Source organism: Hirundo rustica, chromosome 5, assembly GCF_015227805.2.
Source record: "Hirundo rustica isolate bHirRus1 chromosome 5, bHirRus1.pri.v3, whole genome shotgun sequence".
Lineage (NCBI taxonomy): Eukaryota > Metazoa > Chordata > Aves > Passeriformes > Hirundinidae > Hirundo > Hirundo rustica.
In genome coordinates, this window is record NC_053454.1 from 18,179,261 (window position 1) to 18,323,439 (window position 144,179).

General features: G+C 38.0%; 3 protein-coding genes across 4 annotated transcripts in view; 2 read left to right on the forward strand and 1 right to left on the reverse strand.

Annotated features, from left to right (window-relative positions):
• The first annotated feature begins 7,244 nt into the window (after positions 1-7,244).
• RBPJ (recombination signal binding protein for immunoglobulin kappa J region) lies at positions 7,245-65,845 on the forward strand. Of its 2 annotated transcripts, none has more exons than XM_040064440.2 (11): positions 7,245-7,310; positions 39,564-39,602; positions 42,910-43,005; positions 50,103-50,268; positions 51,399-51,573; positions 53,102-53,239; positions 53,470-53,582; positions 55,514-55,654; positions 59,455-59,610; positions 60,322-60,425; positions 61,211-65,845. In XM_040064440.2, the coding sequence occupies exons 1-11, from the start codon at positions 7,291-7,293 to the stop codon at positions 61,524-61,526; spliced, it is 1,464 nt and encodes a 487-aa protein (XP_039920374.1). In that variant the 5' UTR covers positions 7,245-7,290; the 3' UTR covers positions 61,527-65,845. The 2 variants fall into 2 exon arrangements, with proteins under 2 accessions (XP_039920374.1, XP_039920372.2); XM_040064438.2 differs by lacking the exon at positions 7,245-7,310 and adding an exon at positions 16,345-16,434 and having other exon boundaries at positions 61,211-65,839.
• A 14,571-nt stretch (positions 65,846-80,416) lies between these two features.
• On the reverse strand, positions 80,417-87,492 carry CCKAR (cholecystokinin A receptor). The gene is made up of 5 exons (XM_040065047.2): positions 87,210-87,492; positions 86,216-86,467; positions 83,799-84,060; positions 82,081-82,208; positions 80,417-81,459 (listed from the first exon to the last, which is right to left on the reverse strand). The coding sequence occupies exons 1-5, from the start codon at positions 87,331-87,333 to the stop codon at positions 80,933-80,935; spliced, it is 1,293 nt and encodes a 430-aa protein (XP_039920981.1). The 5' UTR covers positions 87,334-87,492; the 3' UTR covers positions 80,417-80,932.
• A 16,964-nt stretch (positions 87,493-104,456) lies between these two features.
• TBC1D19 (TBC1 domain family member 19) overlaps positions 104,457-144,179 on the forward strand; it is a 50,738-nt gene continuing 11,015 nt past the window's right edge. The window contains exons 1-13 of the mRNA XM_040065591.2: positions 104,457-104,588; positions 114,320-114,392; positions 115,173-115,218; positions 116,979-117,054; positions 122,792-122,866; positions 123,830-123,893; positions 124,839-124,885; positions 126,393-126,503; positions 127,321-127,393; positions 128,185-128,223; positions 130,637-130,749; positions 136,211-136,285; positions 136,750-136,812. Coding sequence (XP_039921525.1) covers positions 104,490-104,588; positions 114,320-114,392; positions 115,173-115,218; positions 116,979-117,054; positions 122,792-122,866; positions 123,830-123,893; positions 124,839-124,885; positions 126,393-126,503; positions 127,321-127,393; positions 128,185-128,223; positions 130,637-130,749; positions 136,211-136,285; positions 136,750-136,812 — 954 coding nt within the window. The 5' untranslated portion in view covers positions 104,457-104,489. The remainder of the gene's footprint in view (positions 104,589-114,319; positions 114,393-115,172; positions 115,219-116,978; positions 117,055-122,791; positions 122,867-123,829; positions 123,894-124,838; positions 124,886-126,392; positions 126,504-127,320; positions 127,394-128,184; positions 128,224-130,636; positions 130,750-136,210; positions 136,286-136,749; positions 136,813-144,179) is intronic.

The window sequence follows — 144,179 nt, forward strand, 5'->3', positions numbered from 1 at the left end:
CTGGGTTTGCATCTCTCTCTCCATTAACGAAATATTCCTCGCAGGACCCAGAGTCTCCCAGGGCACAGCATCACAACACTGCTATCAGGTTACTCTCAGCCTCTGTTGCTGGGCTAGTGGCTGAGATGTCTCATTATCTTCAATTTAGAAATTTCATCCTGGACTTGAGAAATGTCCTTGTAAACTTTGCTGAGACCAGCTTAATTCTTTACAAGCCCTCATCTTTTGAAGAAAAAGCATTGCTAGGAAATTCCTGCTCACCTCCAGTGTAAAATCACCTTGGGTTCATCACACATCAGGGCTGGGACAAGAGAAAAATCTTTGAATTTCTCCTAGCATGACATGTAATGAAAATTATTGTTCAGTTTGAATTCCTTGCAGACTTTCCTCATCTTGATTCTAGCAGCACTACCTCAAACAACAAACATTTAAACAGAAGTAGTTTTACTTTCTTGACTAATCCCATTAGGCTTAATGAGTCTAATCACACCAGTAAAATTATGCATGTGCTTAGCTCTTGACGAGGTCAGTGCCAGTAATGAGGAGAAAAACAAACTGATAATGAAACCGTGAGTCATAATAATGTCTGGATATCTGCATTTCTAGAAAAAGATATGGCTGTCTAGAACATTAAAAATGAAACACCACTTGTTAAGATTAAAGAAGAGAGAGTGAATCCTGAACCAAGAATGACAGTAAATAAAATAATAGAAAAATTCTTTACGCAATTATCATCCATGACATGTCTTCAGTTACCTCCATAACAGCTATAAGCTCATTACCTTACTTATGACTTATATGTTCATCCATTCATTTATATGGCCCTCATCAATATGATATCCAAGTACTAATGAACTTTAGCATTAAGAGGGTGTGTGTAATTCCCTAAGAGGCAAAATATGAGAAGGTGTCAGCCACTCTGGAGCTGAACAGTACTCTCAGGCAATTTGTATGGAATTTATTTTCAATAATTCCAACCAGAAATAGTCCATCTGTTTTCAGGAGTAGGATTATGGAAAATGGCTGTGGAACAGCAAAAGAGTACTAGTATGAAAGCTAGAATAAGTCCACAACAACTAGAATTTTGTAACCCAAATAGATATCATCACGGCAGTATTAAAAGTTAACTACTTTTTAGGATTACATGCTCTTTGGTGATGCCTTTTGACTATCTTCTATTTCAAGACTGTATAACTTCCTCAATGATTTAAATAAAGAGCACTAAACCAAGCATTATCTTTACCACCCATGGCCATGGACAGTCTGTAAGCTACTAAACACACAAAATTAATTTAACTTCTCTTTATAGGACAAGAATGAGGCTTACCTGTCACTAAACTCTCCAAAGAGTATTTATATGGTATCCAGCTTTATACTTGTAAATCAATTAATTTTGTAACTCCCCTCTCTAGCCATAGACAGAATTCCTGTGCTCACATATTTGTATGTAGAATTACAGGTTAAGGATTTCTGTTCACATTCCTCCTATTTGATATAGAGTGTGGTCATCACTGGGACAAAGACTTTTTCTAATACATAGTAAAATGGGATGGTTTACAATGGCAAGTGGGTTTTTAGTGATAGTTTTATCAAGAGGTCATGTGCAGATTGTGGTTTTCTTTTATAGTAGGCTGACAAATTCTTTTTTTATACCTTGTTAAAGTTAGTCTGAAATTTCCTTAAGCATTGTTGTGTTACATATTCCCTCTAAGAAAGAAAATATGTGTAAAATTAAGAGTGTGTATTTCTCTTGTGTTTTGTAGAATCAAATGAGTTTTCTTTCTTTGTTTTCAAAAAAACACATTTTATTACAGGTAGAGGTGAAGTCTGTTAGCATATATTTTCTCAAAGAGCCTAATGAATGAGAGACCAGACAAGTGGAAAAAATCAGCTCTAGCTCAGTCACTAAATTATAGGCTTGGGTGTGAGTGTAGATAGTGAATTAATACACATCAGGAAAACAACAGAACTGCAACAGCACCTCTGCTGCGGTCCAGCTCACTGTGACCCTGAGCCAGAGCCGGCCGGGCGAGCATGGCAAAAATAGAGGGCTGGGAATGATGGAGTTGCCCGAAAAATAAAGAACTTTAATAGAGAAAATAACAAACTGCAGAACCTGCGTGATCTGAGGGGCAACATCCAAAGACCCAGGGGCGTGGTGAACTTAACTATATATAGGGGTATCTGCGGGCAGGGGTCCAATCCCAAACGTGGAACAGGAACCTCACCTTATATGTGACAGGTCCCAAACCAACTGAGAACCAGAACCATGGCCTATTATGGAATGATTCTATGAGCATGTTAACTTCCATCCTTTCAGTATCCCACCTCCCATAGTCTCAGGTTGAAGCCTCCTGCATGAGCCATCAAGGCTAAACCACTACTCATCCCAGCCAGTTCAGTTCCCACACACCTCTGTTTTAAAATGCTAAAATGTTTTTAATGTTTTCCTGCAGAAAGACATCTGTATTCACACCAATTCAGAACTGCGGCATTGTAAAATTGATTCGTATTTGTATATGAATAAAATCAATAAAGCATCTAGAGTCATATAAACTTTAAATGTTCCTTTTGCTCTGTTAATTATTTGTGTGAATTCACGTCTAATCAACTAGTTCAATCTCTCCCATTTTCTTGATTTCAATAGGATGAAAATAAGTTCCTTAGGTGTCTTCAGCTCAGAGTCAGTCCTACAGAGATCAGACAGACTGAAAAGAAGCTGTGTATTCTCCTGTACGTTTTGGAAACCTGAAGAGTTTTACAGTTTGTCTTTCTGTACTCCTTGTGATGAATGACTTTGTAGTCCTGCATCCTGTGGTTTGATCTTAGAACCGGTTTGGAGCGTGCGCACTCTGGCCATGGCAGAAGGTCAGTGCAGCACAGCAGCCACGCTGCTGGCAGCACCAAGGCAGGGCCTGGGGAGGCCCCGCTCTGCTGCTGCCTGTGAATGCTGGGGTGCAGGGGGCTGGCACTACCTGGCGTGTGGCAGGCAGGCTCTGCCAGCCCCTGAGGCAATTTAGCCTCTGGATGATTCACTGAAGTCTGGTGGTACCTGCAGGGGCACCCTGGAGATGAGAGGGCTGATGGCACCAGCCATCACTGCAGAGGGCTGTGTATGGAGAGCAGAGCTAAGGGAATAACCTGGTGCCACACTTATCTGGTGGACAAGCATCACGTGCACAAGTGTAGAAATGCTGTGTAGTAAAACTAAGGAGGGATACAGGGTAGTTTACATACAAACTGACAAAAAATTTCACCCAATGGAAAATAAGTGAAGATACAATTCTGGGGTAAGGTGAGGAGCAAAATTTAATAAAATGCAAAGCGTCTTAACAGGCTGTTCTAGAAAAGTATTTAAAAATAAGAGGTTATAGAAGTCAATCATCAAGCTGTTCACACTGTTAACCTACAAAACCACATGATGTTATTACTGTTAACCTCATCTTCCCTCCCCCTCTTCCTTCCTAATGTTTCCTATATGCCTTGCTTCTTGTCTTTATCCTAAAAGAACGATCAGGGAAGGGACTGTACTTGCTTTCAAGGCAACACCGTAGCGAGGCCCAAGCTTGTCTGTAGCCTCTGGGAACTCCCACACCAAGGTATAATTATACCTGAGCCCGCATTAAGACACAGATTCAGATTTTTTCTTTGCTCTACCATTCTCTCTGATACTATGACACACGAGCAAAATCTATTCAACAATGCTCCTGCTGCAGACTGCTAACTAGCCTATTCTTTTTCCTTGTCATCCCTCAGACAACGTTGCAAGTTCTCTGAGCTGTGTTGAACATCAGCATCCATTACAAAGAGCAGACACTTCTGACATTGAGCTGGCTGGCTAACAGCTTAAGTGATAACTTTTGTTGGCACATGAACCGCAGTTCAGATCTAAGAGATGTGCTGTGGGCAACTGCCTGTTTATTTGCTTTCCTAGACACGCGGTTTCAACCACATTGTACATCCTGTGCTTATGAAATTCCAGCAGGGCTGTATCACAGTACCTACCACTAGAATGTGTGATTTACACCACCTACAAACTGCAACATCTCAAGATAAACCTGCTCCTCACAATGAAGATCCAGAAAACTGCGGTTCTCACTACCTACAATGCTTTTTAAGGTCACTGAGTTTTAAAATAGCTGGGAATTTACAGGACACACTGTGAGATGTTTTTTTTCATAAGCCAGGCTGATCTGAGATGGAGTCTCTTGTCCCTTTCCCCATCTCTCACATGCTTGTGTTAAGCACATAAGAAACTGGGATTGCTTCTATGCAAGTGTGCAGGTCTTTTGTTTTCTCATCTTTCTCCAAACTAGCGAGGTAGGAAACAGTTGCCAAATGAGAAACATATTAATTAGCTAGTGCTGTGCCCAAAAGAACGAGCTTAGGGGAAACCTAGAGCCAAGGCTGAGCTACAGAAAGCTTGGTCTGGACTGGTCAAACAAGCTGTTGAAATCTTTGGCCTGGTTATCACAGCTTGCATCCCATGCTCCTTGCCCCTGCCTGCCCTTCTCCTCCAAAGCTGGCCAGCAGCTCCTGCAATACCGTTGGTGGGACAACACTTCATGCCAAAAGACCTTCTCCCTCCTCACACAGAGGGCCTGATCCCTAATGATTCCATGGGCTCATCCTAGGCTCTTTGTCTTTCCTCCTCTTTCCACACAAGGCAAGACTGAGAGGACAGGGAAACTGTATGGATTCCCAACACGAAGCTGCTGAGATCCACTAAGCACTGGCCAAGTGGCTCTGTCCACATACACTTGTTGGTGAATCCAAGTTCGAGGTGGTCCTGTCCCCTGGTTAACAAGTGAGAGTAAACTGGATTTCCTGCTTTAACAGCCTTCCATTTTCAAAGATGATTGATGATTCTGAGCACCCAGCCGGAGTCAACTGGCAGAGCATCTGCTTGGAACACAGGTGAGGCCCAACACTTGTGGAAATCACATCCTTCGAAGGTGCCTCCAAGCTGTGCTTCTCTAAATTGTCTCTGAAGTAACAGGCCTGATTCAGAATCCCTTTGCCAACCCCAGCTGAGCTTAAATAGAAAAGTCAAACTACTGATTTGCATAGCAAGCACAAAAATTTAAATGTTGCAAACCTGGTATTTACATTTTTCTACCTCAGCTCTGGAAGTGCTTACATTCAGTACAGGCCAGAAAGTGAGGTCTAGTTCCCTGAGGTAGTGGATGCTTTCAGTTTCCAATAAAGTCAATAGGAATTCTTCACACTCTGTGAAATACAAACTTTTAGCGGCAACAAGAAAATTCAACACATAAACAATATTAAAAAACCCTTAGTGGCTTATTATCTTTTCTTCCACCAGCTACTCACATGAAGTTCAAGCTATTGTTTTTGATTTGAATAGTATTCCTGGCCTTTTGAACTGCAGATCATTTATAATTTAAAAAAAAAATTAAATCAATGGTTATTTGTTTTATAATGTACTGCTGTCAGTGATGGAAAGGACTACAATGGTTTCTATAATTACTAATTTTTCAAAATAATATACCTGCTCCAGTATCCAATTAATCTGGTTATTAATCAAAGTGCCTTCATTGTAAACTATTAAAAGGGCCTAGACACTGCAGATTGTGTGCTGTATTTTTAGATTTTCCAGTTTGATTCAAAACACAGTAAAAGAGGGGCCCCACAAAATAACCATCTAGAGACAGTCCATGGCAAACATCCAGAAACTATTCTTAATGGAATGGAGTTAGCATGAGCTGAGATCATTCTTTAGCCTTGGGAGGAAAAAAAAAAAAAAAAAAAAAAAAGAGAGATGTTTTTAGGAAGAGATTTCCAAAGGGATTGAGTTGCTCTTTGCAAACAATACAGAGGATTTCCAGTATGCATTGTGCTTCTGCCGAGAACCGTGCCTACAAGGGAGCCAATCAAAGTCCTCTTGTATCTAATGAGGAGGGAGAAATCATGATGGGTAAAGTCCCTTAATGACAGGAGACAATAGCTGTTTGTACATGAGACGTACAGAAAACTTTGTCACCAAGGAATCTCTTAAAACATGATTTTACTTATCTGACACATTATTCATTGAATTAGCATAAGAAGTGAAGCCCGTATGTGGGCGAAAAATCCGAAATCTTATTCATGGGATTACTGAAATGTTATTTTTTTCCGTAATTTGGAAGACAGCAGAGGTACAGAGCTAAAGTAATAAAAAAGATGTAGGCTTTGGAATCCCAGCAATCTTTAAATCAGTGCAGCATTTGTCCCCAAGTTAGACTGATGCATTATACTAAACACATAAAGGAAGCTGAACAGACAGAAATCTTGATGTTTTTAAAACGATTAATTTTCAAATTTGGTCTCCTAACGGACAAACAGACCCACGTCCTCAAGGGGTAAAGTTGTTACATGAATCCAAAATTGGGGTCTTCTTTTTTTGTCTCACCCAATGCCGCAGCACACCCCGGCAGCTCCGCGTTGCAGATACCTCCGGGCCCGGTGCCTACACTCCGCCGTCTGTCGCCACAGCGTTCGCTCAGCTGGCTGGGGCTCTGCCAGACTGCACTGTTTCTGTTTGCTAAACAAACGTATCTTACGCACTTCAGCTGCAGATGTAAACACAATTATGAAACCGGGCTTTTAATGTAAAACCGACTTCTAAAAAAAATGATGCTAACAATTCCACGTAAAGAACCTAAGAGGTCTTCCTAAGAGCTTTGCCTCCAAATCCCAGCCTCCCGCTCTTTCTAGTCACCGTTTGACAAGGAGCTCTGCCCGCCCTGCTCCCAGCTCCCGGCTCCGCGCCAACGCCCCCCTCGGCCCCGGCACCGCCGCGAGGGTCTCCGGGCCGCGCACGTGCCGGGCCCGCGGGCAGCACGAGGCGCGCGGCCCCACCAGCACTTCCCGCGGGGGTGTGGGGAGGAGGCGGTGGCGGCCGTGGGCCGATCCCCGCGCGCTAGCGGCCGCCCCGCCCCTCTCCCCGCGCCCCAAATGGTTCCTCCCCCTCCGCCCCTCCCCGCGCCGGCGGGGGCGAGACGCGCGAGCGGACAGAGGGAATCCCTCGGTTTCCCCTGAGCGCGCTCCGCTCTCGCGAGACTCGCGCCGCTTTTCGCACGCCGGCCGGCGCCAGGCTCTCGCGAGAGCGGCGCGGTTCCCACGCCCGGGCTGTTGTGTCTGAGGGGAGCGGCCCGGGCGCTGAGTGGGCGGTGCGCACCGCCCCCCCCTCCCACCCCGCGCGTGTCTCGCGGACCCGCGCACGCGCACTCTGGGCCGCGGGGAGGGGGGCGCTCTCGCGAGAGTAGGAGTTTTGGCGAGAGTTTGTGGAAGATGGCGCCTGTTGTGACAGGGTGAGTGCGGGGCGTTCGCGGCGCCCGCCGGAGCCGCCGCCGCCCGGGGCTGCCTGGGCGAGGCCGCGCCGCGCCTGCCCGCCCGCTCGTCCGCCGCCTTACGGGGGCACGGGAGCTGCCCTCCGGACGGCCCGCGGGCGGGCCCCGGGGCGCAAACCTCGCGGGGCTGGGGTCCCGCCGGGTGGGCGCACGGAGGAAGCGCTCCGGGTGCCGGCCCGGCAGCGGCCGCGCTCTCCGGCCGCTCCGCGGCGCGGGGGTCCCGGCGGGTCTGGGCGCTCACTTTGCTTTCCTTCTCTCCGGCACGGACACGCCGGTCGGGACTCCGTGCAGGGTCAGTGCTCATCCCGGCTGCTTCGGAGCGGGTCCCGCTCTGAGCGCTCCCAAGGGAGCGGCGGAGCCCGGCTGGGAGGGGGACCTGGGGCTAGCTCGGGCTGTTCTCCCTTCTCGGTTGCCCCGGCTCGTGTCGCCATAGGCGGGGGTCTTCCAGGCTCCCCCGGCCACGGACCGGGAGCGCTCGGACAAAGGCTTTTGCTGCTGTGGTTGGAAGTTGAGCGCGGTGCCTCGGTGCCTCTCGCACGGCGGGGCCGGCCGGGGCCCGGCCCGGCGCTGTCACTCGGCGGCGGAGCGCACCCGGAGCGCGGAGCGCGGGCGGGCTCTCCGCCCCTCCTAGCAGGACACCCGTTCCGTCAGGCTGGGCCGCCGAGGTTCCCGTTCTCTCCTCTCCGCGCAGCATTCCCAGGGCTTTGTTGAGTTTTAGTTGCCTTCCTTCAAATGCTGCGGTGCAGGGAAGGGTAGCAGTCTCCCTACGCCACTAAGCCACGCTGGATCATAATGAATGGTAGTCTCCATCCCTTTCAACCACACTGGGTAGTACTTAATCATGGCTAGCCAGCTGCAGCATGTGTCACTGTAATAAGTGACACCCTCTTAGCCACCTACAGCTGATGAATAATAACAGATCCACTGCTGGTATACAGTACGCAATCACACCTGCAGTGTTACATTGCACGTTGCCACCTTCGCCACATCTTGATTGCTGCTGCTTATTTGGAGTGCTGTATTCTTAATTTTGGACTATGCTGAGCACGTGTGATCTCCTATGTGTTGAGGGAAGAGACAGTCAGGAGAAGAACAGGCTGTTTCTATACTCCACCTGTTTGTTCCAAATGAAATTTTGTCCCGTTAAAGCACTTGGTCTTTCTAAAAAGTGGACCTTATTTTAAGATTTCACAGTATGTCTGTCCTTCTGTCTTCCCTGTGGGATTACATTGTCTCCAGTATTGGCTCTGTGGTTAGAGAGCAACAGCCTGCTTGGGGGTGGGGTGGAGTTGGTGGTTGATGCTTTTGTTCTCATGGAGAAGGTGGCATTATGGTATTTTGTTGTTTTGTTTGGCCGCAGTAGTATTTCCAATTCCTCACTCTTGTTTGTCAAAAAATAAATCGAAGCTTATGCTTTTCTCTCCTGATGAAGGCATCTTGTGGCTGATGCAGAATTTCCCAATTACATGTTCTTTAGGGAAGCTAATCTTGTTAGTTATGATTCCTGGAGTGTACTATTTTAGAGGTTGGACTTGAAAGAAGGGAATAAATGCTTTTAAAATTTGCTATAAATATTAGCCCGTGCTCTAGTTAGGAATTAAGTTTTTTCACGTTTCTGTTAGTTTACTCTTTCGAATATTTGGGCTCTGTTTCTTTTTGTTTATTGATTATTACAGGATTGTCACAAGTGTTGTTATGTTTGTGACATTAGTTTTATCCTTTTCAGATGTCTGTTAAAATGTTGACAAAACAACTGGATTATTTTAAAAACAGTGATCAGAGCAGTAGAAAAAGTACCATTTTAACAGAGTGAAAAAATTGTTTGTAGTTCATAATTTTAATGCTACATTTATTGTTTGAACCTATAAGTCAAATAATTGTCTGGAAAAATAGTTTTGTTTTCTTATTGTTAAACGCTTCCAGTGTAGGTAAAATGAAATATGCTAACTTTCGTTAATGTAATTATATTGCATGAAGGAGCCTGATTTTTTTTTTTCTTAATTAAATAACCTGGTTTTGGAGTGTGGTTCTGATGCTGAGTTTTGTGTGTGTATTAGGATTAAAAATTGATGATTCTCCGGTAGCTGATTTTTTTTTTTTTCAAAATAGTATAAGGAGTTTTCTCTCTGGGGTGTTCTGTAAAAACTTACTTGGATGGGGGGGGAAGTGTTTGAAATGAAAAAGCAATCACCAAAGAATTTATTGTGCAAATCCTGCATTGCGTTTGAGTGGGCATCACATGGACAGTCAAACTTCGAGGTAAAGCTTATGGCTCTCTTGCAGTCAGTGTTACCTGAATGAAACAGCTGGTTTTTTTCTTCCTGTGAAAACTATATGCCTAAGCTTAAGTTACAGTATGCAGTGTTGTAATGGAATAGTAGGAATTTATTGCAGCGGTTTTGGGGAGCAGTCAGAGTAGGTTGTTGCTTTGTTGTTTGCAGCATGTGGCACACTCGTGCTGCTGCCTCACAAGGAGTGTTTTGATTAAACTTGCTCGTATGTACAGTGTGACAAGCAAAACTGCACGGTGTCAGAACCAGATACAGTGAGAGAGTGAACAGAAACGTGAGACAAGTAACTTTAAAGGAATTAACTATTCACAACTGCTGTTTAAAAGAAGTGGATGATTTATGGCTGGGATTATAAGATAGTATTTTTGGGGTTTTGTGGAGTATTTCTGGGTTTGGTTGTGAATAATTTAAGGAAATATAATTTTAAGATGACAAAATTAATGAAAATGCTTCTTTAATTATATTTTGAGTGCAAACCACTTGCTTTTAAATAATTGCTGATACTGCAAAAAATGCCTGTAGGCACCCATTAGCTTGAAAATTGCTCCGCTAGGTCTAATAAAGCCATATGACAGAAAAAATCTCTGGTGCCATGAACTTAATTTTGTAGTTTTACGGTGGCATGAAGTAGGAAATGGTGTCTTCTTATGGTTGCCTGGGACAACCTGATCTTTAAAATACTAGAAGCCAACTTGGAAATAACAGATTGAAGTGATCAATAGTAGGCGTTGTCTTGAGTACTTGATTACCAGTGAAAACTAATGTAATAGCAGTATCAGTATAGCATTTAGGTTATTTTTTAAAGAGGTTGAGAAGCTTTGGAAAGGACAAAAATACTTTGAGTAGGCTTATTGCTGGTATGATGCTGGTTTTCCATAGGCACTGTACGGCAGAAAATGGTTTTAGTCACATTTCTAAGTAACAGGCTATGCAAGTTCCATGTCTTTATTAGTCATCCTGGAGTTCAGTGGTTATGAGGGGTTTCCTGACCTAGAATACATAACAATGTACGGGTGAGGGAAGACTCATGAGATCTGTGATGGCAGAGGAGAATGTTTGGCATCAGTGATGTGAATTTTAGCATAGTAGTGTAGATGTGACAGCCGTCTGGTCATTTTGCTTCTTTGTTTTTAATGCAACAGAGGAAAAAAACATGTAGGAGGTTTTTGAAAGAGGGTGCTGCTTCAGGGAGTGCTCCCAACCACAAGGGCAAGGGAAAAGAATTGTTCAGAGGTGAAAATATAAGTTTATCAGAACTTCAACCTCATCTACATCCTGATTAGTAATTTTTGAATGAGGACCTTAACCTGTGAGGGTCTTGAAGGAGAAAGAAGTGGATGCTGCTCAAGAAGTGAGGCAGGGAAGGACTTGTGTGATCTGGCCATAGGCTAAAAAAGCTATTGAGAGAGGAATGTTCATAAGGATCAATTCTGGATCTTGAAAGATGAAGATTGCTTCGCTGTTTTAGGTGTGAACTTCTGTGGTCATGTGATAAAATTTCAGATTCTAGAGGGACATCTTAGTGATGTGATGGGTGTTGCTAGGATCTCAACAGCAGGTTATTTCTAGGACCTACCCAGAATCTAGATTTGAGGGCAAATGCTTAGTTAAATTCAGTAGTGGAAAGGAGACTGAAGCATTGGTGGAATGAATAAGATCTATGTGTTATCTGTGCTGAGGCTGAGGTAATAGCGCGGCATCAGTGTGGGAAAGAGAGACTCAGGCTGGGTGACTTGGACAACACAAGAGATAGGGAGTAGAAAGAGTATTTCTGATTGATGGCAGGGAGATCCTAGTTGAATTTGAATCCTGGCCCTGTATAGAGCGAAGACAAATGGAGAGGGATGCAAGACAAAAGCCTATGAATTGATTCATAAAATAATACAGGTGAATGAGGAGGCTCCTTCAGGAGGATATACTGAAAGAACAGAGTGATAAGGCATGAGTCATGAGAGAAGAAACACCAAGGGAATGCGAGAGAGTTATTTCTGGAAAAGAAAGCATTGCCCGTAGTCTTGGGTGATTGACACGTCTAGGAAGATAACAATTACATATTGACTTTGCACCTCATCATAGAGTTAGGCTGCAAGAGATGTTAGAATGGCTTCAGTGAAGCTTAAGAAGTGGAAACTGGATAATGTAGATTATAGGACTAGAATTCCTGAATAGGTTCTTCAGGCTACAGTTTTTCCTGTCACTGAAGGTTTAAACAGTGCTTATTAAGATTTGAGTAACAGCATAACTATAGCTATTGTACGGTGTATATGCACCTGATGAGTGTTAAAGATTGGGGAAAACTTGTTTACAATCAAATGAGTAGATGGTTTTGTGTGACTAACATTTAAATTGTTATCAAGGAGCATGAGCTGTCTTAAGTCAGACTATTGGGAAATCCTTGTGAGCACTATATTCTTGAAGGAGTCTTCTGAAATGCTAGCAGATACTCTTTTAACCTTTTGTACTTTCAGTAGAAGCAATTTTATGGAGTTAAGGTCTTAATTTGGATTTTATTTGCTTTTGCTGTTTATTCATTGTATTAAGTAGCTTTTTGTTGTTTGACTTATTCTGGTTGATACAGAGCACAAAGAAAGTTTAAAAATAATCTTTCTGTAGCTTGATTTCTCCAGGAGTAATCTGTAACTGTTGTATTTGGCATAGTATGTGTGTGCTTGTTACAGCCAATTAAGAGGCAATATCCTTTGCTGATATCTCTGCAAAAACAGTTCTTTTAAGTATTGTTCTGTACTGTGAATTGCATGATGATCATGGGTTTGTGAATGAGAGTTTCTTTCCTCTGATTTGCTAGTTTTTATTTTGCAGTAATAATTTATTTTAGGACTAGAAATAGAAATAATTTTCATTATTTTGAACTCCAATTTCTAAGTTTAAAAATATTGTGAAAAGAAGAGCAGGTAGCCTGTAGGTGTATATAAAGTCTTCCTAAAAGACTTGTGATGCCTTCACAAGTAAAGATTTTGAAGAAAGGTTTTATAGTTACTAATGCATTGTTGGTGAAGATTACAGTTCAGGTGCAATGCATACCTGTTCTGTGCTATGTTTGGTTTTAGATAAGCTTGAAAAGATAGGTTGTCATTTGAATTTGTAAAATACATATTTAATACAAGCAAGTATTCTATCTCATTTTTTAAATTTTTTAGAATCTCTCTTGAGATGAAGAATGTAGTTTATGCACAGTATTAGTATGACATTTGGAGAGCAAATCATGTCAGCAGAATTCTGATGTTTCAGGACAATTTTCTGTGTTCCTTATGCTCGTAGCCCTAAATTCTTTGGATGTTAATTGCAAGCACATTAGTAACTGAACTATATGGCACCAATGTGCTGAAATACTGCGTCCCAAGACCTTTTAACAGGGAAGGTGTATTTTATGGGTGTTTTTTTTTGTTTTTTTTAATATTTCTCATTTCAGTGTTTCTGACCAATTGTGTATGCTGACTTCTATAGAATTACTTATTTTCTTCTTTTGTGTTTAGGTAGAAAAGAGAAAAAGGTAAATGCCACTAGCTGTATTGTCAGATGAAATCTTAATTCTGTTGACAGAAGTGGATATGCCTTTTGAGTCTACAGTATTTCAAGGCAGTTTTATAATTATAAATTATATTCTTGATCTCAGTGAACTTCCATTATTTTTATGTGGAAATGCTTATATGGTTATGCATTGCATCCTTACCTTGAACATAATTACATTAAGTAATAATTAAGATGATAATGAGGTAAGGAAATAATATAGAATTATGGTTATTTTTTGTAATGTAAAAATTCAGAAAAGGAAACAGCCAATACACTTACATGAAGAGGAAGTTATTACTAGAAACTTTCCAAATCCCTATATTCTTACTGAGTCTTGGAAAAGTAAGGGCTAAACTTAGAGTTTCTCATTTCTTGGGGTTCTACTTATGTGGTGTTCTTTACTCAGAATTTGTACATGTATTCTGTGGTTGCTCCCTTTTACAAAAAAAAAATTAAGTAACCTTTACAACCTGAAGAAACTCTTTTGTCACCTTTGCTATGTCACATCACAGCCATTTTTTAGAACCTATTTATACTGTTTAAAGTAATTTCATTTCCTGAAAAATACTTCATGTTCCTCAGCTGCACTTTAGTTATCCAGATGGTGACATATGGCCATGTGTCTTCTTGCTTTTATGCCTGTAAATGCATAAACTCCATATTTGTGGTGGAAATTTTTTTACCAAGAAAGAAAAGAACGTAAGAATTTCAGTATATACAATGTGGGAAATCTCTTGATCTCTGCAGATTTGGATCCTTACAATGGACAGAGATTACTATTATATATGTAATATATTCTAATATCATATATGTATTATAATTATATCTACAGTAAAGGCAGATGAAGAAAAACACTGTTTTTTTAGTATTTTTATTTTTTAGAAGCTTGTCTGATCTGTAAAATTTTATTGTAAGATATAATTGTTATGTTTTACTATTTGAATAATAAGATTGTTTCATGAGTGACGTGCTGCTGGGACAATGATTTGTTCTCTCTAAAGCAGCCCAAACATTTTAGTCAACAGCAGCGTGTCTTCAGGAAGCTTGCGAGGCTCTTTTTTGAGTATGTCTTTTTATGAAGATAAGTCTTGAAACATTCATGTTGAATTGAAATAAATATGTATTTCTGTAGTTATTTAAACTAAGAGAGGCCCTGTGGAGTGATCTTGGCTAGTTAGAGGGCTGGACAATCACCAGGTATGAAATTCAACAAGGGCGAGTGCCAGGGAGGTGCACAGGCTGGGGAATGGGGGGCTGCAGAAAGGGATCTGGGGTCCTGGTTGAAGGGAAGTTGGATATGGGTCAGCAGAGCCCTGGCAGCCAGGAGAGCCAAGTGTGTCCTGGGGGACATCAGGCACAGCATCACCAGCCAGGCAAGGGAGGGGATTGTCCTGCTCTGCTCTGAGCTGGGGCAGCCTCACCTCCAGTGCTGCGGGGTGATTTTGGGTACCACGATGTAAGAAAGATAGGAAGGTATTAAAGACTGTCCAGAGGAGCACCATGAAGATGGTGAAGGGTCTAGAAAGAAAGTCATATGAGAAACGATTGAGATCAGCTGTCTTATTCTGTCTGAAGGAGACCAAGAGGGGACCATATGATAGCCTAGAGCTTTCACACAGGGGGATTCAGAGGGGCAGGCACTGGTCTCTGGTGACCAGTGACAGGATGCAAGGGAATGGCCTGAATTTGTGTCAGAAGAGGCGTAGGTTAGTTATTAGGAAAAGGTTCCCCAGGGAAGTAGTCACAGCACCAAGCCTGACAGAGTTCAAGAAGCATCTGGACAATGTTTTCAAGGCACATGATATGAATCTAAGGGTGTCTTGCACAAAGCCAGGAATTGGTCTTGACGATCCTGGTGGATCCCTCTCAATGCAGGATGTTCTATGAGTCTGTGATTCTAAAGTTGTTTACATGCTTCACTTGGAAAACATGAAGATTTTACAGAGGTTGTGGTTATGGGTTAACTTTTTTTTCATTTGTTTCTTTTTCAGGAGCAATGGTTTATCTTCATTTTGTTGTACTGTGTAACTAGCTTGTATGCAGTGATATTTCATCAGTGCATTGAAAATCCAGAATGCTTTCTCGAACAGGCAACAAGCTGTATTGGCAACTAATAATTTTTAATTGCTCTGTATGAGATCACACCTGGTTCTTCATTTAATTTTTCTACTTCTCAAAGGTTAGCTTAAAGGGTATATACTACAATGAATCCTAGTTACTGTTTCAGTTATTATTCTAATTTCTTACAGTTATTTGAGTAGTGGAATGAATACCTAAATTTTTCCCTTTATGAGTACAGACAAATATAGACATTTTTCTGAATGTGCCAGAAAAAAAAGTCTGTCTACTTTTATTCTTGGTAACATTGTTTGGTCTGTAGGACATTTCATCAGTATTTTGTTTTTTTCAAAATCATACTTGTGGCATTTTTTTAGTGTGTCGTGTTTTGGGAGATTACTAAGAAAAGTTGGTATGGAAATGAAACTTGATCAGGCTGCCATGAAATTCAGAATTTTCCAAGCCTGAAAGAGGGAATTGAATTGTGCAGAATACTGGTCCCTAGTTTTTGCTGAACCATAGAAACTGCATGGAATAAAAGATACTCTTCAGAAAATATCCTGCTTTCCTTTTCCTGGCAGCTCTTATTTTTACTCTGTAATTTAATTTTGTCGGGGAGCAGTGGCAAAGGATCTTGCAGGCAGCATTTGCAAGTTGCAAATTGTGGATTAGGAGCTGCCTGTGTAGAAAATAAGGTTAAAGTTGTTTGCTTAGCAGAAGAATTTGGGAAACTAAGCTTTTATCAGTTATTGATTGTGGGGGAGGTTGTCTTGGTAAGGGGTGTTACTGCTTTCACTGGCAATGTTACAAAAAGGGAGCTTCAAAATTAGGGTCTAGGGTCTTGGAGGTGCTTGTACACACTGAGTTTATGCCATTGTGGAAGAGTTCTAAGGCCAGGCAGAATAAATAATAATTAGCCTTACTCAGTTATTGTTGTTGTTCCAGCCATCTGCGTAAAAGCTCTTCGTGTCCTGAACATGAAAAAACAAGCACAAAACCCCAGTGACTTGCCAAGGTCAAACAGAGTCTGTGGAGAGGTGGAAATAGAATTAGTGTCTCCTGCCTCTGTTCTTGTATTTGGTGTAGTTATGGGTTGTTTGCTGAGTTTTGACAGTTGACATCATGTTATCTCTCCCGACTGCGGCCATGAAAGCTGGTCAGGAGAAGTCAGACTTCCTTGGGTTTTTCATCTGCATAACAGAAAGGTATGGTAAAGAAGACTTGAGTGACTGTATTCATCATTAATGTGTTTTGGTCATAGTGAGCGATCATTGGAGTGGACACCAGAGAGATGCTGCTCTTACACAATTAAGATGGATCGTTGGGACAGTAGATAAATGTGCCAGATGATAAAGTGAAGTGGTGCTGCAGTGTGCTCTTGCCGTGTCTTTATACTGCGGGTGAAATGATTCTGTATAGGTACTTCTTTTCAAAATTGAAAATATTTCACTACTTTCCAAGTCTGCCACCCAGCTCTGATTTCAGCGATGAGTGTCAGAATTCAGAAAAGAAAAGGCTTTGGTGAGACTGCTGTTATTCTGTATGTGCTTGCTTTTTTCCATGCTTAGTTTTGTAGCAGATATACGGTGATGACTAGTAAAATCCTCAATAATAATATCTTCCAGAAGTTATGGGGATATATCAAAACTATTTTGGACATGTCTTTTTTGTCTAAGTATTTTTGTGGCCAAATTCCTTTCTTCTGCTGTTGAGTACTTTGTCAGCATTGAGTTCTGGGGTGTTGTTGGTTTGGAGTAGTTTGTTGGGGTTTTTTATGGCTTAGTTTGGTTGTTGGTTAGGGTTTGGTTTGTGTTTTTGTTCTTTGTGTGTGTGGGGTTTTGTTTGTTTTTTAATTTTCCTTTTGCATTTCAGGTTTTTGTTTGTTTTTTTGATTTTCCTTTTTTCATTTACTGTTGCATGGTTGATGTTGCTTTTGATTTGTTTTGTTTATGTGTGCATTACAAATTTCTCACTAACAAGTCACAGAGAGCAGTTAATAATAAGTATTTGGGATTAGGCTTCTTCTTTGAAAGAGGCTCGTCACACACTTGATGTATTGTGACAAACTTTTATTCAACACAGATGATATTGCGATGGAATTCTGATCACAGTGTAAAAGTTCAAGGGATCTTTGTATAAGTACTAAATTTACAAGAGTGCCCTCCTCTGTTAATTGTTTTGCTATTGATTATGGCGGTAACGTCTCTTAGTTTGTCTGTAAGAGTGATAGAAGAATTTGTTAAGTAGAGAGAAAAAACCAGGCAGTTATCTAGAGCTAAAGCAAATTTTTTGCTCTAAGAGTCATCTGAAGCAGGAAAGGCATGAGAACCTATTCTGATAATCTATTTTAATTAATAATATAGATGTTGGCCAGGCTCATGTTCAGGTTTGATAATACAGTAAATAAGATTACTGTTCGCAGTGCTCACGTCTAGATAGCAGCACTCTCAAAATACCAAGAACTGTGTTAAAACAAATGTGAGAACTATGCCAAAACAAACGTCAGAACTTTCTGCCCTTTTTTTTTTTTTTTTTTTTTGGTAATGGGCAAAATACCTGTATTTCACAACAGTTAGCAGGCAAAACAAAGGAGTTGTTATGAAACAATGTTTGAAAAAGGTTTTACTGAGTTTTACTCCCAATCAGCTTGTTGAAATGATAAATCATACTTCAGATGGTAGCAAAGGAAAAGTAGATCAGGCCTTTACAGTCATTTGTGATTGTTAAAGACTACTAGAAAGTATAGTAAGTCACTGGATCCCTTGTGCTGTAAGGATAGTAGTCATTCTTTTTGACTGGCTGCATCTGCATGTAGCTTTTGAGACTGCAATAAACAAAAGGTAACCTCAAAAGATGTGCTGCAATCCTCTCAAGAGGTACCTCTCAAGATAGTTTGAAACCAGTCCTTACATGGGCATTCCTTGAAAGTAAACTGAATTTCCATATGGAAATAAAATATTGAAGAAGAAAAGCTCTGGGCATATTCCTTGTTGCTCCAATGTTTCTGGCTTCTGTGTTTTTTCTGGAAAGAATCTTTACTTCTTTTTTGATTGTTATATACTTAGTAAATACTCAGAAAAACTGAACTGACCTTACTGCCTTAATGTCTCCCCATATTGCTAGATGACACTTAGAGTTAGCAGTAGGCTGGTTAGACTTGTCAGTTTGCATAGTCACAAAAATAGTATTGCATCAGGTTAAATTTAAAAGTTTGTATTTTTCAGTTTGACTAGTTCTCTAAAAAAACCCCAAAAGCAACAGACCTATGTTTGCCAGAAGATATTAGGCAGTGATGAATATTATATCTCTAGAGATAAGAGACTTCTTCACTTACTGAAAATTTCCCGCAGTCCTTAGGATTCAAATTGTGGTTATTGGAAGTCCTCAGCAGATTCTGTTGCAGTTGGAAGTACTCACTCAGTACTCAGTGGTGTCACTTCTAATATTTTCTTTCTAGTGTTCAGTACTCTCCTACCTAATGGCCCTGATAGTAGAAGAGTTTTTTCAGTAATATTACCTTTTTTAAGATGAAAAACACTATTCTACCATCGTACAAACTGCACTCCTAGCTAATATTTTCTCTTTTTTTGTTTTGACATTAGTTGAAAAACATGTATAGCCACTGCTTGACATTCCTTTCCTTTGATTCCTGTTTATATCTGGCAATTCTGCTTCCGCTTATTACATATAAAGCATACTGAAATAACATAGGGTGTTGTATTTTGCTTACTCATTTTCAGTTGTGTTCTCTCCTGAATTTTGTGAGCAGCCCTCAATTAGTTTTGCTTCTGGATCTCCTTTTTTTTTTTTTTTTTTTTCCCTCTCTCTGTAATTGTTTTTAATGGAGGAGCACACCAGAGTACTTTCCATATTTTTGGTTTTTTTCTGTGAAATTTCTGTGTAATTTTTCTGTGAAATTTCTCTTTGTTCCTGGACAATCCATGTTCACTTACGTTTGTCCAGAGCAATACTTTCAGACTACCTCCCAACAGTTGTTCCTTTTTCCCCCTAATTTTTGCTGTTACTAGCCCTAAGACTTGTGGTGTACTTAGAGCATCACCACAACCATTGTCTGCAGAGCAGGGAAGTTTCTGTTGCTACTCAGCTAGCGTGGTAATCTAACAACTGTACGTTTTAAATCAAGTCAAAACCCTATTCCTGACTTTTGGGAACTTGAAACTTGGCTTTGTCAGGGTCTTGGATCCTGAGAGGGGGTGTCTAATAGGCACTCGTTTGTGACTTAAGAACTGATGAGGACTGGAGAGAAAATAAAATCTAAAGAATTCAAGAACCTTAGATACCTCATGTAACAAAAGACAAAACATTGATACAGAGAGAGAAGCATAAAACTTAAGTTATATTATATTGGTAAAGCCAGAGAAAGATCCAGTGTTACTATTGTGAAAGTGGGAAATATATTTTGAGAGGGGGAGGAAGACACAATGAAGAATCACTTTATTTTGGAGTTTCGTTTTTTGCTTTTACCACCCCCTTTTTTTGGTGTGTGTTTCAATCCTTTTCATGTATGGGAAGCTACTACTATTTTTTTATCCTTTTGCTGCTCCAAAGAGAATGGATAAAATAGAACTTTGAATGAATATGGACTGACTGCAGGCTGTTGCTAGTAGCTTTGTAGGGTGTATTTGAAAGCTGTGAAGAAGCAGGACACTTTGTTCTTACTAACGTGGTGTATTTCTAAAGCAACAGAACAGGGAGAAAGGATTGTTTTTGAAGTGATGAAAGCAAACAAAGTAAAGCTAAGACCAGGTTAATTTCTGTAAATAATCACTGCCCAAAAACGGGGGAGGGTGTGTGTATCTGTGTATATAGATACACTTAAAAGTGTTTGTTATATGGCTTTGATATACAACTTGGATTTATATTTACTATACAGACAGTTTCTTCTAACAAAAGATGGGTTAAAACAGCTTGTGTGACATTCTGCATAAAACTGTAACTTTTGTTTTTGCCTGGTTCAGTGGTTGAATGAAAACATTTGATTTGGTTTCCTTAATACGTTTTCAGAACCCTAGAGAAACGGTATTGTACCAGAGTGTCTTAATATAGATTAAAAATTACTAGTTTGATTGAGATAGAACTATCTTACACTTCGTGTTCTCATTTTAGAAGGCATCTTTATTAATGATACATGTTCTGATCTTATCCTTGCTTTAAAAAAAAATGTATTTGAAAGCTTATGATACAGATATTCTGGAAGTAGATGTGTGACAATGGTGTACTTTTTCTTCCAACAGTCAGCCTCAGTTTACTTTTGCTGATTAAACAGCTTACGTAGGCCTTTGTGTTAAACATTTTTCCCACTTCATTTTGGAACAAAATTTAGAAAGTCAGACAGGCATGTCCTTTGGATATCAGAATTGAATAATTATTCCAGCCAGCAAGACTCATGTGTGCAACCTTTCTCCTTTGGTTAAAGGTTTTCTCCTTTGGTAAAAGGAATCTTCAAACTATCAGTCTTGCAGCACTGATCCATAGTTGGAGAAGCAGGAAGCAAACACTTGAACATTGACCCAGATCACCATTGCTTTTTCAGTCTGTGGCGTCTTCCTTTTTTTCAGCTGCTTTCTTAATTCTTTCTTGGAAGCCAAGAGTAGCTTCATGCGCTTTTCCTAAGAGTTGAGTCATTTATCAGCTTCTCCTTTGCCAAATGATCTGTAATGGAACCCACTACATTTTCTCTGCCTGAGGCATTTATTGCATTGTCCACTTGCAAGTCAAAAGACTTGCTGTCTCAGTCCTTTTGATTGTTTATTCTGTTTTCTGCAGTGTTGTAGTTAATTGTAGCTGTTAGAAACATCTCAAGGACTCTAAGTTCAAAGTGCCCTAGGTCTTGGCACAGTGTCCTTCCTGTAAGTAACCTGTATTCACCTGTCACTCAAGCTGCTTGCAAGCTGTTGGGTGGCATGCTGGTCCAGGGAGCCCTTTTAACAGGGCTCTAGTATACCTTAAAGGGTGGACTCTGATTTTCATTATAAAACCAGCCAGGATAACTGGAGCTCTCTATACTCCTTGTGTTTTGGGAAGAATGGTGTACTGAATGTTGAGTATACTTCGGGTTTGTTCTGAGGTGTGCTGGCATGGCCAATCAGATCTTGTAACTAGTAAAAGATCATAGTTGAAAAGCTGTTAGGTGCCTGGTTTGTGTAGTTAATGAAGATTTATTTCTTAAGGGGCATTGTGCTTTGTAGTTGCCAGTCTCTTGGGGAAAACTGATGAATCCTTTGCTATTTAAAAAAAAAACCCCAAAAACTAACTCGATCCAGAAAACCCCACAGCGCCACTCCTTTGCCGCCCCTCCCCCCAAAAAAAATTACCAGTAGAGATTTATTATTCTTTCCCTTAAAGTTTGTGGTTAATTTTATTAATAAGCATTTGTTTTATCATACCACTATTATTGATGGCTGGTTTCTGTGTGTACCTTCAGACAGCAGTGGCACTCTGTTGCAGCACTTCAGCTGTGAGCGTCTATGGATGCTGAGCTGTGTGATTTGCAGGCTTTTGCAGCGTCATTCCAGTATGAACCTGGATTTACTGATCTGTTAAAAATAAATTTTAATTCTGGGGTGGCATGACTCTTGGGGGCTGATCATATTGATGATGTGAAGTTGCCTTGGGATTTCCTTGCACTGAACTGAAATAGCCACAGACGGGAGAATGTATAGGGGAGGTACCATTTAGGCTTGTATGGTTCTTACAATTCTTCAGCTGTCCATTAATCCTGTTGCTGGAAATGGAGAAAGGGGTTGCTGGAGCCTTAGCTTGAATAAGAATAACCTGTGCATGCACTAACTGTGGGAACAGAAGGCCCTGCACGCCTTGGTGGATTGTCTTAATTCTGTCCTCCTTCACGTTTGCCTCACTTCGTAATAGCAAAAGGGAGTGGAGAGGAATGGATGGATGCTGGTCTGGGGCTGGGGAACAGAATGAACTCTCTGAAGGTAGATAATGATGTATGTATATGTGTGTGGAAGCAATTGACTCTTGAATTTTCTACTGCTGCAAAGGCATTGAAGAAATTTTGGAAGTGGGAAAAGTAGATTTTGCTATCTCAGTGTTAAAGTTTTATCTGATTCTTTATGTTTTTATTTATTGGGGTGTGGAAACACTGAGTGGCTTCTCTGTTTTATTCTTTTATTTAGCTGTAGGGAAGTTGTTCTTTCTCCCCCCTCAAGGGAGTTTCCTGTGTGTATGGAAAAATAAAAAACAGAAGTGAAAAATACCTCAAACTTCCAAACCTGTTGCTCACGTTTCACTTCTCCCACTATCTTTCTTGTCATTCAGGTAGTCCAGCAGTCCTTTCCCTGCCCCACAGCAATGCCATCTATCTAAAAAGCTAGACACTGTCATGGCAAATATGGTAGCTAACTTGGCACATCAAATTATTACAATAACCTGTGAACCACCAGGGAAATAAAGAAAATTTACACAGTGCTACGCTTTCCTGGTGTTTATCTTTAACTTGCCTGGATGTTTTATTAGGCTTTTTTCATGCTAGTAAATTTAGCATAACTTTATTACCTGTTCCAAGAGGTTTATAGTTATAAATTCAGTATGCAACTCATAGGCTTTTTTAATTTAAAAATCCACTTGAGGCAGGGGCCCTAAAATTGTGTGTAACTCAACAGTTAAGTTGCATTTCATAATGTGTTACTGTCACTAAAAATTCTGGACACTCTCTGTTTACAATCTGTCTATAGAGGTTCCTCTATTTCTTATGCCTAGGTGAGAAGTATGTAGATGAGATACAGTATTGAATATGTATGCTCTCTTCACAGTATTTAATCTTTTCCACAGCCATATAAGATAATTTAAGCTGTTTAAAACTTGTATTCTGAATTTCCTTCATTTATTTAGACTGCATTTTGTGTGTGTTCTCTTGTCATGTAACAGATTTGTGTGTTTTTAGCCCCCTAAGTTGTTCTATAAATGGTAGGACTTAAGAACTTCTCTATCCTGTACACTTGTGCCTTGTATGGTGAGGAAAGTTTATAGGAAAATACCATAAACTCCATTCCTAATGGGCAGTGCAGTGGTAATAGATCTAAGGCATAAGCTTACTGTCTAGCCAAATAGCATATGCAAAGTGATCAGCTGTGAAACAGTAATTTCCAGATTCTGCTTTGTCTTCTTTGATGACATTGGAAATGTCTATGCAGCTTCCAGTTTTCGTAAAACTCTTAGCAACTTAATTTTCTTTAAAAGCTTTCTTCTTTTTAAACTTAGTTAAAACTGATTTATGGGCTCTGAAGTTATTGCAAGAATGGCTAATCAATTTAGTAATTGTACTAATACAGTACTGAGCCTTTCCTGTGGACAGAGTATGCCATGTTTTCCAGAAGGCATTACTGCCTTGAAGAAAATATACCATTTCTCTAAAAAGGTGAATTCTAAGTGGCAGCTTCAAATATATGTTATCCCTTGGGTTTGTTTGGGTTTTTTTTTTTCAGATGAGACTTTTTTCTTCATTTATCTTGGCTGCATGGCCACCTGCATATTTTTGTTCCATAGTTCAGGTTATCTGCCTGATTGTTGAACCTTATTGATTGCATTTGTCAAATTTTTCTTCTGTTTTGGAAAGTCCAGTCTGCCCTCTTTGAGGGAGCAGTGGGCAGGAATTTCAGGGGGGAGATCTCTCTATAGACTGGCATGTTCCACATACTACATCTTGGTTTGTATTCATTCTTAGCTGGTCAAGGTATGCTTCACAGGGTTGGTAGCTGCTAACTGAAATGACAAATTTGGTTGTTTAGTGCTTCAAGACACTTGGCAATTTACTTTCCCTTCTGGCCTTAATGTTCTTGGAAGGATGAGACAGTGTTTTGAAAAGAGGTTGGGTTCAGAGCTCAGCAGTTGGGAGCCTTCGCAACGCTGCTTAGGCACGCTTTTCATGGTGTAAAATCCTTGCAAAAAATTGTGCCAGCACAGACGTTGTTCTGGGAAATTCGTGTCGTAGCAGTCACAGGTTCAAGATCATGCAGAAGTTAAGTGCTGTTGGGTATTTTTTTTTTTTTCAATACTGGTTCCTTAAATACTTAAAATACCTACATTAAGTAAAGTTTGTCTCAAAAAAACATTCTTGTTTTCAAATTGGCTTCATGGTTTATAGTGTACCTCATTAAGATGCAGGGAGAAGTTTTACCAGTAATTTGCATCTGTGTGGAGTTTAAACTTGACAAACCTGAAAAGCAAGCCTCCTTGAATTAAGTATGATTCACACAATTTCCATTTTAAAAAATGGACAATAACAACTGCTCTACATGTGTGCCCTTTTTTTTCCTTATGAAAAATGCCACGTAAAAGCTGTTAGGGCACAGTAGGAGCATGTGTGACTATGTAAGAGAACTGTAATACTATAATACCAGAAAAAGGATGATAAGGTGTTAGCTTGCTGACGTTCCAGCTATGTAATCTAATCTTTTCATATGGTTATTGTAAATGTACTGTGATAAGGAGGAGTAAAAGTTTATTATTGGAGTGTCTGTTTAATTATCTTGTACAGGGATCATTGACCCAGTTACCATAACAGTTGTTAAAAGTATTATCATATTTGATGATAGGCATTGTGGAGATTATTTTTCTCTAGCAATTTGTTTATAAATATTTTAGTTTTACTATTATAGCTAGCAATAATTAGAAGGAAATTCTAGGCTATAAAATTTAAACAGAAATATAATTTTTGTTGTACTTATCCTGTTTTTGTCTTTTGCCGTCAAGTCAAGTATTTTTTAGATGTTAATATGAGTTTCTGTCTTTCCTATGTTGGAATGCTCTATTAATTATTGCAGGGGCTGTAGCTGTAGTATAATATCTTAGAATTTAACTGTACAATTTAATTCAACAACTGTGAATTTAATTCAACAACTGTGACAAAAAGTCCAAAGCTTTCAAATCTTTTAAAACAACTGTTTTTCTTAAAACACAGGTTGGTAAGCTATAGATGGAATATTACTTAATTTTGCTGTCTGTGCAAGTTATGTGACTTTAGAGGTTTAAGAATAACTTGCTTATATTAAATGCTTCCCAGTTAGAGACCTTCAGCACAATCACGGGGAAAAAGCCTGACAGTGGAAAATGGTCTCCAACTGATTTAGTTGTCCTAGGAAGTTGAAAAAGAGCCTTCTAATTCTCACTCTTTTCTGGGATGTGTTTATTGCTGCTGTTTTTATATTCATGGGATGATGCATTCATAAGCTTAATTACGAAACAATGTACTTGAGATTGATTAATTCTAGGATACTGACAACTCATTTTGCAACTGCGCCCAGTTAATGTTAGTGTAACCACGTAATTCCTGGGTGATGCAAGACAACATCTGATATGTAGGAAACCCTATAATTTTTAGCGCAGGTTGGTGCCAAATACAGCTTTGTTAAAAGGTATACGTGTGCACAGGTTTTGTGTCATCATTTTAATCTACTGAGGAAATAAATTTTATTTACCAATTTGGAAATTACTATTTGCATCGCCGCCTGCTTAGGTGCTGATAACCTAGTCTCTGTTTGCAAACTGATACAATTTTTTAATTGTTTTACAAGTTTAGGATCAGTGGGTGAGGCATAGCTCAGAGAAATAAGCTTATAGAACTCTATCAGTTTATTGAATGTAAGGAGCTGCTTCCATAGTGCATTTTTGAAAGCTCACAGTATAGAAGTTGGAGGAAGAAAGGGAATGAAAGAAGAGGGTATGTACTGTAATAATACTCTGTTAAAAAAAGGGAAAAAATAAATATATATATGTATAAAAAAAGTTGACTGAAAGTGACTGAATTGCTGGAGGAGGAAGATGATTGGGAATTGTCCCCATTTCTTAGAAGTGTTTTTTAGAAGTGTGAAAATACAGTAAAGATATTTAAAAGTGGCTCTTGAAACTTGCTTTGAAGGGCTAGACACTGTTGTCAGAGCTTACAGTTCCTAAAACAAAACCAGTTAAGGGAGTGTATGAACTGTTTTTTGTTGGCTTTTTGCTATTATTGTTACTATTATTAACATTATTAACAATAATATTAAATGGATTGAAATTGGAGGTGGGGTTGCACCAGGTTTCTAACAGTGCCCTGCTACCACAATAGGTGGTCGCATTATCCTGAATGTGCCTGTTGATTGCACTGAGGCGGTGGTGGCATTCACTGGGACTGTGATTGAATTAATAAGTCCCCTTTCCCCGGGTTGCTGATTTGAATTTATCTGTGGAACAGTGTGACAAGTGCTGGAATTTGGTGTTTGAGGATAGGTCAGTGCAGCTGGGGGAAGCTGGCAGGCAAGACCTGTTTGGCAGTGACAAATCAACTCAGCTGCCTCTGAAGCCACAGTCCAACTGTGAACTGGAGCAGCTGGGACACAGGCAGGTTTGATTGCCCTGACCTAGCAGAGAGGTGGGAAAGGCGTTTGAGGCAGAGGTGGCTTAAACTGTCACAGCAAGACTTGTGGAGTTGGTCTGCTTAAACCTTAGAGATGTCAGTTTACTCACCTGACATTTTTCATTAAGTTCTGACTGCACTTGGGGTGAGAGTCTTATAGGTGTCCTAAGCTAAACTTTGACTTAGGATGTTAGTATCTTGGTAAGATCTTTTAATTTTGCTTAAGATTTGCAATTTGCAAGTCATTTTCCATACTGAACTCCTCTGTGTGTTTTCTTGCATTACAGTTCTTTCCCATGAGAGTTACAGGCTTAGCTGCTCCTGTAATCTTTTTTGGCTTCTCCTGAAGCTGAGTTTGCTGAGGTGACTAACCAGCTTTCTGCAACCAAAATGACCAGTTTCCCTGTCTCCGGCTTCGCTGTGTATTAGTGGTGTGCCAGATTGATGGACTGAGTTAGCTCCTTTTGAAAGTCTGAGCACTGCAGGTGGCACAGGGCAAGCGAGTTGAGCTTGGAGCAGAGACAGTAAGCCCCTTAGAGACAGATTAGGCCATTCTCCTTGTTTTTCTGCTCATAGGAAGCAGTTGCTGTAGCAATAAAGCTCCTTTGTTTATGAGGGTGTAAGGTAAGGAAAAGGATATGGAAGAGTGATTATCCTATTACTTTATTAGAGCACTGGTTGGAGATGTCGAAGCTGACCAATGACTGTCTCTGTCAAGATCCTGTTACCTCTTAAAGAGGTGTTCCAAAGAAATACATATTTGCCTTTATGGTTAGTGAGGTTACTCTGGCTTTTTGGGAATCTTTCGTCTTTGCAAATTCAATATGGATCTTTACCACTTCCTTATAAAATCATTCACAATTTCTCTTATATAGTTTTGGTATTACAGTGGATGGTGGTGGTTCAAAGAAAACCATGAGCCTTAACTTTTTGTCCTTAATTTTGTTCACTTTTTTAAAGTTATCTTCTGCCCACAATATCAGTGCTTACCTTCCAGTTAAGGATGGAAATAATATTTACAGAGGAGAAACTGTTCTTTGAACGAACACTGCAGACATTCAGTCACTGAAACGAAGGTTGAGCAAATCCTTAGGTACTATACCATAGTGCTGAGTTCCTATATTGGTAGTAAAGTGGTTGAAAAAGTCTCCTCCTGTGTCCAATTTGTGACTTTTTTTGAGTAATCAGGCAACAGAGATAATAATTAGTATACTTAGTAGTTTTTCCCTCGTGCTTTTAAAAAAAAAAATTTCTTCAGACTACATCTTATTTGCAGTTATGGGCCAATAGTAAGTCTAAAAAGCACTGGTTTGGTACTCAATTGCTCTGTTCTTGCCATATTTAGAAATTTAGTTTTTTAAAAGGTAACTGCTTGTTTTTTAAGGACTTGCTGATACTTGAATTATGGTTTAGTAGGGGATATATAATCACTTTCTTGAGAATTAAAAGTCAAGTTTGCTTGAGAATTGTGTTCAAAGGTGATGTGCAAGGTGAGATCCTGAGGAAAGTTTGCTGTGTCTGGTGGACCAGAAGAGTTCTAATAATCATAAGCTGAGCAAAGTCCCTGTCAATGAAAGCTGTGACTGTGGGATATTTTGTGTAGAGTCATGCTCCAAACTGATTTTATGTATCACCATTACTTTAATAGTCAGTTTTTGTGAACTGTGTGCAGGTGTTTTCCTTTTTCCAAGTATCCACTCTCTTTTGGTTTGAATGAATGAAGATAAAGCTAATGAACACATTCCTATGCAGTTACAATAGCTGAGCCAAATTATATTGTGTTTTAGGGACTGGGATTCTGTTGGCATGCTGATTTTTCAAGCTAATAACTCATTCAGTTGCTGAGGTATGTGTGTCCAAGTCTGCAGTTTCCACTAAACATTTGAGCCAATGTTATCAGGCAATTAATGAAACAGAAATAATAGCATGTGAATATAAAGGCATAATAATAAATTGAATAATGTTTTACTATGTTTCTTACATTCTACACCACTCCAGCTTTTTAATGGCTTTATCCTTTAAGGTGATAGTATCTAGGTTCTTCAGTGTACCTGAGATCTTTGGATTACTAGCTCCTTGGCTGCAGGCACCTACAACTAAAAGCAGAAGCAGGGAAAACACATCTCCAGGTGTATGTTTAAGCACTTCCTCATTAAACAAGCTATCATTACTGACTTCCTTGCCTCACTTAGTGTGGCAGAATTATGTGAATGCTGTCTTGATTAAAATTATGTCCTGTTTGGATGAGACCTTTGACTTTTAGAGTCATATGCAAGTATAGTGATTACTGTGTGGTGTTTTTTCCAAATCTAGGTAGACTTCTATAAAGAAGTGAATGTTTACTTTCTGTAAGTTGTTTAAGAGTGAGTCTGCTTACTGATACTGTGCAAGCTTTATTTAAATTGCAGCTGTGGTTCTGTGATTTTATGGGGATTGGAAAAGAGGGGACAATAATGAAAGCAGTGTGGGAGGATGAAAGCAGGTCAGAAAAGGGAGAGGGAGTTTCTAATTGAACCAGTGACTTGCAGTGAGAGGGCGTGACTAAGTGAAGCAGAGCTTTTTCTATTATATTTTTGTCAGTATTATTTGATATAATGCCAAAAGCATTAGAAGAGTGTAGAGTGGGAGACTTGTTTCAAACACATAACATGCTCCCTGTGTTGGAGGACTTAAATTCTTTAAGTATAGTTGGGGGCAGCACAGAATCATGCAGTACAAAGATGTGATAGTGCATGGTTGGTGGCATTCACCCTGGAGCAGGTGGGTCTTTTTTGTTGTTGTTGTTGTTGAAGAGGGGGAATGTTTTGTGTATTGATCAAAAACTTTCTGGTTTTGTGATTTCAGGGGCTGCTTGTGCCCCCTACTTCCAAAGAGTCCCAGTGAAGTTGGACCACCCATCGTTCACTCTTTACAGAAGAGAAAGGGACTTCAGGAGTAGTAGAAATCCATTGTTCATGTCCGCTAGACATTCTTGATTGCTGAGGTTTTAATTAATTTTATCTCCTTTTGTGGGATGGATAAGAAAGAGGGTACCTTGTGTCAATAGTGTTTCAAAGCAAGTTGTTGGCTGAGACTGGTTCTTGGTATATTAGTATGAAAACTGTATTTATTTTTTAAAATGGGTTGGCTTTTAATTCTACTCTAACCTTCACGACAAAACCTTTATAGCAATATTTGTTACAGTAGACACCCTAATGAGAATCAGGGTTGAAGTGCTGCTGGCAGGCAAGAGTGAGAGTGAGTTGATGACTGCCTGTGACTCTGTTAGAGCGTGTGTTCATCCTGAAGGATGAACCAGCCTGTGATGGGTGAGCTGGAAGCTGTCAGTCAATTTGTTGATTTCATCAGCCTCAGGAGGATCACGCTTATGGACACAGTTGTGTCTGAAGGGAGCAGCAGGGGGGGAGAGGTGTCATTTCTTCAGTATTCTGTGCCTCAGCTGCGTGATATTATAAAGCAAGACAGAGTATTTAGGGTGTGAGTAGTCTAAGGATTTAAAGACTCCTTTCTCTATGATGCTATGCAGGTAGTTAGGAACACAGGGTGTGCTGGGTCACATTAGACTGCATGGCATTAAGTTACAACAACCTACAAAAAACAGTGGAGGGCAAACCTTCCCCGAAAATGGAGGGGGAGTTGCCTGAGAAATGTTGATCTGCTCAGAATTTTGTGAAGAATGGAAGTTGTGTGCAGTAGTGGGCTATGGAGTATAGAGCGGGTAAGAATTACTTCATCATCTGTCCTTTCTTTTGACAGTATTATCTTGTTTATTTTAGTTCTTTAGTTTGTGTTTCCAGTGTGGAGGTTTTTTAGTGCTGGATGTTACCGGTAATACAACTGTTTCTGTTTCCCATAATAAGACTTTTGTGTATTGAACCCATTTTTTCTTCTGGAGAAGATAAAATTTTCCTTCTGAAGGCTTTGTTTTAGCCATTGGTATCGTTCGTTTATTTAATAACTTCATCCATGAAGATCAGTGTGAAATGTTCTGTTTGAGCATAGGTAATTGCTTGTATTTACTTCCATATTAACTGAACTCTTACATACAATTACATGTCTTTTGCATTAATCTCGTAGAAATTGTGTCCTTGAGGTATTTTGACTTCTTATTCATGTGTAAAACCTGTAGATCATCACTTTTTTGAGCTCTGCATTTTTAGCATTGACATACTGTATGTGCTATTTTCAAGTTCATTTAAAAATAAAGGATATCAGTGTGGAATAAGATGTCCTTACAGAAATCAAATCCAGCAGGTATCGCCAACAGGAGACGTGTTTAAAGTGATGTGGCTCCAACCACTGTATTAAATGGGGTGGTCTTTATGTGCCAGCTCATACTGGCGTATAAAGTGGCCCATTTTTTTAGTATATAGGAATTCTCTTTGGGTCTGTGAAACCACCAGATGAGAAAATGTTTTCTAGTTACAGTTGATCGTTTCCCATGGGAGTTGTGTTCTAACATTTTTGTAATAGACTATGGTTTTGTAGGTGAATGCACAGAAATATTTACATCTTGTCTTCACCTAAATCTGTGCACAGAAAAGAATACCTACAATAACAGAATATCCCGTGTCTTAAAATGTATGTCTGCTTTTGCTGTTGGTGTAACATGTTATCTTAAATGTTGAAATCTGCAAAACCAAAGCAAGTCTGTAGAGTGGCTGACTCTTACCATGTAGGTTTTAGTATGCTGTTCAATCCGAAGGAAGTGTTTCTAGGAAATGCCAGATTAAGTGATTGCTCCTGAGAATTAATTAGTGTGCCCTGTACCTGGGCACTGTTGTATATGTTGGCTTTGATAATTTCAAGCATGTTATATGCCCACAAACATGAACTTTCCTCAGTGCTTCTTCAGTTCTTCACTGATTTTTCTGTGGTAAGCAAATTGAAGCTGAAAATGGGCAGAGGATAGGCAATTAAAAGAAGAAGAGAAAAAAAAGTCCCAGCATGCTGTATAAATCCATCTCTTTCAGCTTTTCTCAGGTGATGTCTGTTAGTGGCTGAAAATGAATGCTTTTATATTGATCCTCAGACTTTGAATGGAAACCTGAGTATTCAACTTTCCTGGGTCTTAGATAACCTCAGTAGGCCAAATAAACCCTTGAGATCCCATACTGGTGAGCTTGTAGTATAGTGAATTTGTGGTAACAGATCACAAAGTAGCTTGAAATTAATTTTTTGAGAAGTATTTTCATTTCTCATGGTAGAAAGTAATAGAGCCTGTTACAACGAGGATATGGTTATCTGGTGCTAAGAGCTAAACGCACATTTGACAGACTTTCCAGATATATAGCAGTTATTTTAAAGCTGAGGGAGAATGATAAAACAATACTTGTAAGTGACTTCTCTTATTTTAATTTTTTTCTTTTAAAGGCTTTTCTCTGTCTGTTGAGTCACTAACTCTTCTTGTTCATTCACAAGTTACTTGGCATTGTAAGAGGTCTAGGAAAAGGTTACACCTGACAGTTGGCACAGTTTTTAGAACTGGACTTAAGTGAAGCACGGGAATTTCTTTTGCTGCACTCCTGGCTGAAATGCACTTAAGAGTAGTTGAAATGGCAGTATTTCTTCTTCCCCAATCCTATCACACGTAATGGTTTGTGGGATACCAGCTATTTGATAAGTACTGGAAATGTTGGGACTTAACTTGAGCCTCTCACCAAACTTCATTTTCACTTCATATTGTAGAGCCAGCAGTTGGACTTTCTTGCGTTCTTTCTTTCTGAATTGCGTAATGTAGTTTGAGAGGTTGCCAAAGACCATATTTTATTTGACTCCTCCTGTTTCAAGCATTGTTTCCCTTGGTCATCCTCTGAAGAAATAAAATCCTTAATCACTCTATTCTGTATTTAATTTCTATGTTAAATACTCCGGGTCTTATACTGCCTTAAATTAGTGATTGCCATATCTTATTTATCACAATGTTGAGACGTTTGTGCTCTGGGAGATGGAACTGAAACCATTGAACTGAGCAGTGCGAGTTAAGTTCCTTCCCAGCCAGTTTCTTTGTAACACTTGTCTGGGGATTTTTTCCAAAATCCATGCTGAGGTATTATAGTAATTTCTTGTAGCCTACTAAAGAGTTGTTCTAACACATTCTGCAGCAAATACTGTGATATGTACTGTGGTATAAAAGGACAAATAAAGAATTGAATTTACTCTTCAGGAATGATGCTAGGCCTTTGCTACATCAGTCAAAAGCACCAGCAAGTGAGTAGGTCCAGTTGGCAGTCGGGTGTTTGGGTGTGAAACTTTCCCAGTGAATAGGCACTCTGTGCCTTTTTAAAATCTGGCATTTGTATCCCATGCAGAAAGCATCCATTTTTCTTTTCTCATTGTACTGGGTCCAGCTGGGACAGAGTTAATTTTCTTCATAGCAGCTGTTCCGGTGCCGTGTTCTTTGTGACCAGAGCGGTGTTGATAACACTGTGACCAGAGCAGTGTTGATAACTGATGTTTTAGCTCTTTCTGGACAGTGTTTGCACAGCATCAAGGCCTTCTCTCTTTCTCACTCTGCCTGGTGTCTGTCCCCCCACAATGACTGAGGGGGTACAAGATACTGGGAGGGATACAGCCAGGCAGGTGACCCAAACTAACTAAACAAACCATGCTGTGTAATGTCATGCTCAGCAGTAAACTGGAGGGAAGTGGGATTTAGAGAGGTTACCTATCCAGCTTTTGCTTAGGAGGTGTCTTGGTATTGATCATGGGTGGTGGTGAATGGCCCATTTCACTTTGTTTTTTTCTACTTCCACTTCTGCTTTGTATGTTAACTTACTTGTTGAGATGATTGTTTTTCTTGCTCTTTATTCATGTTTTCTCCCATCTGATGATGATGGGGAAACACACACCTGGATGGTTTAGTTACCTGTGTGCAACAAAGCAACACATGATCTCTTCATACTTGTGTAAGGCAGGAAGGAAATAGAGATCTTAACACGTGGATATTTGTTTTGAAAGGAACCTCTAAAGGTCATGGAGTCCAAAAACCCTGCAAGGAGCAGGGATGTCTTCAGTCAGATCAGGTTGCTCAGAACCCTATCCAGTGAGTATTTCCAAGGATGGGGCATCCACCCATCCAGCCTGGTTTTGGTTACTATGCTTTTGGATTCTTCAGGGTAAGGAAAGTATTTACTTTTATTTTCAGTGTTGAAATTTTTAAGACATGTGGGAAACTTCTGTCACAAAAAAGCTGATACAGAAAACAGTAACTGTAGTATATTTTTACGCTTTGTATATTCTGAGTTAAATTTGAATTTTTTGCCTTGCCACAGATTTTTCTGGTGCTGCATTTCCCATAGTGGTCTCAGGTCTACGTTTTTCATTTAGCAAGTCTTCATTTGTAGCTCATGTCTTCCCATTCCTAGTCCTCACTGTTTCTGCTGCTCCCCCATGTTGGCCTCTCCAACACACTTGCTTTCTGCTCAGCTGTTGTTTCTGCTGTTGTCAAATTTGACAACTCCCTTTTGCATTTTGCTTCTCTGGAGACCATTTACAGAAAGATCGGTGCTATTCTGAGTAGATGCCAAAAATTGTGTCAGTCCATAGGCCAAGTGAAGGTACAATACCTAATTGCTGAAGTTTGTCTCTATTTGTATGTTATGGAAATATTTTTTTAAGGCTTCTGTGCTCAGTACATAAAGGTGAATGGTCTTTCACAGGGACTGTTAAAATTATGTTCTTGGCTGAAGACCAGTACCGGAAAAAATTGAAGTTCATATTCCAGGCAGGAGGATGCTAGAGCTGTTCAGTGACCATAGATCTGCAGTCAGACTTGAAGATTGGATAGCATGTGATTTTTGTTGAAATTTTTTTTTTTGTAATTCTTCTTCTTGCAAATGGCAGAACTGTTTTGGTTAATTTTCATTTCTTTATTTTTCCATCCAAAGTTGACTTGACACATAAAACCATTGACTAAAAAATTGAGGTGAATCGTTTATATCCAGAAAATAAGACTATATAACAAAAAAATAGTTTGGCATGTTTAGCAAAGGCATACAACCACTGATAGATGCTGAAAACAGTGAAAATTCATATTCCTGCAGCCATAGAAAATGATAATACATATTGCATCTGAGCTAGGGATTCCAGATAGGATTTCACATTCTGTATTGTCTGAAAACATTTGAAACTTACCCTGTATATTGTGCCATGTGTTTACCTAACCTGAGAATATTTTAAGTTTGAGTAAAACTATCTACTGTACTGCAAAGATTAGTGTTAGTTCACTTGTTAACTTCCATACTTGCTTGAAGGGCAGTAAAGAGATAAAAGGAGAAAGAATATGTTTCCTTACATTTCTGTGAATAGGGAAGAGAATTTTAAATGGCAACCTGGAACTTGCTTAATGAAAAGTATGGACTTGAAAAGAATGATTTTGGACATGATGTTGAAGGAAGTTATGCCTACAGTGCAAAGTGTGGAAGTGAAATTAATTTATGCAAAGCATCAGAAGACAAAACACAGGAAATAATAGAATGCTAACTGGTGGTTGGAAAAAGAAAACAGGACTGGGAAAAGAATTATTAGGACAAGTATAACATGCTCCAATAGCAAGTGGTTATGGTGTGACTAATGTTCTCACTCATGTTTCCAGTAGAGTTTGCTAGGATACACTCATAGAATACAGCTTGAACTGATGTGAATGAAACAGCAACTTGACTGTATGTCTGGAATCCCAGTACAGGAACCTGAAAGAGCGCTTAGTCTTGGATAGTAAAATTTTAAAAACCCATGAAATTAAAGGAGCTTGGTGAGCATTCAGATATAATGATACGTAACCTGTAATTAGTACTTCAAATTACATATATTTTTCTTGTCTAATAACCACTGCAAGAATAGAACTATGATACATTTTTCGTTTCCTCTCCTGTACATTTTTGTTATTTGTCAATCTGCATGTTTTCAAGGTGAAAGAAGGGAGAAATAGAAATACTGAATATATAAATTCCATAACAGTGAAATCCAGTGAAAACCTACACAAGAAAAGTGTTGCAGTCTCTGTCATATCTGACAGGTAACCTTGTAATACCTGAACTGGTATTTTCAACATGCCAGTCAGATATAAGTTTGAAATAGCAACAATCACAGCTAGTGCAGTGGATGTAATTTAGTACAAAACCAGAGATATAATGTGTTTCTTGTGTTTTCACCTGTCTTAACATCAGAAGACTTTAAAAGATTCTTAGTCTTTCCTTCTATGTGACAGTTGCTGATAATTTCTGTCCTTCAGGTTATATTGTCAGTACACATCTCTACATCAGTTTGCGAACATATGGAAATAGTAAACCAGATGAAGCATTAAATGAAGTACGTGTGATTTAAAAAAAAAAAAAAGGTGCCTTGTTTGTATATTTGAGTTTTGTAGTGTGAAAATCTGGCATCCTGAATGCAGTTGCTGCTTTGGAATATATCTGGTCCATAGGAGTATACATACTGATCCATGCCGGCTAGTCATCAGTAATGGATGAGTAAGGAAAAAATATAAAAGACAGGGTAAATGTAGACTGGTTTGGGGTTTTTTTTAACTCATGCTATTTTCTTTGCTGCTGGTAGAACATAGTTTAGGTTTCCCTGAGAAAAAGGTTGTAAAAATAGGCCATTATACTTAATAGAATCTAACTGAGTTCTGTATCAGACTTCTGTTTAATCTTTTGAACCCACTTCTGCTTTCAGCCTCCACAATATTCTCTAGCAGTATGTTTCACAATTTAGTTTTGTGTTTGTAGAACAAGGAAAAAATACTCTAAAAATAAATTTTTGGTATTGGATATATTTCCTAATTCCTGTGTTTGCAAGACAGGAGAGAATATCTCCTTTCTACATTTTGCATATCTTTTATCAGTCTCTTAGGTCTTTGCATCTGTTTGTCACTTTTCTCTCATACTCTTCACTGAAGGCTGGAGTTTCAGCCAATTGTATACGAAAGCTATTGATTATTCATACTGACTTTCATGCTGACTTTTATAACTGAGAACTTTTTTCCACTGCTGCAAGTTTTCAGAATTGTGAGGGTGTGGCAGAATAATGCCATGACATGGTGATGTTTCCGTTTCCTTTTTCATTTTTAATCATTTCTGAATTCTAACTTCTTTAACTATTGCTGTTGAGCTGGGGAAGTGAATATTTATGGGATATTTGAAATGATTTTGTAATGATGCAGGAAAAGGCTGCACCATTGACACCATGGCTATGGTACGTAGCCATCAGTCATCTGTCAGGACAACATTATTGAAGAAAAGTAGCTGAATTTAATTTAGAAACAGTTAAAGTGGGACTTAAAGTAAATATCAAGTTGCAATTTCCTCCTGTTCTACCTCTCTCTAATGTATATTGAAAGAATAATAAAAGGTTTACCCAATTTACATCAACTCTTTGAAAGGTTCATGTTGCTAAGAGTAGCATTTAAATGTGTTCACAAGTGATTACAGTGACATAAATAACTTCATTTTGTATGGAGGAGGCTGGGGAAAGCTGGTATATGAGTTAGAGAAGTACTGCACTGAGCATCAGATCAGATTTTGCCCTGTACATCTCCAGAGTGACTCAGTGCTTTAGCTCTGATTCTGAAGAATGGAGGTTTTGGTACTTCTCTCCTGTGTTGTATGTTCAGAATTTGACTAAAGGAAAATATGGAATTTTTTTTTTCCAGTAATTTCAACTGTGTTGTTTAGATCTCTTGTTAATAGAACTCTTTTGGTAATTAAGTGTATGTGCAGGGGGAATATATCTGCTGCACTTGAGTTCTGCAAGGGTATGTGTTACCTTAGGGGCAGTGTTAGGTTTTCTCTAGAAGGGTTTTTTTGTGTTAATGCAGTTTCTGGTATACTGATATCCTCATCTTGGCTGGATCTGTTGGCCACAGTACACGTAGTAAGTATTGTGGCCATAATGCCTTCTTTGCTCCAAGATAATCACCTCTTAGGTTTTTTTGTGTTGAATTGAGATGGGCAGAGGGATTGAAGCAAAGACAGTAGTTCTGCTCAAAAGCAGGGAGCTGATCTATGGGGATCTTGTTTGTAGAGCATCACTTAAAGGTAATCTGTTGTCTAGGCAGAGTCACAGACCCTCTGTCAAAGAGGATGATCCTGGGTCTTTAGTGGAGAAGAGCAATTACGCAGATAGTGTGGGGGAGCTGGGATACACACCTGCTCACAGTTATCCAGGGAAAATCAGAGGCACAAGGTGTGCTCAGGGGGTAGCTAGGCAGATCCTGAAAAGGTGACTGTTAGAAGCAGAAAGGCTTTGGATGTAACTTTCCTGCTGCAAAGCTGTTTGGGTTTTTTGATTACCTTTTCTGCATTACAGATATATCAATGCCATGATGCATACCACAGAGAAAAATACAAATTAAGTTTGTGTCCAGTAGACCTCAAATTTTAAAATGTATAAAAACAAATCTTGCAGCAAGAATTCTGGTTTCAGTCTTTCATTTAAAATTAAAATAAAGTCAGAGAAGTGGACTGTAGTCTAACAACAAAGTAAAACATGAAAGGAATTTATGTCTGGTTGGAAAACTAAATTTTTATTTCATTGTTTAAGCTGAAAAGAAAATTTGGCTTCATGTCATTTATTCAGTTCATCTGTGTGGACTGCCAGTGTTGTAGAAGGCATATTTCTCAAGTCTTGAAAAATAACTTCACCATCGGTTGAATGCTGTCACTGCCCTGGCAAGAGAGTGCTATTTTGCTCAACTGTATAAATGATAATAATTATATATTTGTACATTTCTAGGATTACAGAAATTAAATTGGAATGTATGAGAACACTCTGCCACCAGTTGCTGTAGAGTTCAGGACAGATCCATTGCACAAACAGGGAAATTTCTTGTCACATCACTTAATGATCAAATTCTTGTTCTAGGGAGCCTCCAACGCTCTGTAGGACAATAGTAGGAAAGGGTTCTTTTCCCTATCCAGGAAGCATAAAGGGACAGCTATGCCCGCCTATAAAATGAACTTGGCAAGTCATAGAGATATTTATGAACACTGGCAGCAAAAGCACAGTTTCGTGTATCTCTATTTATTTTTGGGCAAAAAGGTGTTAAGCTAAGCCTGTCTTTTTGTTATGTTTTGTTTTTGCGTTGTGGGTTTCTTGGGTTTTTTTTTCCCCTGTATTTGTCATCATTTTAGCTTGTGGTTACACTTCCTCACCAGGATTAGCAGATGTACATTGCTGGGTGCAGCCTTCCTTTTTTCACCTCTTTTACCCCACCATTTTGGTTTAATCTCAGGATGTTTTTGGTAATGAAAATGTATCTGCTATGTGTTAATTTGGTGTCTTATGTAAAAAAAAGACTTTCGTGGAAAGTCTTAGCCTGGTGTAAAGAATATTCTTTCTCTCAAGAACGGTGTTGAAGCACTGAAAGAAGTACAGCTGTCTCAAAGCACTTTATGGTGAAAAAACGTTGAGTGTATTGCCGGCTATTTATGGATCAAGCTTGGCTGCATTCCATAGGAGCGATTTTTCCTGTAATTCTGTACTGGCATGTATGAAAATACTGTCATCCTTTTTGTAAGAAGTCATGAAGGAAAAACAGATTTTTGAGAAATTGTCCTGGTGGAAAGCATTCACTGATTTGTCAACACAGACATATCTGTCAATTCTGTACATTTACAGTAACTGCTTGTTGATGGCACTGCTGGTCAATTGTATGGCAAAGATTTGCTTCTTTACATTCTTATGGTGTCTAAACTTTTCAGAAGTGATTTTGAGAGCAAATGTGACTTCAACAAAGAAAGTTGCCTAGTGTTCAAATAAAAAAAGCCTCTGCTATGGTGGGAAAAGCTGTTGCAAGGAGGCAGTTAATACTTTAATAGTGATCTTGTCTAGGAAATTACAAAGAAAATACATCAAATTCTAATACAGTTTCAAAAATTGTCAATTTGGGATAGTATTTTACTGTAAAATTATGACTAAACACTTTTGTTTTAAATTAGTAACTACTTCTTTTTTCAGGAAATTCGGAGAGCGACCTCAACCGAAACGGCTCACAAGGTAAGCATTAAAGAAACTCTGTATTTAAAATTTTTCTGAAGTTACCGCTTTCATTCTCAAAAAAATTAAGTTAAGAATGTGTGGGTTGCTAATCCTAGAATTTTAAATATCAAAACTTTTCAATTACATATGCAATCAGCAGCCAGAAGTACAATTTTTAACAGAGTGGTTTCTTTTTAATATGAAACTCAAAATGCATTTTTAGAAATGGTGTTAACTTCCTATATCAGTTATTTGTAGATTATTCAGTCGGATGCGGATCTGCTTATTTTTAAGGAATTAGCTGATTTGTTTCTTGAGTAAAAGTGAGGTCATGTAACACTTCTTGCTGCCAGAATTGAACATGATGCTGTCTAGGAAATGATATTAACCAATTTTTGGTGAACCCCAAACAATTAGAAAGAATATAAAATTGAACTATCAAGTCAATCCAGTCTGGAAAGTTTAGAGTGACTGGAGTACAGTGCTTGATTTGCTCCTGGCCTGCCTGGATGTATTTACACCAGAAACTGTTAAGTAGTCACCCTCCTTTTTCAAACTGCTTTAACGCAGTCTATGCAAATATTTATTAGTCTGTGCCACAAACTGTGCTGATTATAATTAGCTGCTGGCTTTAAAATCCACTGTTTGCTGGAAAGCAGAAGAGGATGTGCCATTTGTTTTATAGTTTTGTGTGGTGATAGAGGAAGCCCCTTGTCACCCTGACAGCCTCTGTTGTGAATGAAATGATACCTTAAGTTAGCACGTGATGGGGGGGAACATTTACATTTTGTGTTGTGAATATCTGTCTCATTGCATTTCTGGATAAATTTTAGGTTAGCTTGTCATCATTAAACTTCATTCCAATGCAAAATTGATCTATACTGACTTAGAAGTATTTGAATAAACGTGGTGGTTTCTTGTTGGTCTTCAGGGATATCTGAAGATACTGTGTTTTGAGTAATAAGTTGCTTTCCATGTTGGGTAGTAACACTTACACTGTAACCCCGAAGTCACTTACAGAATTTATCTTCCTTCATTAAAAAAAGAAAAGAAAAAAAAGACTATGCAGTGAGAGCTTTTAACTAAGTTTTCTATTAAATGTAGTTACTCCAAATTTCATGTGCAGGATTTTAGCTACTAGGTATGCCTGTTGCTCTTTCCTGAATACAGGGTGGGTATCTGGGAAGTGCCAGCCATCCTTCAAAGCAGCAGTTTGAAAACCTTTCCAGTGATGATAGAGGCTGGAAACAAACAATTTAACTTTCCTCTGAAGAGTAAACTGCTGAAACAGAACAATTGTCACCCAGACTTTTAAGATTTATTTGTTTATGTAATGCTGAAAATGTATCTATAAACCCTAAAAGTTTAGTTCAATTATAGGAAAATTGCTGTGGGTTTTTTTGTTTACAAGCTGCCTTGTTTGACTAATAGTCTATTCATGATCATGCAAACTTCAGCAGAGCGACGCTGCTCTGTTCATACTATGCTAGTTGGTTTTAGATGTAAACTAAAATAATACTATCTTCATGAAGAGTTTTAGGATTGAATAATGAAAAATGTCATGTAAGATATCAGTGGGAGGGATTGGAGGGGTGTCATCGCTTGTTCTCACAGGAGTTTGGACTGTACAAATCCACTGTAGAAACAGACCAGTAGAAAATACAAATTTTCTTTCTCGGTCAATGCTAAATAAAGTTTAGATAGCACCAACCAGTTTTCTGTGTGATTGCTGGGTTGAAGTAGTTTTCTAATAGTAGTCAAGTCAAAAGTTTTTAATATGACAGGTATTCTTAATTTAATGTGATGGTACTCTTAATAGACTGTTTCCAAATGTCAGTTTAAAAGTTTTAAATAACTTAAATGCAGCTAATATGTATCATAATGAAATGTGCAATAATAATTTCACAGTGAATTATGTTTTAGGGTTTAAAATATATTATTAAAAATGGCTGTAAATTAGTAATTCTGTGGGCTTCGAAGCAGTTCTTCCAGCTGTATTTTCATGGATAAACATCAGTTTTACCAGTGTCAAATGTAGATTTGACAAGTTAGTCCAAATTTAAAACAGCATTTCAAATCTATTCTCTGTTCTTATATCCTGCTATTTACAGAGAAAATCGGTTCGCTAATCACTAGACATTAATCATGTCTTATGCAGGCATGACAAACACAAGAATTTGCAAAACATCATTAGCAAAGCTGGGTTGTCCTTGTCCAGCCCCACCCTGGCTCAATCTACTTGCTTTTCTCTATGAAACTGTATGGAGATTTATTTTGGAAAAGGTCTAGTCAATAAAATACTGCTTTCTATCTTCCATCATTTTTTCACTAGAAATGTTTGGTTTTCTAGATCTGTCCTAAGGGAATTCAATAGTTGGTGCAGTTCACAGAAGAAAGATAAAAATCCAAACAACTAAATGAAAAGTCGCTCTTTCCCCTATGTAGGGCTTTATCTTATCATATAAATTCCTGATAAATTCATAATTTATTTTTCTGGTAGATGATTTGAAGATGAGTGCATTGGTGAGCATTCAAAAAGCTCCTTCAGGAACTGGTGTTCCTGCCAGCACTCCAGCACAGCTGATCCCTAGGGTGTTGAATTTGGCACGCTGCTTAATGAACAGTTAGATTATTATACAGAAGAGTGACTGGCTGTTATTGTTCTCTCGCTTCTCTCAAGGAATTGTTGTTGGTGTGTTTGAGGTAATTACAGCACTTACGTAACATCTGTAATTACGGTGATGAAGAACAATAAAACATTTTTTAAAAATTAATTTTTGCTTTTTACCTGATTGTATGGAGGAAGTAGATCTTTTCTCTAGAAAACTAGGTGAAACAGTATGCTGAAGAATTTAATTTTTTCTTAGTATCTTCAAAACCAAAAGAAAACTTGTATATAAACATTGCTCTGATTTGGTCAAAAGCTTAGACAATTTGTCATCATGGGATACTACATTAGTCATGAAGAAAATACTTAAGTAATTAAAATGTGTTCTTATTTGTGGCATGGTGCTTAAAGAAATAGGACTTTAAATATGGTGTAATTATTGGCACTGATATGATTTTACATCACAAGAATTTTTTTTTCTAGAAAATGTAGTAATTGTAAATCATCACATACGCCATATTGCTAGTTTTGTGCAGGATAATGACTTCTTTTTCCTGTGTAATTGTCTTGAACAGTAAGCAAACGCATCTTGACCCTGTTAATGATGGCCTTTTTGGAATTTCAGGTCCTGGATTTTTTTTCCCTAAAGCTAGCTTAATTTTGTTGTAAACAAAACCAAAAGAACTGTCGAAGCTTATGTTGTGTTTTGATTTTTAGGGAAGCAATGCGGAATTACCTGAAGGAGCGAGGTGACCAAACAGTGCTAATACTCCATGCGAAAGTTGCGCAGAAATCATATGGAAATGAAAAAAGGTAACTTTTTATGCTGTGCTGGAGTCTTCTACAGCTGCGAGCTAAGGAAGCTCTCGTGTGTAGTTGGGTGCACAGCACTTGGCCCTATTCTTCACACTGCACTGTAGTCTGAAGAAACATAAAATGCTTCCTCCTAAATCATTTAATTTTGTAACAAGTGCTGCAAACCCGTAGCATTCAAAGGAGTGATGCCTCTTTCTACCAAGAGGTTCCCTGTCTGTGGGCAAAGCTTTTCTTCCATTGCCTAAGATTGTTCTCATTTTATACCTTCCATTTTAATGTTGGATGAAATGAGGCAATCATCAGTGAATACTTACAGAGGAGTTTCTTCCTGAATAATTTCACATTAATATGAAAGGGAAATTGCTAGCCTCAGTAAGAGAAGCTTCTGAATCATGTCTGTAATAAGTTTAAAAAAAGAAGATAGGTCTGTCATGACTGTATGATAAACATTCCCTTGCAAAAACCAATACAGTACATGTACAATTATAGGTACTTTTCTAAGGGACAGAATCTGCAGGAATACATGGGAATAAATGCTTTTTAGGCAAAGGTGCTTTTCCTGCACACTTCTTTAGTGTGATATTTTTTTTTCCATGACTAGTAGAAGCAAATAGGATGCTCCTTTATATGTGGGTTTCTAGACATGATGCAACACAGCATTCTTCAGTTGTAAGCAATGCTCTTCTGCATAACATTTCACTAGAATAGTGCAGTATTTGGTTATTTTTTGTGTTATTAAGAGTTGTTCACCACAAGAAGACCACATATTCAGCGCATTAATCTCTTTGAAATGTTAACCGTAACTTTCACCACTGTTACATAAGTCCTGTTGCATCATTATGGTTTTATAGCTTTGAGATTAGAGATGTCATTTATGTGTAAGACTGTTAGAAAACACAAATATTATAATTAAACCTGCAGATTTCTCAGTTCATTGTTACCTAGCTCAGTCACATTTTCTGATGTATGTGATTCAGGGATACAGACTATACTTTGAGCTGGTTTTCAGTATTCTCTGCCTGAATACTTTTCTTTCTTGGGTCCTTTCTTTTGGGCAGTGTCCAGGTTCTGCATGCCTGTGGAATTGTAATCAGAGTGCTTTTTAGGTTTTTCTGAAATTCTTGATGTGAATCAAGTGGGAAGTTGGTGAAGGAGGAAGGACAGAAAAGCAGAGAAGTGTATTTGCTGTATAACTGTACAGTCCTCTTGCTCTTTACCGTGCTTAAATGCAAAAGGGTTGCAATGCCAGGCTGTTCTAGCAGTAAAGAATAACTCACCCTTTGCAACAAACTCAGCAGCCAAAAAGATTAACCATGACACTACAGAAACCTCTGACTGTTACCTTGTCAGATTGTATTGTCATTCAAGAGTTGCATAGTTAACTCATCACTGTAGATGAGTAAAGTATACATTACTCCCCAAAAATGAGGCGTGTGCCTGTAGATGGGACTTTCTAAACAGTATATCTGTTACTTTCTCCTTCTGAGGCCAGAGCAGTTCATAAGGAACATTTTGCAAAGCTCTCCAGTGTATCATTATCCTGGAGGAAAAATTGCATCAAAAGAAAGGAGAATATAAAAAGATAACATATGTAATGTTGATTATTAGAAGTTCCATTACTGTTTGGAAAACTTAGACAAGTCTTCTCAGGAATCCAGGGCAAAGCTTGAAATTGTTATTTGGTAGTGGTTTCTGAAAGCTCCTGTGTGCATTCTGTAGTATTGCCATAAAATCCTGTTGACTCAAATAAATGTGTATGTGGGAACCGAATTACGTGGGACAGATCAAAGTTCCCTGCGTGGATGGAATAAACCTGAGACTTTGGAAGGTGGAATGTTAGGAAGATGCTAGTTGAGTCACTCAAAATAAGCTCCATTGGTTCAAGACCTTAGACATATAAGGTCAAGCCCCTGCCATGTAACAACAATTGGACACCCGTCCCAGGTAAAACCCTATAAAATGCCAAGCTAACCACAGCCCTGGTCTTTGGATGCTGACTGTGGTCAGATGCATTAAATCATATCTCGGAGCTATCCATCGTCCCCATCTCGTTTATTAGCCACATGCAACCCAGCCAAACTGGGACTGGGGTCATGGGGATCTCACCCCCCCTCTTTACTGTGGCACATACCTTACCTAAGCAGTGGTCATGTTTGGTAAACTGCTTGAAACAATTGCTAACTGGAATTAGGCATTCTTTTACCACACTTTTTGAGGTGCAGTTCAGTGTCTTAGCACAGCTGCATTTGTTCATGCAGGTTATCTGAGATTGATATACTTAAGAATGGAAGCATGTCAAATGAGTGTAGAAAACTTCAGAGGTTTATGAAAGATGATCAGGCATGAAAATAGTTGTTTGTTGATTATCAGATAGTTTGGTGCTGAAATGATTGCTGTTGCGGTGTGGGTATGAAATGAAAGTGTGGAATCAGTCACCAAATCAATCAGGTTAGAAGGGATCATGGTGGGAATATCTGGTCCAACATAGAATATGTGGCACAGGATTGCATCCAGATGGTTCCTGAATGTCTCCAGTGATGGAGACTCCACAACCTCTCCGGTCAACCTGTTCATGTGTGGTCATCTGCACAGTAAAAAGTTCTTCCTCGTGTTCATGTGGAACTTCTGTGCATCAGTTTCTGCCCATATCCTCTTGTCCTATATATACTAAGGTTTCATTTTTTCTGTTTCAATATTTTAGTTTTTCTTAAGCCTTAGCATATCATGTAAACTGTCTTTAATACTGTTCTGCTAGTTCCCAGACTATCAGCATCAATAATGATGTCCTGTTGTTATCAACATAAGAGAAAGTGCCATGGATCCTTGGATCCATGTGTGCCCTAAGGTACTTAGTAAAACTGAATGTGGAATTATTATATTCCTTTTTCTTTTTTTCTTGAGTTTTTAAATTGATTCTGCTTTATTTATAGCAGACTGTGGCTTTTGTTTCTTCGTATTTCTGGAGTAAGCAAAATTAATAAAGTTTTAATGCTGATTTATGCAACTGGGCAGTCAAGTTTTCATCATTTTTACATTCACTACCACTTTTGAAGTGAGTTGGTTTGCATACACCTTTATAGAAAGAAGCATATTTCATAGCCATTTTTTTAGACAAATTTCCTGTTTTCCACAGGATTTCATTATGGCATAGATATAATCTGGTTAATTTTTGGATCTTAAAGAATAATTTAATTTGCATTACTTTTGTAATGAGGAATTCAGGTTACAAAAGGAATTATTTCTTAAATTTGACATCTCTTTTAAGTAATTACAGAACTTAAAAAAAACCTAGACAAAATTCCACCTCTTATTCCAGTCTTTATTTAAGTCTTAGTTGTTGCGAGGTCATAGAAAATACTTGCCATTAGCAAACTTTGCACACCGTAATTAAAAGGTTAGCACAGTAACTGCCTTTCAGTGTTTTGACGAGGGTTACTGGATGGTGAAATATGCTGTTAAAAACTTGTTGTAAATGGTGCAGATCTCATGTAGTGTGGCCTGGTTTAAATAAGCATCACAGTAACACTGTTCCAGGTGCATGGATGCAGACTTTCTAGGTTAATTTGAGTTTTCCGTACTTTAACAGGAATGAAAGGAGTTGACTTTTTTGAGTTGACCCTTCATAGGAACCTTGCACTTCACAGGCTTAATGGTTTTTAGCTTAACAAAGAAGCCAGGAGGTAAGAACCTCATGTTGTACTTTAGTTGAGTTTTTAAGACTATGTGCCTGATGTTTCTTGTTGGATGACTGTCACCTTTCAAAGGCATTCAGTTGATAGAGACTTAGGTGCTGCTTAGTCCTGATGAGTGTGGGTATTTGGCTTACACTCTTTGTATTGTTTTCCGTATTTACCATTCACTGAGACTTTTCTCTTTGGAGTCTGAACAGTGTGAACATTCAGCAGTTTAAAGGATTGAAATGTTTTGGATTCCAAGGTATAGTTTACCTAAAGACTAGAGCCAGATTGGTATTTTGATTGTGCTGTTCTGAGTTAAACATGATCACTGCTGATTAGCATGAGGATGCTGTAGCTGCATCTTGTTTTACAGCTGTTAATGAAGGAGCTCCTATAATTTCTGATCAAACAGTTCCTTTAGCTGAACTGAGTGTGCCTGTCCTCTGGATAAAATTCGTTACTGAGAGCACAGCTTTTTCCAGGGCTTACCCCGTGGCTCCACTGCTTTGTCCTTAGCACTGTAGTACCTAATGATTTTTCATTTGTTGTCACGTTGAGTTCTTTAGTGGATGTTGTTAGTTCTTTGATTGCCTATGAAGAAAGATTGCTGAGCAGTTTCATTCTCAGAACGATGTGGGTAATTGACAAACGCTTGGAATTGACCAATGTGTACAGAGGAGAAACTTCCCTTCTAAAGTCACTCTGGATATAAAATAACTAGCTAGTAGAAGCATCTGAATTCTCCTGAAGGCAGACTTCTGTAAGATGAACACAGGAATGGCTTGGATGATTTGAAAGAGCAAACCTTTGTGACAGAAGCCTGTGGTTTGAGGAGACCACTGACTGCATCAGAACTAGGTAGAAATTACACGAGCGGATCTTATTTCCCTTTAAGCCCTTGCTTCCTGGCAAGGAAGTTAGAGGAACTTCTCTGCTTGAAGAGCCACGTTTTCTCTGTATTGATTGGCTTGAATTGACTGAAGGAATATTATTCTCTCCTCTGATGATTATCTGCTTTAGTAGTGTTTCCGAAGTTCAAACCTGCTTTACTTTTTCTGTATTGGATAGAATATTCATTGCTAATTTCTTCTGTACATGAGTTCATGGAACTGTAATTATGAAGTTTAAAAGACTCAGGACTGTAGTTATCTATGCCTGAAGGCTGAGAAAGAGGTAGATACATAAGAAAGAAAACCCATTCAAATTATGAGTGTCCAGACTCTTCATGTTTGTAGTTTTAACTGAACTTAAAAATTTATCAGTTTTAAGAGTTTCTTTCTTTGTTCAGGAAGTTTTCGAAGGTTTTTCTCTGCATTCTAATTTTAGGAGTGCTTTAATTTTTGTAGCTTGTGTACTCTACATCAGTGGGTTACACCTGGTTTCTTACAGGTCTTCATTGCCATCTAGTGGCCGTAGTTATTCAAAGGACTTGGTTTAGAATAAAGCTGAAATGAGAAGGGATGTGAAAAAAAGCAGAGGTATTTTTTTTTTTCTTGTGTTCTAACCAGTAAGATAAATACAAAAGAGTACATGGGGAAAGAAGGTAAATGTGTTACATGCTTTATGGTGTAATATTATTTGGAATAGAAAGGATTTTTGTCTTGGTTTTGTTTGGTCGGGGTTTTTTAGCAAAGTAGTGCTCTGTTAATAAAGACTGACACTATTTTTTAATCTGGGTATAACTTCTTCATCAGGAATTGCTTATAGCTGATGACCACAATACTTTTGAAAGAGGTTCATAGATATTTCAACTGTATACATATTGGTATAACACCTGCTTTGCTGTGTTGTAAATAGAACGAATGTAAGTGAAAAATTGACTGCAGATTTATAGTCAAGAAAGAAAGTTAGAGGAGTTTTCTTGCCTGCAGACAGTAAATTTTTGTTCATTTTCGTAACCATTAAGACATTTTAAATAGCAGGAAGACTTAAAATTTGGTAATTTGTTTCTCTGACAGAGAATATACATTATTTGTGTCCATTAACCAAAAATACTACAAATACTTGCATTTATTTATATGTATTCTTAATATATGTGCATTTAATTATGGTATTATTAGCAGCACTTTGATTTCATCTATTAAAGAGTTCTGTAACTTAGGAAAACAATTTATATCTGTTAAATAAATGTGATTATGCTGAAAAATACTCATGCTGAATAGGTGAGATAAAAAGGAGTTTTATGCTGGATTTTCATACTAAAGCTACCATTAACAGTGTTTAATAGAAATAAGAATCATATAGGATGAAAAAGACCTTTCCAATCATCAGGTCCAGCCGGTTACCTGGCACTGACCTCTCTTGCTCAGGACTCCCACAGACACTTTAGAAACGGAATTTTGTCCTCTGATCATTTTCCATGGCTTGGAGCCCACAGTTCAGTTCACCCCCCTGCCCCAACCAGCTCCTGCCCACCACTGCAGCAGCACAACTGGCTGCTTCCCCAGCATGGAGCCTGCTCCCCTTGCCCAGTGTTCAGTTGTCCTAAGCCAAATTAAAAAAAAAATTAGGGGTGGGGGGGAAAAAGCAAAGACAGAAAATCCTCACCTGTAAGGTAGGAGTCATTGTTGGGTTGCAGAAGTGCCAAGTTATAGCACTACTCTCCAAACTGAAGTAAATAAAATAATTAGAAACTTTTTCATGTTGCCCTCACTTACATGCCTCCATAGCTACCTCACAACTGGATGTGCTCATTCTACTTTTTCTTCGATCATAGTGAAATGATGATAAAAACACAGCAAAAACTACAACCAAACCTTTTCAGGAGTTTTTGGGCTTTAACAATTCGCAGAAACTTCAAGACCAATGCATTGTATTATAATGCTGAATTTAATTTTGAACATATTGCTATAAGTAGCAATACACTAGATTTTAGTCAGTGTTGCTGAAAACTAGACTTTAGTTTTTACACATACTGATGAAGATATAAAATTATCCATTCAATTTAAAAACTGGGGAGAAATTCATGTGTGGATGGAATCAACTCCCTCCTTGCTTATGACAAAACTCTAAGTGTTTAGGAATTGTAGTCAGCAGTTGTCCGTTAGTTTGTGGAACTATTCTTTGTGTATTAATTTCTTCATCATGTTAAGCACCTGCAAAAGACTAATAACTTTTGAGGCCTTTTTTCCTTTCTTTCAGAATCTCTTTGTAAGGTGTTTTACAGAGATGCAGGCTGTTAACCTGACATATATTAAACTGGAAAGATTCTCAGTGGCAGTGCATCTACTGCTGATTTTCCTTGCTTTTAAATTTTTATTTTTTTTTTAATTTGCATTTTAGAAAACCTTCAAGACAAATGAAGGTTATGCCTGTATAAACTCAAGTGCAAAGTGTGAAGGTGAAAGCACTGGGTATGCATCAGTTTGTTTATCTGGAAAACTGTATGTAATTTCATAATATGTTCTTCATTTTCAGGTTCTTTTGTCCTCCTCCGTGTGTTTATCTCATGGGCAGTGGATGGAAGAAAAAAAAAGAGCAGATGGAGCGGGATGGTTGCACTGAGCAGGAGTCACAACCTTGCGCCTTCATTGGGATAGGAAACAGTGACCAAGAAATGCAGCAGCTGAACTTGGAAGGAAAGGTAGAAAAACTGTAATAAACCTTCTAAGATAACTAACTGCAAAGGATATTAGAGCTATGTGGTGCATATTTCAAGGAACGCCCTTTCTTATTTTTGGATCACTTTCTTACACTCTAGGTATTACATAATGGTTAAAAAACAATCCCTCCAAATATTTAGGACAGTTGAATAGCTGGTTTTGGCTCATAGGGTCATAGCAAGGTACTGACCTTAAATTTGTAGGTTGTTGATGCAAACTCAGTAAACTGTTAGGTTATTTGGTAGGCATCAGTGGCTAACTAAAATACGATTTCTGACCCATACTCTCTGTCCTGCTTCTTGGCTTCCATCAGTGAATAATGTTATCAAGGAGGTATCAAAACATCTGCTACTAGAAGCAGTCTTTAAGTCCCTTTGCCTAAAAATACAATTGAAGTAGCATCTTAAAGATTTAGTAGGTTATTTTTACAGTGGTGTAAATTGCTTATGAGAATTTTTTTAAAGGTATTTGTGATCACTTAAACCGTTGGAATAGGACTAGCAACAAAAGCGTTCATTTTACCTGGTTGTTTTATTAAATGGTATTTTATAACTACTTGGTATTTCCAGCACAGTCTACCAGAAATGCTTCATATATACCAAATAGGAAAAGAATAATTGAAGTTCTTTATGGGATTTTTTTTAAAAAATTCTGTTGTCACCTAGCATAAACACTTAGCCAAAATTAACTTCCTTGTGTTTCAAAACCCAATCATTTCCCATCCTTTCAAGAAAAAATTAGCTCAAAACATTTTCTGCGCAGGAGGTCCCTTGTGCATGCCCAGTGTAGGGTCTGTACAGCCCTTATCAAATGTCATTTTTAGTAATGCTCTTGACCCCTCAGAGGTGGCCTTGACACAGTTACGGTCTCCAGTCATGTCTTCTAGTCCTGGTAAGGATCTTTAGAGTGATCATAGAGTAATGAGGCTGGGTGCAACACTTTACAAACTAGTAGTCATAAAAGAAATGCATATGGAAGAGATGGAAAAAGGTTCTCATCTGTTTTAGAAACTATTGCATCAGTTTTCCCATTTTATTCATAATTAAATAGGCATAGTTTCTTGAACTGGGTTCACTTCAAAGAATAAACCAGACTATGTTTTCACCTGCAGAACTATTGCACTGCCAAAACATTATACATATCAGACTCAGACAAGAGAAAGCACTTCATGTTATCGGTAAAAATGTTTTATGGCAATAGTGATGACATCGGTGTGTTCCTCAGTAAAAGGATCAAAGTCATCTCCAAACCTTCTAAAAAGAAACAGTCACTGAAAAATGCAGACTGTAAGTATTTCACAGTTTTTCTTTATTTAGCAATTAATTTTGTTTCATACTAATTTTTTGTTATGTGTTTTAAGGTCTGACTACAAGGGAAATACGATGAAATTTTTGACTTCTGTTTTTTGCTGTATTTCAGAACTGTACTCCTCAGTGTATTTTAAAATATTCCAATATAGATAGGTCACCCTGTTGAGTTTTAGGCAGTCATGGCTGATTATTTAGTAAATATAAAAGGCCCACACAAAAGCCCCTTTGTATTCTGAGGAATGAATTTATGTAGACAAGTGTATAAGGAGAGTTCTTCCTCAGCTTTCTAAGCTTTTAGATCTTTTTTGACTGCTGTGATCTGGTGCTTAGAATGTTTTGGTCAGTATCAGAGGTTGCTTTCAGATTGTGATGAATGAGTAGCATCATGTCATCCAAATTACACTTTGTCGCATCACAGCCACCTTCTTACTGTCTCATGCCATTTTCATGTTGTTCTTATTTTTGTTTAGCACGGTTCCTTATGAGTAGTAGGTTAAGAAATTTGTAGGGTGATGTTTCACTCAGATTCATTTACTTACCGTGTTTTTCAACTAATGGTATCTCTGGTGCTAATGTATAATTGGGAACGTTTTTGCTTTTCCTCCAACATTTTTTGCCTGCATACCACTGGAGCACCTCAAGAGATACCCTTTTTTTGTTGTTGTTTGTTTTTCTCTCTCTCTTCACTAGTGCTTTAAAAGGCTCTTCCATCTGTGTTGGGCTGGAACCCATTCACCTATGGAATGTGGATCTCGGGGCCGCTAGCTTGGCACATGACTAAAGGCAATCTGTTGCTGTGCAGTTCACACCCGTGGGCTCAGAGTATGCACTGTTGAATTTGTATTCAGACAGATAGTTTTGATGGACAATGAATATGAACCAAGCATTCTTCAATAATAAATATGAACCAAGTAGAACAACATGCCTGTTCTGATGGCCATATTTTAGTTGCTGGGGTTTTTTTAGGGGAGCAAACTTTACATTTCTCTCTTTTGAATGATAAGTAAGTTCAGATCTGAGAACATTACAAGTTGCATGGTTATAATTTGACATAGTTACATCTCTCTTCCTTTCAATTGCTTGTGATTTGTAAGAATACTTTGTCTTTATATTTCAAATATTCTTCAAATGATTGCTGAAAGTTGTCTTAAGTACTTCACAAGGGCAAGCTAAAGCTTCTGCTTCAATAATCAATTGCTGGAGAACTATGAAAAGAAGAAGTTGTCAGCTGACAAGCACTGGCCCATTTGGCTATGTGGCAAATTTCTGTGAGCTAGCATACCTTTGGAGAACAGCCACTATGTATGTTATTGCACTCATAATTTTATGACTATTTTTGGTCTGTCACAAATATAAATATTTTCTAAATTAACCAGTATTTGATAATTATGTATTGATTTCAAGTATTCTTCAGTTTATTTTATGTTATTTTTAACTTTTTGATACTTTTCTATGTAATAATGAAGTAATTTTATAATCTCAAGTCTGTATGTGTTCCTTGCAGTATGTATTGCATCAGGGACAAAAGTGGCACTATTTAATAGACTTCGATCCCAAACAGTTAGCACCAGATATTTGCACGTAGAAGGTGGTAATTTCCATGCCAGTTCACAACAGTGGGGAGCATTTTACATTCACCTCTGTAAGTAAAAGCAAATATGTGTTTTTTGGGTTTTGGGGATTTTTTTTTTCACTTTCCTTTATCCTCACAAAAATACATCCTGCATTTTTTCCTCCATATTAATTGCCCGTATGCAGACTTGTTTTGTTACTGGGTGTATATTTGACGTAGTAGTGCGATGTTAAATGTTTCTCCTATCAAGAAAAATGGTGACTAAAGCAAGTAATTCTGAAAATTCCTGTTTCATGCAGTGGATGATGATGAATCAGAAGGAGAAGAATTCACAGTGAGAGATGGCTACATTCATTATGGGCAGACTGTCAAACTTGTATGCTCAGTTACTGGCATGGCACTCCCGAGACTGGTACAGTTTCATTTCTCCAATGCTGTAATTAATTTATAGATGGCAACTTAATGTAATTCTGTAGTTGGGTTTGCAGTGTTTACAGTTTTTGACCTTGTCTGTTGCCTTCAGGTAATACATGTTTTATATGGAAAATGGCATTTATTTTAATTAAAGTGTATTTTTGTATCTGCAGATTATTTCTGTAAACAAAGAACAACTTGTAAAATAAGATAAGGATTTTTTTCAGAATTTAAGGCTGCCAAAATAGGTTAATCTGTCTATTTTAAAAACAGTAATGTAGATTTCTCTGTTACAAAATGCTTCAAATATTGATATTGAATAGATGAGTAAAATATTTGCAGTCACTCTTCCATGTGTTGAGTTCCAGCATGGCTTTAAAAATGTTCTACTGATTTGAATCCAAAATCACTTCTGCATACTTCTGAGGATATATTATACCAGATTTCTTTTCCTGTTTTATGCACTGGATGCCAGCCTAAGTGGAATTGTATGTGATTAATAATCAATAGTGCTTCATATGGGTTCTTCTGTGAAATTGTGGTTTGTCAGCCCATTATGAGTTTCATACAAGGCTCTGCAAATTCCAGTTTAGGTAGAAACAATCTTTAGAATGCACCAGTATAAAACCAGACTTCCTGCAGTCAGGCTTTTGTTCCCCTTTCCAGACTAATTTTGCTAGGACTGTAATGAGAAATTCTCTCCCAGTACCACACTTAGGTAAAAGAAAAAGATAATGGCCTGCTCAGCGTAAATGGTACAAAATGAAAATTTTGTTTGACAGTGAAATCAGTTACACTGGTTACACTACAGATATGGTTCAAAGACAGGAAATTCAGTAAGAGCATCTCAGTTTTTTATTAAAAAGGCTTCATGTTAATACTTTTTTTATTGTTGAAAGGAGATAGCATCATTTAGTATTGCAGAAACCTTATTTGTAAATAGAAATAGATTAAAACAGATTAGGCTAAAAGTTCCTGTTTTGTTTGCCATGGGGAACATTTGTCGTACTGCCTTACTGGACTGATGGAAAGCGATGCAATTAAAAGATAACTTGCGGATATTTTATAAGCCAATGCAGAGAATTTAGAAGAAAAAAGTTCTTAACCTTTTAATTTATATTGCCAGTAATACTCTTTATTATAATTAGATATTGCAGAGGACATAGTTGGGTTTCTGATTGTCATCTTAGAAATATTCAGGCACTTTGCCTGTTACATCTAGTAGTGTTGCATAAAGCATAAACTTCTTTCTAGGAGTTAAAATTTATGAGCTGCAGATTTTCACTCTCTAAGGGAATAGGTTTTGATTTTTAGAAATAAATTGGTTAAACAGATCTGAATTAAGTCAACAGATACTTTCTCACTAAACTACAAAATGTTAGGAACAATTGTTCTTTGCAGTTGTTTTAAGTAATATTTAATTACCAATTACTGATAAGATATGTTATGGTTGTTATTTCCAAAACTGTACTTAAGGACATCTTGATACCTTATTTTAATTATTCTCCTTCAGCAACCAGTTTACCACAGAATGTTGTTGATCCTGTCAGTGGTGAAGCCTCTGTAGAAGCATTTTAGTTACTAAGAATAGTAATTAATAGTAATTGAAGATAATACAATTAATAACTGCTCTTTTACACCAGCAAATGAAGCAAAAGTAGATTTTGCTGAAGCTTCAATCTTTTCCCCACTCCTTCAGCAAAAATAGATAAAATAAGCATGCATGCAGCACGTTGAAGTAGTACTGAGTATCGTGTCAGTGTTGTGTTCTTGTTTCAAAGGCATTAAGAATTACGAATCTTAACGTTGACATCAAAATGACGCATAGAAATGCCCTAAAAAATTACTTTTCACTTCCTTTAGTGACTGTATATATGTGATAAAGTATAGAAATTGTTCTAAACATATATGTGCAATTTTCATTTGCAGATAATCCGAAAAGTAGATAAACAAACAGCATTATTGGATGCAGATGATCCAGTATCACAGCTCCATAAATGTGCATTTTACCTTAAAGACACTGAGAGAATGTATTTGTGCCTTTCCCAGGAGAGAATAATTCAATTTCAAGTAAGTTGTTTAAAATTATTTCAATAGATGAGAAGCATAGTTGCAAGGTTTTCCCAAATATCCCCAAAATATGTATGCATGCCACTTTTGCAGTAGGTTTTGAATATGAGTCTAATACTTTGTTTTGAAAAGAGAGGATGGAAAGCAACAAATAGTTATCTGTGCCTTTCCAAATCTGTTTTTCTTTCCTCATAATCTTCTTCCATGTCTGTCTGGTAAATGAATTCTGGTTTCTCCAATGGAGAAAAAGGAAACGCGCTAGAAATTTGTGCATGTGATCACAGTACTGTGACTTAACATGCTGACGTACACCAGTGGAGCTGCACCATTTATTTGTGTGTCTATTTCTAGGTTACAGCAAATAGGAAATGATACAGTTGATAATAGTCTTGTTTTCATGATGAACTCAGCAGCACTGCCATGTGTTGCTCTTGGCTAAGAGGGTAAACATAGACGGCTGTGGCAGTTGCCCACACTAACTTGAAAAACCACAGAAATTTTATTTGTCTGTAAAGAATATAACTGTTTCAGAAAATTTTTTTTCTCCAGCAGGTGGAGAAAAACACTGGGTTTTAATCTCTTGTGTGTTAGCATGCTTGCAGCACTTACACAAGGTAATTCCTACCAGACCAACAAGGACCCTGAGATTGGCTCAGCTGGTCAGAGCATGGTGCTGAAAACAGCAAGGTGGTGGGTTCAATCCCTGAACATGCTCAGTCTTTGAGTTGGACTTGATGTCCCTCGTGGGCCACTTCCAACTCAGAATATTCTGTGACTCTGTGAAGGCTTTGACCAAGTTCGGGACTACCTAAATATTGCAGTTTTCTTTAAATATTTTGGGGGCAGCTCAAATGACGAAGGGTGTTGAGAGATAATGCTGTGCTCCAGGAAGGTGGCCATGCTTGGGAAAGAGTGAGGACTTCCTTAGAACAGCTTTCTTCTTGGGTAAGAAAAGTGGAGGTAGGAAATGAGAGCTGTCATTTAAGATGTCCCTTAATGTAAGGGAAGGGACAGGAAGGCTTGGTTAAGAGTCAGTTCAATTCTGTCCTGAATTGGGATAATGGAAGGAGAATATGAGAAGCTTTGTTCCTATTTCAGTAAACATATTTGTGACCTGTGGTAAATCCATTGCTTCTACCCACAGCACACAGCAGAAATACATATCTGTCAATATATATTCTTGTAAAGGAGAATGAACTATCATTAAGAAGAGAAAGCTGTGAAATGTGAACTACAATAACTCAGGATCAGCCTGCTATTTAATCAGTCTTAGAGTACTATATGGGAAGCACTGAATGAAGGAAACAACTCCTGCTTGTCTGGCAACTGCCTTAGTTCAGCATCCTGGAATTGTCTGTGGGACTGTGAGGATGTCCTACCACTCTTAAGTTTCAGCAGCAGTCATGGAGTCTAGTCTGATAAGAGCTCTGAACTTTCTACATGGGTAGGAGTTCGATAAAAGGACACTCCCTATCCTGGATTCTCTAAGTGGAGTAGGTACCTGCTGCTTATACGTGTTGAATAAAATCTAGTACCTTGCACATCAACCGTTAGGTGAAATCACAATGGAAGATAAACTCTCCCAATGTCAGGAGATAAATCCTGTTTTATCCTGTTTTGTTTTTTTATTTTGGATCAGAAGACAAAGACCAGGGAAACACCATGTGTACACTGTTCCTGTAGCAGCAATCTAGACAAACTGTGGTCACTGTTGGGAAAGAAAAAAAAAAAAAAGCCAAAAAAACCCCCAAATGACTAAAACAGCAATAACAACAACCCCCCAAAATCCTAGATCTTTAGGATGGCAAGTCTCTCTTGGGTGAATGGAAATAGTCCAATTTGTTTTGAATGATGTAACAATTTCTGTGAGTAATTCCTGCTTCCAGTTTTGCAGCGTTTAGTTAGCTACAGTTCTGCATTCACTTAGCCATCAACATCTTAATTTCTTCTCTCCTAATTGGAAAAGCACAGTCTTCTCCATTTCTTAAAAGTTCAACACTTGGTGATTGCAGTTGCCTTTTCTGTCCCTTCTCTTGTTTTTTCTCCATGACTTTTTTAGACTTTAGGGAGACCACCACTGCACCCAGTATTGCAGCATTAGGTGAACAAGGGGTTTACACTGGCAAAATAATACCAGATAGCTTGTTCTCAACACTTCTTTTCTTACGGTGTCCAACATTGTGTCGTCACTCACAGCTGCCACTGCACATCAAGGTGGTGGCTTCAGAAAACAGTCAGTGGCAACCCTAGGATCCCAAACTGTAACTTCTGTCTCCAGTTGAAGCCAGACAGTACATAAATACTAAGCACAATCTTAAGGCATTTTAATCTTTCAGTGCCACCTGTTGAGAAAATTTAGTTAAAGGAAGGGAAAGAAAGTGTGAGAAATGTCCCTGGAGCCCTATTTGGAAGTGACAAGGAAGAATGCTTCTCTAGAAGAGGAATTAAAACCTACGGACAGAGTAATGTGTTACTGAAATTATTCTTGATGTAACAGGATTTTGAGAAGAAATTCTGTGGCATTTGCCTTCCACATCATGGACTTAGGAAATGTGAAAAAAGTCAGTCAAGGATCTTTTACGGGGTAGTTCATTTTTTCATATCCATGGTTTTATTTGTCATGACTCAAAGTATATCATTCCATGCCAACAAGAGTTGCAATCAGCCCATAGGAAAGGTGTCATGTTTCAAAATAGTATATAACAATTCCTATGGAGGGGCTCCTCTTTTGAAGTTGGGCTAGTAATTCAGAAGCTGCATGTTTCTGATGGAAGTTCTATTTGGGTGTCTTGAGTTTGAACAGATTTGTAGGTACCGTCTGTGTCACACGCTTCCCTTACCAGCTGTTTTCAGTGCTTTTTACATGATCATACCAGAATGAAGAGTCCAAGTGAAAATGCAGCTTTGTTATTTAACGTCTGACGTGGAAGGTTCATGCTAATTGATGTTTATCTGCCGCATTGAAGAGTGAAGGTTGTGGTTACGTGCCAATGTACCCTTAAAACTTAATAAGGGAAAGAGAATCTAGTTATTAGAGTTTTTTGTCACATTTGTTTTTGTGTTTAACCTATACCAAATTTTCTTAGGGGTTGCTAGGTGGTAAAATTGTTCAGACTTCTGTTGCCGTAAAAAATACTTGTGTATTTTCTATGTATCTATCTATATATGTATACTAATTTAGTAGTATTTATAGGAAGACACTAGATGACCTTTGAGGTCCCTTCCAATGCAAGGCATTCTGTGATTCTGTTATTCTACTTTGTAAGGCTGGTATTTCAGCTTCTCTCCTGTGTCCTTGCACAAACACTGAAATTTAGGCTCGTGTTTTCCATCACTTTGTGGAGGGTGAAGAATTCTAAATAGAAAAAAAAAATCTTGAGCAGATAAAACCATAACTATGAAAAATATTCCACTTCAGTGTGTAGCTGTTTTAGACATTTTGCCTTAATAAAAGATCTGTTTTAAAGCAGCTGCTTCTAGTTGCTGTAGGTTTGGTTGTTTTTTTTTTAATGCCTATTGAATAACATAAGAAGTTTGAAAGTTGACCTAAAATAAAACTCAGATACAACGTTGGAGAGGTGACAGTGTTCTAGGTGAGAGTTATGGTGTTCTCATAAATACTAGTTTAAGTAGTTTTCCTGAAATGTGAAGACTGTTTCTCTAGGTCATTTTTTAGAGGAAAACTTAAGAAAACATGCTTTTGAAATAACAGGCATTATTACTGGCTGAGTTGGGTTTTAAGTCTGTGACTTAACAAATATATCTGCAGATCAGATTTTAAACTTTTCTTTTTCTCTAAGGCCACTCCATGCCCAAAAGAACCAAATAAAGAAATGATTAATGATGGAGCTTCTTGGACAATCATTAGCACAGACAAAGCAGAATACACATTTTATGAGGGGATGGGTCCGGTCCATGCTCCAGTGACACCTGTGCCTGTTGTAGAAAGTCTTCAAGTAAGTTGGTAGTTTGTTTTAATAAACTTGTTTTATATGAGATTATTTTTGTCATTTAACCTTCACAGAACCCTTGTGAAATACTGTAGGAAAACAGTCTTAATAGCTTTATAAATAGTAAAATTACTTTGTTGTAATAATTTTCCTACTTACATTTCAGAATATCAACTAATATTGTTGCATGCAATTAGAATTTTATTTCTGAAGGTACCATGGTAGTGATATACTTAGGACTTCTGTTTGATTATTTAGAAATTGTTTTTGACTCTTGCCAATTACAGATCAAAGAGAGCCTTAGAAAAAAAACCTCTGGTATTCGGCAGAGATAAAGCTCCCTTAACACCTTCTCGGAAGGATTTTATTCTCTGTTTTCAAAACCTTGTTGACATCTATACGAAGTGGCCATTATCAAAACTTGCAAATTTCTTCATAGCATCAAATTAATTGGCAGTGTCTTTTAGATGTGTTACTTCTTTATACTTCAGTCTGTAGATTGTGTTTGCATTTTGGTGTTGTCCAGCTGATAAAAACAGCACTATTCAAAGTTCTTACCTGATTGTGAAGGTTTTCTTTGTGACTTTTTTTGGTTGGTGTTTTTTGTTTGTTGGGGTTGGTTGTTTGTTGTTGTTTTCCAAGGGGAGAGTGTTTATTCTTAATAATGCATATTTGGGGGGGATTTTCTTCTTCTTTTTCTATTTGTTCCATTTCCAGTTGAATGGCGGTGGGGATGTAGCAATGTTGGAACTTACAGGACAGAACTTCACTCCAAATTTACGTGTCTGGTTTGGGGATGTGGAAGCCGAAACCATGTACAGGTACAATATTTTCTGTTCGATGGTGTTTATGTTTTACTGGGTGCTTTGAAGAGTGTATACTTGTGTACGCACTCAAGTGTACGCTTTTTTGCACTGCAGAAAGTGGTCTGGGAGTGCTGGTTGCCAGAGGCTCAGGCTGAGTTAGCAATGCACCCTTGGCTGCAGGGAGGCCCAACTGCATCCAGCTAGTCAAAAGATGTGTCTGTCCCACTGCAGTCAGCACTGGGGCAGCCTCACCACGAGCACTGTGCACTCTGGGCTCCCCAGTTTAAGAAGGATGTTCAGGTACCAGAATGTGTCCAGAGAAGGGCAGCAAAGATGCTGAAGGGCTGGAAAGCCCTAGGAGTTGCACCTGAGGACTTTGGGCTTGTCTGGTTTAGAGAAAAGATGACTGAGAGGTGACCTCATTGCTCTCTGAAGCTTCCTGAGGAGGGAAAGTAGGTGCTGAGCTCTGCTTCCTGCTATCGTGTGCCAGGACACATGGGAATGGTTCAAAGCTGCAGCAGGGAAGATTTAGACTGGACATTGGGCAGCATTTCTTTGCTGGGAAGGTGGTCAGGCACTAGAACAGGCTTCCTGGAAAGGTGGTTGATGCCCCAAGCCTTTCTGTGTTTAACCAGATAAAGGGCATTAGGCCTTAATATGATTATAACTTGTGGTCAGCCCTGAAGTGGCCAATGTGTGCACAAGTTGAATATTGTAGGGCCCTTCCAACAGAATGTTCTCTTCTACTGAATTCTTTCAACTTAAGTGCATTATACTCAGTTGACTCTCCTGTTTTTCAGATGTGCAGAGAGCATGCTTTGTGTTGTTCCAGACATTTCTGCATTTCGAGAGGGTTGGAGGTGGGTCCGACAGCCAGTCCAGGTTCCAGTAACTTTGGTCCGTAACGATGGCATAATTTACTCCACCAGCCTTACCTTTACATACACGCCGGAACCAGGGCCACGGCCACACTGCAGTGCTGCTGGAGCAATCCTCAGAGCCAACTCAAGCCTCATGGCTTCCAGTGAAACAAACACAAACAGTGAGGGAAGTTACACAAGCGTCAGCACAAACCCCACCAATGTCACATCATCTACAGCAACTGTAGTTTCCTAACTACTGCTGTTTGTCTGGACTTTAATTGACTTTTTGTGCTACATTCAAGAGAACTGAACAATTTTTGTGGTTTCATGGGAAAATACTTTTCCATTTTAGGTGATATGATTTGAACCTTGTTACCTGCAAGTGCTGATCTTAAAAACAGAAGCCACAATAAAAAAAAAGAAAAAAACCAACATCCGAAACATAAGAACTTTATTGAAAATCTATTTTTCAGCTGTGTTTTTTTTTTAGTGGGCAAGAAACAAAAATGTGGCTGGGATACATGTTGAGCAAACTAGAAAACATGAACACAACATAGTTTTTATGGACCAAGGAACTTGTATAAGCTTTAGTATAAAAGGTACATTTTCACCATACCTTTTTTGTATCACAACATATAGTACACTTTTGTTACCAAATAGTTTATATTTTTTTTTCCTCTGAGCTTTGCTCTGAAGTATATTCAGGTTCCAAGCCTGACCATGCTTGTATAATCTAATTACCATACTCTTCCAGTTTTAAAAAAAAAATATATATATTTTTGGTCTGTGGCTGGAACTGTTCCTTTTTTTAAACTGAAGTCTTGTGACTTTTTATGAACTGAAATTGTTTTTATTTCAGCAAGTAGAACCTTGTAAAGGCCAGCATATTTTTTTTAAGATTATATGAAGTCTGTGCAAAAGCTTTAAAAAATGCCTCTGCCTTGCCTGCAATACATGCAATGTATGTTAACTTTAGTGCTCTGTTTTCAGTCATTGTTAATAGTTATTTCTGTTTTTCTTTTTAAAATATGTATTTATAGTGATAATTCATGAGGTTCTAACATTACATGAGTTTTTTTTCCTAAAAGTGGCATCTCAAGCAGTCATATTAATGATTGTTCATGTCACAGGCATATGTTGGTGTTTTTGAAGGGTTGTTACTGGGTTACTCCCCCCTTTCCTTTCTCAGTCATATTTCATCTGAAAATGTTTCAGGATCTGTTCAGGTTTTTCTAATCTTGTACATAATTTGTATTAAGTGTAAGTTAAATGTTTTATTTCAAAAGTGGAATGTTCCCAATAACTTGATTTGGCAGCATGTCTTCTGTCTTGTTGGCATGTAACTAAAGTACCATGAGAAGTATGGGCTACAAATGGGATTGGTAGGTGATGCCCTTCATCACTTGAGAATCACAACAAGCATGTTTTTCTTCATACTGTTCAGTAAATTAGGCCAGACTTTTGTGTAACACTTGTATTGAGAACGTGCTTTCATTGTGAAGTGATCATACAGTAATAACTAGAAGTAAATTTTATTACTTAGAAATGGGCAAGTAGAAAATCATAAAAGCACTATGAAGATGTCAACTCCTCCCATCCTTGTTTCCTGTGGGTTTCCCTTTCCCTGCCAACAGCTTGTGCAACATTCAAGTCTTCTCTCCAGCATAAATTCAAGGCTCATTTGCACTTTGACTTTGTTGGTTGTTGCATTTGTTTTTTCATTTTGACTTTACCATGTTTTGTCCCTCCTTCTAGACCTGCCTGCTTCGTTTGTATCTGAAAGTATACCCCCGTAGTTCGTTTATAGTCACAGAGCTAGGCATAGACTTGTAGGACAAGTTCTGACAGTGTGATCTTCCTCTTTAAAAGCCAAAATTTCATGGTGTGTTCAGCCTTTTCTATACCCTGAAGCAAAAGTCACAACTGCTGTGTAAATGTGAACCTGTGGTTTCCTACAGTGCATTGCTTACAAGCTTACCTGTTGACCATTTTCATAGGGTTTTTATTTCTGACCACTTTTTCCACCACCATTTTGAGGCATCGTCTCTGCACCATATTTGTGTACTTTGACGCTCCATTCTACTTGTTTGCTTTAGTGCTCCGTTGTATGTGTGAAAACAATGTGTTTAAAGGAAGAAATTGGTTGTAAAGCATATTTAGCAAATAGTAAAATCAGTGCCACTATCCTCCTGAAATGTGCTTGTATTCTACCACAGGCCTTCATACTCGTTATTCTGTATTACGAAATGTGTTCCCGTGACGTAGTCGCGATGCTGGTTCCTAGCACTAGTGAATGCTGCCTCACCTCATCTCCATTTCAGTGACCAAGGGCAGGATTCATTGTGGCCTTATCTCTGTTTTAAACTGTTTACTGGCATTTACTTGCAAATCTGTTTACCTTTGTATGTGCTGTAAAATTTTGGTTTATGGTGTTGTGGCAGGAATCATTTCACAGTGTTTTTGTTAGAAGCACATAAATATCTTACAGTACAGCTTAGTTCAAGAGCCACAGATTTTCATCTAATTAGACTGAGAATTAAAATAAGCAAGATACATATATCAGATTTAGAGGGTATTCAAGAAACCTTGATAGACACAGCAGGCAAACCTTAACAAGCCTTTTTAACCTTCAAAGACTATTTAAAATAGCTTTTCGGAACTTGACACATGCTTTTATATTCATTATTTTAAATTTTTTACATATAAATGCAATACTTTTTATATTCAGTTTCTTTACATGTGGTAATTTTGCCCAATAGATGTAATATCCCTTGACTTGCAAAGATTTAGCCTAATATCTGCTGTTCTACACACTACAGCCAAGTGGGTGAAAAAAGAGCCTGTTCTGCTTACAAGACCATTTTAAACCACATAGTTTCCTTTGGCTTGTGGCTCTCTTAGTTGCCAGTAGTTATTCTGTAGTACAGAAGTGGTCTTCCAGGTCCTTACTGTTGTTAATACGTCCAGTTGTTCAGATATAGTATCTTCCTGAACTTTTTTTTTCTGTGGGGTAGTATTGTTACATATATTGGCCTTGTGAGCTGTTATCAATTTTCATGATACTAACAATATCTCAAGATTTTGATAAAACTACTTATAGAATGTTTCAGTATGAAACTCTTATAACTGTTCAAGTCTAGCTGTCAAGTCTGCTTTTAATTCTGTATACATAGAAATGGAGTCTGTGTTCAGAATGTTGTTATAGTTCCGACTATAGGAAGAAGAAGCAAAGTGAGTGCTCTAATTTAGCTATGCCTTTTCTCATTTTCTGTTGTTTGGAGCTGCGTTTCAGAATTCAACACTAGCATAGTCTTTAATATCTGCTGCTGATGTTTTTCCTGATTATTTGCCCCGAGGGCATCCCACAACTGTGTTAATAATGGTATTCTGTACTTGTTTTCATTGCACAGACTTAAAAAATCAGAATGGTTACCTGAAAAGACATTAACTCAAGACATAAATTGATGAATTCCCCACCTAGAAGATGCTAATTCCTAGTGAATCAAATTATCTATTGGAAGTAAGCTACCCACTTGTGGATTAAATGACTCCATAGAGATGTCCATCTTGAAACTAAGATGCTCTTCAATTATTAACCATATTATTTACTTTCTTTCAAAAGCAGCTGTGTTTATGAGTACTGAACAAATGTGTATACTTTCCTGTGCCAGACTTTTGACTTTGTTTTCAAGCACTGTACTGTGGGGTTGAGTGGCAGCTTTGTTAGAAGAAGTATGTTAGGGTTTCTACTTAACCCTTTTAGGACTGAACAATTTCTTCCCTTTAGAGGCTGTAAAATAAATGAGCAGTTCTAACTTCGTAACCATTCTGTCTGTGTTCAGCACTGCATTTGCCCCATCCGGAGGTGCTATGCTAATGTAATTTTTTTAAAATCCTGTAGCATGTGTATACATTCAGTCTTAAAAGGGTTATTTTTAAAAACTGTGCACCTGTAAAGTTTCTTAGCAATAAAGGTAGAAAAACGAGCAAGTTTTTACCATAATTTTGTAGAATTAATTGCTCAGTTCCATATCACATCAAGAAAACCCCTGCAATATGGGCAGTTTTGAGGATTAAATAAAAGTGAAATGTAAACCACATAAAAGTGTTCTTGTCAAGTGTACTCTGTGTGTGTATGTGCATAAACAATTGGGTTTCCTTTTATTCTAAAAGGCTAAAGATAAAATGCCATGTTACTGTTGCTGTGACAAACGTAATTGAACATCTGTATGATCATACAAAAGTACTTGTGGTTCTTGAACAGGTGTTGAAACTTGCCACATTTTGTTGGGTTTTTTCAGTGTTGACCAAGGAATATGGGTTTGTTTTTCGTTTGTTTCATTTGCTTTGGGTTTTTTTTCCTCCCCAAATGAACAGTGAGGTCATCTATGGAACCAGAACAACACAAAAGAAGACCAACCCTGGGAGTGAAAAGTCATCAATACTTTGTGAGGCTGTGCGCACTGGACTCCACTTAAATGGGATATGAAATGTCCACCCAAAAATCTAAATCGGTTTCATTTTTGCTTGTATTATTGCTGAAGTTAGATAAGAAACTGTTTTTTAATAATGTGTAAAAAAAAAAGTTTCACTTTTTTATATAATTTATTAAATAAGAAAAAATGAACTGTGTTTAATTGTTTAACTTTAGCAACTTCACTTTTGCAACTGGTGCACCTGACTCCTTTTAATCTTATTCTTAGTTGCAGAATGTCTGACATTTCATTCAGTTGGTTGATAACTAGAGCCAGAAATTAAGCAAATTAGCTTATTTCTGGTTTTGACGGAATAGTACATCTGTAAGGAATGGCTAGAAATTATGCACTTTCAATGTGACACACAAAATGACACAATCATTTCAAGAAAGTTTTTGAGATGAGAAGTAGACATGGCAGGGAGAGAGTATAGAATGGCAGAAGCCTGCCAGTACTAACCAGTGTTGTGTTAAACTGGTAGAAGAGCTACAAGTTTTCCTGTAAGACTATGAAGGGGCTAAAAGTGGTTCTTAAGTAGGGGAGGCAAAACAACAAAAAAACAATGACAAAACAATCCCTGGCTTTAAAGTAGGATTACAATTTTTTTACAGTTGCAGACTTCTGTTTTTTGAAACAGGGACAGTATGGACATAATGTCTCAAAATTATTTCCAGGACCCTTGAGTCATTTTCTGAAATGATAAATTTATCATTTATCAGAAGAATCAATTGATTCTTCTGGAACAGAGTAGAAATTAGATCTGAGGTTTTTGCAAAGGGAATGGTCACTTGCTAAACTTTAATCTTGGTGTCATTGGAAGAAACTGCATGGGATGGTGCTGGTCCTAGATGAACGACAGATAGAAAAAAAAAATCACTTCAGCTAAGCATTGGCAATTAGCTATATAGGTAGTCTTAATAAGAAATCCTGGTAGGATCCAGAGAAGAAGATTAAAAGAGTGGTGTAAAATAATTGGGCTAGACAAAAGGATTCATTTCATATTTACATGTAATATCTACCATTTCAGAACATTCAGAACTACTGAACTCAGTCAAGTAATTGGCCTTTCACGGAGCCCTGTTTAGATTGGAGTTGCGTGCTCCTGAGCAGCGTAGAAAAAACTGAGTGCTCAGTTAGTGTCTCTGTAAAGGATATTTATTTCTGAAATCCAGTAGCACAAGCTTAGCGTTAGATCAAAAGCATGAGGTGTTACAGCCCATGTTACTTAAAAATACTTCTGTATTGAATATAGACTTTAATGATATATGCTAGAGTGAGAGAAGTTGAGGAAGTCTTGATTCTTTGTAAAAGCAAACTTGCAAGTTAACTACTGTCTGAGAAAGATCTGATAAAACCTTTTGAATTGGACATCTTCCAAGTTCTGCACCTCCTTCAAGTATGGAAAGGGATGGTTAAAAGTTGGATATTGTCTGTTCTGTGTGCTATTGGCTTTGTATTCTAGTCTCAGTTCCCTTATTTTTCATGTGTACTTTTCCAGATCCTTACTTCCGTTTCAATTTTTCTCAGAATGTGTAAATTTTGCTGCATAATGTAGGAGAGGAGTTGGTTTTAAGTAAGGTGGACTCCAACTTTTGAGACTTCATGCTGCCATCTCTTGCTATTGTTTCTACTGCTGGACTGTGGGATGGGGAGAAAGAAACGTTAATTTATTGGTTTTTTAGGTTGCTTGTAAATACATGGAGTGGAAGGTTCTACAGAACCTGGCCCTAAAGATCTACAGGTTTTGAGTTGAGGGGGAGCACAATTTAGAACCATGTAAAGTTGTAAATTGTTTGAATTTAGAAATCCTTTGCTTTTATTCATCTTCTGATGATATGTTCTGTTGTGTTCCCCCTCATCTGTGTTCATTTAAACCTTCACTCTTGTCTGTTGTTCTGTTTGCTGATTTGTTCACTGGGAGAAGTTGTCTATTTCCACCTCTGTGGTGGAATCCCAGTGGGTGCATTCACAGGCAGGATGGGGCCTTGTGCTATTGGAGCTACTTCAGTGCCCCACCTCCATCTCATCTTCCTTTAGCTTCTCCTGAGTAACTTGACTTTGAAGCCTTTGGCATGTACATCTAATAGCAACTGCATTTCTCTGTTCATTGCTATACCAACCAGTACATCACAACATTTAAATAAATTGCCGTCTGTTGGCCATCCTTTAATGAAGGAAGGATTTGGATACAAAGGTGCAGCCTTGCAGACCATACTATCAGAATCCTTCCAACAGATTGATAGTTCTGTTTGGAGAATGACTTCAACAGTTATATAAAAGGTAGAAGCACAGATCTATATATACCATGTTTTCTGTCTTGAAATGGTCAGTTTTAATAGCCAGCTGGTGATAAATATAAACTTGGTTCTTAAAATCTCCAAGTGAGTTTAGGGGACTTTTTAAATGAGACAGTTTGTTCAAGTGTTTCTTCTTGATTTTGATAATTCTAAGAAAATTGTACATGATCTGCTGCACAAGACATACTTCTGCAGATAAAGAAGTATTTATGATTAGCCCTGAACTAAACGGTACATGGTGTGCATAAACATGCTGTTCTCTGTTAGGTGTGCTTCAAATTCCATTTTAGGTCTTTCACTGCCAACAGGTTTTCTTTGTGAAATTGGGAGAGGCAGTGGAGGATTCACAGTGATTGAATTTACTGCCTTAAAAATGTAATTGGAAATTCTCCAAAAATATGAGACACTTAGATTTTAACATGAAAGAAATCATTAGGTTAGGAAGTGGCATATCTGATTTTTAGTGTCCTCATCTTAGTCCTAAGGCAAAGTGTTTCTATGCTTTGCCTTTTAAAGAAAGAATTTTAAATTTCTTGCACTGTTTAGCGTAGTTCTGTGCAATTCCTTGTCTTCCAGATTCAGAAAACAAGCACTTTAGTGTACATACAGAGCAACTGCAGAGTTGCATCTTGATGTCAGTGCAGTTTCTAAAACTGCACCTGCTGCTTTTAGGAGAGGAAGTGAGTGGTCCCATTGTTCTTTTACCCTGGCTCTGCTTTTATAGGAGCTGCAGCCTGGTCATTTCCAGCATTGTGGTGAGGTGTTCTTGCTAAGGTGGCACAGGCTGGCAGTCTGCAGGAATGTAAAGCAGGATGCCCTACAAAGAAAAGGTGTTAAATCTTGTATTGACCAAATAGACAACACAACATTCTCAACAAGGAGGAGTTTGGTTTATTTTTGTTCCACTTGAAAATGTCTTGTGTCTGTGCTGTGGAGATCACTCACCAGTTACTACCGGTGGAAATTTCAGAAGAGAAATCCAAGAAAATTAAACTATTCTTGAAGGGTCTGATGTGGTTTAGTCTTTGGGGTTTTGTATCTGCCTTGACAGTCCTGCTGCTGCTCCATACTGTTTTTTACAGCATTCCAGGGCTTAAGGAGCCTCTGAGTTTTGGGCTGTTCTTGATGTGGCAAGTTCAGGTGTTAGAGTGATGTTACGTTATCTTCCCAGTTTCACACATTCAGAAAGCTCTGGGCTTCTACATCAATTTATTGGTAAACAGTTTTATTTTGGAGATTTGATAGACATGCAAATCAAACTGTGGTCTGAAAAAAAATGGTTTATTCTTCATTTAATTTAGAAATAATGTTAATAAGGAAAATTCCTTATTTGGGGAGAAAAAATGCAATTGGTGAGTGTTTAGACTTTCAAATACAACTCCACTTTTGACCAAGTGGTTCGTTTTTCAGGTTAATAATAATTTTTTGCTATTTATGCAAAGAAAAAAAATCCTAATTTGATTTTTATTGTTGTTCTATATTTCTGCCTTCAGAGGCCTTGGTTCTTGAGCTGTCATGAGCCAAGCGTGTTTTGTCTGAAAATTTATGATCTGGGTGTCTTTATATCCTGGATGTCTTCCAAATCTAGAGCTTGAAATAATATTTTTTTATAAAATTCTATTTTTGCACAACTTTATACTGTCAGCTTACATGGAAACTTATAGAAAATAAATACTGGCTACCAAGATAAATGTGTTCAATCAGAAAACAAAGAATTTCATCTCCTCACTGGATTGTAGGATGGTGAAACAATAAACTAGGCTTACTACCACCTACATGGAGTTGTCTTCACATCAGGGAGAAAATTGAAATATGTCATGCAGCCATAGCTTTAAAAAATGAAACTAAGGTCTCTGTTTGCAGCATGTTTTTTCAGCCACCTTGAGGGATACAGGTATGAAAGAAGGTAGAGTTTTGCCATTCACCTGCTGGAATCTGGAAGACCTGTATTAATCACTTGCACGTTATACACATTATATTACAATCTAATTTCTTTCTCTCACCTTACTTGGATTTACTTGTTTTAACAAATTCTTTGCAGCTGGTAATAATAGACTGGACAGTAATATGAGAGTGGACAGTAACAATGTTGATATTTATTTTGATTTAAAATTTGTTCAGTATATATGACTGAAAACTTTCCAGTTGTATAGACGTATTTATAGAGAGTGAGCCATATAAGATAAGAGGATGGGCTGTTAAAAAAAAACACACATGAAACCCCTCTGTTGAGTACCAGATGTAGCCTTCATGGCCAGAACTTAGGAATTATTTTGTTCTAAAACCTGGTGATGTAAAATGGGAAAAATTGAATAACAGATAAATGATAATTACAATTCATGTACTGCTGGACTGTACCAGAACCGAGTTAAAAATCGTGATTCATTGTCCTTGGTAAACTGTCCAGGACTCTGATATAAAATATCAAATCATATACAAAGTATCTACTAAAAAAACTCAGGCGTGTGCCCCATCCAAGTTGAAATAATCTTGAATTTACCTAATCTTAACCAATTCAATGTATTTTTCCAGAGTCAGAGGGAGCAAGTCTAAAAACAAAATTTTAAAAAAGGGGGGAAAAGGGTAAAGAAAAAAAGTCTGGTCAATATACTTACTCTGGATGCAAAATTGGAGTGCATCTCACTGAAACAATATCCCTGGAGCTTTATGTTTCCCTTGTTTTTCAATAAAGAATAGTTCATAGGTGTTGACAATGCATCAGAGCAGAGAGGCTGTAAAGTCTGTCTTCCATCTTAACCATTTAGTGAGTCCGTCTTGCCTGGAATGGAGTAAACTGAGGTTTAAATCCCTTTTCTGAGACAGGAAGAACTGATTCACCTTAAATCAGAATTTCTGTCTTGGGTAATAAGAGCTTTCTTCCTGTGGGGGGTGGGGGAGGGAACAACACCCCCCCCCCCCAAAAAAAATCCAACCAAAAAAACCCCCACAAACAAACAAAAAAAGAAACAAACAAAACACCAAAAAACCAACCAACCTCTCTCTCTCTCTCTCTCACACACACACACCCCCCCACACACAAAAACAAAAAAAAAAAAAAAAAAAAAAAAAAAAACAAACAAACAAACAAAAAAAAAAACACGAAAAACAAAACCAGCAAAAAAACATGTCCCAAGACTCTGACTGGCTTATCTCCATCAAAAAAAAAATTCTGTGAGGTAGTTTAATAGGGAAGCTACTGAAGAATTTTCACTTGAGCTAATTTCCCAGCTGGAGTTGAACCATGAAGTTCTTCAAGAGTGAATTATATTCCTGAGATGGAGAAATATGAATTATTCCCTGTGCACAAATTAAAAGTCATGTTAATTAAGGATGCTGAGGAACCTTCACCTTTAGCACTTTTAGGTCCTCCATAAGGATCTGGACGTGGCAGACCTTAAGCAAAAATGCAAGGGGTAAGAGTGTATTTGTGAATAAGGGAAAATGGGGACTACTGGACTTTCAGCTGTAGCTGCTGCCTGGAAGCCCCCTGCTCTGGCAATTGTTGGATAAGGAATATGCCAGTGAAGTGCTGGGTTTCTGCTTGGTAACGCACCTAAATCAGTCTGGTGATAAGCTGAGCTTTTGAATTGAGAGATGCAGGACTCTCAGCTTGGAGGCAGAGGTAGAATTTCATTAGAAAAGTGAAAGAACGATTTCCCTGTAAATGATACAAATGCTCCACTGCCTTACTACAGCACTAAACCTATTCTGCCTGCTCAAAATGACATGGAAAAATAATAACAACCAAAGCCTGAACTTTGACTGGTCCAGTGGACTCTCAGCTTCTGTGGCCTTCCAAGCCCCACCCTCACACAGATGGGTATTTGGCGTCAGGATTAAGTCCTGATGGACACACCCAGAGTAGGATTCTGGGCAGATGTATTTGTGACTAGTATGGAAAAACACTTGAAAACAAATACATACTTCTTGGATACTCAGAGAAAAGGGGAGTTGTGCTTTATGGATGTAGTAGTTTACTCTTGCAATAGAATCCACGAATGTGAGCCCAAGATTGTTTAGGAACAAGCAGGATTACTGACCTAGACTGACTTTGAAGTAGAACTAGATAATAAATGTGTACAAGGCTTCCAGATCATCAGCAGCATCTCAGGTACTGCACACCTTTATTTACACCATTTCTTGCACGATAGATCTAGTCCTTTTTGATATTTCTGCTTCAGGTGTCAACTACCTCATCCACTCATCCACACCAAAAGACTTTAAATATCTGCATTTTAGGCTAATTTCCTCTCCAATACAGATGCAATCTATGTACTGAGTGGCCTCCTGCTTCACCAGGTGCTGAAAATTTTAATCTCCTCTTGTCTTGCTGCCCAAACCCTCACTCTCCTTAACAATACATTATGTATGAGCTGTCACTCCTTCCTTGCAAGGTATTGCAGTGAGTGAAATATAGAAAATATATCTGTGTCCCCCATGGGCTGCTCCTAGCAGGTAATTAGTCATCACATCTCACTTCACCACAAGAAAGAGCTGAAGGGCCCAAATGCAAGAAACTGAAATGTGCAAGATGGTCCAACAATTGTGGCTGGTAATTTGTCAGGGCAGACATGGAAATCCTGAAATATTAATAAAATTAACCTTTTAAATTTGATGAAGCTGAACACAATGCATCAGGAGAAGCAACCAAAAATTGCTTTAGTTTCCTGGATACGAAAAAAGAGTAGTTTTGTTGGTGACCTGTGTGTGAGGTACTCCCTAAGGAAAAGGGGAATAGCTGGAATTAGAGATCAGTCATAGGAGATGAAAGAGGAAGATTCATGTTAAGCTATGAAATGAAGTAGAGGGACCTCAAGCCAGATGTGGAATTTTGCAGTATTAAAAAATGAAGGGGGGGGAAGGTGTAAATTTACTTGAACATGTAACTACGAAGCAGGCGTTCCCAAGTGTCCCTCCTTCAAAGCCCTGCCGCCCGATACCGACGATAACTGATCGCACAGGTGCAGGGACTCACAGACACTAAGTGCTCAAAAGCACTTGCACAAATAATGTTGCTCCAGAAAGGACCAAGGACAAATGTAAGTAAATAACAATTCTTGGCACACAAGTGGAGCCTGAAGTTGCACAGATGGCTACATTTGAGCCCACAGGCGCATGGAAATAATATCAGAGTTCTTTAGTTTGATGTGTCAGTAGATTAGAAAACATTATTCAGACTACGTTTGGAGGAAGCACAGACACAACATGAATCAGTTATAAAATTGCATTTTGTTAAGTTTATTTTAATTTAGAAATGTTACTTTTGGTAGAGTTAGGAGAGTAATTGAACCCTCAAGGCGTTGTAGCCTAAGCAGACACATAGGTTTGAAAATTATTAACTAGTGAAGCCAGGTGGTAGCACCGAGATGCACCTCAGACTGCTGCTGTCAGTCCTCAAAATGAGGACACAGGAGCTCATTGGTGAAAAAGCGCTTTAGAAAAGGGAGCTGGAGGTGAGGCAGGAGAGGCAATACCTGTTTCCTTCTAGCAGAGAGTAAACTTCATCTACAGGATGTTAGTGAAGTAACAATAGTTACCAGTAACCTGTTTCAGTTACTGGTAACTATTAAATGCAAACACTGCAGTTTGAGAGGGGCTTGGTTGTGGGTTTTTTGGTTCTTTTTAAAATAATCCCTTGCTTAATTAGACAGTTGATTTTCTACTTACCTGGCTGCAATTGGTTTTCGTTTGTGAAGCCTTTGTCATTCCTACTCTGATGGAGTACCATGTCCCTGGAGGCTGCCTCCCACCGCAGCAGTGGTAGCAGAGGTGAGCTCTGTGTTGGCTGCCAGACAAGAAGTGGAGGAGCAGCTCTCAGCAGGTCCCATGGACGTGCAGGGTGCTGGGCTCTGGGCTTTGGGACAGAGGAACTCAGGCTGTGTTCTCTCAGCCCATCAGGTCAGCTGGATTAGAGCATAATGACACCTTGGCAGTGCAGTTTGAGCTCCAGGGGTGAGAGATGCCCAGCTTGTGCTGCTGCCAGGTCGGTATGCTGCAGCTTCTCCGTGGCCCAGGAGCTCTTCTCGCTCTGGCTCCTGTGCTTGGGGCACAAGGCTGAGACCCTCAGCTCTGTCTCAGGTCTGTCCTGCTGGCAGAATCCCTTCAGCTGCAAAACCCTATACAAGGCCTGTAGAAAAGAAATTAATTCTAGTGTAGTTGTTATATCTTCAAATCTTCACTTTCCACCTTGCCTAAAATGAGTGCTTCTCTGCCAAGGATGAAGTTTGATTTTCCTTCCGTCTCGCTGCCTGGAGAAACCTTTTACTGCCCCCACTGCCACACTGTGTACCTCCTTCTCATACAAGGAAATCTGCCTTTTCTTTTACTTTCAGAAGGACAATCCCAAATTAAGAAGTATTGGCAATGATCTCCTGTCTCCACAGACGAAGACCATGTTCTTTCATCCTCACTATGACTTCTTGTCCCCCACCACTCTACAAGGCCAAAATGTTTCCAGTTCATCTTCCCTTCCCTTCCCTTCCCTTCCCTTCCCTTCCCTTCCCTTCCCTTCCCTTCCCTTCCCTTCCCTTCCCTTCCCTTCCTGCACCTTCCCTGCCCTGCCCTGCCCTGCCCTGCCCTGCCCACCCCAACCACGTTCCAGCTGCAAGTGCAGCTTTGACCTCAATCGCTCTCTTCCTAAACTCTTTCACCAGTCTTATTAACCTCTTACAGATCTCACAAAAGCAGCATCAGACAGAGCTGTGCACCTGCTTGCTCTCCCATTCCATCTCTGCACAGCCCTTGTCGTTGGAGGAATCTTAGTCTTGACCTCAGTGTGTAGCAAAGGAAATCTGTCCTGGTTTTAATAAATATTTGACAAATCAGTGCAGTAGAGGAGTCATGCTGGATGTTAATAAACATATGATTTTTGTAAAAAACCCTGTCTTTCAGTAAACATTCTTTGAATTTCCATCAGCCTTTACTTTTCCCTGCTTCAAACAAAAAAACCCAAAACCACCACAAAAAAAGAAGAAAACCACCACAAAAAAACCCAAACAAACAAAGAATCCCACAACCCAAGGAAATAAATACAAAAGGGAAAAATGCTAGAAAAATACCAGACAATACAGAAATATGTCTGACAGGCTTTCCTGAACTGCATTGTTTTGCCTTAGTCCGCTGACAGTATTTAAACAGGTTTCCTATTTAATAAACACAAGGGCCCTGAGATATATTTTCTGGATGCTTCTCCTAGATCTGCAATCTCAGTAAAGTAAAGGTTTTGTATTAGCAGAACTTTTTTCTTGTTAAAAAAATGCACTGTGAGAACCTGTCTGTTAGCTTTAGTCTTATTTGCTGTGGTCACCACTGCTTTTTTTTGCAACTTGTAACACGAGCACTGACCACATCTGGACGGCAAATAAAAGGCTCTTTGTCTTAAAGACACTGCCTCTTCCTAATGCTGTGATAACCTCTGTTGGTCCCCACGTGGTCAGAGATACATTAAATCAGTTGTAGCACCCTGGGAAGCTGGAACGAACATGATATTGGTTCTCCAAAGAAGCAATAGCTGTGCCCTTGCTGATACAATGAATTCATTTCAGTGCTGTACCTGTCGTGTTCTTTTTCCTACTTGCATGTGGCAGGACCCTCTTTTGGGATGCCGACAGAAAAAGCAACTCCAAAGACAGAGTGTCTTGGCTGACACTGCTATCCTCATATTCCTTTGCAATAACAGCAAGCCAGTCTCAGCAACAGTGCCAGATGTCCCCACAGGTATGTGGGCTGAGATTTGAGCCAGTTGCAGAGCAAGGAGCATCTCTGGTTGCTCCACAGCTACCTTCAGTTAGGCTGTGAAATGCTGATGGTCTCAGGTGTTGGAAGGACCATAGCAGGTTTGTAGGAGTCAATGCGAAGTTCTCAGCTGGTTGAAAAGTTCTCTCTTGGGCACTGTTATCTGTTCAACACATTTGCCCCTGTGATTTCACCTCTGTGTGTCATTTTTCACTTGGTCAGTAATGAGGCTTCTTAGCACTTGCTAAATATTCTCAGAACAAGGCTCCAAGCCAATGTCCATTCAATAATAATAATTTTAAAAAATGTCTCTGACAGCAAGCAGAGAGCATGAGCAGTCCCTTTGCTGTGAATTTCGGTTCCATACATGTAACTTTTCTTCATGCCTATTTTGTAACTCCGGTGTTTGTATGACTTTCACAGGACATATGCAGTGTTTTTAATCTACTGTTTTAAATCAGACTTTGTATATAAGTTACATTTCTTCATTCTATCAGGAAATATTTTTTAAAATTTTAATAACTGTCAAAATAGCAGGACATCAATTAAGTGATGTTTACCCCATAGGGGATGATTCCTACTTGATGTTTACTACCAGCTGATGTTAATGAATATGTTTTGTTCTTGTCTCACCGTACAGTGGAACAACTGACATCTCACCAGCTCAATATTAGCTTTTTGGACACAACTGGGAGTGGAAGCCAAGAAAACTCTTCATTAAATAGTTATCTGTGGAGATGCAGACAAATAGCTCCTAGCAGGGATGAATTGCCATTAGGCAAGCAAAACAGGAGCTTTACAATTCATGAATGTTTCCTTGGCAATTTTTTCTTTAGGAGGTACCCACGGCAGTCTAACAAGCATTGCAGAAGGAAAACATAAAAAAAGGTAATTCTAGAAGTTGAAGTTTTTATACACACAGAGAGAAATTCTGGCATGTTAAAGGCATGCATTACTATGCTGTACGTAACCCCTGAGAAAAGAGCTGAAGATGTTTAACTGAAATTAATAATGTATATAGAAAAATTGACTGGAAAACTGTGGCCAGAGGGTGAGTGAGCTGCTGACCTACATGTACATCTAAGTGAAGTGGTATTTGGTTAGTCCATGTTATATTTGAAGCGGAAGAACAAAACACTTTACAAACTAATAAAACCCAACCAGAAGTCTAAACTTTCATTCTGTGCTCTGTCTCTGATGCTGTAATAAAAAGGCTGCAGCCTCTGCTCTCACCTAATCCTTTCTCAAATTCAAAACCATTTATTTCTCTATACTTTCCTTTTGAGAACAGGCATCTTTTGCCACTAGAAACACTTGGTTTAGCTCAACATCCATTTCAGTATTGACTGATCCTGAAGTCATCTATTCCAGGCCAGAAGAGCATTGTGATGAACCATGGTGGGTGTCATGGTGGGTGTACTGGGGTTGCACCATCCCTGGGCTTGGAGGCAGGAGGAAGAGGAGGGGATGCTGGAGCAGGTGGGATCACAGACAGGCTCCCCACCTTGCCAATAAGGGCTTGGTGGTATTGGAAAGGAGGTTAATGACTTATATAAGGGGGTGTAAACCTTTAGTGGCTGGAGTTCCAAGTCCAGACACAGCTCTCATTAAGAGCATGAAGGTATTTTGTCTTGACAATAGTGAAATACTTTTACTTTGACCCCACACCAAGTCCTGTATTTAGCAGTATTTTAAGGCAGCAGTATTAAAGCATGCCCTAATAACAGAGGTTGCAAATAATAGTGACAAAAATATCAAAGGAGGCTCTTTGATTGAGGGTGTTATTTAATGCTTCACTTTTGTTTTCTGAACTAGTACATCCTGCTTGTGACAGAGCCCGTGTTTGAGAGCCACTGTGTGAGCTCAGCCGTAGGATTGTAGCAGGGATGGCAGGGCTGTTGTGTTGTGGGCAGGATATATTGCTGGGAGAAATGTGCTCCAGGAGCCTCTCAGCCGGAGATTATGGGGGAAATGAAGACGAGAGAGAGTGCTTTCTGGGAAAGGAAATCTGGGAAGGAAAATAAACCTGTCAAAGAGAAAAAAATCATCTAGCGATTGGTGGTGGGAAAGTAAACTAGAGAAAGAGAAGCATGCAGCACAAAAATCAGATGGTGTCATGTAGCTGAAAGAGATAAGAGATATACAGAGGGTGGGGTGGGGGAAAAACTCAGGAGTTGGGAGAAAAGGAAAGAAGAGAAAAACTTCTGAGATTTATGGACATTAGTCTCCTGAAATTTGCTGGTTTGCCATTTGTCTGCTATATCTGGAAAACAGTTTGCTTTTAGGGACTGCTTGTAGTAGGATAGGATTTTTCTCCACAACCCCTGACACTACTGCTAATATGAAAAGATTTTAAAGGCTGCTTTTATTTTGATATGTTTATTCCATCCATATTTATTGCTGAAGATAACTTTTCAGTGATATTAGCATCTGAATTAAAGCTGCTGGGAGGATGACATGATTTTTTAACAATGAAAAGGCAACATTTGGACCCAGGAGTGACTTCTGCGATGCACAGATGAGGAAAAATGGCATTAAGATGCAGAAATTTCCTGTGCTAGGAGACCAGGGCAGAAGAATACAAAATGACTGGATTGCAATATTGCATTTTAAAAGCTTAATTCCTACTCCTTGCAGGAATTTGGCATAAGGCTTGTGGCTTTGGGAGCTTGATCAAAAGGCATACTGTGTTGGTGTAACAAGAAATAGGTGCAGAGGGGGCAATGGAGGGGATGAGTGATGCACACACAGATGGACCTTGGAGAAATGGCACATTTCAACCCCTCCCTGATTGTCTCCCAGCCACCACTCCATCAAGATCTTCTCCTGCCTTCTTCATTTCATCACCTCCAAATTGTGCTCCCTGACAGTTAGGAGGAGGGAATCAATCAGAAACCCTGCTCCTTTCCGCCGCAGCTACTGGAGGCCGCGGGGGCTGGGATCTGATGAGGCGTTGCTGAAAATAGCTTTGGCTTTCATCTGAAACCACTATCCTCAGACTCAATCACTGAGAGCAGGTGAACTGTGCATGTCCTGTTATGTCACTCTAAGGTACTGGAGAAGTGACATACATATACAAAAAGGAATTTGCTTTTGAAAGAGCACACAGAGCTGCGGCTTGGGGCTGTCCTGCAATACAGCACATAGCCAGCAATAGTCACATCCAGTATATTATTAAAATGGGGAGGGGTTTCTTACTTAAACAACAATTTTTAAACTATTATCTATAATCGATCCAGGCTTTCAAATGGCATAAAATACTTCACAAATATATTTTCTGCTGTCATTGTTCCACTTAAATTCCGAAGCAGCTAAGTTTGTTCCTTCAGTTTCAACACAGAGGACAGGCTTGTAGAGAGTCTCAACATGTATCCGTAAGTGAAGTAAGATTTTCATTTTATTGCAATGAATTAAATCCCATAATTTAATTTGTTGGGTATTTGCAAAAGGTCAGATCAATGTCAGTAGTCTCAGCACCGTTCCAGGAGCAGTGCTACTTTATTAACTAGGCAGACAGAACATTGTTTCTATGGATTGTGCATAAATAGTGTTTAGAATTTTTTTTTTAATTTCCTGTCTGTGGACAAGATGGATAGGAAAGAAAAAAAAAAATATATAGTCAAAGTTGTGTGCTAAGTTGTTAGGGCAAACCATTTCAGACAATAACTGAGTGCAGAACATGGGTCTGGGTGCTGGAACTCACAGTATATTTCTAATTTAAAATCATTCTATAAAGAGATCAGATTTTCCTGATTAAAAACCTTGAGAAAGCTTATATTTAATATCCACATCTACATTCCACGCTGTGTTCAAATTTAATCTCTGTCTAATAACAAGGGTTTATAATGATATTGATTCAGCTAGAAGATAGAAACATCTCCAACAGGATATTTTCACAAACCAGAATAAGTGATGTAACTTCTCCATCTGAGTTCCACAGAGCAAAGGACAAGCCCTGAACACCCACACTCACCTGCGTGCTGCACGGGAAGGAGACTGGATTCCTTGCTCAACAAAGCACCAATAATTACATCATTCAAAGCTGTTTTACTCTGTGTTGAATCTGTTTACAAGTACGTGTAATTGGAGAAAATGCCTGCTCAAAAGTTTAGAAAAACTGTTTTCTGACGAGGTCTTTCAGCCTCTGCTCGTTGTATCTGCCCTTTCTGCCATTCTGCACCCAATGCCTTTATTTCCATGCTGGCAGTGCCACGCCTGAAGTGGCTGTGAACATATTTGTGAAATGTGACTGCCATGGGCAGCAACCTGCATCTTCAGTCCTGCATCTTCTGTAAAATACCTCTTTGCTTTATCCCAAGCATTCATCCCTGTGCTTCCCAGTGTGGAAATTTCCACATGAGCCTTTGTGGCTCATCTTAGACCCCACCACTTGCATATGTGGGTGCTTTCAGCTGCAAAGAAGAAAGCCATTTCTTTGTTCTTTTTCTATGGGGTTTATTTAAGTGAAAAATACATTAAATTATGTTAATTTATGTTGTTGTCTGAGTGAAGAAAGCATTCCACCCACAAAACCAACAATATATATTTTAATTTTATCTTTAAAAAAGAAATTATTTTACTTAAAAGCATAAATTTCATATGGATAAGCCCATTCTTGCCACCCCAGAATTCCCGTGAGAGTGACACCAAAATGATCTCAACACGTATTAGCTCAGCTAAAATAATGCTAAAAGATACTACAAATACAACAGGAAGATTTTGCTTATGAGGCATAGCTAGGGAAGTGAAGGCTGCATTACATATATTCATGTTTGAGGAGAATCTATTTGCATCTTTGAAATTTTAAGAGATACTCAGAACGGCATTGAAAACTGAGCAAAGCTGTTGATGTAGAGGACACCAATTTTTGCAGTGGAATTTATGCAAACTGAGAAACTTCTAAGGTTTTTCATAAAGTCCTTTATCTTCAGAGCTCTCTTCCTCCTTTGTACTTTTGAAGGAGAAGTGATGTAACACTCAGAGAGTGATAACATCAATTTCCCATAAAATTCTCGCTGTGTTTACCGTCAACTGAGGCGTTTAATTAACTCAGAACTAAATCGCGTTCAGCTGATGTCGCTTTGTGACATCAGTGACCCCAGTCACTTTCCAAGACCAGACAATTCACCACTCATTGTCTCCCCTGGTGCAGTTCAGGGGGGTGCAGGTGCAGACATGTGTGTGTAAGAAGATTTGGAGAGAGAAGCCCTTGTAGTTTTCCCCTCCTCTTCATCACCAGCGTCTCCCCGTATTGTGGGGGGCTTTTGCTTGGCGCAGCAGGTGAACGTGGCTAGGAAGGCCATGCGGAAACGCTTGTTCATGAAGCAGTAAATGATGGGGTTCACGCAGGCAGAAGTGTAGGACAGCAAGTGGATGAAGGAGATGGGAGCCCCCGAGAGACGCCGGTCAGCAGAAGCCGTGTCGAAGGCTCGCCAGGCATTGACACTGAAGATGGGAGTCCAGCAAATGAAAAACAAAACCACTATCACCATCAGCATACGGATGACAAGCTTCTTGGCCATTAAGTTGGCAGAAGAGCTATTGCTTCTCACTCTCTCTATCTTGTTGTGGCTCAGAGCAGAGAGCTGTTGCAACGGCATTTTCCTTATTCTTTTGGTTTTGTTGAGGTAACATCCATCTCCATCCTCGTATTTGGCACTGCAGGTACTTGTTCTTCTTTCTGTATATATAAAATACTATTTAAATAGTTGGCAAAATATCTCTGAAGAGTCAGACAAATAAAAAATGAAGAATGCAGTCTGAATCTAAATAAACAACATAATTCATAGCTGAGCAACTGTTGCGAAGAAAGCACTGGCCTTCTTCTGAGCCAGTCATGATATCAGCTACTCTGCATCCACTGTCTCCTGATATTCTCACATCTTACCTCTATAAAAAGTGATGCAAAACTGTAAGAATGTTGCTTAGTTCAATATGGACAGGAGATAGTTTTCAAGGTTATATGCTTCTATTTTAATTTGACGATTTTATTTGTGACATTTATTGACAAAAATGGTCCTCATCCATGTCCAGAAAAAAACCCCTGGTATTTCTATAATAAACAAATTAGAAATTTAATGTATTCTGCCCAAAATCTTTGCAAGCAAGCCATAGGTGAGGTTTATTTGCTAGCAGCAGAGTAACTGTAATCAAGAAATGCAGCTGGCAAGTTCATGACTTAACTGACCATAATGATCACTTTTGCAAGGAGAAAGCTTTCCTTTTATTAGCCTCAAAATGACTGCTCATATCTTCAATCATAACTTAAAAAAACCCACCCCAAACCAAAATGTATTGTTACCTCTTGAAGATTTTCTCTGTCTGGCATCAAATTTTATTCCTCTGTAGAGTTCTAAAGAAATTAGACCGTATGCAACCATCATTATAATCCCAGGAATAAGAAAAAGTGTGAGCAGCAGAAAAGTGTACCTAAGGAATCAAAAGACACACAGAGAATAGGGAATGGCACAAAATCAGAAGAAAACCTGAGACTGAGGAAGACAGGATTTCATGGTTTCTTGAATTTTTTCATGCCTATTCAAAGTATCATTTTGACACCTCAGAAATTTGAAGCTTCCTACTTCTTCTCCCGCTTCCCCCAGAAAGATAGAGCAGGAACAAGCCTATAACGGCTGAAAACCATCCTTCATCCCACCTATGCAGCCTAGAGGAGATGGGCACTCCCACAGTGTTTAAAGGGGACAGAAGCTCTCTCTGCCCATGAGTGGGGCTTCTTGCTGTAACCAGAGGAGCATTGGAAGCCCTGTAGCTTTGGACAATGTAAAAACTGTCTTGCAGAAGCTAGATGAGCACCTGCTGATTCTCAAAGAAGTCCTTGGTAAATATTTTAATGGTTGGACTCAGTGATCTTAGAGGTCTTTTTCAATGTAAATTATTCCATTATTCTTAGGAGAGATCTGACTTCCTGAGGGCTGTGGCACATGTGGACAAAGACAGAGCAGCTGCAAGCTGCATTTTAATCCCTAGAGCCATGCAGAACTCCTGAGGAGGAATCCCAGGACTGGCAATCTCTTTGGTAAAGGAAGCAGCTTTTACTTGGTTTCACATCTGCTACCCTCCTAGTCAGATTCTCTGATGTGATGACGAGTTGGAGAAAAAAATGTTTAAATGCATCCATGAGCCTGTGTCTCTCCTGATCCTTGTGACTTTGGTGCAAACTCAGTAACACACCTGGGGATCTGTAGGGAGACTACAGAGAAGAAAATTTTGTCCTGTATCCTCCTTCCTCATGCCACCAAATACCTGAGACTGCTACTTGAAAGCATAAACACGAAGTTACTCTCTTTGTGGACATACGATACCAAAATGCTGCAGACTTTAATCTTTTTCCCAGTTGCAACTGACCTTCAGTATCAAAAAAAAATCTTACACTTTCTTGATGCCAGTCAGTGTTTAGTCAACGTGCAAGGACATCATGTCTAAGTACTACTGCTGTTTGATAGTGCTGCTTTTTACACTGTCTGAATGTGTAGGACTGGGAGCATGTCTCCCCACTCCTCTGCCCCTATCCTCCATAAGCAACCAAAAGGATTCTCAAATAAGACATTTGCAGCCTCATATTCTACTTCTCTGCTACAGAGAACCTTCAAGCAAATTAATAGGCACGGCAGCACACAGAGCGGTGTTCGTAAGTTCCAGCATTTCTCAAACATTAATCAAGGATTTCTCTGAGAATGTTGAAGTTTATGTGTAAATGAGTGGAAGCAGTATTCCTACCACAGGTGACAGATGCTTTCTTTACAGTAACAACTGGGGCTTAGCAGACCATGGTGTGAGAATCATAGTCATGTTGGGCAGTCTTTCCATTGACAAGGGAAAAGTCATGCAAATGTCAAAATGTTAGCAGCTTAAATTTTTTTTTTTACAGCTTAAATAAGCATGATAGAGTATAAACATTTGCTAAAGGTTAATACTTGGTTTTCCATAGGGTTATTGTACCATGAAATCCCATTTCCCAGCAGATAATGACACATTTGCTAACCACCAGTTATGTCTTACCAAGACTGTTGAATGACATCGCTTGGCCAAAGGAGCCGACACATATGTGCTGTGGTGTTGTTGTACTTGGTGAAAGGTACCAGTTTGCTGTAGATTGGGTATGGTGACATGATAGTAAAGGAGACACACCAGGTTGCAGCAATCACTCTCAGGGCATGAGATTTTGTCTGCCAGACCCTGGACTGCAGCGGTTTGCAAATGGCACTGTATCTCTCCAAAGATATGGCAACCAGGTTGAATGTAGAGACGCTTACAGAGACACCTATATATATATATATATAAAATAAAGAAAAAGGTTATTCTCTTGTTTTAAAGGTTATGTTCAGATGGTCTTTCTAGCTTGCTGTATGTACAAACATTTAAAAATATAGTGAACTATTTATTAGCAAACATATTTATAAACACCACATTGATTAAATCAGTGAGAATGTGTGATCAGTGGGTCTGAGTGTCCAGACTGCTCCAGACTGATATTCCTGCTCTGCGCTTCTCTTACTCCAAAAGTCCAAGAAAAAATACACACTCTGTCAAACCATAAAATTCTGGTAACAGGGAAAGGAGACAATTTTACTGCTAATTATTCTCTTCACTACTGTGGTTTATTCACTCCACTAATTGCACTGAAATTCAAAGAAAGCATTTGAAATCAGTTAATTACTCTCTTAACACAGATGTTCACAGTCTCTTTTCTATTGTTTTAATTTTTTTGAGTGTCCTGCTCAAGATCTGATTTTCTCATTCAAGACTGTTAAATCTATTACAACTTTTTAATTACATGCTAATGCAGTTACAAACAAAGAGAAATTAAGTCATGAAGAAGAATCTTTGTCCTTCAGGTACCCTTAATTTCTTCTGTTCATACTTTCTAAAGTATAATGCAGTTGTCTGTGTTTCTGTCATTGATGTGCCAAAGTTCACCACTGTAAAATTATAAATATTTCTTCTTAACTTTGCCACTAATTTTTCTTTCAGTGAATGAGTTTTATTTGTCTTTGTGAATGTGAGTCAGACTATTAAAATGCCAATATTGTTACAGTTTGCTTTACAGAAATCATCTGTAATTGAAAACTTGTCTTTCTGCATCTTAAAATGAAAAATTTAGCATAGTTGATGCAATGGTTGTCAGTGTCTATTTGTCAGGTGATGCCTCTTAGCTGAACCTTTAGTGGCAAATCTTCACATTCTGACTCTTAAAATAAAACAGCTTCATAATGAGAAACTTTATGTTGGTCTGTTTCACTGGATTTTTTTAAAAGTAATTTACACTGTGTGCCGTAAGAGGAAAATGACAATGCTTCAGTAATGTTTTACAGCATTTTTGCCAGCAATTCATTGTAATTGTTTAAACATGGCCTTTAGTTTTATTGGTTTTATCTACAAAAAGATGTTGATTTCCCATTCGCACACTTTAGGTGTGTACTTTCACATTACATCAAAGTTCTCAAGGACATGGGTTGAAAGCAGACCTAAAGTTTCTGTAATCAACTAAGGGTCTCCCAAAGCAGCAAAAGCTTTACGTAATCTTTTTCTTTTTTTCTTTTTCTTTTTCTTTTTCTTTTTCTTTTTCTTTTTCTTTTTCTTTTTCTTTTTCTTTTTCTTTTTCTTTTTCTTTTTCTTTTTCTTTTTCTTTTTCTTTTTCTTTTTCTTTTTCTTTTTCTTTTTCTTTTTCTTTTTCTCTATTCTTTGGTAGGTTTGGTTTTGTTTGTTTGGGGTTTTTTTTGGTTAAGCAACAAGCAAATGCAGAGGAAATATTAAAGTGAGACAAAAATCACTTACACTCACATACACAAGGAGACATTTTAAAACTCCCAGCTCCTGGCTCCACTACCAAAAGGAGTATGGCAAGGCATACAAAAGTGATGCTTCTTAATATCAGCCTCTAAAATCTATATCTGTGTTTTATGGTCTTCTGATGAGCTCTGATCACACCTGGTCTGTCTGCAAAGAGATCTTGATCCAACTTCAGGCTCTGTGAATTACACCTCCTTTGACCTATTTCTCTTCTATTTTTTTTAATGTATAACTGCTGCCAAAAATCTGTGGGTAAAATCTGCCCTTACTGAGGGTGTACAAGCCCATCATTTCTGGTGGGTGATCTGAACACTGATAAGAATCTTGTCAGTGATGTGTAAGCAAGTACATGTGCTGGGTTCCTCATTAAAGTTTGATCATGCAATATCTTCACATCCGGCAAAACAGTTCTGTATGTAATTAAAGTTAAGTGTGCACCTCTGTGTTTTGCTGGAGCAGACCAAGGACACCAGAACCATGAAGATTTGCACTACAAAGTTGTTTCTTCATAATACTGGTAACTTCAATGGTGGATGGAAACAATCAGCCTTTTATAGATCTTTAAATACCTCCTCACCTGCCTCATTAGTCAGTCTTCAAAATAGGTATAAACTTCCCAGACTTACCCATGAAATATGTGGCAGTTTTGCAAACAGCACTTCCAAAAATAAAATCTTTTAGCAGGTTGGGAATGAGGGTGAAAGGCATGCAGAAAAGGCAGAGCATCAGGTCACTGACAGCTAGTGACAGCAGAAATGTGTTGGTGACTGTTCTCATCCGCTTGTTTCTTATCAGCACCGTAATCACCAGGATGTTCCCCAAAATGCTGAGCAGAAATATCAAGCAATAGAGCAGAATCCGTACTATCTGATGCAAATCTGAAAATTGTCACAAGAAAAGATCAGTTACACAGTATTCAACTCAGAATAATATTATATATTTCACCCTTTAATCAAAAGGTAGAAGTCTTTCTGTATTCAATTTTATAAAGGTTTATGTCTTTATGCCAATGCAAAATCAGTGAAAGTTCTGAAATTCTTAAATTAAATTCTTAAATCCTAAATCTGATAGCATTAAATTACAGTATAAGCAATACAAAGTAAGTTGGAGAGTCAAAAAACTTAAAGCCTGTATTTCTCTTGCTACTTACTGTGCACCACTTACTCACCGTGGGAGATCCTATCTTATGCAAAAGTAAGAAAAGATCAAGCAATCAAAAGACATTTTAATACATGGATTTTTTTCAGCTTCAGAGTGCTATAATTTCATATTAAATCACTTTCATACGTAGTATCAGATCTGATCTCTCCATTGTTATTGAATTGAGAAAAAAATCATGTTTCTCCAAGTCCTTAGCAGAGATGTTTGCATTTTGTGCTCCAAAGCGCTGCTGTTTTAGTTTTCCATTATATCCAGATTTTGTCCTAGTTCAATTTTGAACTTGGAAAACCAGCACATACTAAATTTTTCCCTGTCTGTTTCTCATACTAACTTAAAAGCAAGCAGTTGATTTTGTACTCTCTCAGAGAAATTGCCTTTCATAGCTCTTTTTTTTCTATAGTATCTCCACATCCAGCTAGAACTAAAACTGCCTGGAAAGAACAAATTTTCCATACATACCTTTAGAAGGATAAGGTGCATCAACCACACAGAAAAAAGTGTCATTTTCCAAGATGATATCGCAGAGGAAATCAGTAATGTTGGTACCATTCCCAAGGAGGCTACTAGCATCAATTATTTCCATTCTTCAGTATCCACAGGTTAGCTTTGACGAAGAAGAAGGTGGGCTTGTAACTATCTGCCCATGCTTTCAGTAAAAAAATATGTTTCTGAATGAAGCCTTCAGAAGAAATACGAGAGAGGCAGCTGTGCAAGGAAGCTGTTCTGACTCTCCAGCAGGAGCACCCAGCACACAGAGTCCTGTTCTGGCTGAACAAGATTTATTCCAGGGGCACACACGGCAGTTCAGAAAAGCAAAGCGTGTGCGCACATACACACTCACACCTATGCACACACACACGTTCCCTCTGGTACTTTTTAGATCCACCCTCTTCAGCTACTGCACTACTGTTGGGATTATAAACAGGCTAGAAAAAGATTACAGCATTAACCCCTTGCAAGATTGCTTCTACTCCTGTCTCTGCAATATTTCTCAGAGTCAGCCTGTTATGTCACAGCCTATAAATGAGACCCAGTGAGTGAGGAGAGTGATAAATCTGTCTCTCAACTAACACTTAAGAGCTGCTTAATAAAAGGGCAGAGAAGGGAAAAACATAGTGAAGATTTTGCATTCCTTACATGGAAATGATTCTTGTCTTCCTATTTTTCAGAGTAAACTGAAGATAGGGTAGACTCAGAAAAGTAAAAGCAGCCACATTTATCCCATTTGGTGAAGTGCTAGTTTCATATGAAAGTGCTATACATGCCTAATCTAAACCCCAGCAAGTCAACAGGAAAGCCCACTAATTTCATTTAGTGGATTGAATCTCATGAAAGTATATTAGAATTGTCAGTTAATATAATCAGAAGTCTATACATTTCCTCTGTGCAAGAACTTGTATATGACTTGACAAACTTGATAACACTGATAAATTTTGACATCAGTTACATACCAGTGGCAAACACAAAGATCTTGATGGTTAAAAAGTTCTGCTTTTTTAATACATAAACATCATCCTGACTGGTGTTTTCACGTCATGGGCTTTTATGTACCAATATATAGCTTGTTTGTGGCCAGAAATGCAAATTAATATTAGAAATTAATCTCTACTATAACTGAAAGAAAAACTAATTTCACATTTAAAATCCCATTTACTTAAAAGCAGAGCAGTAACCAGTTCTTTATAACAAGTCCTGACCCCTCAAAGCTGATATACACAGACTGAAAACCTTGGCTTTCTTTCCCAGTCCTGCCAGCTTTGCTTTATAGTATGAATAATAGGAATAGGTATGTAGGAAAGTAGACAGAAAAGTTACATTGAAAGTTCTAATTTTTCAATTACCCTTTGTACTTCTGGGAGTCCTGGATGCAGCTGGCCATCAGCAGTCCCTACCAGCGCACGGTCCCACCGACCACCTGGCTCTCAGGGTGTGAGAGGCTGGCCAGGGATGCAGGACAGAGATTAGCACTGTAAAGCCAGTGCAAGTATCTCGTATCAGCCTCAAACATTCGTGGACAGGGTGAAGGCCCAGCTTCCCCAGGGCAGCAGGAGCCCCCACTGGGGCCCAAGGGATGGGCACGCTTCAGTGTCAAGACAAGCTTGCTAATCACACGCAAGATGGATGAAGCCAATGAGGCCAGCAGCCGCGGCTGGAGGCTTACAGAGGTGGCAAAAAGGCAAGCTGAATCAGGCTGTGCTGGACACAGCTCACTTCGTGTGCTGTGCAGACGGCAAAGGAGCTGAGAACACAGGGGTAGGAGGCAGCACGTGCAGCACAGGCTTGAAGAGTTGAGGGATGAGTACTGAGTCATGGCTATCTCCAGAACGTAATAATTTCAAACAAATGCAAGAGCAGAATGTGTGAGGGAATGATATTCTGTGCAAATCCCAGCAGCTGTGGAGCTACTGTTTAAAACAAACTGGATCACCTTGTTCACATGCTCGGGACTCTGAATGTGTAAGGTGCAGCTTTCCTCTACAGATTTGTCCAGAGATTTTTATCTGTTATTAGCATCCTCATCAGTTTTCCTTCTCTGAACACCAGGCTTACAGACTGGCTCACAATTCCAAGGGTTTAGTTTCCCTGGAGTCCTTTTTAAACATTGGCATCACATTTACACAATTTTTTTTCCCTGGCAACAACATAGTTCTAAACAATAAATTGCACATCATAGTTAATAATTTTACTATTTCCTTTAGAAGTTCTGGATGAATACCATCTGGTCCTGGCCTGAGCTCGATTCAGCATCTGCTAGTTAAATTGCCAGAGCAAATGAGGAAGAATTTGCTATGAACTCTTGACTCCCCTTTTGGAGTGGATTTCTGTATGAAACATATCGAGATCAAAGAGTTTTGTTTTTCTAGGCTTTTATTTTTTATAGATTTACTCAAACGTACAGCCAATAGTCCTCATGTTTGGACAGTTCTGAGTTGCCTTTGTAACATCATTTCTCTCCACTGCATTTAGCTAATTGCTTGACAGATCACTCTCCATGCAGATCAGTATCACCTTATTGTCTTTCTGCAAGTTTCAGGAGAGGAAAAAAAGGAGGTTTTAATGAAATGCTTGCTCATTGCAGATGTAATTTTATCATTTAGGAGAAACAAAAACCCGAGTGTCTGTACACTTGTACTTAATCATGTATTATTTGGGATGTTGAAAGTTTTAGGAAAGAACTTTTCTGGAGCTGGCTGTTTTATTAGCAACACTGATTTATTAATAAATTGGTTTTTAATTAAGAAATCATTTAGGTGTCTTAATATGACTGCGTTGATTGTTCGGACAAAATTATACAAAAATATTTTTCCTTAAATTTGAAGGAGGTTTGTTAATTCATGATAACAAAAGAATCTGACTTTTTTTTCTTTTAATTCTAGTCTTAACCCTTTTCACCCCTGTAATGTCATACACTGAAGACACTGCCCTTGTGACCAAAACAGTTGCCATGCTGTCATTTCCTGCTATGTGTGTTTATCTTTTCTCATCCAAAACTAAACCACATCAATTTACAGCTACCTCATTCTTTTTTCCAGAAGAATAATTTGTTCTGTTTTCTGATTAATTTGAAGAGGATCTTTACTTAATTTAAATAGAAAGTCCACTTATAAAATGATGAAAAGCATATCTTTATCTGGTGTCAAATTTACAAATAGGTTTAGGTTTGTTGCCAGGTCTTTTTTGTCCCGACAAGTGAAATTGAAAAAAACAATTGGACAAAACATATATGGAAAGTCATGCTCTGCTTCTGTTGTCATTTGCCAGGTTTATGCTGTCATTAGGCCTCTGATAGAGTGGAGTACTCTCGCAGGCACAAATTACAGGGAAACCAGAATTAGGCCTCACTTTTGTAGAACAAACAATATTCTCATGAATACATTCATGGTAAACTATTTATGGTAAACTTTTTCAAGGCAATCTGAGCCTAAGTCCTGTCAGTGTCCCACAGTAACTGCATTTAAACAATTTATTTCATACTGGTCTGAACTAAATACATAAGGATGAAATTTACTTCTGAGCACCTTGTTGTACTATCAGCTATTTCTGAAATACCATTCACCAACCATAGACAGGATCAAAGGTGAACAAGGGGCTCCTGCTGCCCCTGCAGTGCTTCTGCAAAGGTCATGTATTACATGGCATGTTGCTTAATAAATCTCTTGAAGACTCCACAGGTATTCAATGATGAAATTCTTGTATTTAAGTCATGTAATTATCGAGACACATCTCAAGGTATCTTTCAAATTTTGGGGTGGTGACCCCTTTTCATTCTTTTGAAGTGCCAGTTCATAGTGGTTGAACTTCCCTGATATTTGCAGTACCATCTACCTGACCTGCCTGTGAGATGCAACACAGCTGGTCCTGATGCCTTCAAGGGCATCCTGGCAGCCCATCCTACCACCCTCCTCAGAAGAGAGGAAATGAGACCCCCCAGGTGATGGCTGTGAATTCTGTACAGTGTTCAAGGCTCTCTGATGAATGGGATGAATAAAGCATATTGTCTCTGTAAATCCTCAGGTCCAATTTCATAATCATGGTACAGTTGCTTTGGACTTCCAGGGTGCAAAAGGGATTTTTGCTCCAGAGATTTCTATGCAAGTTCTGTATATAATTTAGGGAAACTACTTTGAAGAAATATGTGTAAATCATTTGTCCAGTGTAACATAACTTCTCATAACAATCCTTCTGATGCCCTGTGATATTACTGAAGTCTGGGATGAGTCATTATCCACTCATTCCACCCAAGTGGTTCACTGTGCATGTTGCTACTCACGTTGGCAGTTCTCAGATTGACACTGAGCTCAGCTGCATTTCCTCTCCCCACACATCTGGCCCTATAGCTATTAAAAATGGATGGCAGAACTTACATCAAAGCTCTCTGAACAACTCAAGCTGATCCTTTTCCTTTTTGTGTCTTACCATAACAGATACATAAGCACTATGAGGAATGAATACACACCCATGAAAGAGGAACAGATATTTTTAAAAGCTGCTCGTTTCTTTTGCAGATTATACATGACGTTTACATGATGTTGTACGACCCTTTTTGTCCCTTCAGCCTGTGAATGTTAATTAGCTAGGAAAAAACAGTCAGGATTTAATCTAGAGATCCAACCAAATACCCCTGCATTCCCATATGGTGGGTATGTAACGTACTAGAGCTCCATGCCAGGTAACCTGCATCAACACACGGCCCAGGAGATCACTTTTTCTCGATTCTACTAACACCGTCAAGTGTTGGTACCATTAATGTTCTCCTTTGAGCAAATCTTTGCATACTAGACCACCAAGGTACTGGTCATCTGAGATTTTTCTGAGGTACAGTCATTGCATGGTTTGTAAAAAACAGATAAAAGATGAGGAATTACCACCAGAAACAACCCCAATAGGTTATAATGTCAGCAACAAAATGGTACAACTCTTCTTGACAGCACTCAACTCCTTCAAGCTCAAAACAGCAACAGGCTGCTAAATAAAGGCCTGCCTGTAACAACTGAGAAGAGTAGTCTTTTATTTTAAGATTCCCATCAGGCGCATAACAAAGAATCACAACTATTTTACCACAAGAGATCTTCATTAGCATATTCACAGAGGTGTATTAATGAAATCTGTTATGCTAACTGCAGATGTTATGAGCTTCAATTTAAAGACGAAAAAACAAAGCAAAGTATTTGGCACAGGCCACTCAGTAGGAGAGTGGAAGTACTGGGAAAAGCAAGGAAATCTTTTCAGACTGCTGCTGTCTGATACTCTGCTCTCAAAAGAAGCCATGCTATCCTTATGATGTTATGATCAAATGGATTTCCACATTTCCACAGAATTAGATAAAGAGATGTTAGTTTCACAACACCAACTAAGTAATTTAGAGACTGGCTGTGCAATTAGTAGGGAGGAAATGGAGAAGGTCAGCTGATGTATTATTGGGTGAATTGGTACCAGCATGTCTGAAGCCAGGGCATTAATTCAAGGTTCCAAAGTTTGTGTGTCTTACTATGTACAGAGATAAATTACCTCGTATTCCATTACATCTCATCTAACATCAACATTTTTAGAGGAGTAACACTGTCTGTTGATGATAAATTCCCTTAAGGTAATACCTCTGAACTTTGTTCACTGACATCTGGGTTCTCAAGAATCATCTAATCCTTGTTTTAAGGGAACCCAGCATATGAGGATCAAGAGAGGCATTGTCTCTGTTAGACAAATACTGAAAATCACACTTACATAAAATGAATAAATTTAATCAACAATAATCATTCTTTAAAGTTTCAGGTTTTTATAGGAAACCTAAACTTCCTATGAGCAATCATCTGATTTGACATAAATTTACACAAGTCTGCACAAGAAATAGAATATACAATTTATTATATTTTGATGAATTCTCTGTTGCTCAATACTGAAGAGAAGCACATAACCTCAGATTTTAAGGGGTAACTAACTGGCTAAACCTCTTCTCAACAACTGATATCTCAATATGAATTTTAGTCTTTTGAAACAATTCAAACAATGAAGTGAGGGTAAAGAACAAAAATTTTAGAAGCTATTGCAAAATGTGTCTCCATTAGAAGATTATCTGTCACTACTACTGGTACAGACAGGTACTAGACAGCTGTACTTTATGAACTTCTGCCAGCAAAGCCTACAAGGAAACAACACTCCTTGAAAGTACATAACCAAAGTAGGATTTTGATCTAATAAACAGAAAACCAGAAGACTGGGATGTCTAGGATTTTGCTGGCTTCCCATTGTCATGATTTTGCATGGAAGGGTAGTCAGACAGCGAGGCGACAGGTTGTCCCCTTCAAATTCTGGACTTATATAATGTAAGTAAGATTTTAAATTAGGCTCATGACCTGCGTTTTGTTGTACACAATTAAGTATTTTATTGTTTGACTCTTGTTCTCTTACTGTGACAATCTCCAGGCCAGTTTTTTCAGCTAAATGGAACTCTGCTAGCTGGGACTTTGGACTAATTATTGAACAGTGTAAGAGGAGGTACAGGGAGACCTTCAGAAGCAAGGACAATTTACCCCAACTGAAGTTCTCTTCTAGGTCTTAATTTCTGGGTTGTTTATCTTTATTTGTAAATTAGCTAAATGCTCTTTGCATTTTGGACTTCTTTGATAGGTATATTGCTATCCAATAGCTGTATGTAGAAGGTTGTCTGTTATAATTTTCTAAGAAACAGGGGGAGGCAGGTCAAGTCCATAGAGACAAAAAAATACTCTAATTTACTTCAATTATTGTGCTAAGCTGTCCTGGAAGTATTTGATGGTGATCTCAAAATATTATTAAAATACTGAAACACTGAAAATAATACTTTCCAGAGTTTCAGTACAGATGGGCTATTAAATGATGGTATTGTTGACCTTACTTGCCACACTTTTGTCTATATAATCCTTAAGAAAACATATTCTGAGGAACAATTGCCGTAGTTAGTTTGGATTATTTGCTCATGTTTATACAGTATAACATAGTGCAGGGAGTTAATGTGACTAAAAGTATGTAAGTTTTAAATTAATTTTCATTGTTAAGTCTTTGCTTACACTACAAAACTGTTCTAAATCAGCCAAGTCCCAAGTCTCAAAAGAAGGGAGAAACAAAACTCCGAGGACAAACTCTGCCCTGAATTCTCTACACTCACTTTTTGACAGTGTCAGATTCAGTCAGGTTGCTGTGGTGTGTCCAAATATCCAGGGTTTATAAATTAAGCATACCAGAGTTGGATCTCTCGGATGTAATCCCTGTATATAGGAAAGTTACACGTCACACTCTTGATTTTGCTTTAACATCTGAAAATTTGCAGTATATGAACTGCAAATAACTGGGTGATTTTTCTAATGTATTGTGTGTGTCTGAAGTCGTTATCTCATATTTGCAATTTCATACCATTCTGGTTTGGCCCTTTCCGGAACCAACTGCACTGGTGCTAAGTGTGCTTTGTACAGAAAAAGCAGTGCAAAACAGTCACAGATCATACACACATTCTGGCTACTGTGTCTTTTCTTGGATACCTTACCTCCTCACAATGTTCTCCTTTTATTCTAATGCATTCATTTTGCAAACCTACAATATGGGAAAAATGAATAAATTGAAGAAAGGTACTTCTGATGAGACAGTGAGAAAAGTGTTACAAACACATAGTGTTTTGTTTCTACAGGCTTTGCTGACTGAAGTTCATGGAGCAAATAAAGGGTTTTTAAAACATTCTAAGCTATATGTTAGTGAAATACTCCCAGATTATACTGTCGCCTCCTCTGGTTTTAAACCCAGTCGTATATTATATTATATTATATTATATTATATTATATTATATTATATTATATTATATTATATTATATTATATTATATTTATTTTATGATATTATATTATATTATATTATATTATATTATATTATATTATATTATATTATATTATATTATATTTATTATATTATAGGATATTATAGGATATTATAGTATAATCCTGTTCAAACTATAATCTAACTGTGATCTCTTTAATTCCAATTTACCTTTCTGTTAGAAAGTCAGCTGTGATTTTATACTTTGTAGAGACAGACCCCCCCAAGTCTTCACTTAATTCTCAATGTCTGCTCATGAAAGTTATTAGAAGTCAAATGGGAATGCTCTGGGGGAAAAAAAAAAAAATCACGATTTCATTAGCTGTTAAACTGAGCCATTTCATACCAGAATATCTTTTTTTCACAAGACCTTATAAAGAGAAGGCTGGAAATTTAAAATTGGATTCTGTGAGAAATATTCAAATAAATTCTAAAAGTCAGATCATGATATAAATTGGTAAATAAGTTTTCATCTTCTGTTTCAAGAGGAGTGGATGGTAGGTCATATACAATATTATCCAACCTAAAATAATAGGAAACTCATTTCTGTAGTCTGACATGTTACTGAATAGCCAAGGCCTTACCGATCGAACATTGTCTGAAAAGAAACTGGCAGCACAAATTGATAGTTTTTGATGAAATCCAGCTTACTTATCAAGAAGACAGTAAATTTCATTTCCCTTAATAGTACAGAGGAACAAGAAAAAAACCCAGGATTTTTCCCGGCTTATACTTTTTGCATCACCCTGACATGGTGGTTCATTCAGTTAGTGACATGATAACAACTTCTTCTGTTCCTTCCTTCTTCAGTGCGTCTTCATGACTGCTTCTTTACCTATTGCTCATCCTATTTGTGTGTAGTTTTCTCCTCCTTTAGGCCAACATAGCCAAAACTGTGAATTTGAAAATGGCACCATAAGTCTGGAGTTTTCATCCCCTAGGCACCTCAGCTGAGCAGGGTTCAGTACCTCCAACAGTGGTATTATTGCCAGTTCTAAGGAAGAAATAAATGGTTAAGTCTCAAAGACTTGTGCCTCTCAGATAAGATAATGAAAGCTAGTAGTATCCGTTTTAAATATTTGTCCCATCCATATTCTTGCTTCAAACCTCACAGATATATCTGGAAACAGAAAAACAAGCCTACATTTTAAAAGTCGTTTCCTTAAAAGAGTCAGTGTCATGGGGTTGTGTCAGGGGAGTTTTAGGTTGGATATCAGGAAAAGGTTCTTCACCCAGGGAGTTTTTGGGCACTGGAACAGGCTCCCCAGGGAAGTGGTCACAGCACCAGCCCGATAGAGTTCCAGAAGCATTTGGACAACAGTCCCAGGCACATGGTGTGACTTTTGGGGATTGTGTTGTGCAGGGTCTGGAGTTGGAGTCGATGATCCTGAGATCCTTTCCAACTCAGGGTATTCTATGATTCTATGATGATTTCATGCTGTTATTTCCCTGTATGCTAATACATATGTGGGGGGGACAAGCTTATGTATCACACTTTTGATCTAAAATTTTATTATGCTGCTTTTGCTATTAGCCTAATTTTGCCAAAATGAAAAGCTCTTCTTTTGTTGAAGAACTCCAATGAGGTATTTTAATTCCATATTTTAGGTTGATGCTATACATTATCCAGCAGGAATCCACACTGCACTATTCCCTATGAGTGCAAGCCTCAATTCAGTTTCAAAGACCAGGAAATTTTATCCACACTAGCTACTAGAGTGTATTCATGTATTTATTTAAGCTCAGAGCCCATTTTCTCCCATCTACTCTGGAAGATGTGTCCTTTGCCAAATAGCAGGTACGAATGCTGGCCACAGGGGTCCTTCCCATGAAGAACAAAAGTGATCAATGATAAATTGCATTGTTATATGACTGCTTACTCATATTAATGACTGATAGTCTCAGCTAGGCTGTAGAGTCTTTTGTTTATACTTTGTATACAAAGTTTCATACTTTGTCTCTTTAGGTGGTTGGTGGTGTTGTTTGGGGTTTTTTTGTGCAATAAATACAATTTACTTCAACCCTTCCTGAGCCCTTTAGCACATTCACTTCTCTGCATGTTTTCTAATTTTCCTTCCTGGCCTTTCTGGGAACATGCTGCAATATAGATTGTAAGAGTCAAGCCTGTATCCTGTAATTAACAAAATAATACAATTTTTTAGGTACTACCTCTGTCCTTTTTTTGATTTACTAAATTTGTTGTGCATTTGAAAGATTTCTTTACAGACCTCTAAACAGTGATGCAAAACAGAAGACCTAACTGCATTTTTATATTTAAAATTTTTAGTTTCAATGTGCAGAGCTTCATCTGAAATCAAATCATTTGGGTTTGTTTGTGCTCCCCAGAGCTGTGTATAATATTTTATACACAGCTCTGGTTGGTGTTATTTTGGTGTTATTTTTCCTTTAAGCAGATCTGTATATTAATTTCTATGTTTTGGGTTAGTGAAAGCAGAGTAGTTTGCTATTCAGTGGCTCTGAATCCAGCATTCAGGACTGTGCTTCACATATGTGTGCTCTTCCATCCCACTATTTCAGTCTTTTTTGGGTGAATGTTTGAGCATGTTGTTATAATGAACTTATTTCCACAGTAAAAGTTTGATCCTCTAGTTGTGCTTCATATATGCACAATTCCTGCAACAGGCAGTATCAGTAATCAATGTTTCAGATAATTTTCTGCAACAATATATTCCTGTATATAAACAGAGAAACAGTAGAAATTTAGAAATTAGGGCTCAGTTTTACACTTTGACTTAATCTCTTTTGAAGTAATACAGGACAACTACAAGTATTTCAACATAGGATTCTTTAGGCCCCCACTATGGCCTGAGGTGCAACAGAGAAGATTCTATTCCACAGTTGTTGATGATATTTAATCAGTGCCCGGTGCTCCCTGCCAATGACAGACAGAATTTTTCCATCCAGGGAAAGAGAAGCACTGGAGACAAAACTATGAGCAACTCATGAAGGTTCGCTCGCTATCTCATTCAGCATTTCCTTTTTGTTGCACTTCCAGCTATCTTTCCAACAGAGCAGACATCAAGTTAAGGAAGTGCAAATCAAGGTAAAGGATATGTGAAAAATCCTTGTAATGGAAGTAAAAATCTTCATGACCAAAACTAAACTAGATTGTTTCTTTGAACATTTACAGTAGCTGGTGAACCATAACTGGTACAAAATCCCTTCAAGAGTTTCTAGTTCCTTTTGTTTTATTCTTCACTTTTGAATCTTCTATTTGAAAATTTATCAAACAAGGAAATGAAACAATGGACTAATCCCTCACATGGGAAAAAAAAGAAAAAAAAAGAAAAAAAAAAGAAAAAAAAGAGAGAGAGAAGAGAAAGGATTAATCAACTTTGTCATCAAATCTTAATCAGAAGAATAAAACGTACCCAAGAAGAGATCCTTGTTCTTCCACTGAAGTTCATAGTTCTACTTCTTAATGATTAAGGAGAAGGCAGCTACAATCTAGACACTAAATAATGTATCCAAGGTGGTCTGGTGGTTGTTGAAGACTTGCAATAGTCACTGATATGACTGAGTAGTAAATTGTATATATTCCAGGCAGTGAACCAAAGTATAACAGACTACCTTAAAACATTTATTACATTTTCCACAGAAGGCGAAAGTCCTCTACTGCACTAAGTAGGATATAGCATCAAGAAGGTATTTCAGTGGAGTAATGCTCAATATTATGTAACAAATAAACAGAGAATGAGAGTTTGATATTTTTCAAAAGTAGATCTAAAACATCACCACATACATGTTTTTAGATATTTTCATGGCCTCATAGAAAGGCTTGGGTTGGAAAGAACCTTAAAGATCATCAGTTCCAATCCCCCCCTCCAAGAGTAGGGATGCCACCCACTAGATCAGATTGTTCCTATTTTTAAAAGAGAATACTTCTTATGACAGACAGGACCCAAGTCCTGCTTGTATTTAGATCGCATAGACTCACTGGAGTTAATAGGTTTGAAAAGAACAGAGAATCTCACCCGAGCACACCCACACACCAGTAAACTCTGACATGGGATGTTAACTAAGAATCCACTGAGACTGTTCTTTTTATTGTTCTTCCTTACAGACCAACTGGTTAAATTTTGTAAAAACCTTACCAGAAATTAAAGTAAGCTGCTATGTGTTAACTGAGAAAATGCTTGTTCATGAATGCTGAATCTTTTCTTTCAAAAGGTTTGGCTAAGTACAATAGCTGTGTAAATTTCCCAACAGACTTTCTCTCAGGTGAATATACAATTTAAGGAAAAAAAAATATATGCCATGTGTGAAGTGCATAAACTATTCAATATATCAACTGTGTTTGTTATTCAGCATGTGTTTCTCTTCAGTGCGTATCTTGGCTGAAAGGCTCCATTTCTGCTTTAACTCCAAGAAATCCTACGTTGGCATAGTTGTACATTAATGCACGGCAAGGGCACACATGGGATTTTAACAACCAGAAGATACAGCATATTTCTGCTAAAACCCTTGTCACTGGACTAATAATAGAACCCATGAAAAACAGACTAAATCCAATAACACTAGAAAAACTAGGGGCTTTGTGCATGTTAGTTTTGTTACATATCTGATAATTCACAGTTCCTGCTATGACTTAGAAATGCTACAAAAAAGTACCACTAACAGATATTATAACCTGAGAAACATGGTCCTCTCTAAGGAGGCTTACACTATCTAAAGCCAAGGTTTGGTAGGAAATTACCTAAAATCAAGAACTGAGGCAACATGAAACTCCTAAAACTAGATTGATAATCCTTGATATCACTGTTAGTCAAAGTCTAGCTCTCAAGTTCGCATGTTAGAGAAAATATTTCTCATTAACAACATTCTGCAGTAAGAGATGTTTTCTGCTCTGATAAGTGAAGATACGTCATCTAAACTTCCCACATTCTTCAGATTGCATCAGCGGTATTGAGAAAAAAAAATCTCATTACTCCACAGGAACTGATTATTTTGAAAAAAGTATTGAAACTTGTCAAAGTACACTTTGTCACTTTTTGGTAATTTGAATGAAGTTTGAAAGTCAAGAGGGTGAGTCACTGACAGATCTTTCTTCTTTTGTCATACATCTGTTATCAGCTCCAAACAATATATCATGATTCAGACTGCACAAGAAAACCAGTGGATATTATAAAGAGGAGCTTGCAGGATTGGCCCATAACAGAGATTAAAGTTTAATATACATTTGTCTAATGCAAAAAGTGAACACACTGAATAAAAGACTGAATATGATGTTCTCTGAAAGGACCTGCTTGGGTGAGAAATCTATTGGAATCTGACATTTCAGTTCATGGGTGAGGTTCTGGTAATGGCTTCAGAGGACTGGGGTTGTGGATTTAAAGCCCTCATGAATTGAAATTGTTCCAAGTGGAGAAAGAAGAAATGAAGTTTTGGATGGGAATAGCTCTTTAGATGAAAAAACACTAACCAACTACACAAAAAATCCAGTTTATCTGAGTGGAGATAAAAGTATTCTCTCTGAAGAAAGGCAGAATTGAAGTTTTGGGGGCATAAGGGAGATGTGTGTGGCTTTCATTTGAGTTTGTTGGTATGTTTTCATCTAATGTCTTATCCTTTTGTTTTGGCAGAAAATAGAAAGTTGGTGAGTTGGGTTGCTGTTTTTTGGTTTTGATTTGGTGGTGGGGTTTGTTTTTTTTGTTTTGGGTGTTTTTTTCCCTAAACCTGGTTCTCTGTATCACTTGGCTGATTTGGGACACAGCCATTCTTACACCTGACCCAGACTGCCAGTGGAGTTTGCCCAAACTGTCATCCTCTTGGTAGTGTCACCTATCCTCCTGGTAATGTCTCTTGTAGCACAAAAAAAACCCCAAACAAACAAACAAACAAACAAACAAACAAACAAACAAACACACTTGGAGAACTACACCATATTCGAGATATATTATTAGGCTGAATGCAGTATGTAGCTCTCCCTGGATAGCATTAATCCCCTTAGCATTCAGGGTGCAAAGGAAAGGGAAGCAGCTCACCTACAGTAGTAAGTCCCAGTGATTGCATGCTTAGTTCTGTTCTGCACCATACTTTGTTCCCTTTTACTGCCAGCACTGAATGCATGAAGGAACCCACCCTCAGCACAGGTTAAGGGGCAGTGTTCCCACTCCAGCCCCTCCACACCCCTGTTCTCCCAACAGAGACAGCAGCACCAAGAGGAAAGTTCATGATTTGGCATTTCTCACAGCAACAGAATGAGGGGTGAAGGTGGGATCAAGGCAGCATGGGTGTTGTGAATTGCTTAGGCAGAGTGTCTTATGAGCAGCTGACTGGAAATGCTAGGATTTTGTGATTGGGACTGTTGGGATTTTAATGACCTTGCTGGGATTTTGTTGTCTTCCCTCACCCATTGTCTGTCATACAATACCACTGCTTCCTTTGGTGATACCTGCAGACAGCCTAGTTTGATATTAGGTCAACTACCACACTTCATGGAAAAAGCCAAGCTGACTATGTAATTTTTACTTTCCATTTCCTAATTCTTGATGCTTTCCAGACCAGTTGTGGACAAGAAGGACACTTGAGACACCAGTATCAAGTATGGTTAAGCGAAGCAACTTGACACAAAACACAGTGAAATTAGATATAATACTGTAGAGCACTGCAGCTGCAAATTGAGGCGGAATACAAAGGGAAGAGAATTGGTGTTCAAGGGTGTAAAATTGAGACACTGAGAAGGAAAGACCAACAACCCAACCAGAAAAACTATGATATCTACACCAGACCTCCTGATAAAACCAACAAGCTATTTCTGGTATGTGGACGTCATAAAAACCACTCTATGCTGACTGTACTGCAGTTGCTTACTTGCAGTTTAAAAGCTAATCATGATGAAAAAGCTGTAATTTTCAAAAATATATCCCATGAACCAAGTTAAACCAGTTGTATGATACCAGGGGGATAGGCTAAAGCATTAGTTGGGATTTCTGCCAATGCCTGTTATTTAAGTGATATTTTCTAATAAGGACTCTGTGTATCTCAAGCTGCTACGCAGTATAATCCTTGTAAGGTAACAAAACAGAAGCACACACTTAAGCATTTCTTAACTGGATATAGTAGGGATACACAAGAAGCCCTTGGTAAGATTCTGTAGTTTATCTCTTTGTATTGCCCTACTTTTAAGCTTGGATTGGCATTTACAAGAAATAAGTTTTCCTACCGATACTGGAGATGTAACTGACCAAAGGGAAACCCAGAGGAAGGAAACCAGACTGGAAACAGCCTAAAAAAACAGGGAATGAAGACTGATGTGCATATGCAGAGAGTTATAAAGGCAATCTTGGAGCAGAGGTAGTCAGCTGCAGGAAATTCCTCACCCACAGCTGACATAAGTTTCTTGTCCTGTTTTCTTGATCTCTAGTGATCAGGATGGCTTTTGCAGACCTGTAGTCTTATGCGCTGCACATGAAATATACCTGATGTATGGTTTCCCCATACTCCCCAGCAGCAGAGGAACACACACCTCTAATCAGCAGGGTGCTGTGGCTTCTGCCCCAGTCCATGACCTGCCATGTGGCCAAATGTGGTGCCTGCAGACCACAACATGGAAAGCAGCAAGAGACTGTGTTGTGCTACCAGCAGGAATGTACCCAGCCTCTGAGCTCTCACATATTAAGCAGCCCTGACAACTAACATGCTCACCAAACACAAAGTAAGACTTGCATCCCTGTGGCAGTCCACAGGTTTGCTTACAAACTGGAAAGGAAGATGCAGCTGAGGACTGTGCCAGGGCAAGGAGGGAGGGCTTTTCTCTCAGACTTGCGGCTAAAATGCAAAACTCTGGACTTCAGCTGTTGACCTGCAGAGCTTATGGTCATGCTTCAGTTTTCTGCATGTGCTTTCCTTAGCAGGTGAAGTTCCCACACAAATGATACCCGTCAATCAAGATTAAACAAACAAACAAACCAAAATGAGGTGAGGTACTCCCTGTATGGGAACATTTTGAAAAATTTTTTTATGAACTAGCACAGAAGGTTATTATGCTTTATATGCTTGTCCAGTTGGGAATGTAGACAAAAATATCATTAACCCTCTCAATACACAGGGGGAAAAAAAAAAAAAAAAAAGTGCTCACTGTTGCCCCTAACATTGTACATGCATGTAAGAAAAGAACCGATGGAAAACCTGATGTAAATGAGAATAGACATTCAAGGCACTGGTAGACACCTGGGTGCTTGATCTCCCGATGCTTTCCATGAACTGAGAAGCAACCTCTCCTCAGCATTTTGATTAGCATAGGTGACTTTTTCAGATTTCTCTACAGTTCATTAAAGAACTTCATCTCTGACCTTCTATCAGGATTCTTCTTTAAACTTCATTTTATCCAGAAATGCTCACAGATAAGTCAAAACTGGTTGCAGACAAAGGAGTTCAGGTGCATTTTATACCTATTATATGCAGTTGTTTTTCCTATTGATGTAACTGATAACAGCTATCCTTTCCTCATATCTGTCACTCCCAACAGTGAAAAAGCAGTGATGAACAGTGATCTGAACAGCAATGTTTCAGAATCTTGAAAGATTCTTTGTTTCACAGCGGTCATCTTCAGAGCTGAAAATGGGTCCTGATGTCTTAGAGGTCCACGATCAGCTTTTCCATGTTATCTCCTCTCTTAGCTTATTTATTAATCCTTCCAGGACTCGAAAAATGGGTATTTTGACTTAATAAATTAGTTTAATAATTAAAATTTTGATTACATGGTTCGGCTACCGATGCACATAGGAATAGATTTTTCCCAGAGAGTTTAAACAGATGAAAATCCCTTGCATGTACCTCAGGCAGGGATGTGCACAGTGCCACACACCTGCTCGGCTTAAACGAGGACTGCGCCGGCTCCCGGTACTGAGCCTGAACTAACGCCTCACCACGCCGAGCAGACAAGGTAAAATATCCACAGGGCAATAAAACTTCGCATCAATACAGGCCGACTTGTAACCCTCAAGAAGCACACAGAAACGTGTCTTTCTATAGACAGGTAGAGAAACCTGTCTATAGAAAGGTATCCACCCAGGACACTGGGCATCCCAGCAGCTGAACCACTCCGCTGGAGTCAGGACTCGCCATTTCTTTCTCTTCCTTTCTCTCTTTCTCTCCATAAAGGAGGTCAGGGTATAACCAGGTCGGGCCAGTAGTTTTCGAATAAAACTTTCTGATTGTTTGCAGAATCTCTGACTTTTGTCGTTCCTTTCGAGCGGGAGCATCAAGGGCTCTTGGGGGCTTCCTTCCCCCTCAGGGCGGGGCGGCGGCGGGGGGGAACCTTTCAGTGCGGCGCCGCTTCCCGCCCGGACGCAGCCGCAGGACGGCGCCGCTGCCGCCGTTGCCGGGTAACGCGGCGGTGCGGCGGCGAAGGCGGCCCGGCGGCGCAGGGGCCGCGATGCTGGAGCCGGACCGCGGGCTGTCCCTCACCATCGCGCGGGTCGTGCAGCGCCTGCAGGGCTCCAGCCTCCACTCACAGCTGGAGCGACAGGCCCGGGTGAGCCCTGAGCTGCCGCTGCGCCCCCACGCACGCCTCGCTTCCGCGCTGCTCCTCCCCGGCGCTTTGTTCCCGGCCGTCGCCCCCGGCCCGTGTGGCCTCCTCGTGGGCAGGGGGTCCGGGCCTCCCTCGTTCCTCTTCCTCCTCGTCCCGCTCCTCTCCCTCGGCGGGGCCGGAGGGCGGTGTGTTTGGTTTCTAGAGCCGTGTCTATTGTGTTTCCCCTTGAGACCCGAGGATTTCGCAGTGAAGATGAAGACTATCCGTCTGAAATCTCACTGCCTCAAATATTTTTAAATCTTTAATTTGGAGAGCTTTACATTCCACCCACCCTCCCCCGCTCCCTTAGTGTCCCTGAGAAAATGAGGATTTGGTGAAAGGAAGTGAAAATAAAAAACACGCATGGAAGTAAATTTTAGTAGCTGGGAAAACAGTTGCGGTTTGGGTTTTTTTTTGTTTGTTATATTTAATAACTTATCTGCACTTGGAGCCAGATTTTCATATTTCAGCTGAATTTAATTTGGGATGTTTCAGATTAAAATTACGTCAATTTTTATGATCATAATAACATAGTCATGGTGCTGTAACAAATATTGTGCATTACTCAAATGTTTTGGATTGGGTTTTATAAAATCTTGTGCTTTTGGTTTTGGTTTTGGTTTTTTTTTTTTCAAACATTGCTTAAAATTATACAGGTTTTTTATTTTTATTTTTTATTTAAAAAAAAATTTTATAGGATACCATGTCCATTATCTGTCCATTAGTTTTCTTGCAATTTTAAATGAAACGTGATTTTCTTCTTTGAATGTTCCTGAAGCTTTCCATAGCAAGTGACATCACTGCCTGTCTTTTGTTTGTTTTGTATTTATTTGCTGATTTGGTCCCTAAATGCATTTATACATCTGTATCTCACTTGCTTCTGTTGATGGGGCTTTCTAAATATATGCCAATGTGCATGAATTGAAGGGGGCTGGAATTATGAAAGAGTTTAGAGGCTGGGTTCTGCTAAATGTTGGGAAATTGAGTATCCTAAACAGCCTGACATGAGGGGTGGAGAGTCAGATCTTGTCCTCAAAACAGGTGGTGAACAGGGCTCTCTTCTAACAACCTCGTTCCTGTTTCTAACAAACCTGAATGCACTTCCTTCCTTCTATGTGCATTCTTTTATCCCTGTCTCTGGCAGGGCCTGATTTCACAGTCATTTGATACTTTGCATGGGTGTTTTGAGACAGGAAGAAGCTTGGTGTCCTCAGGACTTGGCTGGGTGTTTAGAAGCTGCTGGTGGGTGGCTGTTTCATGGGGCCATATTGTGCAGGTGGACACTGAGAACGTGAGCAGTGCCCTCCCAAGGTGCTGTTTGGAGTCTGAAAGGGCAGTGAGGTGCCTAAATCCCTGCTGGATGTGAGAATGTGTCTGCTATGATGGCTTTGCAGAGTACTGTTTTACAGATTTCTTGGAGAAGAAAAAGTATTGATATAGGTCATACTCATTCTCGTCATATGAAGTTCTAAAGGGAAAGAAAAGAAACAGGGCAACAAATATTCAGGTTGATTCTTAGAGTTGTGTTTGAAGGGTTTATAATAGAAGGTTAGATCAGAGGTATAGTTTAGTAGTGTGATCTGAAAGCTTGTAGATACATCAGCAATGGGATTTCTCAATCAAAAGAATTATCTCTTGGAGTTTGTAGTTTAAATTAGTAGGGCCAAATGTACACTGTGTTTGTCAGGAATCTGTGTCTTCTTTATAGAGAGGGCTTTTTTATTGACCTTACACGCATTTATGTTCTTTCTTGTACAGAAGACTTGTTTTGTTTATAAAGCTTGGGTAGTCATGTTCGTGCTGCACCGTGCAATTGCAAGGGCTCCTCAGTCAGTGGCTTGTCTCCTGTCCATCCCTTAGCAGCTGTACAGAATTCTGAAAGTTTCTGAATTTTACTTCGCTCTGTATTAAGTTAATGCTTGATATTCCTCCCATTACATGGGGTTACACTGCCAAATATGAATCCTTAGCTGTTGCTGCGCATCACACCTGAGCTCCAGTTTATTGGTAGGACGTGATGAAGTTTTTTGTCTGCTGTTTAACAATGCTTGGTCTGCACCAGCTGTGATTTTGAAGGGTGATTGCTTTTTAGGGGGTTTTAAACTATTTTGGTAGATGCACACTGTATTTTGAGAAGTCTTTGGAATCAGTGCATCAGAGTGAAACTTACTTTTGTTTTGGATATTTAAACTGCAGTTATACGTCACAAATATTCTTCACCTCTTAGTGTAGAAAATGATGTTGTTATTTGTTCCTCAAAAATATTTACTGTCTCTGAAAACATTATAGTCAAAATGGATCATAAGGTCCATTATGATATTGCCTGAAATTTTGAGAGAACGTGTAGTCTCACCAACAGTATTTTAGCTATTAGAAAAGATATGTTTTGTAAATTCATCTCTTATTTTCTAGGAGGGAAAGCTCAGAATGAACAGTTTCACTGATGAGTTAATAGAATTTTGGGGAAAACACAGTATCCTGACATTATTTGTGAGAGGTGATAGCGTAGCCCTGTGGTTATGAACTAATCAAACCAGTGCTAGGCTTGGCTGTCACAGGCAGCCTGAGCTAGTGTTGAGGGCTGTGGCACACAATCTCTTTGAAATAACTTTGGCATGGGCATCAAATGATTTGCTGTCACAGCTTGACCTCTGGGAATACCAATATAATCACATTTTTATCCCAAGGATTGAAACAGAGGTAGTGTCATATGCTTGTAAGTGATGAATGAATAAATAAATATTAGGTTGGGTTTTGTAACTTGAGATTTGATATATTGATACATTACTGGAGTTAATAAGAAAGATTAATGCAAGTAAGAGTGCTAATGTGCCTATCATTTGCTTTGGAATTTCTTCTGAACATATTTTGTAGTGTGTCTGAAAGGAAAAAGTAACAGTAACAAAGAGCCAAAATATTAGGTAGTAACTTTTCAACAGGTAGAATTGCTGCTGGTGTTAGTGGGGTAGCAGTGGAGAGACCTCATTTTCTGGGCACAACTTCACTGTGCGAGTTTGTAATCAAATTTGCTTGTTTTTATCTTAAGTTTTCTATTCCCTTTCGAAGGCATGGACATCTCAAGGATAAAATGCAGTTTTAAAACAAATTATTTTGTGAAATCTTGCTAAAATTCGCCTTTAGGGAAAATCTGTTAATGAACTGACAATAAAAATGAAACCGTTTGGAGACATGAGAAAAGTGCTAACTTTTTAGCACATTTTCATTTGCAGTCAATTCAGAAACTTATTTTTTCATAATCTTTGAAGGAAGTTGGGCTTTATTAATCCATTAAGATTAACCAATCCTTTTTGTCCCATGCAAACCTCTAATAGAAATCAGTCTAACTCAGAGTTGCCCAGAACCTCTAGTGACCAGGGGCAAATAACAAAGTTTAAAAAAACCCAACAAAACCAACCAACAAACAAAAGCTTCAGTAGTTTATTCCTAAAGAACTTTTCTAAAACAGGAGGTGACAATAAATTGAAAGGTTCTAAATGAAAGATAAAAGTTCTAAATTATGTTTTAAATGGAACAAGAAAGACTTCACTGTGCAAGGAATCCCCTCTGCCATTGTCTGCATAAATATTCTCAGATGTTTCTTGTAGGTAGGTCTGGAGTAGGACAACCTGAGGGGAACTTGTTAAAAAGCATAAGGGCTGTTATAGTAGGTTAGAAGGGGTAATGTAAGTGTAAAAATCAGGCCTGATACCCCACTCCACTGTAACAATTAAGTTTGGGAGTGAGAATCCATTGCTGAAGGTACAAAGAAGGGTGGAGAGGAGATGTCACGATCAGAAACACTGTCCAGAGGAGGGGAGTCTGCCATCATTCTTTGAGCAGACCTGTGATCGAACCAGAAGGGTTTAAAGGCAATATCGATCAAAGGGAGAGGTAAGGGTCTTTACAAGACTTCAGATGGGGCAAAGGAAGAGAGGACTTGCTTTGGGAGCACTGGGAACATAAGAGCTAGAGTAGTGCTTGACTGTGCTTCTAAAGAAAGTATAGGTATATAAGCTTTGAATAATTTATGTGGAGTGAATGGTTTGCAGTTTGTCTCAGCATATTGTTTTCATGACATTTTTCGCCAGTTAGAAAAAAAGAAAGAAATTGATACCAATCTCAACGTAAATAAAAGATCAAATTAAGAAGGAGAATGTTTCTGTGCAATGTAGCATTTATTTAATAAAAATTAGCAAACAAATGTAGGCTTATGAGTCATCATAGATAGTTAATGGTTCATTTTCATGCATTGTATTTGGCAAAGGATTTACCATCCCTGCTGACAGAGCTTGTACCTTTGTTTTAAGTGGTTCAATATTAATATTTCCATTACGGGGCATTTTAAATTGAATGCAATTGAGTATGGGATCAGATTATGGAGTTCAGGAGCAATGCAAGCCTGGTTGGCGGAGTAGTATGCTTTTAGTAATGTGGATTCTGTTTTTTGCCGTGTGCGTATTTTATTTTCAGCACTAATTTTATATTCAAAACCTAGAAAATTTATTCAACATTAAAATTACATCATTAAAATATGTCCTCATATCTTGTAGCACAGCATAACATTTGATGCTTTTTACTTCTATATGAGACTGATTGAAGCTCTCTGTATCTGCTAGGCTATTTTTACTTGTATAAGAAAGTTCACAATACTTTTTCCCTTAGTGTAGTTCATGTAGAAATGTAAAAGGGTTGGAAAATTGTCGGTGTAATCAGGTTTTTACAGAGTATTGAAATTTATTTAGTTATGTTCAGAATGATTCTTGTTTCTGTTACAGAAATGTGTAACCAAAACTAAAATCTCAAAGTTGCGAGGTTTAAAGTTTTTAGTAAATGTTTATGTTGAAATTGTGGTTGTGCTTGAAGTGGTTTTTACCAAGTCACCTTGGTCCTGATAAAGTCCAGTTATGGTAGAATGAAGTACATAAGGATATGTGAATATTTATTAGCTTTCACTGATTTTATTTCTAAAGATGGATTATATTTGGGGAATATAATTTATTGTGTTTTATTGTAATTTGGGAAACAATAGCAATAAAACTGAAAAGCATTGTGCACTTCTGCAAAAACATACTGAACAGTAATAAATGCTTTGAGAGGATACGTGTTTATCTAAACAAAAAAGGCTTTGAAGAGAAATTATGGTGGATAGCCTGTAAAAATATTAGGATTGTTTAAAGTTATTTGTAGAACTGTTTGCAACAGGATAAAAATATGTGTTCACCTGATGCAATTCCACATTTCAGTATAGTTGGATCACTTCTCTGCAGTGTTTATTCTTGTTGAGAAAAGAAATAGTTTAACAGAGGAGTTATGCTGGAACACTTTGTTCTGTCAAACCTCCTCTTATTAGTATGTTGCTGGTCCTCTAGTTATTTTCCTATACTTCTTTGAGTGCTGTGTTTGATGGATCATCTCTTGCATGATCAATACTGCTCCAGTCATGATGACTGAATGCCACTTTCAAATTTAGATGCTAATTTGCAAATGGGTTGATCTCTGTTCAGTTCCTCTGTGAATCAATTTACTATTTCCACCAACTTATTATTTTACTGTTGTGTTGTCCTTTTGCTTGCTTTCAGCCACATCAGTCTTGAGTGTCTGGATTTTCTTGGTATCCAGGTACAGAGAGTGGGCATTTAGCATATCACTTATGATGGTGACTGCCCAGATCTCAGCAGGATAACTTGCCAAAATCAAGGACGTATACTCAAGATTGCTAGTGGTACCTTAGGCACCAGCAGATTTGGCAAAATTTTAAAGGTCCCTGAACTACCCTACTGTTCTGTACAGCTGAAGAATGGGATGTGCCAAGAAATGCTGTGATGATAGCTTGTTTTATGAAGGAATGTAGAAGGGACAGGTTCATCTCGATTCACAAGAAGCTCACCAAGACTGTCGATGAACATTGACATCCCGCACCTGGACCTCAGTGCCCTATCCATAAGATTATGCACAGTGCCAGTTTTACAGGGAAAAGCTGTTAGGCGTTAACATTTATTAAAAATAATTTGTTATTTCTTGCTGAAATGTTCAACTTTCTTCCCTATTTCCTTTCAGGGCTCTCTATTGGCCTGACTCAACTTCTGAATATTTGAATATTTTTCCCTGTTGTAGGTGTCACCCTTTGCCTTCATGGATTGTTCCCCTATATTGCTCACTCTCTCTTACCTGTGTGATAGTCTCCTTATAGTAACAGACAGTATTTTTTCTTATAGAAGTAAGATCATCAAGTTTGTGTGTATTGAAGTTGGTAGTTTGCTGTGTTTTGATCATGCAGTGAATTAAGTCAGTTCATGAGTAGGAATCTTGTCAATGTGAGGTTTTCTCCCAGTAAATCTTAGGTAGGCATTTTTATCTGTGTCAAGTTGTAGTAATGCTTTTTTATATAAATAAAATTTTGTCAACGTGTTTTTCATTCCACAAAAAAAAAAAAACCACAGGGAATGAAAATGCAAATGAGACTTAGTCAATATGTTGTACCAAGCAGTTTAAAACAAACCAACCCTGCCTAAAATACAAGTACCTAAATGTGTTTTCCAACACAGAAATATTAGATCAGTTACTCCAAAGGAAAAACAAGATTATGTGGAGACCTGGACTAGAAACTTTTGGGACATCAGCTCTGCTAAGTCCCCTTGATTCCTCAGTTTAGTTCCCAGAAACACCCAAGTAAATTCCAAAGAGGTACCATACTGTTAAGTTACAGCGAACAGTTCTGAAGAGAGTTCCTTTCACTTACCAAAATAAGTATTTTCCTTTGTGTTATACAGAGCTAGAGTATGGTCTGTGTTAGAGCTGGCTGCAGCTACCAGCTGAACTGTTTGCCACATTCTCCAGTATCTAATTTCTGATTTGAAAACTGGTCAGCAATCCAGTGGGTAATGAGTCCCAAACAGTTTCTGTGGCTCTCTTGTTCTGCCTAGCACCTGGGGATGTTGATTGTAGTACACAAGTAAACAAAAGGGACAGTGTAAATGGGAGGAGGCTTTTGCAGCTGAACCCTGAATTGGTGAAGGTGGAGACAAAAGTGCCCCCATAATTTGGGGGGGAATTTTCGCATTTCTCATGTGAAAATTTGTCTCAGTAGAGCTTTTTTCAGCAAAGAGAAGGAAAAGGACACAGGGAAGGTGCTGAAGGTAGATGTTTTGATAAGTTGAGGATTAGCCTAGTAATATTGGCTGCAGTGGGGCTAGGAGTAATGAAATAATTACTGACTGAACACTTGGGCATGGAGAGGTGAAGGTAACCAGTGCAGGTTGATGCACTAATGTAATCCTTGGAGAAAATTTTCTCCAACATGCTGTCCTGTTTCCCTTTTGGCTGCCTTTCTGCTGCATACAGGAGAGTCACTGGATTTTATGTTCTGCAGCTGGGGGACAGGCTCTGTTGGGAACAGCAGTTTACAAGAAAGACCTCTGTTGTTCTTTTGGCCAGACAGGATAAATGGAAAGTAGTCTGTGGAGTGAACTCTTTAATGTCTTCTAATGTGATATGCTGTATCAATTTCCAGAATTTCTAGGAATCTCCAAAAAAAACCCTGTTGTTGTCAATGGAGTATCAGATATTCCTTAATAAGCCAAGAGCTCGCAGGTGTGTGAGCAGCAGAGAATTAAAATACTGTTCTGATTGCATTTCCATCATGTCTTGTTCTGTTTTCAGTGTCAAGATAATGAACATATTTTATAGCAGATTGTACAAGATCGTGCAAGGATTTACACTGTTTCAATTTTTGTGTGATTTATCATCTGTCAATGAGTTGTATTTGTGCGGGTATTTTTTTGCATATCTAAAAAGTGTGCGAGGCCTAACAGGGAAACACCCTATGGACTCTGAGATTAGAATTAACCATATTTAACTCAAAAACAAAACTCAACATTTACAAAAGGGTGCACAAAAGCTTCTGAGGAACAGTATGGCCAAATCTGCCCTGCTTGATGTGTCTTACTTGATTTAAAATTTCTACAGGAGACGCACAAAAACAGTGCCTGGCCGTAGAGAAAACCCTCAACCTGACAAATGTCCAAAAAGGACATAGGACTTTCCATCAAAGTAGCTTCAGAAGGAATTCTTCATAAAATATTCCTTGAGGTTTTTGCTTAAAAAGGGTATTTTTTGAGTTGCCCAAGAACTCACATAAAAATCTTTGTTTCCCAGACATTAGCAACGATCGTTTGCCAGCTCTTGCCATTGTGCTGAATGGAATGTGTGTTTGTCACTTGACATGAGAGTTACGCAACTCACCACATCTTCTAGTCCATGCTTATGATGACCTTTCTTTCTCAGAAGCATGCTTATAGTCTCCTTGCTATTGCAGTCAATAACCCAAATATAAGTGCTTTCCTTACCTGTAATGGCAAGGGGACTTGAAACAGAGCAGAAATGCTGATGCTGTCATTCTCTCCACTATTGTCCATTCCCCTTTTCATCTGGGGAAAATGGAAAGGTTTCCATAAAATTCTGCATTGTTAATTCACCTAGACCAACTTTTCCAGTGCAGAAACACCCTTTTCTATGTATGAACTGTAAGGCAAATGACAGGATTTTTGAGTTTTAGTTGTGTGCTGTGGACATAAAGCATGCCATGCTGTCAGCAGTTCTGTTAGGGCTGGAAAAGTGCACAAGCTGGTGAAAGATTATTTTTAATTAAATAGTAATTAAAATTCTATTGCAGCAGGAAAGCTTGCAGCAGAATCAGTAGCTGATACACTTACAGCATATTGTTGAGTAGTTTTTGGTAAGATAAGTCTCACATTTCTGTGTAGATGATACAGCCATATACTTCTAACATATGCCTGGAGCTGTCATGGCTGTGGACACACAGATCTTCGGGTGTTATTTTCAAATTAACATGCAGTGCTGCTATTTTTTTCCTAAACCTTTAGCATTACTATCTGATGTTAATCAGCTACTGCCATGTACCATGCTTAGGAGAATATGTGCTAGAAGGCACTTCACAGAAACTTCTGAGTTTCTGCTTGTTGTCCCTGTGGACCTTTGTAATGTATTTGTTTTCTCCTCTTGATCTAGCTGTGAAAGAAGGAGATGCTGTAGCAGTTGGTCCTGCTGTTGCTGAAAGATGTGCTGCACCATCTGTGTGGTTGTGTGATAGTATGGTTGTAAAGCTGGTTAGTTCTGGTTGGTGCTGAGTGCATTTCATTGCAAGAGTCTGTATGTACCCAATAGTCACAGCTGCACTGGGGAATGTTTGATGCACAGTTGGGTTTTTGTTTGAAAATGGCATTTCTTACCTGAAAGAGGTGAACTCCTTCAGGGTGGTTAAGTGAAAAAATTGTGAACTCTTCTCAGTTTTATCCTTTCAGCTGAAATACAGTGACTGGCTTCTAGTTTTTTCCAAGTGTACCTTATGACCAATTCTGTAATGTGCATAGTCTGGCATTTGGACTACGTATGTGGGGTATTTGCTCAGATTATTGAAGGTGTATGTTTGATATGCATTCATTGCATATTCTACTCCTTTCTTCTCTCTCCTTCCCCACATACATCTTTTAGCACTGATGAAAAAGGCAAAGACATAGAGAAAAATGTTAACTGATGTTTTTGACTGCTATAGCCATTGATCAAGGAAGGAGTTTGCTTTGTGTGTAACCTTAAGCGTGTTCATTACCTAGTTCGTAACTTGAATACTGCAACTTCTCTTTAGTTCTTGATGATTAATTATTTATTTTTCCTATTAGGTTAGCCTACATAAACCAGAAATTAAGCTGGAATCACTAAAAGAGGATATTAAGGATTTTCTGAAGACATCAGGTTTGTAGTACTTCATTGATACCTTTGTGAATAGGATAGATGTATATAAGAACATATGTGATGTAAGTGATGAAAACAGTAGTTCGTGGAGCTTGGTATCTTGTCACTGACAGTAGCCAGAAGTGACATTCTGTGATTCCAGATTATTAAATCAGATAGAGAAAATTTAAAAGGGAAAGTGTTGTTGGATTCCATCTGCATTTTGAAAAACTTACTATGCAAAGTGCTTTTATCATTTTATAAGATACTGGTGATTTTTTTGACAGTTCTGAGTGAAATGAGAGTTCAGTCACTTCTGAAAATGGAAATTAACTTCCGTGGTGATACTTCTGAAAATTTTACCTTTAGTTAAGTTTCCAATTTGCATTGAAAGTAGTAGGCTATCTTACTATAATATGGGGATTTTATGATAAATAATCTAAGATTTATAATCATCAGGAACACTGTGTCTATTAATATTAATTGTTGGTTTAATAAAATGATGGCTTTGAAAAAATAGAATGGTAATTTTTTAACCAAAACTGTATTATAATTTATATAATTATAATTATTTGAACAGCAGCTAGAAATAAAGGATATTTGGTGTCTATAGAGGTTTCAACGTGCAGTTTTCCTGTCTTAATTAGATTAAGGTTTCCTTGTCGCTTCCTGTCTCTCTGGTAGGTAGATGTGAACTGAGACCAGGCATGAAACTCCAGTGACTGCAAAGCAATTTCTAATTGATGTTCTGTTAGTATTAATTCCTAAAGTTGTCTTCTGGTTGTTTTTTTATTTTAACAGGTTGGGAAAAGAAGCTTCAGAATGCTGTTTATAGTGAACTCAATGTGTGAGTTTATTTAGTGTTTTCATTTAATGAGTTGTTCTCACATGATTTCCTTTTGATCCATTTGTTTATAGAGGTGTATGGTGTGTTACTATAATCTGCAATATCTGTCATAGCAAGGGTACCTGCTTATTTTCTGGTTTTAAAGTGTCATTATTTCTTTTTCCTCTTCATGAAAATACTGGACTCAAGTGCATTTAAAAGAATAAAGTGAGATAAATATCACCACATTTTGTAGTTACTTTAGTATTTTCCTTTTTGCTTTACTTCCAATGTAATATAATTCTTATGTAAATGAGGTAGTTGCTGCAAATGAGTTTTAATTGAGGTATTTATCACAGCATTGCACATATTTGTTGTATTAATTATTTTTTTAAATCTTTAAGAAATTTGATCTCTAGGTGTCCCAGGTCAGTGCTGATCCTGCTTGGGATATGGTTGTAAACACAGTAAAATCAGTCAAGTTTCCTTTTTATTATTGTTTGACAAACTTTGGATTAGACTTCTGTTCTGGGAAGCATAATTTTTCTTCACATTCCAGAACAGTGGAAAGGCAAATTTTGTAACAGATATAGCCGTAATTGCAACTATAAAATAAGAAATATGGATGCAAATCTATTTGTGCTGATTTAAAAATAGGGTTGTTAGAGTTACCAGTTTAGCACAATGTCTGTTTAGTAGTATGAGGGACATTATTCAGCAAAATGCTTCTATCTGTTAGTAAGGATTCATCTTCATCATGTCTTTCCAGGGAGAAATATTTACCTGTCTCTAGGGCTAATGCACGGAAATAAGCAGCAAAATAAGGAAATTAGCCCTTGAAAATTGAAATTAACTATGAACACTATGATTTCATGAGCATTGGGGAAAAACCAAGAAACAGTATTTCTGAAATCCATTGGTATTGATTCTGTTTTACACACTGGGACAGAATTGTCCATAACAAATTTGCACCAAGTACAAGAATGACCATATCAGTTTAAAAATGGGAAAAAATTTGGGGAAGGTTTTCCAAAAACATATGATAGGAACTGATTGAACTCATTCAAACAAATGAAAATTCACGCTAACTATTAGAGAAGCTATGTGTAAGTTTTATTTCCTGAAAGACATTTGTGACACGTAAAATTAAGCTGGATTAAATATTTGGCAAAATCTCATTGGAAATAACCTGCTCTACTGAAAGATAAATTAGTGTTTTGGTTTGGTTTTCTATTTCATCATGATGCAATTATGAGTGGATATTCAACTTTTTTTTTTTTTTTTAAGTCAACACCTCAAACTTCTAATTGCTTTTGACATGTACATGTTCGCTACTGATTTTTAAAAGGAGACCCTTGGGAAAAAAAAAAATTCTCTCTTGAAAAAATGTGATGACTTGGAGAGGGAAATTTCCAGGGAATTATAAAGATGATATGATGTGAAGATAATACACTTATAAAATACTTGATTGTCAATGTAATGTAATTATTTTATTTTATTTTATTTTATTCTAAATATGTGAAATTATAAGGGAGTATTATTTTTAATACAAGAACTCGTGTTGAAATGTATTAATTCTTGCATGTTGTTATCTTATTTGTATCCATAGAATGGATGAGGAAAAAATACTTCTAAAAATAATACTCAGTTTTGATCAATATACATTTGTGGTTTTGTTAGTGCTCTCATGAAAGAAGTTATATTTAGGTTTACTAATACAGGATTAATTAAGCAAAATAAAATATCAAAATATTTAAAGTTTACCATATTTTCTTCTTAAGGTTTCCTTCGCCCTGTCACCCTGCAGCACCGCCTGAACACATCAAAGAACCTTTAGCCTATATGAGAAAAGCACAGGTTGGTGGCTATCAATTTTACCATTCATATCAGATCTTTAATTAGACTATTTGAGATTTACTCTGTAGAATGTTACTGTATTTCTAGGTTTTATACCTTAGGAAAAGCACAGATTTGTAATTGTATCAAAGTTAATAGTAATATTGTATATGTGACATTTTACATAAATACAGAAAATGCTCAAGTAGTTCTCCAGCCATGAAAGAAGCAGGATATAGTGGCAGGAAGGTGAAAAATGTAGAATAGAGATTATGTGAATATGTCAAAGAAGAGAATTTGGTTTCATTGAGAAGAAAAAAAGGGGTAGCTATAGGTCATTTCACTTAGGGTTACAAAAACATTTTTTTGAAGGGACACAGGCAGTTTCATGATGAAACGTAAAAAGCTGCAGAGATAGCGAGATGTTCAAAAAGAAGAGATATATTTAGTACTTAGAAATGTGAAAGGAAGATGAAAAATATAGAGCTAGGGAGCTTAAGGCATATTGAAGGAGAATAAGAGAAACTGGACTATAAAGATTAAATGAGGATTTTTGGTGTCAGGAAAAAAATACTTGTACTTTGTTTTATTTTTTTGCCAATATATGCCATTTGAAATAAACAACAACAACAAAAAATCCACAATAAAAAAAAAAAAAAAAAAAACCAACAAGCTTCAAGAATATGATCTACCCAAAACATCTGAGGCAGGGATAAAAGTGTGTTTAACTGCACTGTGCCTAGAAATACATTGCACTATTCTTTTACAAAATACTCAACAAATTGTGTTACTTTGACAATAATATTGTTGTTTATTCATCTAAGTCTTATCTCTCTGTCCTAGGTTTCAGTCTTTAGGGCTAAAGATTGCTTTAATCAATTTTTCTATGTGGTATGAAATGTAATGCCACAGTTTGCTGCCTGAAAAAAAAATATCACTCTTATTAGTTTAGTAATGCAAAACCCACAGAGATATATCTACATGCAGGTTTGTCTGAACCAGTTTCATGGTTTATTATTTTACAAGAGTATATGTAATACTTGCAGTGTTTTTAGCTGTATGTAGAGCTGTTCCAGTAGTTTAAAAATGAGCAGAAGTCTTATCTTTTCTAGTTTCAAAATATGATTCCGTATTTCCAAGAGTATTAGTCACCCATGTCTTCTGGTAGGCAGCTCAGCCACTCACTTACTTTCCCCAGTAAAACAGGAGAGGATCAAAAGGGCAAAAGTGAGAAATCGTGTTACAAAGACAGTTTAATTGGCAAAGCAAAAGCTACGCATGTCAACAAAGCAAAATAGGAATACATTCATTACTTTTCATCATCAGGCAACTTTTATCCCAGCTTCTTTATTTGGAACATGATGTTGTATGGTCTGAAATATCCCATTGCTCACTAGAGGTCAGCTTGTCCTAGCTTTGTCTCCTCCCAATTCCTTGTGCACTCCCAGCCTCCTTACCACTGGGGAAGCATTAAAGACCTTGAAGCTATGTATGCACTTCTTAGCAATAGCTAAAACATTGGTGTGTTATCAGCACCCTTTTGGTCACAAATCCAAAAGAAAGCACCATACCAACTACTATGAAGAAAGTTAACTTTATCCCAAACCAGTAGAAACTCTTTGAAACCCTTTCTTGAAATACAGCTCTTTGAAAAAGACTTGTGAATCCTTTCCATAGAGAAATACTGGTAAATCATGGTAGTTGTGAAATAGTAATAAATGCACAGTTAGAGAACTAACATTATCTTTTCTAAAACCACTGAGATACATGCAAGTGTTTGATTTTCAAGATGACACGTTTATCAATGTAGATAATGGGTCTCTAAGAAAACAAGCATCATCAGAGCAATTGAATCACAACTAGGTTTTGTTTTGTTACTCTTTTTGATTAAAGATGAATAAACAATGTAAAAAGCTGACAAAGTCAGTGTTTCAATGATTTTAATTGTTTTAAATATTTGGAAATAGCTAAAATACAAGTGTACAGGTTATTAATACCTTTTGGGAGAGCGATAAAAGTGAAAACAATTTACTTCCATAGGTATTGAAAATTGAGTTAATGTTTTGACAGTAAAGGCTGGGGGGGTTTTATTTGTGGGTAGATTTTTTTTTTTTTTTTTTTATTTAGCGTCGCAGCAGTTGGAAAAAATATTTTGGTGCTATCATCAAAATCTTTCCCCACAGAAAAATGTTATCCTTATAAGTCATATTTGTCATATTCTATTTTTATTAGAGACAGTCACCATTTAAGATGCTGTTTCCATTGTTGTAAGTTTATTGACAATTTCTTTATCCTTTTCTATCTTAATTAATTTTTCTCTACTTCAGAATTCTGGAGATAATGGCACTACTCCCAGAAAACCATCCCTGATAGTTACTAGAATGACTTTGAATCAGTGATTAAAATTATATTAGTATTTTTTCTAGAGTGGATATTAAAATGTTCATAATTAACCCTTTTTCTTCTCACATTGGTTCTGTTTTCTCATAGATGGCAGACTGAAGTTTTTATATTGCTTTCTTTTCCTACCTCAAAGGAAAACCATGTTTCTAGTGAAGGATAGAGCATTAATGGCAATTAGTGGTAATGTAAGTCATAGGATGGTAGAATGGTTGGGGTTGGAAGGGACCATAAAGATCTGGTTTCAACCTTCCTTTTTAAGGATACCTCCCAAGAGATCAGGTTGCTCAGAGCCTCATCCAATGTGTCCTTGAACACTTACAGACATGGGGCATCCACAAATTCTCTGGGCAACCTGTTCAATGTCTCACCACCCTCACAGTAAAGAATTTCTTCCTTGTATCTGATCTAAACCTACCCTTTCGGTTTAAGTCCATTTCCCCTTGTCCTGTCACTACATGCCCTTATTAATAATCCTTGTCCCCCCCTTCAGGCAGGGTCTTTAGGTGTTGGAAACCATTCTGGGTTGCTGTGAAATAGTTCCCAAATTGCAGTGCTACCTTCCTCAGTTTCAGCTATTTTACTGAGTAATTGTAACCATAGCAATCCTAATAGTGTGTTTTCTTAGTGTTGAATTTCTTAGTGTTGAATAAAACTAGAGGAATCATCTTGTTAAATGTATTGTTCCCTTCCATAAAATGACTTTATGAGCTCTGCCTCTGCCTTTTATTTCAGTTTTATTTCAGAACAGTGCATTCTGTTTCTGCTCACTTCATGTAACTGCTGTCCTGGACAGAGGGCACGGTATCTTGCTTGGAAAGGCTGTATAACCTTCACTTCGGTTTTTTCTTTTTTGCATTTATTTGGCTATCTTTTACTGGGTCTTGAAAGATGAATTAGTCACAGGTTATGATTATGTATAAGTGGTTTATTACCAACATGTTGCATCCTTGGTGCAAAAAAAGTGGATTAATGTCTGGTGTGGCAGTTGTAGGTCACGCCAAGTGTGTTGACCTACACTCCTCTTTGGACTTAGATGGTTTGGTCTTGCAAAGCTGCCATCTGTCTCTTATTCTTTCATAGCTTTCGTATCTTTAAGCATATCTTTGCTATTCCTTCCTATGCCCCCCCACCTGTCCACCCTTAATTTTGATGGTACCATGATGTGATGGTGCCAATGGTACCAAACCAACTGGAGAAGTGGCTGCTTCGGAAGGGAGAGTCACTGTGCAGAAAAACTTGGATATGCTGGAAGACTGGGCTAACAAGATGTATCTTATGATGTACAAGCACAAAGGTCTGGCACGTGGGAAAACTTAATCCAGGAGTGCAGCACAGGCTTGGATCTACGTGGCTGTGGAGCAGCCTGAAAGAAATGAGAGTGAAGGTCCTGCTGGTCAGCCAGCTCTATATGACTGGGCAGTGTGCTGCTGCATCAAAGAAAGGCAACAGGATCCTGGGTTGCATCAATGTGAGCCTCACGAGCAGAGATAAAAAAGCCATTATCCCGCTTTACTTAACACTTGTCAGGTCACATCTGGAGTACTGTGTTCAGTTTTCATCCCCACTGTACAAGAAAGGATGTGGACAGACTGGAGAGGGTCCAGAGAAGGGCCACAGAGATGTTCAAAGAACTGGGAAGCCTGACAAGTGAGGAAAGGCTGAGAGAGCTGGGTTTTTTCAGTCTTGAAAAATGGAGGCTTAAGGGGGACTTTGTTCCAGTACTTAAAGGGTGGCTAGAGAGAAAATGGAGACTCCTTTTTACAGAGTCACATGGGAAAGATGAAAAGTAATGGGTACAAGTTACTCCTGAGGAGATTCTTGCTTGCACAGAAGAGGAAAATTTTTCACATAGGGAACAATCAGCCATTGGAATAATCTCCTTAGGGAGACAACACTGGACACTGAGGATTTGGCTGGACAGGAGACTGGGCCATCTGATCCAGACTGTGCTTTTACTAAAAAAGACTGTACCTTTAACTTTGTTTTTTGCTGCTACTACCTGTGTATTCTGCATTTCCAGTTTCTTATCCCATATGGCCTAGTAATCTTCATGCTCTCTCGGTTCTTCTTCTCTAGCAACACAACCTCACTTCTTAGCAGAATAGTAAATGGTCGATTCTACCGCTTTGTGAGAGATGAACCAGTTTGTGGCATGGTTGTGTAACTGCAGCATTTGAAAGGAATTTAATATGATAATACAGTTAAAGAAAAAATGTTATACAGAGTATGGTAAAAAATACTCAATTTGGAAAATATTCCTTGAAGTAAACACTCAGATCTGTTTTGTTTATGCAAAAGAAAGTGAAGAGATGACTTGATTGTGAGGAAAAATTTCTGGTGAAAGATGGCTATTTTTTGATGGAAAAAGATATGAGGGGATCTTGTAAATGAAAGCTAAAATTAAACAATTATAGACAAGATTTTGATTTTTTTTTTTTAATAGAACAATTGAACATCTGCCCTTCCTTTCATTTGCTTCCTGTCTAATAAACTGCAGCCTCTTTTGGACAGAACTTTGAGGAGCATGGTTAAACAGTAACTAACTGTTGTAAAATTTGTGTCTAGAGCAAATTACAAGTAATAAATAGAACTAAATGAAATTAAGAGGAGTCTTTGCATTCATGTGATCGAGGCCTGGCTTGTCATCCACAGAAAACTAGATTATGTATAAAACCCACCAGTGGTGCTGTAATCACGGAAGCAAAGTACGAATACTTTGACAAGGAAGTCAATACTAATTAGCATTAACTTCAGAGGAATTAGCTATGGAGTAGGCACTGTTGTGCAATTATCAGAAGAATCTGGTTGCTTTTTAAGATGTCCACTGGCCACTGAGTTTTCTCTGATTAGAGAACTATCTCCTTAGCATTGATTAGAATAAGCATTACAGAATACCAGATTTCTAACGTTCCTTAATTTGTGACAATATCTAAGATACTTTTTGTGCAGAAAGAGTGCCAGTCTCTTCAGTCCCCAAAGTGGAGAACATATTTGCTATGCACCTCTTACAATTGTTTGAAAAATTTGTTAAGTGTTGATCTGTAAAGAAGTTTGATCATTAAGCATATATAAAAATCAGTAATTGTGAAATACATGCTTTTTTAAAGATCTGAAATATGAACAACTAAATTTTCTCGTTCTTTTTCATGTTGTAAAAAATGAAATCTGTTTGATCTGTTGTTTCCATGTAAAGAAGCATGTAAATATTCCCTTCATATGTTTGCAGATGTCAGTCAGTGACTCTTGCTATCCTTTTATATATATCTGACTTCAAAAAACTGCTTGTTATTATATAGCAAACTCAATTTTCAGGAAAAATAAATTCCTTGTAATTTATCCTTTATGTGTGTTTTAGGGAAGCTGGGAGAAGCGAATTCTGAAAAGTCTGAACAGCATGTGCACAGAGCTCAATATCCCACTAGCACAGAAGGTAACATTGTTAATTTTCTGTTTTCAAACTGACATTTTCTCTGAAATTAAGCTTCATCTTGCGCACTTGTAGTGCAATCTTCATTTTAGATGCAGTTATCAGGAGCTGCAGGTTCAGTATCTAAATAATTTTAATGCAGAACTTTCAGAGATGATGGCAGTGAATGCATCAGCTTAACTTCGGAGATGAAGGCTCTAGGTAGATTTTCCTCTTTGCTGTTGCAATAATTGTTCTCTTGAAGGAGCAGCATGTTGGAAAGCTAATTACTGTGTTCATTGCTCTTAACAGTACTTTATGTGCAGACTCAGCTGTGTAACTTGTGCAGCCTGTGTGCAATACAAATGTGCTTTGTGTACAGAGAAGGCTGTAGTTGAACTGATACATGAGGAGAGAGAGATACTGGTACATTGCTGATTTTGTTTGTCATCTATTCTGGTCTGGGTTGGTTTTTTAAAATTATTTTAATTTTTTTTAAAAAAATTAATATAGAGGTTTTAATTTTAAAGATTGCGGAATTAGGAATAACGTTAGAATGTTTTGTTCGTTCTCCTGTTATACGTCTGTGATAGGTGGCAGAACCTCTCTGGTTCATCATGAGCTGAAGGATGCGGCTGTACTTGGTTTTCATGACTGCCAGGGTCAGGAATTTGATAGAGTCCAACAGCTCTATTGAATGGACAGTAAATCTTCAGTAACGTGAAATTGAGTACTAAATATACTAAATTCATTACTGAACACCGGAAACTATTTAATGGACTGCTTTCTTTCCGGGAACTGGAACTTGGGCTTATCTACAGTGTAATGTACCTTCAGGCTAGGGATAATTTGTAAGCAAATAAGTTTGTATTGCTATTTTGTAAAACTTTGCATTAATGTATAGTCAAAATGAATAGATATTTGAAATAGGCATATTTTCATTAATTCTGTTAAAGAAAAGAAGATACACTTTTTTGTGCCTTTCAGAGGCCTGCAAATGAACAAAAAGAACTGCTTAATAAATGGAATGAAATGGGAACTGATGAGCCAGGTAAGGTCAACTAAATTTATATGCATTAATTTTTTGTACATAGAACGGCAGCATGCACATCTTAGTTACCAGTCAAAGGTTAATCTAATCCCTTCAAGGCAAATTGATTTTGATCTTTCTTTCATTGGTAATGCATCATGCATAAATAAATACTTACTTCATTGTTATTTTGTTTCAAGTTATTGTACTAACATTGAATCATTACTGAGAGGTTATTGTATAATACTCCATATTCCAGTGCTTTAGAGATTCATTCAACTAGGACACAGGTCCTCTTGTTGTAAACTCAGGCTAACAGAAAATGTTCAGAACTATGGATAATTAAGCTCAGATGTTTTCTTGACAAAAGATAAAAGTAACTCTTGCACAGAATAATCAGTGATACTGTACTTTGGGAGAGCAAAGCTGACTCTCATGTTAGTTCATAGCCAAGTTCTTAAAAAGGATTTTGCAGAGATGCTGGTTTGTCTCACACTACCCCCTCTCTGATGGCAAACACTTTTCATGGATTTTTTTTAGTATTTCTCCCCAGTTTTCATTTGACAGCAGTACATGTAATTCAACAATCTAAGCTGTTAAAAAATACGCTGCTTTTGGAAATCTTCTTTCCTAAGTCTAGGAATGATTCAGTCTAAACACTTAAGAGGAATAAGTGAGAGCTTCCTGTGACTACTGTTCACTTCATAGAATCATAGAATGGTTTGGTCTGGAAGAGACCTTGAAGAGCACCCTCCTTTTCATTTATCAGGGGTTTACAAAAATAAGACATTATCAGTAACATAATCATGACAGAATATATGGTGGTTGTTGCCATGATGTTTGTGATGTCCCTTTTTTGATCTTTGCTCTAATCTGTTATTTAAATTTCTAGATTGTGTTATAGATATGGCACATGTTTTTTGGATCTTTTGGTTTTAACATAGTGTCATTGAAATCTTACTTCAGATCTAAGTCTTTTCCGGCCTGTTTATGCACCTAAAGATTTTCTTGAGGTAAGCCTCTATGAAACAATACTCAACCATTGACTTGTATCCATTATAGTCTTTTATATGAAGTGGGAAAAATAATTGCTAAGTGTATTTCATACTAGTTGTCATTGATAGCAAGTGAAATTTGGCATGGTTTTTATGAATCCATGTTTAGTTTACAAAGCAAAACGCTGTTTTCCTTTTTTTTTTTTAACTAGAGTTTGAAATTGTACCTGTGATAAACTTCTCTAAAGCATTGTCTGAGCCCAACTTTTTTTCCTCAGAGAGGAACTGATTTTATATTTTTAATTCCAATATATTAAGCTTGTAAATCACAATGTGCTGATAGACTGTTTGATAGTAGATTGCAGGCTTGTGTGCACTTGAAACTGTAGGTCATCTAGGAAGATTGTAAAAAATCAAACATGAAACAGGACTGTATGCAATTTGTATGTAATCAGGATGAACCATTAAAAAATTGGTGACTGTGGAATCTTTAAAGTCTTAAATGTCAGTATTAATCATTTTCTATGACTCAAGCACAGAACATCATAGTAAAACAGTATTTATTACATATTACTCCTTTTGTTCAGTTAATCAAAATAATGTTGAAAATGTTTTGTTTATTTTGTTTTACAACATCGTACTAACAGCCATGGTGTGTTTTTAGTCTTGATATGTAAATAAATCTGTTTTATTTTTTTAGCTTTGTTCAATGACCCTCATGATCACTCTTTTTCTTTTATACTGTTTCTTTCCAGGGTTTGTAGTTTCTTTAAATTACCAAGTCTGACAGTGAGATTATGTGGTATTAGAATACTTACAAGAGTGAGAATTGTAGAGGTACAATGTTATGAAAGAATGTCATAAGAGCTGGAAATTCATGTTAGAAACATTGCAGTTCAACATCATATCAAAATCTATACCTTGGAATAACAGTATGTAAGACTGTAAATTCCTTTAGTCACTTACCTTGACATGATTCCTTGTCCTTTAAATTATACTTGCTTTAAGTTTTCAATTCTGTAATTTCTTTTTCTTGTAGGAAAGAAGATATTTTGATATATTGTAATTTAGTAAGGAATTATTTTAGTAGCAAATTATGTAGCACTTTTATTGGAAGCTCTGTAAGATTGCCAGTGTAAGAAGATGGCTAAAGATTCTTTCAGAGAAAAGTAATACTGAAGAATATCCTGGATACTGTAGCAATCAGAAATATATTGTTGGCATAGCCTAAATGAGGAAGTAAATTTTAGTCAAGACATTACTATGCAGCCAGCACTTAATTGCATATATTAAAAATTATTTCTGCTTTTTTATTGAGCTGACTTTTCAAAGTAGACTATGTTAGCTTCCTTAAAAATTTCAATACTTTTTCATTTTGAAAATTTTGAGATATAATTTGATAATTTGCATCTATAAATATAAGTTGTAGGAAATTATTTTATGCTGAATGTACTGTTTGTAATGCTGATGATTTTGAGAAGAGTTCTGAATGTAAGCAAGAAATTACAGAGCTACAATTTTTAAGGTACTGATGAATCTTCGAAACCCAAATTATGAAAATGGAGAGCAGCCTAGTTTCAGAAATCATCTGGGACTAATTCAAGTTCCCTTAAAAGTTAAAGATATTCCAGAATTGGTAAGTATATTTTTTTCTTATAAGAGGTTTCTGTAAGAGTTATTTTTTCTTACTAATAAAAATTATTCTAATTAATAAAAACAAATATTAGTGTCATCATAAATTTCTCCTTTTTAAAGTGAAAAATCAATCTAAATATGTACTTAAAATACAGAGCATAAAGAAGTTCTATGAAAAAAACATTTTTAATGAAAAATAAAACATAAACAGTAAATTTTCTGCCAGTAGGAAGTTTTCATTTTATGCCACACAGGTTTAATTTGTGCCAAAAATACACTTCTGTACACGTTATTCACTTAATAATTTTTCTTCTGCACAAGAAACTTCAAATTTATAGCGCATCTTGATTCTGCAGATGCTCTACAAGATCAATAACCTGACAACGAGTTTGCTTTTCAATTTCTTCTCAATATAATTCTACATCCCTTTATTGTCAGGTTGTAAACGAAAATAAATGTTTGAGTACTAGTGTATTATATAGGAACGTTTTTCTAAATGCTTCACTGATGAGGCTCCTGGAGATTTTATGCTAGTAGAAAAACTTTCACCTGAGTTGGAAAAGAGATGGATCCTTAACCTGATCTTTCATTCACCACTTCAGTACATCCATGTGTAGCTCATACTTGACATGCAACCCAGGGCTTATAGCTAAAACTAGAGTAAGAATTGATGTGAGATTCTATTTCAAATGTGTGCATTTAGAAGAACTTAATTGGGTCCAGAAAATACTCATATTAAGCCTTTCAGAAAAAATCTCAAGCGATTTAGAGAATTAAACATATTCATTACTTTGTTGTATGGTTCTGTTCCTTTTCAGAAAGAAGACTTTAGCGAACTAGGCTTGAATATAGGACAGCTAGGTATTGATGATTCAGCACAAGTGCCTCCTGGTAAGCTAATGCCATGCTCCAGTCATTCAAACAGAACACTAATGAGTAGAATCCTTGAAATGATTAAAAAAATGTGTATTTTCCCATAGTAAACCATAAATATTTGTTCAGTAACTATTATTGCAGTGATTTTAATAGTAAAATATAGCTAATAATAGAAAACATAGCATATTTGAAGAGTCAGATTTGGAGAAGATTTAAAATCATCACCTTAAGTAGAGCATACAGTAATTTCAATATGTTTGAACACCTCAGGATCTAGAAAACCACATTACCTGTTTCCAGAAATACAGAAATTATCGTAGATGTTAATCCAGCTAACAGATAGGCATGTGTGTGTATATATATATATATATATATATATATATATATATATATACACACACACACACACACACACACACATACAAACATATTTAAAATACCCATATATTAATATTCAGTAACTTAAAAAGTGTATAATCTCTATTGGTTTACCATGTATGCATCTATTGCTGTAGGAAGAGGTTTTAAAATGGTCTTTCCATGAAAAAATGGAAATCACTGTAATATCATGAGATTTTTCTTTTAAAATGGAAACTTACATGATTGAAAATTGTAGTATAGTGCTGCTTCGATGTTTGAGTTTTTGAAACACAAAATTATGTTTTGAAAAAGAAATTTGACTTTGATGCATGTTAACTTTTAGTGATGTTAGCAGTAAATAGCAACTGAATATAATGATGTGTTATCAGCTGAAGTGTCTTTTTCATTTATTTTTTGCCATGCTTTTCTGTGTCTTTATTTTCTAGAGTTCTTTGAAAATGAACATGTACGTGTTGGGCAGAAAGGTATGGATCTGGTTTTATCTGTAATAAATTGTCAGTAGCTAAGAATGCATTTAGTAAATTTGTATTTGCATGTACCTCAGAATTTTAAGAACTTTGGCTAGCACAAAGTATTATCAGTAATGCCATTGTAATTTAGATAGACAATCACTAATACTGTTGTCATTTAGACAGGGACAGAAAAATAAACATTTGCTGTCTACCATATAAAACTCCACTGATATTTCAATAAAAACCAAATAGGAAGCACACAGACATCTTTTTGGTGACAACTTAACCTATTCCACTACTGAATTTCAGTTTAAAATCAAAATTCTGTGGAGTCCCTTCTCTGCACACAAAGTTTTCATTACTGTGATGGGATCCATGCCTTTGTGTCAGAATAGTCTTTTTAATAATCAGTTGCAATTGCAGAATATTGCAGTACATAGCCACTATGGAATATTCACTTACTTTTCTCTCTATACTGCTTTTTCTGAAAAGTTCCAGGATTGTTTTTGTAGGTTAAGAAATAACCTACAAAAGGAAGGGGAAGTTAAAAGAAGTAATAATTTAATAGTTTAAGTTTAGTTATAGAAGAAACATACAAGGAGTAGTTGAAATCCACCATTATTTGCTCATTACTGTCTCTTCTGATTCCTGCTGATTGTTAGCACTAAAGGAAAAAATAGGCAGGGTACTGTCCCAAAAGTGTTCCATCCTAATTTTTTTTGTTGCAGTAACAAAACAATGATCTTTCTTTCTTACTTACTTCTTTTGTTGTCATCTTTCTGTCCTGCACTGTTAATTTTCTAATCCAAAAGCAGCTTATTAAGTACTGTCCACGTCTCTGTTCTTTTCCCATTCTTCCAAATAAACTACGTTTTCTGGACTTCTTGAGCCATTCATTCACATTGTTGTTCATATTCATCATCTCTTGTCTATACCAAGCAGCTCTGTTCTAGAATATGCCTTAGCTTTTCCTATATTCAAAGACTAAAAATTTTGTAAATATGTAAGTTAAGTGCCTTGACCATAAACTGAAATCCATTTTCATTCAGTGGGAATCCTGCTGCATGCTCTAACAGGTGTTAGTTATGACTTTGTTTGCCACTGAGGTATTGATTTTGCTCTTATATTAAATATATTGCCAAGTCTGAGAATTTTATTTTGTTTAGTGAAACCAATCTTGTGTATACCAAAACTACTTTTTAATATTTTGTATGTCAGTAATAAAAAATACTGTAAATACTCACAGATGCCAAGATAAATCCCAGTGTTTCTGAAGTTCAGTGGAGAATGTAGGAACAGGATTTTTTTTGCCCTCTTCATGCAGGAACAAAGGATCATAGAAATGCCTGTGTTAGAGCTCTGCAAGTTCTCAACAAAAATTTGGCAAGCTCATCTATTCAGTATTTAAGCAGAAAGGGAAGGATAGAAAAATCAGTTAGATAGATATTTAATTCCAAACCTTGTCTTTCTAAGTCATATCAGAGCAGATATTGTGAATATCAAATTCAGTGAGATACAGAAAAGCAAGCTGCTTCATAGACACTTCAGAAAAATTAGAGGATATGGATTTGGAAACTTCTGCTTGGCAGTCGAGCACCTATGTAATGTCTAGATAATAACACAGGAATTTCTCCCAACTCTCTCTTTTGTGAAAGACATTTTGGGTATGAGGGTACAGTTAATCATATAATCATATAACTTTTACCAGATTGCGATAGCTAAAGTTGTATGTCTTTCAAGTTTATAGATTTAAGCAGGGAACAAGTTGTATGGTATATACAGTACTGTACTCAGTATGAGGCCCTTGTGACAAAGTAGCCTAAAGCTTCACAACAGTGACCCAAATAAGCAAACCTGTCAGCAGTAGAATATTAGTTTTATGTCAGTATGAAGGCAAACCATACATCTTTTGAGGTCTTTATCCTCTAGAGTAAATATACCAATAATGAGAGAACATGACAGTACACTCTGGAATGAAAAATTCTCGCCCCACAGTTACCTGTGGAGATACTCATATGGTAAACATGAAGAGAAGGGAGGCACAAAAAAAAAAGGCATAATGAGTGGTAATCTCCTATTTGAACTGAGATACCACTCCTTGTTAAGCCAGGAGTATTTTGTGGCTATGAATGACTGCTTGTTCTGCATGATGCCAGCTTAGTAGCTGCAACTAGCCTTGATATAGTCATGTGTACATACTAAGTGGTATTTTATGACAGAAAGTAGTACAGCCTTGCTGATTAATACCAATTGCCTTATTTTTCCAAGGAGTTACTTAAAAATTGCACTGAGGAAACCAGATCTTTTCAGTATTTTCCTATTAATTAATGCTTACAGCATGGTAAGCCAGTTTTTAAAACTAAAAATTAATGTATTTTATAGAAGTCTTGCACTACATCAACTCTTTACCTGCTTTGTTTCTTAGTTTTAGCAGAACAAGATAGTGCTGCAGCTCAGCAGTATGTTCGTCAGGGATGTCCAACAGCACTCCGAGCTGATCTGTGGGCCCTCATTCTTAACATTTCTAATCAGCCAGAGGTAAGTGGCAAAGGGAGAGTGAAATGGGAAGACTAGGTGAGAACACAAAAGTGCAAGCACATATCTTCTAGTGATATTTTTTCAAAAATAGAAATGCTCTACTGAGTTGTCACAGAAGCTGACAAACATTTTTTGATTTAAAAAGCTCTGTGCTGTGGTTAAGTCTTTGCCAGTCTTCCTAATTTTTAATAGCTATTTGAGAAAAATACTCTAGAACAAATTATTCAATTAATCTGACTGTCTCCTGAGAATTTCCTATATAATGCTGACTTTTTTAGAAGGGGGCAAGAATAAAGATCTGGGAAGAAGACGGAACCTCTCATATCTTTGCTAAGTTTTATAAAAATATGTGTTATATAATTTTCCTGGTTGTTTGACCCTGTCATCATATGCGTTTACATACCTTATAAATTGCTTTATGTATTATGGCATGTATGGCATATACATGTACAGTCAGAAAGACATAGAGAGAAGCGAGTAAGACGTGGGTCATTTCCATGTTCCCTTGTACAGCAACAGTTTTTCATTGTACCTTATATTGGATGTGAGTCCTCAACAATGAAGTTTTTTGCGGTATCTGAAGCCATACCATAGTTATTATATTTAGTATACCTTAAAAAATTAAATCCCCCTTTAAGGTCTTTGCATAATGGGGGAAACATTGATGTGAGGCTTTTATATGTACCTAATAATTTACCATGTGATAATTACACACTTAGCAAATGATATTTGTCAGCTATAGATGAAAAAGAAAAATAAACTATGTACACATACATTATTCTGAGACTAAGTGCAGTAGAATTTATCCTTTAGGAGACATTTTGCAGGATCCAGAGCCTTGAGATGGAACTGAGTAGATTGTGTGCAGGGAATTAGTTGTGAGACAATACTTTGTGGTGATGCTGAAAGAGCTCTACAAAGATGTGGGCAAGTGGCTAGAAAATGGTAATGATAACTTTGAGACAAGGTAGTAAGGGCAGATAAAGTGATACAGACTGGGAACTTAGTCTACTACTTTGATATTGTTGAGATAAAGGATTGAAAAACAGTGAAATACAAAATGCTCCCTCAGTCCTCATGAAAAACAGAAATTATCAAGCTGGGAAAAGATACACTATGTTGGATAAAATAATTTAAGCTGTGAGGTAAGTGCATGTAAATGTTTTTCTGTCATGCAAAACTGAAATTGTTCTTCTAATGGAATAGCTGTCATAATCTTCTGTCTTCTTTTCCAAGACTATTTTTGCACAGCATTTTTTATCCTGGGTTCTAAAAGTTATTTTATGGACTGGGAGTACTAAAAACAGAAGTACATTCAATAGGTCAGTTTTCTGAGTGAGACCTAGCTGACTGCCCATGGATCAGGTAGAATAGCATGTGGGTTACTACAGCTATGTTATAAGCTGAATAGCCATGGTTCAGTTTAAGCATTGCATTTACTAATGTTTCTTACACAAAAGTAAGCTGTGACTACTGCCAAAATGCTAACACCCTGAGATGTTCTTCTTGCATAGACTGAATACATGGCTTTATTTTTTGTAAAGTATAGCAAAGCAGTTTCTATATATATGTAGCTGTTTTATGATCTGCTGAATTTCATATAGACTTTATGGATTTATCTAATACTTATTTTCTCTATCTCTTGTGAATACTTTCTCTGCTAGAGTTGAGTTGTCTGTTTGCTGATATTCCTTGCTATAATATTTCTGATTTGCAATTTAGGCTCTATTACATTTATAGGTGTATGAATCTCTAAATCACATGAACTGAGAATTTCCTTTCTTCAATGTGAAACATTATGAAGCTTTGGTATGGGCAGCACTGTGTGTGCTAGCATCCAATATTGTTGTTTGGAAAATTTTATTCAGTAAAGCTCAGCCTCTGTATAAAGCTAATTTACAGCCAAGCAAGGAATGATACTAACAATCTGCATTGTAATCATAAAAATGATAAACTGTGAGCTCGGTATACAGGATTATTTAGAAATGTATAAACGCATTGCCTGACAATGAATTGTTTCTCAGTTTTCATTTGTAATGGTACACTTTAGAGGAAATGTGTTAAAAGAGCCTTTTTAAGGTTGCAAAGACAAACATTTGAAGATGAGCAGTGTCACAGTTAATATTGTCTGTGTGAACAGTCCAATTTGCTGTATATATATTTTAATCATATGGTCTTGAATCACAGTTATTTCCTGTGGGTTGTCTGTCTTATTGCAAGAAATGGATGGCACACACTTACTGAGAATCTGTTTAATTTTTTTTTTCCTTCTGTTCATAGTGTTACACAATTGTTTATTCTCTGCATGCTGCTGAAACAGTGCTTAGGAAAGAAACTTGTTCATTTTCTGATAGGCTTTTTCTTAACCTCTTTTTTTTTGAGTTAATAGGAGGTAAATCTTAATTCTGAAAATGCCAGCATGCAAAAATTAGTAATGCTTTACTGTGCTATAGGTTTTACTGAATGTAGTTTCAAGCATTTAAAAACTTAATAAATAGGTGAGGTGGTAAGTTCATAATGGGGCATTATGTATATCTACCTTATCAGAAAGGTTTTTTAGATTATGATCAGTAGCCAAAGTTCCCCACTGTATCATTCAAACAACAAAAAAACCCAGTTAAATAACTGACTCTCATCATCTTTGGCTGGAGAAGGATGTACTTTACAAGATTTCACAGATCTCTGGTAAAAGGAGAATAAACTTTGGACTCTCTTCAAGGATTTACCAGGAGGGTCTTCATTTAACTCTTTTGTCTGTTTTCTCTTTATGTAATCTGATTGGGTTTTTGTTTTGTCCTTGTTAGACTTGAGAGGCAAATGCAAGAGGCAAATGCAGTAGTGCAATCACATGGCCAGGGTAACTAAAAATGGGTCATGACCTGCCAACAGTCATCAGTGATAGTGTAGCTCTAGTGCCAGGGGTTTCATGACAGGACACAGGTGGGCTGTGCTGGCACAGAGGCTGCTGAGTAATCCAAACCTTTATTTCAGAGAAAGTGAATATCCGGATTCTGCTGAAAGATACTGTTGTCTCTTGCCCATGAGCTCCTTTCAAAGCTCCCTTATGTTCTCAGGTGGATAGAATATAAATGTTTTGGGTGGAATTTTAGGACGTGGCTCTGCAAGGTCAAGAAGGCTGGTCACTGCAGTCCTGAAGTGTACTTTATTTCAGTTTGGAAAGATGAGTATATTTGGAATTGTGGCATAAAAGTATATAATTTTTAGAAAAGCTGCTGTCTATATAAAAATGGAACATATTTTTAAAAGGGAAAATGTTTACAAATTAATGTTTCATGAAGATTTGGCATACAAAGAAGAAATGTTGAATCAGATGAAAATGGTAAGATTTTGTTTTATAACTGAAAATATTTTAAATAACATAAGAAATATAACACATTTTTGGATGCTCCTGAAACTTGCCAGTAATGGAATTTCTCATCTGGAGAGAGAAATGCAGCCAGTAAACAGTAAAAGAAGACTTGAATCTTTTTTAAAGGTTGAGTGAAACTTTTAAAATATTCCTCACTGTGTAAGTGAGAGACTGATCACCAGAGAGTCTTGTGTCTTGAAAGTAGATCTTGTTTATAATTGAGATGTAAGGAATAAATCTAGGAATACAGCATCAATCACAAGCCTCTTGTCTTGCTAAGAGACATGGGCAAGATGCTCTTGTAGCCAAGTTGTGGCTGAAAACCTGGCATGATTCCCAAGCCCAGCTTCATTTTGCATCACAGCAATCACAGTTTAAGAGAGGATGAATGGTAAGTAATGAGTTAAAACCTTTATTCTCAGAATGGTTATGTTAGCTTTGCAAGTACTTTTTAAATAATTTTTGAATTGTTTCCTAAACTTTTATGAGTTCTGTTTCAAGTGAGAAGCTTGTCCTTCTGGTTTTCTTAGAATCATAGAATGGTTTGGGTTGGAAAGGACCTTAAAGATCATCTTGTTCCAAGCCCCTGACCATGGGTTTTGGTTTGTTGTTTCTTTGGTTTTTTGGTGTGTTTTTTGTGTTGTTTTGTTTGTTTGATTTTTTGTTTGGTTGGTTTTTGGTGTTTGGTTTTTTTTTTTAATATTAGCTTCTTGTGTTTTAATATAGACAGTCATTGGAGATGGCAAAAAAATGTTATTCATTTGGCAGTGTTATACTTGATTAGACTACAGTATTGATGGTTTAAAATCATGACTCAAGCATTCATGTAGTACTTTGTAGCTTTGAAGAGCAGAATGCAATATTCATTCTACAGATACTTTGCATTTAGTAAATATTTATGTCTGATCCTTCCTAAAGAAATAGTGTAATGTTTATACCTCCCCTTTTTTATTTATCAAAAGGAAAATTTAAATATTTTCCCTGTGAGATGCATCAGTACTTAGTAAATACAGCTCTTGTCCTCATTTCAACTTAGCAGTTTAGTAATATGTTAATTCTAATAGTTTCTAAGTGTGTACTATTCACCATTCTCTCTCTCTCAAGATTTCATCTTACTTCCCACTTGTTCTTCAAATCCTTATTCTGGACTTGTATTTATCAAAGAAATCAGCAGTAAATCTATGACGTTTGGAATATACAAATATTTGTATATTCCAAATAATACAAAATATTACAAAATATTACATATTCCAAAATACAAAAATGTTGTGTCCATATAGATACCTCAAAATCAAAATACTTTGGTGAATTGGGAAGGATCTTTGGGATGGCTGATGCAATTTATCAATTAGTTAAAATCAATCAGAAATTGTTATGCAGTTGTAGGTGTTATGGCAGAGAGATAATTAGGGATTTGGGAGTTACAGGATGACAGTGTGATATTTAATTCTATTTTTCCTTTGCAAGCTCTTTCTAAGAAATAAAGGATAGGATAAGTAAAAGCAGAGAAGTTTGTTCTAATTCTTCCTCATTGTTTCACCTGTATGTCCTATAGACATTCAGGAAATAATTGGACTTTAAAAACAGGTCCTAGTTTTTTCTACTCTTCATCAGTTATTATTTATATATTTATCATTTCATCTTTGCACAAATTTAAACTGTTTACAAGTTCATACTAGTTTAATGTCAAATATTTGCAGCAACTCAGGAATGCTTAAAGACAAGACAGAATCTATTGATGGAGAGGTGTATGAAAATAGAGGGTAAGAAAGAAATAAAACATAATGATTTTGAGCATTGAAAAGATTTTAGGTGTAGAGGGAACCAAAGGTTGGAAGATATGGGTCTTTGGTTTGAACTACTCCCTTCATTCTCATTTTATTACTTATCTGAAGGCAAAGTCATTTTATAATGTCTCAAATCTCAATTCTTCGGGCTTAAACTAGAACAAGCCATGATAGATGCTTCATAAATGTGCACTGCTTTTTTTCAGTTGAATACATGTTTTTTTTTCAATAGCTGAAAATTATTTTTTTTACTTTAAATTCAGGTAATGTCTCAGACAGATGATGGTAATATTCTTAATTTTAGGACATCTTGTATTATGAACAGCTTAAGTCAAATGTGATTCAACACAACCTTTTAGTGGACAGCCTGATTTACAAAGTAAGTAATTCACTAAACCGTAAGTGATTTATGCGCTTGTCACACTGGTATCTTGTTATTGGTATTTTAACAAAATAAATACTGGATGGATTTGAGGAGTGTAAAAGTAATTAGTGCAAGCTTATTATTGTGAACTTATTCCTTGTGCCTGTGTTGTCTCTTATGTAAGACATTTGAGTCAAACTGTTAAGTCATAAAGGAATGGTATCTTCATTTGAAGGAGTAACTGGGTTTGTGAGAAGGAGCCAACAGGGTATGACTGCTTCCATTTCAAGTTTCAGTGCTGGATGCTTAATCATCAAGTTAATACAGCATTTTTTAATTTTAAAATGTGGAGTCTGAGCTTAACTATAGTTCTTTGAATGAAAGTGAAACAGTGTCTTCTATCACCATGTTAAGTTTAGCTTCCATGGGAGTCCAGGGAGAGGTCTTTTGGCTTCAAATTCTTGTATTTTTTATTACAGGATGTAAAGCTGACAGCAAGTAACGATGACTACTATTTTGTATTTGAGGATTATTTATATCAGGTATGTAATTATTTTTTTGGCTAGAAAACCTAGGAGGTATACTGCTGTGGACTTCTATCGTCTTTGGAGAGAGAACTCTGCCTTTTTAAGGCAGAGTACAGTGGGATAGATACATCTGTTTGCTGCATGTACTTTTGCTTCTGAATAGCAAATGGTTTAAGCAGGGCAAGCTTCTAAAACTCATGCTCTGAAGGACCATGCACAATGTCATTCCAGTGCACTAAGCTGGAAAATGCAAAATCAGCCATGTTTTTCCCCTTTCCAGCTTTGCAGTAAATAAACCCCAACAATTAAAAGCTGTTGTGTACAGAGAAATTGACTTGAGAGGTATATTCAGGGTTCTGTTTTAAAAAAACCCTGGCTTTACAGTGACCTATTGCAATAAGCATATTGACGTATTTTTAAATTAAAGACATTGATTCTGAATAAGGTAGGGACGGGTTACTTGTAGGATTGCTCCCATTGCAAAGCTGTTTCTAGCAATCAGGAATCCAGCTAATTTATAAAGAATTATCTTTGTTGGTGCCTATCAAATGCCCATAATTAGAAGGAGATTACATCTATGAATTTCCTAATGTGTAGTTGATTGCAGTGTCAACATAAGTGTCATGCAGCAAACTTTAGATTTCCACAGTGCTTTTGATTTCATTAGTCATATCTGTTATGTTAGACTTGCTTAATATTTTTGTTTAGAGCTATGTGAAACGAAGTAATTTCTTCTTTGATGGGAATATATGAAACTGCTAGTAATTTAACTAGGCAAGAAACTGTCCTTAATGCTGCTTAGTCCATATAGATATAAAAATATGCAGTACTGTTTAAGCATACTATTCAAGGATGACTGCATATAATTCAGCGTTTAAACCTCGTGAAATTATGACCATTTTTATTTAAAAGTAGGCATAGTATTAAGATCTGTATCTGAATTTGTTTCAGAATTAAAATTTCCTCTCTCCCATCAGCTATCCAGGTGCCACTTCAGAATAGGTTTGAGGCCCTGGATCCAGGGCCAGATGATGTAGAAGAAAATGATCTGCCTGGAGAGCCTCCCAATTACGCTTCATCTGTCAGACAGATCACCACCTCTAACATGAAAAAGAAAAGAGGGGTAGTCATAATGGGTGACTCCCTTCTGAGGGTACAGAGGGCCCTGTGTGTTGACCGGACCCAACCCACAGGGTGGTCATTTGCCTCCCTAGGGCCCAGGTATGGGATAATATTGAGAGACTTCCTGGGCTGATTCAGCCCTCTGATTATTACCCACTGCTGATTCTCCAGGCTGGCAATGATGAGATTGAAAAGACGAGCATCAGGGCAGTTAAAAGGGACTTTAGGGCACTGGGTCAAATGGTTGATAGGGCAGGAGCACAGGCAGTGTTCTGCTCAGTCCCTTTGGTGGCAGAAGAAAACAATGAAAGGAATAGGAGAGCCCACATTATCAACAAGTAGTTCAGGTTGGTCATCAGCAGAATTTTGGGTTCTTTGATCATGGGGCAACTTTTGCTACCTGGCCTTCTGGAACCAGATGGGCTCCATCTCTCTTAAGGGCGGAAGAATTTTAGCTCATGAACTGGCGGAACTCATTGAGAGGGCTTTAAACTAGGTTTGAAGGGAGAAGAGGATGCAGCTGGGCTCTGGAAGCAGGCCCAAGGGTGGTAAGCCTGAGTCAGGGGTGGAATCAGTAGCCCAGCTGAGGTGCATGTATACTAAATGTGTGCAGCATGGGTAACAAAGAGGAAGAGCGGGAGGCCATGGTGCAACAGCAAAGCTGTGATGTAGTTGCCATCACAGAAACGTGGTGGGATGAGTCACATGGCTGGAGCACTGCACTCGATGGCTACAAGCTCTTCAGAAGAGACAGGAAAGGGGGAAGAGGTGGAGGGGTGGCTCTTTATATTAAGAAGGCTTTTCGCGCCCCAGGTATTGAAACTAATGAAGATGGAGTTGAATGCCTATGGGTCAGAATTAAGGGAAAAGCCAACAAGGCTGACATCCTACTGGGAATCTTTTGTCATCCACCCAACCAGGAGGAAGAGGTGGACAACTTATTCTATAAGCAGCTGGAGAATGTTTCAGAATCACCAGCCCTTGTTCTTGTAGGTGACTTTAACCTACCGGACATCTGCTGGGAACTTAATACAGCAGAAAAGAGGCAGTCCAGGGAGTTCTTAGAGTGTGTGGAGGACAACTTTTTGTTGCAGCTGGTGAGTGACCCTACCAGGGGAGGGACTATGTTAGATCTATTGTTTGCAAATAGAGATGGGCTGGTGGGAGATGTGGTGGTTGGAGTCTGACTGGGATGTAGTGATCATTAAATTACAGAGTTCATGATATTTGGTGAAATGAGGAGGAACATTAGTAAGACTCTTACGCTGGACTTTGGGAGGGCAAACTTTGGCCTATTTAGAAGACTTATTCAGAGAGTTCCTTGGGAAGCAGCCCTTAAAAACAAAGGACTCCAGAAAAGGTGGGCATGCTTCAAAACAGAGAACTTGAGGGCACAGGAACAGACTGTCCCTGTGTGACGAAAAATGAGTCGATGAGGGAAATATCCAGCCTGGATGGGCAATGAGGTTTTGAAGGAATGTAGGAATAAAAAGAGGATGTATCATCTTTGGAAAGAGGGTCGGGTCTCTCAGGAAGTATTTAAGGGGGTTGCTAGGGCATGTAGGAAAATAATTAGAGAGGCCAAAGCTCAGTTTGAACTTAATTTGGCAACTTTTGTAAAGGATAATAAAAAATGTTTTTATAAATGTGTTAATGGCAAAAGTAAGGGTAAGACCAGCCTTTATTTTCTACTGGATGCGGGAGGGAACTTAGTAACTGAGATGGGGAGAAGGCAGAAGTGCTTAATACCTTCTTTACCTCAGTCTTTAGTGGGAAGATGGCTTGTCCTCAGAGCAACTGTCCTCCTGGGTTAGTTGATGGTGTCAGCGAGCAGAATGGCCCCCTGTTGTCCAGGAGGAGGCAGTCAGAGAACTGCTGAGCTGCTTGGATACTCATAAATCTGTGGGCCCAGATGGGATCCGTCCCAGGGTGATGAGGGAGCTGGCAGATGAGCTCCATCATCTACCAACAGTCTTGGCTCACTGGTGAGGTTCCAGATGACTGGAAACTGGCCAATGTGACACCCATTCACAAAAAGGGCAGGAAGGAGGATCCTGACAGGTCAGTTAGCCTGACCTCAGTACCCGGTAAGGAAGTGGAACAGTTTATACTGAGTGTCATCATGCAGCACTTACAGGATGGCCAGGCTATCAGGCCCAGCCAGCATGGGTTTAGGAGGGGTCAGTCATGTTAGACCAACCTGGTCTCCTTTTATGACCAGGTGACCTGCCTGGTGGATGCAGGAAGGGCTGTGGATGTTGTCTATTTGGACTTCAGCAAGGCCTTTGACCCTGTCTCCCACAGCACACTCCTGGATAAGCTGACAGCTCATGGCTTGGACAGGAGCACTCTTTGCTGGGATAGGAACTGGCTGGATGGCTGGACCCAGAGAGTGGCGGTGAACGGTGCTGCATCCAGCTGGGGCCAGTCACCAGTGGTGTCCCTCAGGGGTCTGTGCTGGGGCCAGTTCTGTTCAATATTTTTATTGATGACATGGATGAGGGTATTGAGGCTTTCACTAGTAAATTCACTGATGACACTAAGCTGGGAGTGTGTGTTAATCTGTTGGAAGGGAGGAGGGCTCTGCAGGGACACCTGGAATGGTTGGATGGATGGGCAGAGCCCAGTAAGATGAAGTTCAGTAAGTCCAAGGGCAGAGTCCAGTAAGATGAAGTTTAATAAGTCCAAGTGCAAAGTCCTGCACGTTGGCCACAATAATGCCTGCAACACTATAGGCTGGGGACAATAGCTGGGCACAAAGGCACAAAGGGACCTGGGGGTACTGGTCAGCAGCTGAACATGAGCCAGCAGTGTGCCCTGGTGGCCAAGAAGGCCAATGGCATCCTGGCCTGTATCAGGAATGGTGTGGCCAGCAGAGCAGGGAGGTCATTCTTCCCCTGTACCCAGCACTGGTGAGGCCACACCTTGAGTGCTGTGCCCAGTTCTGGGCCCCTCAGTTTATGAAGGATGTTGAGATGCTTGAGCGCGTCCAGAGGAGGCCAACAAGGCTGGTGAAGGGCTTGGAGCACAAACCCTGTGAGGAACGGCTGAAGGAGCTGGGGATGTTTAGCCTGGAGAAAAGGAGACTCAGAGGTGACCTTAGCACTCTCTACAACTTCCTCAAATGTGGTTGTAGTCAGGTGGGGTTGGTCTCTTTCTCTAGGCAGTAACTGACAGATCACGAGGACATGGTCTTAAGCTGTGCCAAGGGAAATAAATATAGGCTGGATATTAGGAGAAAGTTTTTTACTGAAAGAGTGATAAAGTACTGGAATGGTCTGCCCGGAGAGGTGATGGAGTCACCATCCCTGGATGTCTTTAAAAAAAAAAAATTGGATGTGGCACTTGGTTCCATGGTGTAGTTGGGTTGGACTCAATGATCTTGAAGATCTCTTCCAACCTAGTGATTCTGTGAAATTTGCAAGCTGTCTGAATAACATCAACTCAAACACTGATATTTGTTCACTAAAATATTTACATGTAAGAGTTTTTCTTGATTTAATGGTCAATGATGGTCTTCATTGTTTTAACACTGTCTTTATCTTGGGATGTGAAAATCTGATTTCTATTTCTATTTCTTTTTCATTCATTATGTAGACTACCATGGCATTAATTAGTCATTAACTGACACTGGCAGTAGACACGGGGTTATAAACTATGAAGTATGAACTAGTAGATAATATAATCTTTTAAGATAGTCAGAAATAGATGTTGTTCATCGTTGTCAATATATAACCCAGTTGAATGTTTTCCATTTTTTTATATCTCTATTGACTACAAAAATAGCTACAGAATGAAAATCATAAAAAATACTAAACTGTCTTTAGTAGTGTGAAGAAGACTCACGAAAAATCTTTGAAAAATTATGTGGCTAGTTTTACTGTAAGGCTTTGAAGCAGAAAATATCTCAAACTTCTAATTATTTGTTGCTCTAGTTTTGATTGCTATTTTATGGTATTCATCAGACTCTGCTCTAAGAAAAAGTTATCTATTTTCCTTGATAATTTCCTCTTCCAACCTAATTTGCAAATGCTTTACTGCCGAATTATTTTGTTCTATAGCCCCTGGAAAAATTTTGTAGTATGAGTCACTCTGATATGGGATATTATTTATTGACTTAATATGATAAATTGAATTAAATATTGGCTAAATAAGATAGATAATGAAAATGTTAGTTTAAACCAGATACATTATTTCTGGTTTTAAAACTGGGTTTATGGCTTTTTTTCATTACTAGTTACTGCATTTTAAGTGTTCCGAGTTATTGAGCAGAGTGTGTCCTTTGTGTGTTGTGGAATAGATGAAATGTCCATCAAAACAAGAAAATTAGGGCTTAAAATAATGATGAGGATATTTTGTTGTATTATTGGTACCTCTTTAGTAGCATACAATTGTTTTCAGGAAAAACACTGAAATTATGTCATTTATTTTCTTTAATATCTTTGCTTTCTTTTTCCCAAAGTTTACTTATTTTTATTACTTCTTCATAAATATTAAAATAAAATACAGGTACTTTTAATAATGTAATTTCTTCCTGATAAAAGCTTTATTTTCTTTCCCTTAGTGATTTGAATTCAGTGGGGTTTTTTTTCAGTTGGGTTATAAATTTGCTTAATATTTCTGTAATTGAAAAGGGGTTTGTGCCATTGTTATCTTTAGCACTATTATTTTGTTAATGAGGAAAATAACAAATAGATTAGTAAATACATAAAGTCTTTGTTTCAGGCCAGAAGTTTGATTTGAATACTGTAGTCTTAGATGCAAAGAACCTTGCCCAGAGTTTTTTGGATATAGTCATAACTAGCTAGTCTTATAAAGATGCAGAGTCTTCATTTAAAGACTTCCAGATACTGGTACTGGACACTGTATTCCTAAAAAAGAGAGCCTCAAATGAGGGTTACATTCTTTCCCCTATGAGAGAACATAGTTTATGTCCTGTTCAGATTAGTTTCTCTTTCCTTCACCTCAGTTCACATACACATAGAATTACATTTGCCTGTGTATTGTTGTTGTCAGTGATATTTTGGCAGCTATGAACACGATTGTGTATTGCACAAAAATAATATTTAGCTTAAACTGTTTGAGATAAAGAAAGTATTATTCGTTTTTTAAAGATGTTTGCATTTCAGAAATAGTTTTGAGGTTCAAAAAAGAAAAAAGTCTCAAAATGTGACCTGCTTAGCATAAAAAGAAATTAAAGCAATAATATTCTGTTGTGTCATTTTGTGTGTTTCCTTTTGACAAATGCTGATATGTGAAAGATATTTGCATCAATTAGTGGAAAGGAAAAATCCATTCAGTTTTATTAATAATAGATTATGTAGTGAAACATTTCCTCCTTTTACACCTTGACTACAGTTAAAATAAACTCTTAAAATCTTCAAGAGCAGAGTGTCCTGGTTTCAGCTGGGGTAGAGTTAATTTCATCTCAGTAGTTGTTCCAGTGCTGTGTTTTGGATTGGGAATGAGAATGGTGTTGATAACACACTGATATTTTGGGGTATAGCTAAGTTGTGTTTATCCTAAGGACTTTTTCCTTGTCCCATGCTCTGTCAGTAAGGAGGTACACAAAAGAAGCTGGGAGGGAGCATAGCCAGGACTGATCAAAGGGGTATTCCACACCACAGAACGTCATGGCCAGTATATAAACTGTGGGGGGAGTTACCTGGAATCGGCAGATCTGGGTTTGGGAAGAGTCTGGCGTTAGTCCTTTATTATCATTATTAGTATAATTTGCTGTTATTCACTTACTAAACTGTTCTTATCTCAGCCTACAAGTTTCACTTTGATTCTCCTCCCGATTCCACCGGGGTGGAGAGGGAGAGGGAGGGTGTTGAGCGAGTGTTTAAGTGATGCTTAGTTTCCAGCTGGGCTTAAACCTCGACAGAGGGGGATTCAGGTGTGCAAAAGTCAGCAGCGAGTTGAAGTCTGCTTGTGTCTGCCCTCTCGTGTACATTCTTCATAGTGCAGCCTTTCAGTGCATGAGAGCATGATTTTAAAGTACAGTACTAACTACTACATTTTTTACAACTCCAGATAGGATGAGTTGGTTTGGTTGGTTGTTTTTTTTTTTTTAATGAATGCTTTTACTGCCTAATTTTATACTCAGTTGCTGTGAATACAAGTTTGGGTTTTTTTCCATTTATGTAAACAACAAACCCCAAATATACTTTAGAGTATACAATGTACATTTCTGATCTTTAGGATACAAGGTGAACATTATAATCTGTTTTTTGAAAGAGCTAAATTGCATGCAGATA

Coding starts and splice junctions, on each gene's coding strand:
- RBPJ (XM_040064438.2), top strand. CDS start 16,352: ATGTTATCTCTCCCGACTGCGGCCATGAAAGCTGGTCAGGAGAAGTCA. Junction 16,435..39,563: donor TTCATCTGCATAACAGAAAG/GTATGGTAAAGA, acceptor TTCTTTTTTCAG/GAAATTCGGAGAGCGACCTC. Junction 60,426..61,210: donor GAAGCCGAAACCATGTACAG/GTACAATATTTT, acceptor CCTGTTTTTCAG/ATGTGCAGAGAGCATGCTTT.
- CCKAR (XM_040065047.2), bottom strand. CDS start 87,333: ATGGAAATAATTGATGCTAGTAGCCTCCTTGGGAATGGTACCAACATT. Junction 86,468..87,209: donor TGCACCTTATCCTTCTAAAG/GTATGTATGGAA, acceptor GACAATTTTCAG/ATTTGCATCAGATAGTACGG. Junction 81,460..82,080: donor ACAGAGAAAATCTTCAAGAG/GTAACAATACAT, acceptor TTATATATACAG/AAAGAAGAACAAGTACCTGC.